This window comes from Labeo rohita, chromosome 18, assembly GCF_022985175.1.
Source record: "Labeo rohita strain BAU-BD-2019 chromosome 18, IGBB_LRoh.1.0, whole genome shotgun sequence".
NCBI classification, from domain to species: Eukaryota; Metazoa; Chordata; class Actinopteri; order Cypriniformes; family Cyprinidae; genus Labeo; species Labeo rohita.
Genome location: NC_066886.1, coordinates 214,171 through 358,349, shown reverse-complemented (window position 1 = coordinate 358,349; position 144,179 = coordinate 214,171). Strand labels below are relative to the sequence as shown.

Sequence of the window (144,179 nt, the reverse complement as noted above, 5' to 3'; positions counted from 1 at the left end):
CTTTGCAGAGGTGTTCTCTTCAAGGATGAATCCTGGTTTTCACTGTACAGGGCAGATGGCAGACAGCGTGTATGGCGTGGTGTGGGTGAGCGGTTTGCTGATGTCAACATTGTGGATCGAGTGGCCCAAGGTTGGCAGTGGGGTTATGGTATGGGCAGGGGTATGTTATGGACAACGAACACAGGTGCATTTTATTGATGGCATTTTGAATGCACAGAGATACCGTGACGAGATCCTGAGGCCCATTGTTGTGCCATTCATCCACGACCATCACCTCATGTTGCAGCATGATAATGCACGGCCCCATGTTGTAAGGATCTGTACACAATACCTGGAAGCTGAAAACACCCCAGTTCTTGCATGGCTAGCATACTTACTGGACATGTCACCCATTGAGCATGTTTGGGATGCTCTGGATCGGCGTATACGACAGCGTGTTTCAGTTCCTGTCAATATCCAGCAACTTCACCGAGCCATTGAAGAGGAGTGGACCAACATTCCACAGGCCACAATCAACAACCTGATCAACTCTTCGTGAGGCAAATGGTGGTCACACCAGATACTGACTGGTTTTCAGACCCCCCCAATACAGTAAAACTGCACATTTTAGAGTGGCCTTTTATTGTGTCCAGCCTAAGACACACCTGTGCAATAATCACGCTGTCTAATCAGCATCTTGATATGCCACACCTGTGAGGTGGATGGATTATCTCGGCAAAGAAGAAGTGCTCACTAAGACAGATTTAGACAGATTTGTGAACAATATTTGAGAGAAATAGGCCTTTTGTGTACATAGAGAAAGTCTAAGATCTTTAAGTTCAGCTCATGAAAAATGGGGGCAAAAACGAAAGTGTTGCATTTATAACATATATGATGGTTTCCACAAAAGTATTGTGCAGCACAACTGTTTTCAACTTTGCTAATAATCAGAACTGTTTGTTGAGCAGAGAAATGTATTTAGCCTGACCCCGTTAATGATTCTGTCACGCTAGTCTATAATCTTGTGATTATACATTTGAAACCGTGTGTATGTTAATGTACTGTACGGTAAGAGCTCTACTGCACACACGCATCGCCTAAACAAACTTCCTTCTGTCTGAAAAGCTCAATTTTTCTGTGGCAATATTCCTTGAAATTCTTCTGTTTTGGGGCCTGTGTCAGCTCATAAACGGCCTCTCCTGCCCTCTCTTCACATGCATCTCTCCATTTCAGAAGCTGGAAGTTTACTTAAGGTGTTTTTTGCCCTTGCCCTAATATTCCAGTTGCTTCCTTCCTGTTCTTGATTGGTCGCTGTCAGGTGGGTGTTGTTCTTGGCTGACACTTTTTTTCCGACTGTCTGTCAATCTGTGGAGTGTGAGAACCTGAGAGTGTTTCAACAAATGTCACGACGCCTCCTCTAGCAGCTCCTCCGGTATCGATGAGGAACTCTTGTGTGATTTACTGTAAACTGATTTTAGGCTTGTAAATATGTCAGTTGTTGTGTCATGAGTTTGCGTGTTTACATAGAGACATGATGTCATGTGTTCCTGTAGCTCGTGGGTTCCATTAACGGCAATAACATGTCCTGTGAATTTCAATAAAAGCATCTGCCAAATTTGCTGTGTGCTCATGTATTACAAGCTTTCCGCTGGTATTAAAAAGGTATTTAAAGTCTTAATTTGTGTTTTCACAAATTAACGCCTTAGAAGGACTTAACTCAGAGCAGAAAGTCTTAAATTGATAAAGCTGTGGCATTAAATGTTGCATGCACTGCAAAAAAGTCCACTGGCAGATATTTGGTATTATTTTAACCTTAACCTGATTAGTTTCTCGTAACATAAGACATTTTGCATCTCATGTAATTGCAAGTGTTGCTAACACAGGACATTTACCTGTAGAGACCATACTGACGTATTGAGATCCATTCAGTTTATCATATTATATTTATTATTAAAGTCTCAGATTTACCTTGTAACCCTGTATTAACAGTTGCATGTGAAGGGTTTAAGGACAGAGGTTGTGCATCCTCATGTGGGACGTTTTCTGGAAGGATGAGATGCAGGTGATGTCAGCATGAAAGTATAAGGACTTTCAGATTGATTTATTGATATTTTTCCTCTCCGAGGAGATTCCGGGGAACTTCCAGCTTTCGATCTGAGCTGTACGGCATGAAATCCGAGCTTTTCTCGAGTAACAGTATCAGTGAATCACTGGACTTCTGGTAAAGGGTGACTTTCACCGAAACCTGCCAAGAACATGTCCAGGTCCCATTTCACCCCGGAATCAAAAGAAAAAGCAACCTGATGGAGAAAACCCCATTTTCGTTACTGTGCTGTGACAAAAACAATGAAATACGGGAAATATGATTTATGCATGGTATCATGTTATGTGCTTCCTTCAAACTGAAGTGATTTCATCATAAAAATCTCTGTATTACAGTCATGTTTTACTGTAATACAGTAAAAAAGACTATTAAAACAGTAATCCTCTAATAAGAAACTCGGAAGGTGATTTAAATATAAAAATCATAGTATTCGAGTAATGTTTTGCTAAAACGACTGTATTAAAGTAATGTGCATCTAATGAGAAACTTAAAAGGCGTGCAAATGCATTACATAAATGTGAGAAATGTGTTTAATTGTCATGAAAATAGCATCACAGTGCAAAAAAATCATAATAGTCCTAAAAATATATTTATACGTAAAGTTATACAATATATGTTTTCATAATGCAAATAATTTTCAATTGTCCTCTTTTGATTTTAAGGTAAAATGAGACTTTTTTGTTGTTTTTGTGAAATTGTGCGTTTTTTTTTTTTTTTTTTTTTTTAAGAATGTTATAGTTTTCATTAATACTGTTAATAATCATATTTTATATTAATAATAATAATATTTTAACGTTTTAGTCATTTTGTTGTTATTTTATTTATTATATATCTTTATTGATTTTATTTTAGTTTTTTTTTAGTTGTTTTAGTACAAGTAACTAAATGCAAATAAAAAATCTTTGAAAAATGTAGTATATTTAAAAATGATTCTTGTATTAAAATGTATTTGTTTAAAAAATGTATATACATATGTATATTTTATATTATTTCACTTAATATTATATATATTTATATTTAGCGTTGTGCATTTTTATTTTAGTTTTTTTTAGGTGTTTTAGTACATCAAGTTAGTCTAAATGAAAATTAAAAATCTTGGGAAAATTTAGTATATATATATATATATATATATAGCCTTATGTTTATTTTAGTTTTTTAGTTGTTTTAGTACATCAAGTTTATTAATTTATTTATTTAAAAATGTTTTTATTAAAATGTATTTGTTTAAAAATGTATATACATATGTATATTTTATATTATTTCACTTAAATATATATATATATATATATATATATATATAGCTTTATTTTTTAGTAGTTTTAGTACATCAAGTTAGAGTAAATGAAAATGAAAAATATAATATATTTATTTATTTAAAAATATTTTTTTATTATAATGTATTTGTTTAAAAAATGTATATGCATATTTTGTATTATTTTATATTTATTATTGTTGCACATTTATTTGATATGTTTATTATATAAATGCACATTATTTCAGTTCATATTTATTTTATTTATTTTTTGTTTTGTTTTAGTTAACTAATAACCCTGGCTGAAGGAATGTGAAACGGCTTGGCGATGTGATGTGCCGTTATCAGACAGGGGTGAAGATCTAATCTGGACGGCTGCAGATGCACTTTCATAACGCGAACATCAGGGATCGCACGTGTTAAGTGGTTAATTGATTAATTAGCATGAGCATTGCGGACGCCTCTCCGTTGCGTGACAGCATGCATGACGCGTCCGCAGCGAGCGCGAGTACGAGTACGTGAGGCTGCGTGAGGTAGGCGAGTGTCGCGTGAGAGCGCGGCGCGGCTGGCATTGACCCAGACACTGGCGTGCGAGAGTGTGTTAGCGTGAGAGCTCAGCTGGGTTGGGGCTGAACACCAGGTTTTTCCAGTTTTTTTGTTCCCGAGCCTCTTTTTTTGTTTTTGCTTTGTTTGAGCACGCATTAGCACACAAGTGTATCAGCGCAGCGCTGTCCTGATCTCAGCGGTGAGACCCCGATCGAACGCGACACTCTGGAGACGCCCCGTTACTGATGCGAGGGTCCGCGTAACGGGACACAGGGCTGCCGCCGCTGTCGGGATGTAGGCCACAGGACACGCCATGAACTCTTTCAGAATGGTTTCCTGGGAGAGATCGGACTGATGTAATCAGACACTCGCTGTTGAAACCCTGACACAGATTTGAAAGTGACACAGATGAATACATTTATTAGTGATGATGAATGACGCTCAATCAGTTTCTGCTGCTCTCACCGCACTGGAGCGTTCACTGTAAAAGTGGCAGAACTTAAAAAATAAATAAATAAAATCTACTGTAAAAACGACTTTAACTGATATGTTCATATTCAGTGTAAAGTAATGAAATCTATTTTGTATCCTTATAATATACTAACAAATATCATAAAACATGTAGTAGGGCAGACTGGGAATGCTTGTAACATTTTTGACATTTCTGTCTGTCTTGGAGTTCTTTGAAGCCAGTGCGTTCAAAATGTGATACAAACTAGATACAAGTGTCTGAGGAGAAACACCAGGAGTAAAATGTTACATTTCACCCCATTGTCTGGGTTAGTTTAGTTGTAACACACCCTGGGTTGAGATGTAACATTATGTAACAAGAATTATGACCAAAAATGGATTTTGAAAGCTTTTTATTCAACAATGACTTTTTAACATAATTGTTGTGTTTGTGTTACATTAGCATCATGTGCATCATGTGTGCATGTGTGTGTGGTAAAGCATGTTTGTTAATATCAGACATTAGCCATAATAAAATTGAACTTGAACATTTAGAGACACCCATCGGTTTGTCTTTCTCTTCCAAGACCTAGGCATACTGAAATTCAATGGAAACATATAAATAAAACAAAATAAAATTGCTTGGAGGAAGTAATAACATGTCTCACTGATGTTACAATGTGTGAAGTGAATTAGGTGATTTGTAACTTGTTCCTTATTTGAGAAATTGGAAGTGTTACAACTCACCTGCGTTACAACCATCCGCTGTCTTCCCTAATAGAGACGTGATGAGCAGAGTATAGGTAAATACTTACATTATATATATATATATGCAAGTATTATATGCATTATTATATAATATATTATACAAATTATTTATATATGACCTACATGACCTAAAATAATGCAATAAACTTTAAGTAAACAACATAAGATGTAACCTAAAACCAAATGCACATTATTAATTAATAACAAAAAAGAAACCTCACACATGATTTTTTTTCTTCTTGTCACTAAATTATAGGTTTGTTATTATTTCTAAAATGAGTACTTTTAACAGTATTTGACTGTAAAATTACATATATTTTTTTTAATTAAATAATTTAAAATAATTAAATAATAGTTATTTTAAATAATAAATAATAGGGAATATTTTTAGTATATTTAATAGTGAGTCGTTTTACCAATTACATAGACAGCTATTGTGTAATAACTGGGTAGTAACTGATTATCTGGATTACATAATCAGATTCCCAATATTAAGTACTTGCCATTAGATTATATTACATTTTTAAATGCGTATAATCAGATTACAGTTACTTTTTTATGGATTACATGGTTACACACATGTATGAAACAAATAATTTCAAAATGTAGTATTGATTATGAAACAATTTAGGTTAAAAGTAATCTAAAAAGTAGTCAGAATACATTACCTAAAAATGAGTAACTTAGATTGCATAACTACAATTTTTATCATCTAATATGTAATCAGTAACAGACTATAATTTGTAAGTAATCTACCCAGCATTGTACAGCATGCCAATGCAAGCTGAGTTGATTATTATTCATATGTACATGCACAACCAATATTATTTATGAGTTACACATCACACTATAGCGATAACGACACAGAGGAGTGATGTCAATGCATCTGATAAAAACACTGACGGCTGTTTAAAGCGGTAGACGATGTAACTGCAGTTATCATTATAATAATCACTAGTTATGGCAATGGTTACCATTGTAGCTATTGTTATAATAATTGTATAATTAATTAATTAGAATAAAAATTAGAATTATCTTAATAGTTACTATTGTAGTTATCATTATAATAATCCTTAGATATCGCAATAGTTACCATTATAGTTATCGTTATAATAATAATTTTTAGTGATCGTAAAATGTATAGTTATTGTTATAATAGTTCGAGTTATCGTAATAGTTACTATTATAGTTATCTTTATAATAATCATTATAGTCATCGCAAAATGTGTAATTGTAGTTATTGTTATAATAGTTAAAGTTATCGTAATAATTACCATTATAGTTATTGTTATAATAATCGTTAGTCATCGTAAAATGTATAATTATAGTCATTGTGATAATACTTACTTATCGCAAAAGTTACCATTATAGTTGTCGTTATAATACTTGTTATAGTCATCATAACATTTATAATTAGTTCTTGTTATAATAGTTCCCTAGTTATCACAATATTTACCATTATAGATATCGTTATAATAATTGTTAGAGTTGTCGTAATTACTGTTATAGTTTTCATTATAATAATCGTTAGTTATCGTAATAGCTACCATTTTAGTTATTGTTTCATTTAGTCATAGTTATATTTACTACTATAGTTATCATTTTAGTTTTAGTTTTACCATTTTAGTTATTATTGTAGTTATCATAGTTATCGTTATCAATACAGTTATCATTGTCATTATATTTATTGTTATAGTTATTTATAGTTATAGTTGTCATTATAACGTTATATCTGTCATTATGGTTATAGATATATTTAGTGTTACAGGTAAATACAACTGTTATATTTATTGTTATATTTATCGTTACAGTATGATTATAGTTATTGTTGTATTTAATGTTATAGTTGCTGTAGTTATTATAGTTATCATTATCAATATAGTTAACATTATCATTATAGTTATTATCATTATAATTAATGTTCTAATAGTTGTTTATTGTTATAGTTAATGTTATTATTATTTATTGTTATATTTATCGTTGTAGAGAGCATATTGCTCTTGTTATCGTTGTATTTTCCATAGATATTATTACTGTAAGACGTTGTCTTTGATGATTGTGTTTTTGACTGTCATGTCTTTCTTTCTTCAGTCGTAAAGAAATTATGGCTTTTGAGGAAAACATTTCAGCATTTTTCTCCATATAATGGACTTCATTGGTGCCCCAAGTTTGAACTTCCAAAATGTAGTTTAAATGCAGCTTCAAAGGCTCTAAACGATCCCAGCTGAGGAAGAAGGGTCTTATCTAGCAAAACGATCAGTCATTTTTTTCGGAAAATAAAAATTTATATACTTTTTAAGCACAAAAGCTGGTGTAGCACAGGCTCTGAGATGCGCTTCCACGATGCTACGAATTAGTGATGGGTCGTTCTTGAACGATTCGTTCATTTTGAACAATTCATTTATTTTGAACAAATCTTTAATGTGACTCAGGAAGAACGAGGGAAGTAACACATAACATTTTAATTATATTTTGCTAAAATGAATAAAATGACTTGAAAAAAGATTCGTTCATTTTGCTGAACAAGACTCAAAGGTCAGAGTCGGTAAAATGATCCGAACTTCCCATCACTACTACGAATCACGTCTAAGCTCATCTACTGAGTATGTCGAAAAACTCCATCTTATTTTCTCCTACAACTTCAGAATCGTCCGACATCGTTGTACCTTTTTGTTTGTAAACAGCGTTTCACTTACTTGCACTTTCTTAGTCTTTGCGCGTTCGCTTTGTAAACACTGGGTCTGTAGTTCCGCCTACGTTCTGCATGACCTTTCGACGTGATTCAATAGTACGTGAACGTGCATCCCAGAGCCTGTGCTACACCAGCTTTTGTGCTTAAAAAGTACACAAATTTTTATTTTCCAAAAAAATGACCGGTTGTTTCGCTAGATAAGACCCTTCTTCCTCGGCTGGATCGTTTGGAGCCTTTGAAGCTGCATTTAAACTACATTTTGGAAGTTCAAAATTGGGGCACCAATGAAGTCCATTATATGGAGAAAAATCCTGAAATGTTTTCCTCAAAAACCATAATTTCTTCACGACTGAAGACAGAAAGACATGAACATCTTGGATGACAAGGGGGTGAGTAGATTATTTGTGAATTGTTGTTCTGGAAGTGGACTTCTCCTTTAAGCTGCTGTTCAATTAAATACATTTTTTTTTGTATAGTGCTTTTCATGTGTTTTCATATATTTAGTAGTAGCTTACCGGTGGTGACTATGTGAGGTTAACGTACATATGGCAGAGATTAATGGTAAAAATCAGTTAATAACGTAATCAAACAGATGATGAGCACTATTAACAGTAATGATTTATAGGTTACAATCAAACTTATAGCAAAATCTGGTAGTGCTGTATGTTGTTTCAGGGTTGGCATCATCTCTTCTTAAGTGTTCTGGATCCAGACTGAAGCTTGCGTAATTCCTAGTTACTACAGGATGTCAATCGTGTGGCAGAAACAGAGGAACAAATGGGGACATAATTAGCATAGCTGCTGTTCAACCAAGCAAAATTTATTTGTTTAACCCAAGCTAAAGAATAATAATATGCATTTGATCAGATATAACAGCAGTACAAGATTATGAGATGCATTATTTGAGAGATGAGTCTTTAATCTAGATTTAAACAGAGTGTGTGTCCAATCTCCAAACGAGGAAGGTTGTTCCAGAGTTTGGGAGCCAATGCGAAAAAGCTCTACCTCCTTTAGTGGACTTTGCTATCCTAGGAACTACCAAAAGTCCAGAGTTTCGCAACCTTAGGGAGCATGATGAATTGTAGCGTGGTAGAAGACTAGTTAGGTACGCAGGAGCTAAACCGTTAAGTGCCTTATAAGTAAGAAGTGCTATTTTGTAGCTGATGCGGAACCTAATAGGTAGCCAGTGCAGAGACTTTAAAATTGGGGTAATATGATCATATTTTCTTGACCTGGTAAGGACTCTAGCAGCTGCATTTTGGACTATCTGTAGCTTGTTTATTGAAGATGCAGGACAAACACCTAGTAGTGCATTACAATAGTCCAGTCTAGAGCTCATGAATGCATGAACTAGCTTTTCTGCGTCTGAAACAAGTAACATGTTTTGTAGCTTGGCAATGTTTCTAAGATGCAAGAATGCTGTTTTTGTAACATGAGAAATATGGTTTTCAAAAGACAAGTCGTGTCTAATATAACACCCAGATTTTTGACTGTGGAGGAAGTAACTGTACATCCGTCTAATTGCAAATAGTCATCAAATCTTTTATATTTTTAGCGCACTCTGCTAACTTAGACGTTTCATCTGGTCGTGTTGAGATGTATAGTTGAGTATCATCAGCATAACAATGGAAACTGATCCCGTGTTATTACCAAGGGGCAGCATGTATATTGAAAATAGTAGAGGACCTAGGACAGATCCTTGTGGCACTCCATACTTTACTGGTGATAACTGAGATGACTCCCCGTTTAGATAAACAAAGTGGTAGCGATTGGACAGGTAGGATCTAAACCGTCTTATAGCCTGCCCTTGAATACCTGCATAGTTTTGTAGTCGATCTATGTCTGCTGTCTGTGTAGGCACCTCACTAGGGTTCATCTCTGTCTCTGATCTCTCTGTTGTGCTGGCAGTCGTGTCGGCGCTGGGAAACGTACTGTAGTCTATGGTGATGCTATCAGAGCGGGTGTTGATGAATCCATCATCCACTACACATCCGCTTCCAGCACCAAATAGGAACGCCGTGTTCAGATCTAAAAATATCCCAGAGATAAACAAGAAGAGAAAATTACCTCCCAAAAACTGTGCAGTCGTGCCGTTTCCCCTTTCAACCGAGCATGGCGTGTCAAGATGGCCAGATAAAGACGTGCCCGGAAAACCTAGAGAAGCACGAGCGCCACACCCAAGATGGCCGCCAGCTTAACCCTCGAACCCGACACACACAACCAGCGGCCTTCAGCATCAGCGCATTCAATGGAACGGAAAGTGGCAGTGAAGTTGTTAATAATATTACAGGCGATTTCGGTTTCAAATAAATGCTGTTCTTTTGATTCATTTGTGAATTCTGACAAATAAAATGGTGATGATAATATTGATAACATTGCTAATAATCAGAAATGTTTGTTGAGCAGCAAATCAGCATATCAGAATGATTTCTGAAGAATCATGTGACACTGAAGACTGGAGTAATGATGCCGAAAATTCAGCTTTGATCGCAGAAATAAATGACATCTTAACACATAGTAACACAGAAAACAGGTGTTTGAAATTGTAATAATATTTCATATTTTTACAGCGTTTTTGATCAAATAAATGCAGCCTTGGTGAGCAGAAGAGACTTTTTTCATAAATGTTAAAAAATCTTAGCACCCCTAAACTTTTGAATGGTTGTGCATAATAAATAAAATTCATATTCATTAATTATGTTTATACATTTTTATTTTATAGTTTAATATTATGAATGAATAATTATTCATTATTATTTCTGGATGAAGCAGCTGTCCAGTGCAGCTAAAATATATATATTCTTTAAATATCTGTGTCACATGCATTCTTTGTCAGCTGCAGCTTTGCTATTTTAAAAAAGTTGCTTATTTCTAGTTTTGACAATTTTGTTGATTTACATTTACATTCATGCATTTAGCAGATACTTTTATCCAGTGCAACTCACACTGCATTCATGCATTCCCTGGGAATCAAACCCATAGAGTTCAGTGCAGTGCTGTTGAGTTGCTTCATATGTACTGTAAAATTGGGGTAATATGATCATATTTTCTTGACCTGGTAAGGACTCTAGCAGCTGCATTTTGGACTATCTGTAGCTTGTTTATTGAAGATGCAGGACAAACACCTAGTAGTGCATTACAATAGTCCAGTCTAGAGCTCATGGATGCATGAACTAGCTTTTCTGCATCACAAGCAGGTCCCATGTTTCATAGCTTGGTAATGTTTCTAAGATGGAAGAATGCTGTTTTTGTAACATGAGAAATATGATTTTCAAAAGACAAGTCGTGTCTAATATAACACCCAGATTTTTGACTGTAGAGGAAGTAACAGTACATCCGTCTAACTGCAAATTGTAATCCAAGAGATTCTGTGTATTGTCTTTTGGTCCAATAAGTAAAATCTCTCTCGTCTGAATTTAATAGCAGATAATTATTAATCATCAAATCTTTTACATTTTTAACACTTCGATAATTTAGAAGTTTCATCTGGTCGTGTTGAGATATATAGTTGAGTATCATCAGCATAACAATGGAAACTAATCCCGTATTTTCTAATAATATTACCAAGGGGCCGCATGTATATTGAAAATAGTAGAGGACCTAAGACAGATCCCTGTGGCATTTGTACATTTTGCAATATTACATTTTTTTCCATATTTTTGATCAAATAAATGCAGCCTTGATGAGCATGAGAGACTTCTTTAAAAAAAACATTATAAAAGGGACAAAATTAATAAAACGTAAAAAAAAAATATATATATATATATATATATATATATATATATAGACATTGAAAACAAAAAAATTTCTAAAACAAATAAAAATAAAATAAATATTAAAGCTTTAAATAAAATCAAAATGAAATATATAGACATTAAAAAACAACAACAACAAAAAAAATGTGTTGATTCTACAACGCTGCTCTGCATGAAACGAAGCACCAGAATATAATGCGGTACAACACGTGTATGACATTAAAACATATTTTCTTAATGCATGTTCCTGGTCTTATTGTGAACAAATCATCCATGAATGTAGTTTTTTTTAAACCTTCAGGATCTTTCATCAAAATGTCAGAACTTACTCTTCCTGTGATATGCTCACTTGATGTTTTTGACGCGTGCATCTGCAGTTAAGCTCGACAGATTCACATCCGCCTCTGTTTCAGTGTACGGCGCTCACTGTTCACAACACAGTCAACAACTGACAGATAAAATCAAGCCACAGCTCATTTATATTTATTCTTTAATAGTCATTTCATTCAGAAATACATCACAATATGGTAGGAAAATGGATTGTGACATCCGATTTTGAAGCTGTCTACAGTAGTAGCTGTCTGTAGGGATCTTTATGTTTCTCATGATTCTGCTTGAAGTTGTTCTTATGTATGAGAACCAAAACCATAAAAACTGGTCAAATAAAATATTATATATATATCTTATTTTCATTTAGCTTAATGGACTACAGACATTTAAAAAAATAATATTAATAATAATAATAATTAAAAAATTATTAAAACTTCAAGTAAAGTTAAAATAGGACAAAAATACTACAAATAAAAACTAATTCATTATAAGGGTGCAGTAGAAACGAATGCATTACATCGTAAATTGCATCTTGCCATATTTCATATTTGTTTTGGCCTTCAGTTTTCCCATGTGCGTGAACTTTGAAAGACAAACATGTATTGCAGTGTTAACAAAATCTACTAATTGCTATTCTTTTAGAAAAACAATACAAGTGATCACTTCCGTGCAATGCATTGCAACCTAAAAGTCAAGAATCACTGCCAAAATTACGTCTTTTGCAGTGTGATTTATATTATTTTGCATCAAATGCACACCATTTTTCAAGCAGCAAGTTATTTTTCCAGTCTTTTGGTTTCTGTTGCTGTCACGTCGTGCAGATGCTGGGAATCATGGGCCGCAGTGACGTAACAGTCAGATATCCTTTACCTGCATGAAAGATGGCTGAATAAGTGATATTGTGCATCCTTTTTTGGCTGGTATCTGGTCTGCACCACCCAGCAGAGAGACAGACATTCACATACAGGCTGAACAAGTCTGATTCTGCTCGGCTGGCATCTGTAATCCTGTCCTGTCTCACTCTGTAATTATCCTTTCCTCACTGTGCCACACATTACATAAACAGTTCCACAGCGCCGTGCATGAACAAACAATGCACATCACATACACACACACACAGATTTACATAAACAGAGCTGCTCCATCTAGAAACACACTCTGTGAATTGCGTTTTGAATAAACCTCACATTGCACACAATGCATATTGTTTGCTCTGTGATAAATTGCATATGCTTCTCCTGTAAGTAAATGTAAAAAATGTAAATGTATATAATGCATTTTAATTATACAGTTTGTAATGCAACTATACGTGAAATTCAGCTTGTGTTGCCAGAAGCGTTTGTACTCATATGAGTGTGTTTCAGGTCTCAGGACTCAAATATGCAGTTGCAGGCATGCACTGTACTGTAGAAATAAACTAACATTATTATTTGAAGAGTTTATTTGCAAACACAGATAAGTCTGTTTTTAACAATTTTCAAAAATCATGTTTTTCATTGTGCATTCCAATTAATCTCAGTCAAACTGCAGTTGAGTTATTTTGATAGAAAGTAAAAAATAACTTAAAATACAGCTAACACAAGAAAAACATAACATGATTATTAAAAAATTTAAAAAATGAGTTATCTGTTTTAATAATAATAATAATAATAATAATAATAATAATAATATTTATTTTATATTGTGCCTTTAAAAGTAGCTTACATAACAGTTTTTATTTTTATTACTTTGTTTATTTATTTAATTATTTATTTATATGGGCATATATATGATGTATATATACACATTAAAAAACATAAACTAATACAAAAAATTAAAACAGCAAAATTGCAAGAATTTTAAAACTGGTATGTAATAAAATTTAAATTTTAAATTTAAATAAAAACAAAAATTTAAAAAGCAACAAAATTAGCTAAAGTCTAAATAAAATATATAGACATACTTAATAAAAAAAACAACAAAATTAATAAAACTCACTAAAATAATTATTAAAAGTACTGATGTTTAAAAAAACATGACGAGCTATAATAAAACTGATGCAAATGGGGAAAAATATGTGTGTAATTATTATGTATATATAAATACAAATGCATTCATGTATATATTTAAGAAGTATATGTATTTATTATATTTTTTTATAATTTATATTAGATATAAATAAAAATATTTTGTACATAACATATTTCTCTTAAATATAGATGCTAATTTCTGTGTATTTATATATACATAATAATTACACACAGTACACACACATATATTAGGCAAACTCAAACTTTTTTTAGTGTGCGTTTTAAAAATGTAAAACAAATTTACCGCAAGTGCACAACAGAAATCCACTCATGCATTGCAGCATTATAAACTGCATTTATGCAAATGCAGTTTCAGACTGCAGCAATGATTTGTGAAGTTTGCTTTCTTTTGCACAGTGTTTCAGCCTTGAGTTTTCCTTCGTGCATGAACTAGTACATCTGTGAATGTTAGTAATGCAATGAGCATCCTCACTGCTACTGTGCTTCAATTAATGTGATTTATTGCATTTGTGGTCAGTGCATTATTGAGATGGCTGTTTATTGCTGCTGTGTGTGTGTGTAATGTGTAGTGGCGCGGCTCCAGTGCGGTCATATTAGTTTCAGCGTGTAGTTGTTGTTGTCACACTTGAAGGATTTGCTTCCAGCACAGTTTATTTTACAGCGCTGACCTGCTGCGTGTCACCCTGTCGAGCAGGTTCGGCCTTGCGTGTGTATCCGCACGGCTCTGTGGGTGGGTGTGTGTGTGTGTAAGTGAGTGTGTGTGGGTGTGTGTGAGTGTCAGAGCAGGCATGCATTGGTCTGTGCCTGTGTGTGTGTGTGAGTGTTTGTGTGTGTGTTCTCTTAAGGTCATCAGTAAACTTGTGTTGGTCATCAAGTGTGCATCAGAACACTGTGTTGCATGAAGCTCTTATCATGAATAAGTGTGTGTGCATGAGTGTGTGCGTGCATGAGTGTGTGTGTGTGTGTGGTGATATATTACCTTCTTTTGTGCAGGTGTGATAAAAGCTTTGGGGTGTGGAGATACGGACAGACCTGAGATAACATATCCTGCCTTAGCACGACATCTCTCTCTCTCTCACTCACTTTCTCTGTCTGTGTGTGTGTCTCTCTCTCTCTCTCTCTCTCTCTTATGTCATCTTGCTGTTTGTCCTGCTTTCAGGTGTTTAAAACTGTGTCAGTGAGAATAAAGCTCTGATTCTGTTCTTCATTCATTCCAACATCAAACATGTTCGTGTCACTGAACTCCATCTGAAACTATTTGAAACACGCTGCTCATTCTTGTATAATTATAATGATTTGACTTCACAATAAGCTCCCATTAGTAATGCATTACCTAACCATGAGCAATACATCTGTTACAGTATTTATTCACCTTTGTTAATGTTTGCTCATGAAAATACAGCTGTAAGTTCATGTCAGCTCAGGTGCATTAAAAATATGAATACATGCAACTTTTGGTTTTAATATTGCATTGGGAAATTATGATATTTACATTGACTTATAATAATAAAAGCTTTAGTTCATCCGCTTAGTTTGTGTTTTAACTAATGTGAACAGTTCATGAGCCAGTTTTGACTGAGACACTATTTGTTTTTCGCTATATATATTTTATTATATAATAAATATATAATATATATTTATATTTAATATATAATATATTATTTATATATATATATTATTATATATTTTTTTATTTATTTTAAACAATCTAAAAATTGTGTAAAAGTTTATAGAAATGCTGAACAAGTTACAGGGCCTAAAACAGGCATTCATGTCAATTTTAACCTAAAATTTTGATTGAATAAAAGCCTTTGTCAGTTATGAAATGCTGTGTGAATTTATGTTTCTCACTAAATTAATTGAAATTAATTGTGAAATTAATTGTTTATATATGAAGAATTAATTTGCAAAAACAGATAACTCCGTTATTATATTTTTTCATTGTGGATTCCAGTTCATCTCAATCAAACTGCGGTTGTTGTTTTTTTTGTTTTTTTTGATTAGTTAAAAATAATAATAAATAATAAAAGATACAGCTGACTTACACAATAAAACACAATAAAAACATTATTGCTGTCAAATGATTAATCGCAATTAACTGTAGTGTGTATATTTATAATGTATATATAAATACACACATACACACAGTATTTATTTTGAAATATTTACATGTATGTACATTTATATATTTATATTCTTATATTTTATGTTAAATATAAATATTTTTAATATATAAACATTACTTATTTTTCTTAAATGTATCCATGCATGTGTGTGTATTTATATATACATAATAAATATACATATATATATATATAGCACACATACATATATTATGTACACAAAAACTTTTATTTTGGATGCAATTAATTGTGATGAATTGTTTGACAGCACTAATTATAACATAATAAAAAAACATGATTTTTGATAATGTTATTATTTTTTTTAACATTTCTTAAAAGCAAAAAAACTAATAAAAATGACAAAAAATACTAAAACTATAGCTTAATTTAACTAAATTAAAATGTAAAAGTAATTGTAAGTGTAAGTAAATGTTTTCCAGCACACACAGGCTCTAAAAATATCAAAATGTAATAACAGACTATTGAATTTTTGTATTTTTGGAGCCTAGATGTTCTGACTTTTTTCTGTTTTGATCATCCATACTTTTTTGTCGAGCAGCATGTTTGAGAGGTTGTTTTCTTTTCCAGTGTTGTGCGTGCTTTTGTTTTTATTTTGTTTGTTTTTATGTTTGCAGTTCATTTGACTTCTGTAGTGTGATGCATTTCCAAATAAAACAAGATGTTAAGTGAGAAAAAAGTGTAGGGAGTGACTTTTTCTGTCACTGATGAATCAGTAAAACCAGGAACTCAAGTCGTAATCCAGTCTTTAGTGTTTTTGGAGGTTGTAGTCTTAAAGCTGCAGCAAGATTCTGCGGTTTCGAATGAATCAAGTGAGTCAGTGATTCAGTGACAGGTTCATAGATGCATCAGCGCTGCACAGATCGATTTCCATATAACATCAAAGTACTGCAAGAGTGATTCAAAAGTGTAAAGAATCATCTGCCCTCCGTTCACTTTTACGGCACTTTGATGTCATACGCTGATCCAATGCATCTTAAATGTTTTTGAATGAATCAAGTGAGTCAGTGACTCATTCATTAAGACAGTCACTTGCTAGGGTTCTGAATGAATCAGCTGTTTGAATGAATCGGCTGAATGAATGATTCAGTGACTCACTCATTAAGACACCGGGTGCTTTTAGTTTTATTTGAAGAGTATCATTTCATTTATTTTTTTATTTTTTTAATTATTTTACATTTGATTATTACTAAAAAAAAAACATACCTATATATATATTCATTACTCATATTTCTTTCTAAAGCTGCTTTTTGAAATGTCTATTCAATGCTGATTTAACAACACAATAATGACTTTAGATGATCTTTTGTGGGAAATTTCTTTTTAAAAATTTTAACTGCTCCACAGCCCTAATATTTATAGATTTTCTGTAATTATATGATTAATGTCAATTAAACTATACAAATGTAATTAATTTATTTATATAGTTAAAAGCTCTAGAACTGAACAGCATTTAATTACGTAAGTATGTAAAATGACATTTTCTGCTCTTGAACAAGCTGGGGAAGTTTTACAGTTGTATCGTGTGTGTGTGTGTGTGTGTGTGTGTGTGTGTGTGTGTGTGGTTAGACAGGTTATCATGGTGTCATCATGAAAGTGTGTGATGAGTAAATGAATGAGCGTTAAGTTCATTTCTGGAGTGTCTTGACTGAATGTCTGATCTGTCTCAGTGATTCTTCATTATTACAGTGATGCTGTGTCGCCCTCTGCTGGACACACAAACACACCAACAACACTTTTTGACTATTTAATGTAGGCAGTACAATTTATAAATACTTTGCCCTTTAAACTGTATGTACATTACTAGTCAAACGTTTTTGAGTAGTAAAATTTTTAAGTTTTTTTTTTTTAAGAAGTCTCTTTTGCTCACCAAGCCTGCTTTTATTTTATCCAAAATCAGTATTTAAAAAAAAAAAAAAAAGTGTTTTCTATATAAATATATTTTAAAATGTAATTTATTCCTGTGATTTTAAAGCTAAATTTTTAGCATCATTACTCCAGTCACAGAAATCATACTAATATTCTAATTTTATTATTATTGTTGTTAAAAACAGCTGAGTAGAATTTTTTCAGGTTTTTTTACCGACTACAAAGTTAAAAAAAAAACAGCATTTATCTGAAATAGAAATCGTTTGTAGCATCATAGATGTCTTTATCATCACTTTTGATTCATTTAAAGCCTCCTTGCTAAAGTTTTAATTTCTATAATCCCAATAAATAAATAAACTTACAGTGTATAATATTATAAAAGCTTTTTATTTCCGATAAATGCTGATCTTTGGATCTTTCTGTTCGTTAAAGAATCCTGACAAAATATTCAACTGTTTTAGATATTGATAATAATAATCATAAATTTGGTTGAGCAGCAAATCAGCATATTAGAATGATTTCTGAAGGATCATGTGACACTGAAGACTGGAGTAATGATGCTGAAAATTCAGCTGGACATCACAGAAATCAATTGCAGTTATCAGATATTCACATAGAAAACAGTTATTTTAAATAGTAAAAATATTTCACAATATTACTGTTTTTGCTGTATTTTGGATCAAATAAATGCAGGATTGGTGAGCAGAAGAGACTTCTTTAAAAACACATTTTGACTGGTAGTTTAATTCTTTTGTATTTTGCATTACAGTAATGACGTTCAGGGGAAAGTGTGTTTAAAATTATGAAAATTATGTGACAATGCCAAAAATAAGAGTAGTTATAATTTTAGACATTATTTTCTTTATGCAAAAATGTCTTACACTGCAAACAAACGCTTTTCCTACTTAGATTTTTTGTGGTGTTTCCAGCCAAAATATCTAAAAATTCTTAAATCAAAAAGGACTTTCTAGACAAGTAAAAATTATTGTCTCGTTTTCAGAAAAACAAGTCGAAATGAAGTGTTTTTTTGCTTACCCCATTGGCAGATACTTTTGCTTGTTTCAAGCAAAAACTCACTTAAATCTGACTTATTTTTTCTGAAAACAAGACCATTTTTGCTTGCATAGAAAATCCTTCTTGATTTAAGAACTTTTTAGATATTCTGGCTGGAAACAAGACCTTTTTTTTTTTTTAAGTGGATTCATTCATCAGTTGAGAATCACTTTGATTTCAGAAGCTCTTTTGAGCTCTTTCTTCCAGACTCTTGTGTTCATTCAGGTTTTAAAACTTTAAGTGTTTGAATGAGGATTTCGGTGTCTAACAGGGAACATTCTTCTGGTAAAGTTAATAGAACCTTTGATCAAAGTGATCTGGATCCTGTTTGCAGGTGTAGTTTGATGTGTTTGTACAGTAGGTGTGTTTGTAATAAATCACAGTCGCTGCAGTTCCTCTCTGTCACCAGCAGGTGTCGCAAAGCTCTCGAATGTCCATCTGTGATCTAACTGAACAAAACCTTTCATTTTATTGACCAGCCACCATCGAACTTTGACACGGTGCATTTCTGAACTCCATCATGTGGTTTAAGTTATCGATTTCTATTCAGATTTGAAGCGTTTCGGTGACACGGAGCCTCCCGACGCCGCGGTGTGGCGTGGAGCATTCGCGCATGCGCAGAGGCGGCGCTGGACGCTGAAGAGTTTTCGAGAGTCGAGCGATTCCACCCCAGCGCCGCTTCCGCGTTCGGCCAACGTCACGTGACAAAAGAGCTTCTGATTGGTTTCGCTTATTTTAATGGATATGTAGTTACCTCACGTTAAATATTTAATACAAAACCTTTAGAGCTCAGAATGAGAATTATTTAAAAAGTATCTGCGTTATGAAAGAATCTTTTTTTAATTCAATTTTTAGATTACGCGAGTAAAGCCACAGTAACATTATTTGTAGTAACAAAATGTAGTTTAAAACCAAAATACTATTAATTCAGTATGAATATCGAATCAGATGTTTAACATATTGCAGTAAGCATAAAATACAAGTCAAAGTAAACAAATAAATGCAATTAATTTAAGTTCTTTAGCAATGAATGTAAAGCAAATCTCACTCTAATAATGCAGCGGTAGTATTATTTCTTTTTAATACTTTCTCAAATAAATTATTTATTTGTCATTTGTAATACTAACATGGGATTATTATTGTTGTTGTTGTTGTTGTTGTTGTTGTTGTTATTATTATTATATGAAATATAAATAATGCACTTTACAGAACAAACACCCAGGACTGCCAGGGGATACAAAATAAATTCTAAATGGAAATAATTATCTTAAATATGTTATATGTGTGGACATATTTTACAGATTTTTAATTTTTAGTTATTTATTTATTTATTTATGGGGAAAAAAAGTTTGTGCTGACAATATTTTGATGTGCATTTGTGACATTCAATGCAAGTTAGATTTAACACTAAAAACTGGAGACAGCTTCAAAATAACGAAATATGTTTTTTTACTGAATAATAATATTTATGGGACAATTCACAGATTTTCTGCCATAAAAGTCCTGCAAGTTTACTATAGTAAAAGTAAACACTAAAAGTGTTTTCTTTAGAAGTTACTATGCGGATTACCACTTTTAGTAATTGATATACGATTGCACCTACATTTTTGAACAAAAAGTCTCCAGAAATACAAAAATCATCTCGAGAATGCGTTTTTTTTGTTTTGTTTTTTTATTAAAGAAAAAAATTGAACATTACAAAAATATTAACAAGTAAATCGAGATACACAAAATATTAAAGCAATCTTATACAGTAAAACAGAGTTCTAAAGGGAGAGAAACAAATAGATTAAAAAATAAATAAATAAAAGATAAAATAAAATAAAATAATATAAACAAATAAAAAATACATACACACACACATATATACATACACTACCGTTCAAAAGTTTGGGGTCAGTAAGACTTGTAATAGTCTTTAAAGAAGTCTCTTATGCTCATCAAGGCTGCATTTATTTGATTAAAAATATAGAAAAAAAACAGTAATATTGCAAAATGTTTTTACAATATAAAATAATGTTTTTTATTTTAACATACTTTAAAATAGAATTTATTCCTGTGATTTTTATCAGCTGTTACTCCAGTCTTAAGTGTCACATGATCCTTCAGAAATCATTCTAATATGTGGATTTATTATTAGAATGATCAATGTTGGATAATATCAACAGTTGTGCTGCCAAATATTTTTTGGAACCTGTGATTTTTTTTTTTTTTTTCAGGATTCTTTCATGAATAACAAGTTTAAAAAGTACAGTGTTTATTCAAAATATAAATATTTTATAACAATGTAAATTATTTATTATTAACTTTTAATAAACATTTAATTATTAACTTCATACATCCTTGGTGAATAAAAGTATTAATTTCTTAAAAAAAAAAAAAAAAAAAAAAAAAAAAAAAAGAAACAATAAAAATGTACTGACCCCAAACTTTTGAACGGTAGTGTATATATATATATTGAAACAACTAAACAATAGTTAACATTTTCTTTCTTTTTCCTTATGACATATTCAAATCTATCTTTTTATTATTAATTTGCATTAGAGACTTTTTCAAGATCTCCATTTCTGATAAAAATTAAATTACACTTTGGTATGCATTTTGCAAATTTCTGTTTATGAATATAATATTTACCTTGTAAAATGTAAAAGTTAACAATATACTCAGTCACTTTACTTTTGTGTGAATAAGTACAAATCACATCTTTTAAAGAAAGCACATAGTTGACATTTCTTCGCAGAAATAGAAAGGCACTAACATCAGACCAGAATCTAAGAGACAAATCACAATCATAAAACAAATGTGACCCTGGAGCACAAAACCAGTCTTAAGTCGCTGGGGTTTATTTGTAGCAATAGCCAAAAATACATTGCATGGGTCAAAATTATAGATTTTTCTTTTATGCCAAAAATCATTAGGAAATTAAGTGCAGATCATGTTTCATGAAGATATTTTGTAAGTTTCCTACTGTAAATATATCAAAACGTAATTTTTGATTTATAATGTGCATTGCAAAAAAACTTAATTTGGACAACTTTAAAGGTGATTTTCTCAATATTTTGAATTTTTTGCACCCTCAGATTCCTTATACTGAAATAGTTGTGTCTCAGCCAAATATTGTCCTATCCTAACAAACCATACATCGATGGAAAGCTTATTTATTCAGCCCTCAGATGATGTATAAAGCTCAATTTTGAAAAATTGACACTTATGACTGGTTGTGTGGTCCAGGGTCACAAATGACACAAATCTTCCTCATGTGCATTACAGAAACTACAAGTATTGTCAATGTCCACGAATTTAGAAAGAGCTCATTTCTAAATTTTGTGAAGTATTTTGAAATGCACCTCTTTAACTTTATTCCAAATACAAAATTTATAAGGATTTGAGCAGGTCGTTTTCCAATTAATATCAGAAATTTTTGCATTCCAAAAGAATTTTCCTCTAGGTGAGATTTTATGTTTCGATAGCCAAAAAATGTGTCAATCTTGAGAATGCGGTCCGGTGCGGCGCGTCTCATGCGTGACGTCACGGAGCTGCAGTGAACCGGAGTGGAAGCGCTAGAAGCTCCAGCGCCGCGTCGAAGCGCAGCGACATTTTCATCTCATTTCATTTCCTCTTCATCCACAGGCCCGATTCGGACTGTCTGATCTCAAACCCACAACAACTGGATGCTCGGAATAACCCGGAGCCTGAAGCAGCAGAAGAGAAGCAGAGGCTCGTGTGCGATATTCGCTGGGTGAGTGTCCGCTCATCGACACGTTTAATGCATCTATCATCCGATCTCATTTCACACTGATTATTGACCGATTGCTATCAGCTGATCGCCCGTGTTCTTCCCTCTGCTCGTTGTGTGTTGGTGCTCGTGCATTAGTGATTTCACACTGCGTTTCTGCTGATTGCATGTGAAGACCCAGATGCGTCTGAAGACTGCAGCGCGTTTAATAAAGCTGCTGATCACAGGTGATGTGCATGTGGAGTTTTGCAGGCGTGGTTCTCTCAACATCTCAGATGCATATAATTCATCTGTATTTATCATGCACGACTTATTTGCATAAACATACAGTTGAAGCTCTGATTTCTATTCTTGTTGAGATCTGTTGCGTCTGCTTGTTTTACTTTGGAAGATGAAATTCATCATTTACTATAGTGCACTGTGGTGCTTTCACATATGTGTATGATTATTATGGTCATGCATCATGACATTTACATGCAAAATTATATTACGGTGGTATCTGTTTAAAAAACGTAGTGTTATGATATGTCTTTTATAATATTGCCATATTATAGTAAAATTAATTCAGGATAAAAAGTCCCAATCTACCAGAATTCATCCTAAATGAACCATAGTACCATATTCAGACAATGTTTATATGCCATAATATTTGCACGGCACTCCAAAATACTGTAAAGAATAACTTGGAAATACCCTAGTCCAGAAAACATAGGGTGCAGACGATGCTAACGAGCGTGTTGTGAAGCGAGGTGAGGAGATCCGGCCTCAGGAGTTTAAAGAGCCAGACAGCAGCACGCGAGGAGACCGTCTGTCGCGTCTGCCGCCGGACGCCCGTGTGCCAAGATACCCGACCCGGACGTGCAGGAGCATTCTGGGATGAGCTTTTGGAAGCACACACGTCTGATTGCAGACGGCTTGAGGAGACACTTGCTCATTCAGCAGGGTTTCCACAGCCATGCCAAACCAAAGTGCTTTTTTTTTTTTTTTTTGGCTTGGAAAACATAAATACTTAAGGCAAGACACTACAAGTGTGTAGCGTAGAGTTATTAACTAATAGGTATCGCCATGCTTTCCTCAGTGGATTAATCATGGTATACTGAAGTTGTTTTGTGAGTAAATATTTGCATGTCAACATATGGACAAAGCCAGGTTCGTAATTCTTGTTTGATTTTTGTTGCCATATCAGAGTTAATGTGAATGATGTATGAACAAACCCCTCAGTAGAAACCTTCAGAATATAGAGAGGAATAAAACTTTTTGGTGTATGCAAATGCTGCTGAAGTGGAGAAACAAACTCATTTTGAGAAAAAAGGCTTAAAACATGATAAGTTTAATCTACAGATGCAGATAGATGAAGTGCAATAATAAAACCAGGCGGATGATATATGAACAAACCCTTCAGTAAAATACTTCAGAATATAGTGAAGAATACATCTCTAAGTTTTTGTGTATGTAACTGCTGCTGAAGTGGAGAAACAAACTCATTTTGAGAAAAAAGGCTTAAAAACTGTAAAAATTTAATCTACAGCTGCAGATAGATGAAGTGCAATAATAAAACCAGCCAAATGTTATATGAAGAAACCCTTCAGTAAAAATGTTTAGAATATAGAGAGGAACATAACTCTAAGTTTTTGTGTTTGTAAGTGCTACTGAAGTGGAGAAAAAACTCACAGCCTTTAAATATATGCTTTTTTACCACGTTTTTATAAACAAAAAATTAAAATGAGATATATAAATTAGTTTGATTTATGAACAAACCCCTTAGTAAAAACCTTCAGAATAAGGAGAGGAATAAAACTGTAAGTTTTGGTGTATCTAACTGCTGGTGAAGTGGAGAAACAAACTCATTTTCAGAAAAAGGCCTTAAAAATATGTATTTTAAGTTAAATCTACCGATGCAAATAGATGAAGTGCATAAATAAAACCAGCCGAATGTTATATGAAGAAACCCTTCAGTAAAAATGTTTAGAATATAGAGAGGAACATAACTCTAAGTTTTTGAGTTTGTAAGTGCTATTGAAGTGGAGAAAAAACTCACAGCCTTTAAATATATGCTTTTTTTACCACGTTTTTATGAATAAAATATGTAAATTAGTTATATAAGTCAGTGTGAATGATTTATGAACAGACCCCTCAGTAAAAACCTTCAGAATATAGAGAGTAATAAATTACTAAATTTTGGTGTATGCAAGTCCTGCTGAATTGAAGAAACAAACTCATTTTGAGAAAACACCTCTTAAAGATGTGTATTCTAAGTTTAATCTACAGATTTAAATAGATGAAGGGAAATAATAAAAACAGGCCAATGATATATAAACAAACCCTTCAGAAAAACATTTTCAGAATATAGAGAGGAATAAAACTCTAGGTTTTGTGTTTGTAAGTGCTTCTGAAGTGGAGAAAAAACTCTAAGTCTTTAAAAATATGCTTTACCAGGTTTTTATGACTAAAAAATATAAATCGGTTATGTAAATCAGTGTGAATGATTTATGAACAAACCCCTCAGTAAAAACCTTTAGAATATGGAGAGGAATAAAACTGTAAGTTTTGGTTTTTGTAAGTGCTGCTGAATTGGAGGAAAAACCTTTAAAGATATGAATTACAATTAAAAATCTACAGGTGCAAAAAGATAAATGTGCAATAAAACATACACTTAAAGTGTATTTTGCATGTTTTCTTTCCACTGGGCTGGAAAGACATATTATAGAAGCAAAATAGACCTTAAAACTCAATATCAGCCAGTTCATGAACAAGCAGGGTGTTTGCCTGTACTTTCTTGCATTAAAAGTCATGGACATTTCTGTAGCCTACAGTTAGTCATATGGAAATTGCTGTTTTGTGAGTGGATTGATTTGAGTTGTTATTGCAGGAATCATGACTGTGGAAACCCTGTGGTCTGTGGGTCTGATCTGCTGTAGCTTCATGTTTTAATCTGCTCATTTGAGGAACATCTCAGTTGCGTTTGAAAGTGAGACTCTCGGTTTCATCAGTGACAGTGTCTTTAGTCTCTTTAGCGACATCAAAACATTTCTTTTGATGGCTCTGATCTGTTTGTGGGGCTCCAGTGTGTTCACAAGGACTCTGATGGTCGGCTGATGTGGAGTGCATTGATTAAACTCCATTAGTTTTCAGGATTCACGTGCCTTCGAACCCCTGCGGCCTTCAGCGCTCTGTGTGATTGACGGGTGGATCACAGCAGGCCGGTTCAGTCAGATCTGGTATGTTCAGTTCATTGGCGTGCTGTCACATTTTCGTTTTAAACGGCTGTTTTGCTGTTAGAAGCAGCCATGCAAAGTGTTTGGATGTTTAAAACACTTTAAATATCTGAATGAAGTGTTGCTAAGTCTGTGGTTTTCCCACAAAGTTAGGCTACTTTTACACTGGAACTGTTGGTTGTTGTTGTTTTTTTTTCCAGTTTCCCCTTTGACTGGACAGAAAATGCAGTTGGAATAATTTTTGTATTAGCAATTGGGCTGGTTTTGTTATGCAGACCTGGCAACCCTGTAAATGGTGTTTACTTTTAGATGCAAAATAATAAAATGTTTGTGCATCTTTCTTGGCATGTTCACTTCAAAATGTAATAGATATGGTGTTGAAAATGAAGTCAGTCAGTACTGTTTATGTTTGTGGTTAGTTAGTGGCTGATGTTAGTGGCTAAAAATTGGTAGCACTCTATGAAAATCACCACAAAACCAGATGATAAAGGCTGTGTTCACACTCAGATGCTGTTTTTACCCAGCAAAAACTGAGCTTTTTGAAAATTCTAAAAAGTGTTTTAGTTTGTAGTTTATTTTCCATGATAAATGATAAATTATATACAGTAAAAAGCAAGAAAGTACAATTGTGCAGGAAGTGGTAGAAAACCCATGTGAGCTTAATTAAAGCCTCCACCTAAACCACATTTATTTTTCACAAAATGACAAGAATTGGATAAGTTTGAGAATGCTGTTTTTGTGTTGAGTCTTCAATAACAATAGATAGATGAATGTCACTTTGTATAATCTTCATTTTACACAAAAGTTACTCTAATTGCAATAAAACACTTTCATTCCACTAGTCTGAAAGAAGACATAATATGGAAGCAAAATAGACCTCAAAACTCTAAATTGCCCAGTGCATAAAAAAATGAGTTTGCTTGTAGTTCCCTTAAAAGTCGTGGAAGGTTTGTAGTTTATATATATATTTGTGTGTATATATATATATGGATCAAAGACGAAAAAGGGTTTAAGCATAAAAACAGTAAGTGTTTTAAATTGTTGTTGTTGTTCCAGAAAAAATATTAAAAAGTTTTCTGTTTAATTTAACTGCATTTTTGTTTTTGTTTTTCTCAGCAAAAAATAAATATCATACATATATACTCAAATATCATACATATATACTCATTTAATTTACAGAAGACACCCACTAAAATGTCATTCAGTGTAACAATCTTGTCAAGCAACAACAATCAATTCATGGCATATTAAAAGACAAATTACTTTCACCCCAAATACTATTTAATTGTAATTTTACATTTTTTTAAATTTCTCACTATCCTAGGTTTTGCCTATTTGTCAGTAATACATTTTTACTCATGTAAAGCCCAATAAAATGTAATATGCCTCCTTATTTTTATATATATATATATATATATATATGTACAAGTCAGAATAAGCATGTTGTTGTTGTTTTTTTGGTTTTTTTACATTAGTATTGTGTTACACTGAATGACAATGTAGTTACTTTCATTTATTGTGCTTTCTATGGACATAAAATCACTTTTGTAAATTTCTTTTGATGTGGACATCTTAATGTCTTTGACCTGTGCATTTATACTCAATACATGCTTCAAATTTCTTAGATATGCTTTTGTCCAATGTAAAGATTTAATAGATGTTGAAGCTTCTTCATGCAACCATTGATGCTAATAAAGAAGCTTTATTTTTAAGAGTGTGGATGCAACTTTAAAGATGTTTTAGCGTAATGAAGAAAAATGACATTAGTGAAGAGGAAAGATCCTGCGGTGTTTGAGACGCACACATACAGACGTTTGATCTCATAAACCGTATTTACGCCTTTATGAGAGTGACTTCATCAAACCTTTGAGCAGATTGAGAGCTTCCAGTGGATTTGTGGGACGTTTTATCGTTGTGGACTTTGGAGCTCTTATGCTGTGTTGTTCTGGTGATCATATTAAACCTGTGCTGATGCTGAGGAGAATTAACACTGATTGAATCAGTCTAATGTGAGCGGAATGCCTGAAGAGTTCAGGTTTAGTCTCAGGATGGGTTTGTTCATTGTGGTCCATGTTGTGAGCTGATGTTCTTCCTGTGGTCTGTAACCATATAAACGTCTGCAGTGATGCATCTGATACTTCTGTTGTAATAAAAATTACTGAACACAAAAGTAAACACAATTTTTTTTTAGTGTTTTCAAACCCGTTGAACCCATGACTCTGCTGTTGCTTTTCACGCTGTACAACATTGAGTTGCATGTTGACATATTTCTGACATGTGAAATACAGATTGAAGCTGAACGTGAGTTCACATGTTTGTATATTTTGTTATTTTCCACTAACAAAGTGGTACCATGTTGTTTGCCAGTTACGTTGTTGAGATACGTGGCCTTGGCATATTTAGTTCCATTTATAACAGTGAGTTACTGTAAGTATCTGTCAGAGATTTGACGAGTGTTTTGACATTGATTTTCCCAAGGCTGTGTGAGATTTTTTTTTTTACCCTGTCTTTCGTTTTTGGGTCACACCTAGATGAGACTGAACCTGCGTTGCTTGCGCTCGTGGCCCAGTTTTGGGTATCGCCACCGTCCTGCTGCTGAGATATGATATGAGTTACTCTGATCAGAGGTCATGTTTTATGTATATATAGCACTTTACACAATGCATATTGCTTCAGAGCAGATTTACTGTAAATACTGCGTCTGGAAATCAACAGTATTGTATAATACAGTATTTAGATGTATTTCATGGTACAGAATGATTACCATAATCATGCAACCTAATATTTACATCATCATGTGTGTCAGTGCATTGCCCTTCACACATGCACAGACATGTTATTAGTGTGCATATGGCTGTGGTGATACCATGATAGTGTTTTGTTGCCAGTTGAGTGGTACATCAGTGTTGTGTCAGACGGCTATGTGTGTGTTTCTGCAGCTGCCCTGTGTGTGTCCAGTAGAATAGCAGCATTGTGGCCTGATGACCGGGCATGAACGCAGTGGGCGCCTCCATCTGCTGAGCGCACGGACAACCGTATTGCTCTGGAGAGAGTCTTTAGTCTGATACGCACATGCACACACACTCATGCGCTCTCCTCAGGTGGTCTCATGTGATGCTTCCCCTGTGGTGGTTTTTGGTCACTGGTTTGTCATTAAAGATGCAGTATGAAATATTTAAAGCTAGTGGTTGAGTACTGCAGTCCCAAATATACAAAATGAGAGTGTTGTTTTTTAGACTTGATGCTCACATGGGTTGCCAGATTGAGAACACCCAACAGGATGAGCCTTACACTATAAGTAGATGATTTGGTCTAGGCTTTTTAGGTCTGGTAGAATCTGAGATCTCTGGTCCAGGGGTGCGTTTCCCAAAAGCATCGTTGGTAAGTTAGTAAGTTCTGAAACCCGCGATGAATGAAACATCAAATAGAGCAAAATGACAGGGAGCAAAAAATAGTAAAATAGTCATCAAGTGCCATGTTCAATATAGCTGCGTTTTACTCGGTGACGTCATTAACAGCGGCCATACATTGTTGAAATAATGTGGTTCAAACGATGGAGATGCGACCGTGTTTGGGAAACAGTTGTGAAAAGCTAGTTCATTTCGACAACAATGCTTCGTGCTATGGAGGTTAATCAGCGAGTTACGTCATTGTACGGGAAACGCACCCCAGTTCGTTTGCTCGCTTGCATGACTGCTGTGTTTTCCACCAACTGGCAACCCAGGGTGTTGAAATACTATTGGGTGAACTGGCAGTGGGCGGAGTCACAAGAACCAAAACAAAAACAGACATTCCGATACGGAATGCACATTTCAAAGCAGAATGACTTGTTTTATGTGTAAGTATGTGAACTTTATGTTTTCTAAATGTCTGCAAACATATTGTGGCATTTTTATGTTTAACAGTCATAAAATGACGTACAGCACCAGAAACTCTGTTGCATCATGATTTTTCTCACAGAACAAGAGCTGCTTTCATTCAGGCACATTGTTCTGATAAAGTGAGTTAAAGTGATCAGCATTCTGTCATCATTTACTCGCCCTCGCGTTGTTTAAACCTGTATGATTTTCTTTCTTTTGCCGAACACTAAAGAAGATGTTTTGTCTCAGTGTCTTTTGTTCACGCAGTGAAATAGTTTTAACATTCTTTAAAAGATCTGTTGTGTTTGAAAGAGGAAAGAACAAAAGACAAACAGCTTTGGAGCATGAACACTTATTCTGAGTGTTCCTTGGAATTCCTTTTGAATCATTTTGCATGTTGTGTTTATTTATTGATTTATTTATTTATTTTTGTTTATCAAGATTTATGTTTTATATCATAATACTGTTTTGTGTTCAAAATGCTGAAATAATGTTTAGGTTTAAATGAAAAAGAAGTAAATAAGTATCAGCTGTTTACAAACTGACCCACACTGGGTTATTCTACCGAACAAAAATGTGTAAAATGTATTAGTTGGAGCCACATTGAGAGCTCATTATCTCTGGACACAAACCATATTGAGTCTTTAAAAGGAAGATTCCAGAAGAAAAGTTTGTTAAGAACCAACATGTAAAGGACTGTTAAGATATCTTTAATATTTTTTGAGTTACAGGCGTCCAAACTTTGGGAAAGAGTCATTCTGTGTCAACGCAACCAGAGGTGGCCAGCTCAAATTTTTGATTTTGCTAATATTATTTTTGAAGAAACAGAAGTGTATAGTGATGAAAGCCAAAATATTAAATGCCAAGGATGAATATTTGCTGAATAATCCACTGTTTTGTTCAATCTTTGTTGCATTGTGTGCCAATGGTGATCATTTAATTACAAAGTGACCAACATTTGGTTTTCAGCCACCGAAAATGGGTAATATTCAACAATCTGGACATGGAGCCTCATTGAGTTCCTCATATCTCTGGGTCTGAATGATATAGAGCCTTGAAGATTCCGAAAGAAAAGTTTATGAAGAACTAGAATCTAAAACCATATTGTGAAATCTTTAATATTTCCTGAGTTATAGAAATGCAAACTTTGGAAAAAGAATATTTATGGCACTCAGACGGGTATATTCAATGCAGTTGTTTTGACAGAAGGAAACGAGATACATTTCTAGTTTCAACATTATTTGCTGTTCAGACATTCCTCTTTAAAAGAAAATAAGTATCATATATTGCAAAATGATCTACCACTGAAAATGTGTACAACCTTATTAAAAATATTAAACTTCCAATATCTCTGAAACCAAAACTTATAGGGCCTTGAAAATAAAGTTACCAAAAGAAATGTTTGTTGAGACCCACTATGTAAAAGGGCATTAAGATATCTTTAATACTTCTTGAGTTACAGGCACACAAACCTTGGGGAAAAGAACATGAAAAGTGCTTTTATCCCATTTTTGAACTGTCACCATTGGCATATAATGCAATAAAGATTGCTGAAGTCAACTGATTTTACTCATTTATATAAGAATCTCTGTGTAAAATTAATATAATGATGCTGTCATCTTTCTAAAGTCATTTTTACCCTCAGTAATTTGGCTTTGAATCTCAGGGGAAAGCGGTCATTTTGAGCCTCCTCTACAAAATAGTGCATTACTCAATAAATACATATCCATGAAATTTCATATTTTGGCTTTGATCGCTGTTTATGTTTAAAAAAATATAATAAAATCAAACATTTTAGCTAGAGAAGTTTCTGAAATGTTTGATTTGACCCAGTTTTGATACTGGTTTTGTGTTGATTTTGTAGTTTGCGTGTGTCTGTATGTCGTTCTTGTGTTTCTGATCTCCGTAACCCAATGAGACTCTTCAGTGCGAACGGACAGAAAACAGAAGCCGTCATACGGTCCTCTAGGGATCGTCGCAGGTGTGTGAACAGGAAGTAGAATCGCGAGCACCTGCACTAGAAACGCCAACGCTGCGGTCAGTGTTTTATTTCCAGCGATGATGTCATGTTGTCAGCTCGTTTGCATCGGCGGGTCCCGTATTTTCGCTCACACTGAAGCTGTTCATGCGAAGCTGCTCTATTCAAATGTCCTGAGATGATCCAGCCGCTCATTTGAATTAATCAGCTGAAGATAACGGTCCATGACTGACACTGAAGGTCACTTCCGTCTCACGGACGAATGCTCTGAATGTCTCTCCGTCTCTCACCTGATCGACTTGTCCATGCAGTGTTGTGTTGTGTAGTTTTTCTCCTGCGTGATTCTCCGCTGACTCTTCGTGTGTACGGTGGAGTTTGTCATCGTCTCATGTTTAAACATGTTCAAGCTGTTGCATTTGAGAGAATTGGATTCGCTTTTGAGTCTCGCAGTTTGAAAGACAGACAGATTAGGATTGATTTTGTCCTGTTTGTAATGAAATGAACGAGTCGTGGATCTCTGAAGGAGATTGATTTGTGTATCTGAGGTGCATCATAAAGCGTTCAGATGTTTGCTGCATTTCTCTGCGCTCTGCGGCTCAAGTTGTTTTTGTGTTGTGGTTAAAGGACTAGTTCAGCCAAAAATGGAATGAAATGTGCTAAAAATGTGCTCCCCCTCAGTTTGTTTGTTCATCAGTTTTGTAGAAATGTGTCATTGCATTGCTGTCTCACCAGTGGATCCTCTGCAGTGAATGGGTGCCGTCAGAACGATAGTCTAAACGGCTGATAAAAACACCACAATAATCCACAAGTAATCCACACAAAAACTATCATCTGTTTGGACTCTCATTCTGACGGCACCCGTTCAAATCCATTTGTGAGTAAGTGATGGAATGACACATTTCTTTTGCTATTAAATGTCATCTTTTCAGATCATTAGTGCTACAAGATTAGGATGAGTTTGTTTGTTCATCAGATTTGTAGAAATGTGTCATTCAATCACTTGCTCACCAATGGATGCGAATGGGTGCCGCCAGAATGAGAGTCCAAACAGCTGATAAAAACATCAAAATAATATACAAGTAATCCACACCACTCCAGTCCATCAGTGAACATCTTGAGAAGACAAAAGATGAAACAAATCCATCATTAAGGTCCATAATCCATAATAACGCTTCCTCCTGAATTAGGAGAGAAATCTGCACAGATCAAGCACAGTTTACAAGCCGAAACAAACAAAGCTCTAAACTTTAACACTTTTGTCTTGTGAAATTGTGATGTTTTTATCAGCTGTTTCATAGGGTTGGGTACCGAAACCCGGTGCCAATACGGCACCAGTACCCATGTGACCGGTATGTACCGGACCGAATCAGAACGCGAATTTCGGTGCCTCATTTCGGTGCCACTTAAATGCCTGAACTGTCGATTGAAATATTTGTCTTCTGGTGCTATGACACGGATGTAGAAGCATTGATTCATCAACAGTGTTGGGAAGGTTACTTTGGAAATGTAACAGGTTACAGATTACAAGTTACTTGATTTAAAATGTAATAAGTAGTGTAGCTTTTCAATTACTTTATTAAAGTAATGTAACATTACTTTTAATTACTTTGTGATTACTTTTCTAAATTTCTAATATTTTCAACTGTTAATCATTTTGAAACATTTAAACCAGGCAGAGTGAACCTTACAGCAGCGCTCAACACTGATTACTGTCAGACCTTCACAATCCTTTATCACTTGAATTAAGATTATAATAAGTAAGGGATAATGTACATCTTTATTTTGCGATAACAACTGGCTGAATGTACATTATCTCACTTATTACACAGCTGCTTGATAGATTATTTAGATGTTTCGTGGTAAAATTATTAGACATGAAACACTGATCTGAGTTGAAATATTTGAACGCAAAGCTTCCATGAAGAAATCAGTTGCTAGCAAACGACAAGTTCAAACTAGACATTTTAGGGATACAGTGCAGTCATACCAGTCTTCTTACACAACATTTCACCACATAATTAAGTAGTAGTACTAGTTTGTTAGTTATCTTATAATCCATTACAGCGTAAAAAAAAAAATGGCAGCAGCTGTGTTTGTATGAAACAATAGAGCAAGTCCACGATACCAGGATGACAGAATTAAGAAATTGTACGCATAATATTGAATTAAGGTTCAATACTTTATTAACTAACCAAACGCAAAGCTTCCGCCAAAAATATGATCAAGCATATAGCACTGACTTAAATTGCCCCGAAATAGTCTGAGCTGTGTAATAATTTAATTTAAAGCACACCGCAAATTCAGATTTTTTTTTTTTTTTTACTTATATTTTTGGGCTTTTTATGTCTTTTATTGTGATAGGACAGTAGAGAGACGACAGGACAGAGCTGGGAGGAGAGAGGGCAACGGGATCGGCAAAGGACCTCGAGACGGGAATCGAACTGGGGTCACTGTGAGCGCAGTTGCGCTATATGTCATAACAAGATCATAACATAAGTAACATCATAACAATGAAATAGTTTAATAGCTGTGATACTGGGTTTGAAATCAAATGCTTGCATAGTTATGACAGAAAACACTAGCATCCAACAATGCCTTGGAAAAACAATCTTAAAAAATGAAGTTTATGCAGAAACCCAAATAGGAAATAAAACAGTTATGGAACAAGCATGTGTCCGATTCTGTGTCCTAAACTCCTGAAACACTGGTGTCTCATTTTAGAGCAGTCAGTGCAATTTAAAAGAAGTCAATTAAATCTGTAAGTGGGGGTGGGTGTGTGAAAAAATTCAGATGTGACCCCCTTTGTAATCACTGGCATTTTTCAAAAGTAACTGTAATTTAATTACATATTTTTTCTAGTTACTCCCCAACACTGTTCATCAACATGCATGATCGCTAGTTAAATTTAAATACTGCATTCATGGGGTGTCAGAATGATCAGAAAATGTATTTACTGAATGAGAAAACTCACGTGAACGTCGGAAAGCTTTGATGATAGAAATCCAAGACATCTTTGTAGTTACTATCCATTTTCACATTTCGAATTAAAAGCACAAATCGTCTGGAAATGAGACCATCCGAGAAGCGCGTGAATGCTGCAACTATCGTCACACTTGCTCTGACTGCAGCAGGTGGTTTGTCGTTAGCTTAGCGAGCTACATTAAACACGTCTAACTTAAAATGCCAAAAACTAAACATTCTAAAGTGTGGCTATATTTCACGAGAAATGATTCAGACACTGCGACGTGCAGCAAATGTTTTACAGCAGTTGCGTGTGAAAGGGAAAACGCGTCAAACCTAATGAAACATTTGATGGTATGTGGAATAAAGTTGAAAGCAGAGGGATGCGCCGTGTTTGACAGTTTGCAGACATCAGGAGAGGTGTCGTATTTTGCCAGAGACGCCAAATATGTGATGCGATCTAGGAAAACCAAACACATGGTGAAATTTTACCTTTTTTAGGTTTTGACACCATATGGAAGCTGAGTTCAGGCCCCTTTCCAAAACTTTTATTTTTTACATAACCTACATTATGGCGATCTTAGGTTGGCCGATAGCGATGATTTTCAGGAATGGGATTTTGAGAAAAACGGCTTTAAAGTGAGACGGCTTTCACTTTCACTTTACGGGTTTAACGAGAGCTGTCTGTCAAGTTAGGAGCGCTACTACATCATTACACAAACAGACTAACGTTTGTTTTCCGTTGATCACCCATTTTCTGTTTAGTAAATAATGCAGCACCTTGTAGTAAAAGCGAGCGCAGCGCAACTGTTCGCGCACTGTGATAAAACAGACTGTCATCGGACGACTCCTCTTTAGTAACTTCATCATCCGATCCTTCATCTCTGGATGTGAAATAGCCCGTAACATCATTTAGGGCACTGACATCACCAAAACTGGGCAGACTGAGACGAGTAAGATCGGTTAAGTGAGCAGCTGCAGTACTTTAGACGGCGTTGTTGTGCTCCGCCATCTCACCATATTAAAATAAATAAATACATAAATAAATAAATAACTTTGCTTGCCGTACTTTACACAGGACTGGTGGAGAATGTGAACTGATACGCCTTTACTAAATATGTTAGGTGGTTTATTTTGATAAGTTAGGTTTTCGCAGCGCGTTCTTAACAAAGGAGAAAGACAGTCATTTCTGCTTGCTGCAATAAATGTCTGTTTTTCTGCACTAAACAAGTGAATTTCGAAGAGATATTTTCAGAGATGATAGACAAGATGTTATAGAATAATAATTTAATGAAAAACGAATTTCCTGAAAACGTCCCACCGTGACATCCGACGGGTTTTCCCAGATCTCATCACATATAGTCATATTTCTGCAAAAGAATTGCTGAAATTTTAAGCTGTTCAATTATTGTAGTTGGGTTAGGTGGCTTAGGTTTTATTGTTGTTGCGTTTTGCATTGACTTAATAATGTATAGTACTACTTCTTTTTTTTACTTTAAATACATTGTTCAATTTAAAGAACTTTTTTGTCCAATAAAAATATATTCATGTGTCATCCACCACTTTGTGGCTTTTTTAAAAGTATCAGTTCAGGCACCGTTTTGGCACCGTTTTTTTAAAAGTATCGATTTGGACCCTTTTTTTGAAAAAAACCCAAACGATACCCAACCCTACTGTTTCAACTCTCATTCTGACGGCACCCATTCACATCCATTGGTAAGCAAGTGATGGAATGACACATTTCTACAAATCGGGTGACCTGAGGATGAGCACATTTTTTTATTAATTTTTTTTAGCTCAGTTTAATTTTTAGGTGAACTGTTCCTTTAACTGGAGTTTTCTGATCCGCTTTCATTTGATGATTTTTCATGCAGATTGTAAATTGTATCCTCCATCTCCAGTGTCATGGCTTTATTCGAAACCTCTCGGGACGGTGAAACAGATACTTTCTGTCTTTCTCTGACCTTCTTTGGTTTCGTCTTTAACCTTGAAGCACCAGTTTGGATGTTGATAATCCAGTCTGTGTGTGTCTGATCGTTATCGTGTTTTATTGTGTCTCAGAACTTGATTGCATGATGCATGACTTCTTGCAGCTGAAATGTCTTCCTGTGAGTCAGTGGAGCTTTAGAGAAAGAGAAACTGACAAGAACACAAGCACCATAATGAGCAGAATTAGTTTGACTGTGTTGAGGATCATTTCTGTCATCCCAGTGTTCAGGCTGATCAGTGTTGGATCAGTCCCATTGTGTAAATCATTGTGCTGCAGTTTCTCAGGGTTGATTCTGGTGTAGTTTAATAACGCTTTGATATTAAACAAGTGCTTATAATAAAGATGTGGCTGTGAAGCTGCTCATTAGAAACAGATGTTGGAATCTGAGAGTGTATTTTAGATCTGTGTGTGTGTGTTTGTGTGTGATTATTGTAGCTCTTTTAATTATTTAGTGTTTGGTGTGTGTGGAGTTCAGCTTCATTATTCATATCTGCTGAAAACAGGAAAACTGCTGCTGACATCACGCCATATACTGCTGAGATCACAGCAAACCATACAGATCAGTGAGGGAATAGATTGACTGTTAAAAACATTTAACTTATTGTTGTTTTTTAATTATTTATTTTTTTAAATGTCAGTCCGAACATGTACATCAATTGAGCATTTGGCTGCTTTTGAACCTGTTTTTTTGTTTTGTTTTGTTTTCTTCTTCCAAAATGTTTTTCTTATTTTTTCTTTCATATATATTTTATATTGTGACATTTTATTTTATTTTATTTTATTTTATTTTATTTTATTTATTTTATTTCAAATTTTGTTTGTATTGTTTTTCCCCAAAATCCTTTTTTTTTTTTTTTTCTGGATCCAATTTTATGGGTTAAATAAAATGTAGTGATTAAAATGCATGCCTAGAGAACTTGTATAATAATTTTTTTTAAAAAAATTGTTTAATCTTTTAGAATGTAGGTAAATTCTAGTTTAACCTTTTTAAATAATATTATTTATATATATATATATATGTGTGTGTGTGTGTGTGTGTGTGTGTGTGTGTGTGTGTATATATATATATATATATATATATATACACACACACACAATTTTATTTTATTTTTTACATTTTATACTGTCTAAAACACTAATCCACACCAAGGTTATTATACTGAAACTAAAACTTAGGCCTTTTTTAAGTTACTTAAACATTAACTGGAATAGAATAATATATGAAAAAAAGTACTTTATTTTTTTATAAATATATATAATATATAATTCAATGCACTAAAATATTTAAAACCGAAATGAAATTAAAGATGTACAAAAATTAAAAGTTTGTTTTTTTTAAAAAAAAATGTTTACAATGAAAACAAAACCCAAAAATTATTTTGTTGTATTCAGTTGAATAATCAAATTTGAATATGTCAGTTCCTTTGAATAAAAAAGAAAAATGAAACATTGTATTATTTATTTATTTATTTTTGAATTTTCAAATAAAGTGACTCATCACTTTTTAAAAAAAAAAAAATTATAATCTGTATTATATTTCTGTAATAATATCTTTAACTTAACCCAGACTTTTCTTTTGAGGAGTTATATTGAAGATCATTGCATTTCTGTGTGTTTAAATAAATGTTATTATTATCATTATTATGATTAAATGTTCAGCCCTAGTTTTGACTTATTCATCCAGACTGTGCAAATTCTGTGCTATTCCTTTTAATACAGAAAATGTCATTTTTAAGACAGGATTCAGTGATTCTGTCCCGTTGTGTAAATCATTACTCTCAAAATGTCTTTGAAAATTTCTTAAAATTGAAACAAAACAAAAATATTCAAAATATTTATGTCTAATAGTATCTGTAACTGTAACAGAAACTAAAATAGATACTAAAATAACAGTGATCCACACAAACACTCGTTCTCGTCTGTTTAACGATTGGTTTCTCTAATCTCTCTCTCATTCTGCATCTGCTCTTTATTTCGCAGCTCAATAGATGATTTTCTCCTCGTGTCTATTTAGGGAAATCCTCTGCGCCCTTTCTCTACATCTCTCGCTCGCTCTATCACAGGGATGAAGTAATGTATGCCAGCGCACACACATTCACACTCTCTCTGATATAAATAGGTGTGTGTGTGTGTGTGAGTGAAGTGTGTGCTGCGCTGAGGATGAAACGCTCATCAGGTGAAGCGGTGTGATCTTATGCGTTATGAATGACGAATGAAGCTTGAATGCTCTTTCCTCACGCTGTTAGCGTGTTATACTCCAGACGTGCTGTTTCTTGGAGAGATTGAGGCTGATCTTTAGCAGCTCATGTGTTTTTCTCGTTCCCATTCTGCAGGGTTTTACAGCTGCAGCTCTGAGATCAGTCAGAATATTCACGCTTGAGACTCTGTGATCCTCAGACCGATGTGAAAGTGTTTCTGCTCTGTTGACCGTTAACTCGTCATTTGCATGTTCAGTAAGGTCACATTTCCATATTTCACAGTGTCAGTCATTCAGAGACGCTCCTCATCTGTCGTTTTCAACACAGTTTAGTTTCACTGCTTAATCTGCTTCATTTCAACCGTAACTAATACTCACATTTCATCAACTAAATTAACAAATAATTGCTTTGATTTCATTTTCATTAGTCACTGGTCATTTTTTTGTGTGTCCAGTCCTCATATTATGTTATATTGTATAATATTACGTTTTATACATATGCATTATGTATTCAAAAGAAATTTCCAGAAGTGATTTTATGTCCATAGAAAGCAGATTAAATGTAAGAGTCTACTTTTAAGGTTTCAAATAAGTTTTTGGAGAATAAAATTTAGGGTTGTTGTATTTATTTTCATTCATTCATTTAAATTTATATTAGTTTTTATGCATTTCTTAAAAAAAAAAAAAAAAAAAAAAAAATATATATATATATATATGTATGTATGTATGTATGTGTGTGTGTGTGTGTGTGTATATATATATATATATATATATATATATATATATATATATATATATATTTTGCACGAGGTAAATGAACCCTTTAGTTATTTTTCTTTATTTTAATGAATGTATTTCAATTCATTTTATTTTTTATTTATAATTATTTGGTATTATTTTAAATAAACTATTTTTTAGATTGTGATATTTGGTTTGTATTTATATTTCTTGTATAAATATTTTATTTATTTTTACTAAATTTGTTTATTAAAATGACTTGCATCGATTTTTCAAGGTCAAGGTTGTTTATTGCTATTGTTTTTGGAGAATAAAATTTAGGGTGGTTTATTTATTTTGATTAATTTAAATTTATATTAGTTTTTATGTAATTCATAAAAAAGAAATTATATTTTGCACGAGGTAAATGAACCCTATTTTAGGCTGAGCGGTCAACACCAACTAGTTGTTTATTTTTCTTTATTTTATTGAATGTATTTATTTCAATTCATTTTATTTATAATTATTTGTTATTATTTTAAATGAACCCTATTTTTTTTAGAATGTGATATTTGGTTTGTATTTATGTATAAATAGTTAATTTATTTGTACTTAATTTATTATTTATTTATTTATTAAAATTACTTGCATAGATTTTTCAAGGTCAAGGTTGTTTATTGCTTTTTCTTTATTTTTACTTATTTTTATTTTTTTCCATTTTATCATTTTCATGAAAATATTTTTGCATCAGCATTCTAATGAGATTTTACAAAAGTGAAAGCAGATCAAATGTTAAGAGTCCACTTTTAAGGTTTTAAATAGGTTTTTGGAGAATAAAATTTAGGGTGGTTTATTTTCATTCATTCATTTAAATTTATATTAGTTTTTATGTATTTCATAAAAAAAAAAAAAAAGAAATAATATTTTGCACAAGGTAAATAAACCCTATTTTAGTTGTTTATTTTTCTTTATTTTAATGAATGTATTTATTTCAATTCATTTTATTTATAATTTGTTATTATTTTAACTAAACCCTAATTTTAGAAAGTGGGGTGGAAGTAATTTGTTTTTTGATGTCACAAATTAATTTTTGTTGTAAATATGCCTGACGAGATTGTTACACTGAATGACATTTTAGTTTGTGTTCTGTAAATTAGAGAAAAATGTATAATATTTATTTTTCTTAGTGATATTGAGTGTCAGTGTTTGATCTGGTGAGCGTTTCTCTTTCTGTGGTTGGACGTTTTGTGGTTTGAGTGAATTTTCCTCATCCCTCTACAGCGGCTCTTTCACTTCTGTTTCAGTGATGTTTTATTCGGATACTGATCTTCTCGTCATCCGTACTGTTAAAGGAGTTTACAGTTGTTTTGTGTATCTGTCGGTTTGGATGAGTTTCGTTGTTTAGTCCCGTCGTGTTGATCTGAGCTGATTCTGTTTCTGTCACAGGTTATAAACATCATGTAAATCGTCAGTAATGTCATTCGTTAATATTTCACAGCGGTTCAGTCGATCTGATTCATGTCTGATCACTTCACTTCATGTCTCAGCTCATTCTCATGTTACTTTTGTATTATTTATGTATTATTGGATTTATTGTTTTGAACTGTTAGCTTTTTCATTTTAATTTTAATTCATGTTTCAATAACTTTTTGTTGTCATATTGTTTTTGTCATTTTTATTTACAATTATTTCTATGTGTCTGTTTAGCTTTAATTTTTTTCATTCAGTTTTTGTAATTGTAATATCATTTAGATTTTAATTTGTTTTAGTAATTTTGTTGTGCTTTTATCATTTTTATTAGTTTTTCTTTTTTCAAAATATTTCTGTTAATCTTTATTTTTAAAGAAGTTTTAATAAAAATGAAAAAAAAATTAATTTGCTGTTTTGTTTTTTTCTATATTTTATTCCGGTTTCAATTTTGGTTTACACTTTAGCTTTTGTCATTTTTATTAGTTTTTTATTTTTGCTAAATTTCTATTTAGCTTTATTTTTAATGACATATAAGAAAAAAGGAACATTTTTCATTTACGGTTATGTTTTCTTTATTTTTTTTATTCATTTTTTATTTTCTCTAAATATTTCTGTTTAGCTTATTAGTAAAAATTGAACTTTTTTTTCATTTACTGTAATGTTTATTCTATATTTAATATTTATATTTCATTCCAGTTTACATTTTGCTTTACATTTTAGGAATTTTATGTGATTTTTGTCATTATTATTATTAATTTTTATTTTTATTTTATTTTAATTTTTCTATTTAGCTTTATTTTTATTGACATTTTAGTAAAAATGGAACATTTTTCATTTACTGTTATGTTTTTTTATATATATATATATTTAATATTTATATTTCATTCCAGTTTACATTTTGGTTTACATTTTAAGAATTTTATGTGCTTTTGTCATTTTTATTAGTTTATTAGAAAAGAAATTTTGCTTAAATTATTTCAGTTTTAGTCATTTTATTACATGCTAATTTTCAGTTAGTTGCCTTTTTTTTTTTAAGCTTTTAATTTTTTTCAGTCACCAAAAACAACCTGTAATAGTCAGTTCTTGTTCTTAATTTGTGATCTAATCAGTATTTGATCTCCATTGATGGATTGATTGATTTTTATTATTCATAATGTTCAGTCAGTGAGTCATAATCTGAATAAAGCTCTTTGATCTTCTGCATGTTATAATATAATGTGGTTTGTTGCTGTGGATGAATGTGTGTCGACAGTTTTCAGAGCAGAGACCAAATTTAGACGCTTTACCCACAACCTCACTCCTGACCTAAACACACACACACACACTTACACACTCCTCCTACTCAGCAGTTTGATGGAAAATTTGTGTCAGTTCGGTTCTCAGAGGTTTTTTTCTCGCTTTCACTTCCTGTTCCTAACGGTTTGAGGGCCGTCATGATGGACTTCACATCGCACTCGCATTCGGCCGTTTCTCAGACTGTTATTCACTGTCAATAACATTTACTGCAGTAAATGTCTGATTTGACCCTGTGGCTCTGTCTCACACACACACACACACACACACACACACACACACACACTCTCTCTCTCTCTGAGTGACTGAATGTGTGTTTTGTCTCTTCAGCTCTGATGATTGTCGTCAGCCTGTGACACTCAGAGACTCCAGCATCAGCGCTCAGCATGTCTGCTCTACAGGTACACAACACACCTGACAAAGACAAACTGTGTTTGCATAACTGAAATAAAAACCATTATGTTTATTTATTTATTTAAATGTATGCGTATTTTGCATGAGGTAAATGAATTATTATTTTTAGGGTGGGTGACTTGTTTATTTTTTTTGATGTTCATGTATTTAATTAAAAAGTATATTTTGAGATAAATGAACCTTGTTTTTTGGGAGGGAGGGTGGTATTTATTTTCGTTCGTTCATTTATTAATTTATTTTAGTTATGCATTTAATAAAAAACTAAAAAATTATATTTTGCATGAAGTAAATGAACCCTATTTCAGTCTGGGAGTGCTGATTATTTATTTATTTAGTTAATTTTTAATTACATGAAATGACAGTTCAACTTTCCTCACCCACCTTATTTTTTATTTTATTTAATTAATGCATTTATTTGAATAATTTTTTTAAATAATTATTTTTATTTTGTATACTCTATTTTTAGAATGTGGTATCTGGTTTAATATCTATCTATCTATAATTATTTATTTATTTATTTTTTTTATGTAGTTTATTAGGAGCATTTATTTACCAAGGCAACATTTTTCATTTACATTAATTTTACATAAATGCATTTATATATTTATCATTTATATTTTATTTCAGCTTTATTTTGATTTTAGTTTGTGTCTTAGTAATTTTATGTTTTTGTCATTCATTTTTATTAGTTTTTTTTTTTTAATTCTATTTTCTTTAATTGTACTTATTTTAACTCTTAATTTTATTATTGTTTTATTTTTTAAGCTTTTAATCTGTATTTCAGTCACCCCCAAAATAATCTTTATTAGTATGTTTTTTTTTTCTTAATAGTTTGTGGTCTAATCAATATTTGTTCTTCATTGATGGATTATTTTTTAATTATAGTAATAATAGTTTATGTGGTATTTGGCAATTTGTCAAGGTCAACAATGTTTAATGCTTTTTCTTTATTTTTACTTATTTTTTCATTGCGACCATTTTCATGGAAATATTTTTGCATTAACTTTCTAATGACTGTAATTGATATTTGTTTGAATTTTTTGCTAATTGTGCCAAATCACTTTCTTAATTTATAATACTTTGTTAAAAGTTTGATAAAAAGTAATATTAAAATAAAAAGTCGTTACAGTAACAAGAATGTTTTGAATAGTTCTGAAATAGATTTTTTCTTTTTTTGGCAAAATAAATAATATCTCAAATGTTTAATAGGTTCTTTATTCTTAAGCATAAGAATGAAGTGTTTCTTCTCTCTCAGACATCATGGCCGCCCGGCACCGAGTGTGTGGCCAAGTATAATTTCCAGGGCAGCACAGAGCAGGACCTGCCCTTCTGCAAAGGAGACCTGCTGACCATCATCGGCGTAACCAAGGTAACAGCCAATCGGCAAACACCTCGCGTCACGTGGACCTTTAATGTCTCCGAAATGTCCTGTAGGACTGAGTGACACGTCTGTTAGTCACTAAATATTGATTAGCAGAAATGTCATTAATGGACATTTTTTCAGACTTGTCTAAAAATTGTAGATTTACTCACAAATATTAAACTTTTGACTATATTGTTGTCAGAAAAATTGGTAAATTATTGTATATAAAATTATTTTTTTAGAATCTTTACTGTGAGTTTGCATTAAAAAAAATATTTTTTCTACAATGACATTTAATAAATTAATTATATAATTTATGTAACAAAATCATGATCGTTGCAGTGATCGTAACATGCTTTTTAAGTGTTTATATGAATTACGTTTTGAAACTTCTTGGCTGTTTGAATGAAATTGTGCTTGTGTACATGTTGAATCATCATCAAACTACAACAAACATCTTCCGTTATAGTTTTAGCTCTGTCAGTCGTGTTGTCGTGCTCATATTCTTCAGTGATTTATTGGTTGATCGATCGATTTATTGATTCAGGACCCAAACTGGTACAAAGCGAAGAACACTGTTGGTCGGGAGGGAATGATTCCAGCAAACTACGTCCAGAAGAGAGAAGGCGTCAAATCCGGAGGAAAACTCAGTCTGATGCCGTGAGTTCGTGATCTTTATTCAGTGTGTCAGCTTTCAGATCAACAACTCTAGATCCAGTTATGGTCACAGAGGACTCAAGCTCTGCTGAATTGTGGGTAATGGTTGTCTGTTGGTTCGGTTGATGATGGTTTTGAGAATGGAAGCTTACATGAGCTGGAGTCTGTTTCAGTGCTTCTGCTGCTGGAAACTCGTCACACACACACACACACACACAGAACACATGTAGTCATTATTCAAATCCACCTCAAACACACAAACTCATTCTCACGCTTACTCGCTCTCAAACACGCACATATTAACTTACACTCACAGACACACACACACACACACACTGGCACTCACTAATTCTCAAACTCACTAACACGCTCAATAACTCACTAACTCACCAACACACAAATACTCACAAACCCAGTAACTCACACACAGATGTTATACACTCACACCTGCTCACTCACTCACACTGACACTCACAAATGCACTCACTAATTCACAAACATTCACTACCCACTAACTCTAACTTGCTAAGTCACAAACACACACTAACTCGCACTTACTCACTAACTCAAAAACACTTGCTCACAAATATTCACTAACTCACAAACACACTAACTCACAAATACACAAATACTCACAAAACCAGTAACTCACACACACGTTATACACTCACACTGGCACTCACAAACACACTCACTAATTCACAAACATTCACTACCCACTAACTCACTCAGTAACTCTCAAACACACACTTACAAATATTCACTAGCTCACTAACTCACACTTACTCACAAACCCACTAACTCACAAGCACTTGCTCACAAATATTCACTTACTCACAAACTCAGTAACTCTCACTCACTAACTCACAAACACACTCTCTCTCACAAACACACACACACTGACACTCACAAATGCATTCACTAACACTAACTCACACTCACAAACTCACAAATACTCACAAACCCAGTAACTCACACACAGATGTTATACACTCACACCTGCTCACTCACACTGACACTCACAAACGCACTCACTAATTCACAAACATTCACTACCCACTAACTCTAACTTGCTAAGTCACAAACACACACTAACTCGCACTTACTAACTCAAAAACACACTTACTCACTAACTCACAAACACTTGCTCACAAATATTCACTAACTCACAAACATACACTTACTCACAAACTCAGTAACTCGCACTCACTAACTCACAAACACACACTGACACTCACAAACACACACTGACACTCACAAACACATTCACTAACACACTAACTCACACTCACAAACTCACAAATACTCACAAACCCAGTAACTCACACACAGATGTTGTACACTCACACCTGCTCACTCACTCACACTGACACTCACAAACGCACTCACTAATTCACAAACATTCACTACCCATTAGGGATGCAACAATACAGTTAGTCCACGGTTCAATACGTACCTCGGTTTTTAAACACGGTTTTCGGTTCGGTTCGGTTCTGATATCTTGCCACTTCAGTGTGGGTTTTTTTTTGGAACAAATTAACAAAATATTCCCGTAAACCTCTGTACACTAGAAAAATCGTGGTTTAGTATATGTCTGCTAAATTTTTCTTTTGAGAGAGGTATTATTTTTTCGATTTTTATGCAAAATAGAATGGGTTTCATTCATACTGGACGCCAGAGGGCGCCCTCGTGCAGAAAATCCAGCTTCTCTAATATGGATAAAAGCATCGCTATTGCTGTAACTGATTAAAAACAAGATATAACGTTAAACGTTTTCAATGACGAAATGTAAGGACAATAAACACTGCAATAATATATGGTCTGTCTGTGTTCTTCAAGCCATCTCGTGTATTTTCATAAGCCATTGCTAATCGACATACGTAGATATGAGTATAGAATTTATTGTCTGCCTCATTCAGTGAGAAGAATCACATCAGATCACACAAGGAAGTTATTTCAAACACTCAACTGATGTTGTGAATTAAAAACAAGTTATAATGTTTATTTTATAACTGTTGTTTTTATAACTCTTTTGTTGGACAGCAGGTTCAGAAAGGCTTATCACTGCATGTCATTAGAATGGAAGACGCTCTGCGCGTGTTGCTTTTTCAAATATAAGCGGGGAAGCGTTTCCTCATTTCAGCACGCGCACATACAGCAAATTCCGAGAGAAATAAAACAAGGAAGTTATTTAAATGCAAAACCAAAAAACCGCAATTCACAAGCACGTATTGAACCGTGAATGTCGTACTGAACGGTTCAATATTATATTGAGTATTGTGACATCCCTACTACCCACTAACTCACACACACTTACTCACAAACCCACTCTCACTCACTCAGAAACACACTCACACAGATGTATACACTCACACTAACACACTAACTCACAAACACACTCTCACTCAGAAACACACTCACAAACACACACACACTGACACTCACAAACGCATTCACTAACTCACAAAAACTCTTACTGACTCCCAAACACAGGATAATGTAGTTTCTCTTGATACATTCCTGTTGTCATATTTTCTGTATTTTTGGATAAAGGTTGTGTGTTCAGCACAGAGCTCGTGACCCACAATCCTCAGCGTTTGCTGATTCTTCTCAAACACAACATTGTTGTTCTCTAGCCTGATTTGATTTGAACAATCATCATTTTGTGTGATTCTGTTTGCATGATTTGATTTCAGTAACATACTGAATCTTTGTCTCACACTCTCTCGTGTGACACTACGGTCCCTTATAATGACCTCTGACCTCTGCAGAAAACATCACTTTAGCTACACTCGTTGTTCTCACTGATCTGTGCGTTTTGCTTCGTGCAGTTGACTTTCTGGAGCCAAAAACCAAGAATCAATTCAGTGGCAGTTGAGTGTTTCTGCATGTGGTTTATTGCTAAAATCTGTGTGAGTGTTAACGTGTCAGTCTGGTTTGATGTGATGAAGCTCATTGGTTCCTCTCAAGTGTCATGAGATGGTGTCAGATTGTAGTTCGTCAGTATGAAACTGTGTTCTGATGATTGTTACTCATGGAGTTTCTCAGTAAATGAGTGAAATGCTGAAGTGAAATACAGTGACGCATCAGTGTGTCTCGGCAGAGCTGTGACATCATCCGCTTTCATCAGAAAATATAACTTCTACCGCTTCCTCAAAACTGCTTCACTAGTCCAGAGTCAAATATAGAAAAACTTACAGCGCAGTTACTTACAGCTGTCTTAGTGTCACTAATGACACATTAAGTTTTGCGTTTTTAGTTCTTTTTTTTACGTAATATTTTATTTTGGCATAATTTCAGTAAAAGACTATTTTTGATGATATGAGAGCTGAAGAGAATGATGTTAAATTCATCACCATGTAACATCAAAAGAATGTCAAATAATGCAAACTGAATGTCTGCTGGATTAGACTAATATGTGACTCAATGACAATTCGAGTTTGAGTCTCACCTGAAGTCTCTCTAATCTGTACATACTGTATGATCTCAGGATAAAGAAGGCAAACAGATAAATGGATCTAACAGTTTTCTCATTGTTTGCGTGTTTGTCAGATGGTTTCACGGTAAGATCACACGTGACCAGGCGGAGCGGCTGCTGTATCCGCCAGAGACGGGGCTGTTCCTGGTGCGCGAGAGCACGAATTACCCCGGCGACTACACGCTGTGTGTGAGCTGTGACGGCAAGGTGGAGCATTACCGCATCATCTATCACGGCGGGAAACTGTCCATCGACGAGGAGGAGTACTTCGACAACCTCATGCAGCTGGTGGAGGTGAGTGTGTGAGCGTGCGTGCATGTTTTGCATGTGTGGAAGAACATTTGATTGTGTGTGTAAGACAGTACATTTATGAGTACTTGTGTGAGTGTGTGTGCAAGTGAAAGTGAGTTTGTGTGTGCATGGGTGTGCGTTATCGTGTGTTATGTATGTGTGCAATAAAATTTGAGTGTGTGTGTGTAAGAGAGTACATTTGTTAGTACTTGAGTGCATGCGTGTGCATTATCATGCATGTGTGCAAGAATGTGTGAGTGTGCACGTGGGTGAGTACATTTGTGAGTACTTGTGTGAGTGTGCGTGTGCAAGCGTGATTGCGTGTTATGCATGTGTGCAAGAACATTTGAGTGTGTGTGAGAGTACATTTGTGAGCACTTGTGTGAGTGGTGTGTGTGTGTGTGTGTGCAAGTGAGTGTTTGTGTGTGCATGTGTGTGCGTTATCATGCATGTGTGCATGAACGTGTGAGTGTGCAGGTATGAGTACATTTGTGAGTGAGTGTTTGTGTGTGCATGTGAGTGCAAACGTGTGTCTGTGTGTGTGTGTGACCGTGCATGCGTGTGATGCATGTGTGCAAGAACATCTGAGTGTGTATGTGTGTGAGCACATTTGTGAGTACTTGTGTGAGTGTGTGCATGTGAGTGTGCGAGCGTACGTGTTATCAAGCATGTGTGCACAAACATTTGAGTGTGTGTGAGTACATTTGTGAGTCCTTGTGTGAGTGTGTGCAGGTGAGTTTGTGTGTGTTATCATGCATGTGTGCAAGAATGCACATTTGTGAGTACTTGTGTGAGTGTGTCTGCAAGTGAGTGAGTTTGTGTGTTATCATGCATGTGTGCAAGAACGTGAGTGTAAGTACATTTGTGAGTATTTGTGAGCATGTGAGTGTGCAAGCATGAATGTGTGAGCGTGTGTGCGTTATGCATGTGTGCAAGAACATTTGAGTGTGTGTGAGTGTGTTTGTGAGTACTTGTGAGTGTGTGCAAGTGAGAGTGCGTTTGTGTGTGCGTTATGCATGTGTGCAAGAACGTGTGAGTGTGCACGTGTGTTTGTGTGAATGTTTGTATGTGTGCATGCATGTCATAATGCCTGTGTGCAAGAACATTTGAGTGTGCGTGTGAGTACATTTGTGAGTACGTGAGTGAGTTTGTGTGCATGTAAGTGAAAGTGAGTTTGTGCATGTGTGTGAGTGTGTGCACAAATGTGTGTGTGTGTGTGTTTCTGTGTGCGAATGTGTGAACGTGTGTGTTTTTCAGCATGCATGTGTGTGTCGGAGTGTGCGTGAGTTTCAGCTTGTGTGTGAGCCTACGCGTGTGTGTGGTATGTGTGTGAGTGCGTGAGCATGCATATGTGCAAGTGTGTGTGCGTGTTTTGAAGCATTCCTCACATTCTCTTGTCTTGTGTCTCATTCTTGTCTCGTTTTCTCTCGATGGCATGTCATAACAAGCTGCTCATGATTCAACGTCACACATATCTTGTGAAACTGCTGTAAACAAGAGCAGACCTGTGAGTGTGTGTGTGTGTGTGTGTGTGCTTCATAAATGTGATTCATTAAGAGTTTTTTTCTGCCCTCTAGTGGCTCCTGTGTGTCTGTGAAACTCAAATGATCATCTAAATGAGTTTATGATAAGAGAATTATTCTACTGTGCAGGATATTAAAAAGGCAGCAGTGATTAGTGATGCAGTCTAGATGTGTCTAGTTAAGAACGTTTATTAATTTTGCATTTCACTGTTGACTGAGACTGTAGTGATTTGAGTAAGTTTGATTCGTTAATCATTAGTGCTGTTCACGATTTGATGTTTTCTGTTCGTGGCGTGAAAACTCATTCTGCATCAACTCAGAAAGGCACGTTTTGTTTCTACCGGAAACATCTCATCAGAGCGCCGTGAGACGAGTGTGACCTCTATCCCAGCATGCTCTGCTCCCTCGGGCTGCTGTCCTTCACTCTTCCCCTCCGTCCTCCTTATTTTGGGCCCACAGTCTCTGTGCGTTTCCTCTTTCACATGTTCACAGGAAGTGCTCTGACTGCTGCGCTGACCCCTGAGCACAGTTCATAACCGTTTCTGTGTGAAACATGGCTATTGATAACACATATTAATGCGTGTGTGTGTGTGTGTGGGTGTTTGCAGCATTACACCAAAGATGCTGACGGTCTTTGCACGAGGCTCATCAAACCCAAGCTGATGGAGGGGACGGTGGCGGCGCAGGACGAGTTCTCCAGGAGTGAGTGTCTCATTGAGCTTCAGTGCAAAACGGTCTTACGATTCTTACTGATTTGGTTACACAGTGTTCACTGATTTTCAGTTTTGTTTACCTATTTAAACTTTGTGTAAGTTACTATTTTATAGTAGGCATATAACTTGGTGTATTATTATTTGTTTTGTTTATAAAAGTTCATTATGCCGCTCATTCAAAAGTAAAGTGAAAGTAAAATGCACAGGACGCTTTTATAAACTACTTAAAACTGAAGGAAAGTGAAGAAAACTCAAGGGAAAACTCAAACGAACTAAAAACAAACAACTGCTTGATGCCGAATTGCAGCTAATTTGAAAGTGAAAGTTAAATGTGCACAGCGCTTTTACCGAAGGAAAGCGAAGAAAGAGGGAAAACTCAAATGAATTAAAACAAACAATTGCTAGATGCTGAATTGCTGCTAATTTGAAAGTGAAAGTAAAACTCGAACTATACTAAAACATATTGCCGTATTGTTTTCCCTTCGACTTTTTTTTTTTATTATTATTATTATTAATTTTCTTTAGTTGGTCTTAAAAAGGTCTTTAGAAAAGTCTTAAATTTGCCCTCATAACACCTGCAGAAACCCTGTACAGGCATCGAACCAGTGCTGTTTCAGTAGTATTAATTTGCTATTGTAGATTTGCTTATATTCTGAAGTAGTTTTTAATTTACACTATCAGGTTTAAATTTAATGCTAGTTGAAGTTTGAGTAATTTTGCATGTGCATTTGTCAATTTTTTGTTTGTTTGTTTTTTGTTTTGTTTTTGTTTATTCAAGATATCATCCTTTAGGTTTAGTTTATTATTAATTTATTATTTCAGTTTTTATTATTTTATTTCCAGATAGTAATTTGTATTTAATGTGATTATTTAGGTTTAATTTAATGATTCACTATTCATTTATAATTTATTATTTAAGTTTTCATTATTTATTTATTTTACTTCCAGTTAGCAATTTCATTTTAATATTATTTATATGCCATTATAGTTTTTATTTATATTTTAAAGTATTTTTTTGTTGTTGTTTTTACAAAATTAGTTATGATATTTGTAATTTTGTTATTGTGCTTTTGTCATTTTTATTTATTTATTTGCTTTTTTAAGTTTGGGTATTTATTTATTTTTTTATTTATTATTTAAAATGTTTAATTTAATAATTCATTATTCGTTTAGAATTGTATTGTTTAAGTTTTCATTTTTTATTTTATTTCCAGTTAGCAATTTCATTTTAATATTATTAAATAATAGTGTTATTTTAGTTTTTATTTAGTTTATTTTCAAACTACAGAACGAAGGAAAATACAAGTGCAAGATGAATCTTAGCAGATTGCAGTCCGGAGCTTTAGAAATGTTCAGGACTGAGGGAGATAAAGCAGAAGTGAAAACTGCTTCATCTTGATGTTTGTCTTGACAGGTGGATGGTCTCTGAACATGAAAGATCTCAAACTCCTACAGATCATCGGCAAAGGAGAGTTTGGAGGTGCGTGAAGATCCGTGTGATGCTGTGTTTGAGTTTGGTGAATCTGTATGTAATCTGTGTGTGTGTGTGTGTTCAGATGTGATGGTGGGAGATTACAGAGGGACGAAGGTCGCAGTGAAGTGCATCAAGCACGACGCCACGGCTCAGGCCTTCCTCGCTGAAGCGTCAGTCATGACGTGAGTGCAAATGATCACACTGACCTTCACCTGTACTTCATGAAAATCAAATCTGTAATTAATTACTAAGACATATTATCAGAGATATAGTACAACCACTGATATTTACATCATTTTATGTCAGTATCTGGTATAAAGATCTCATTGATTTACAAGCATGTCCGTGTGTGTGTGTGTGTGTTGCAGTCAGATGAGACACACTAACCTGGTGCAGTTATTAGGGGTGATCGTGGAGGAACAAGGCAGTTTGTTCATCGTGACTGAATACATGGCCAAGGTCAGTGGTGTTTCTCTCTGTGTTGCTGTTAAAAGTTGAAATGTGAACTCATTTAGGCCAGTAAATTGCTTATAATCTGTTGATGAATTATGACAATTCTTACTGTATTGCTTTTATATTATAATATGTGACCCTGGACCACAAAACTAGTCATAAGGATCAGTTTGGTGAAACTGAGCTTTATATGTCATCTGAAAGCTGAGTAAATAAGATTTTCATTGAAGTATGGTTTGTTAGGATAAGACAATATTTGAAAATCTGCAATCTGAGGGTGCAAAAAATCTAAATATTGAGAAAATCACCTTTAAAGTTGTCCAAATTAAGTTTTTAGCAATGCATATTACTAATCAAAAATTACGTTTTGATTTAAAATTTACAAAATATCTGGAATGGAACATGATCTTTACTTAATATCCTAATGATTTTTGGCATAAAAGAAAAATCTTGACATGTTAAATTAATAGAGTGCATGTTTAATCTCTTTATTTTGTTTTGTGCAGCTGTAAATAATAATAAATAAAGAATTCTTCAAATTTATTACTCATGATTGCTCAAAATTAGTCCAATTTTGATAAACCTGTTTTTTTTTTTCTAACAAAACGACATGGAAACAACCTAAATAGTACTCTAAAATGTTTGCAAACAAAATAAATTCATTTTACTTATTTAAACTTTCACTTGCTTGAAAAAGTGACCGTTTTTCATGCTGCAGTGGTTTGTCATACTGACGTATGTTAATCAATACAATTCAGTCCAAAAGTGTGAGAGATATGAGGAATATGCAAAATATGACCCTGGACCACAAAACTAGTCATAAAGGTCAATTTTTTTTTTAATTCAGATTTATACATCATCTGAAAGTTGAATAAATAAGCTTTGCATTGATGTGTGGTTTGTTAGGACAGGACAATATTTGAAAATCTGGAATCTGAAAAAATCGAAATTATTGAGAAAATCACCTTTAAAGTTGTCCAAATTAAGTTTTTAGCAATGCAAATTAATAATCAAAAATTAAATTTTAATATATTTACAGTAGGAAATTTACAAAATATCTTTATGGAACATGATCTTTACTTAATATCATAATGATTTATTATCATCTAATTATTGGACTAATTATTTATTTAAAAATCCAATTTTATTAAACTTATATATTATTTCAAACAAAACAACATCAAAACAATTTTTGAATAAAGTAAATTCTATGTACTTATTTAAAATGTCACTTTCAGATGAAAAAATGCTGCAGTGGTTTGTCAACACATGTACATGTTAATGTTCATCAACAAAATTCAGTCCAAAAGGATGAATAAATATATTTTACAGGCATCTGACACTAATCTAACTCCATAGATAATTGTACAGAAAGTTTTTTTGACACTAATGGTGCTCCATACGCTCCGCGTCAAAATATCCCGAGTATAAAATGTGAAACTTTTTTATTTATTTATTTTTTTAAATAGTTGTAAATCTTAAAAAATAAAAAAATAATTAATGTTTAAAAAAATAATAATAATAATATTAAAAAATTAAAGCATTTGCAAAGTTTCATTCCCTTACTAAAAATTATGGATTTTTTTAGATGCATTATAAGGGTTAATTTCAGCAACAATGTTGTGAAATCCTCAGATCTTGGTTAAATGTGTGCAGCAGCCTGTTTGATGAAAGCAGTTTAATCACCTGATTTATTTAGTGATCGTGTGTGTGTGTGTGTGTGTGTGTGTGTTGAACAGGGCAGTCTGGTGGATTACCTGCGCTCTCGGGGTCGGACCGTGTTGGGCGGCGAGTGTCTGCTGAAGTTTTCTCTGTGAGTAAACGTCTCATTCCACACGTCAGTCAGCTGCGTGTCTGTCTGTGGGGATCTTTAGCGTGTTTGTGTCCGTGTCGCAGTAACGTCTGTGAGGCCATGGAGTACCTGGAGGCCAATAACTTCGTGCACAGAGATCTGGCGGCTCGCAACGTGCTGGTGTCCGACGACAACATCGCCAAAGTCAGCGACTTCGGACTGACCAAAGAGGCCTCGTCCACACAGGACACGGCAAAACTGCCCGTCAAATGGACCTCGCCTGAGGCGCTGCGAGAGAAGGTATAGCTTTATGTATTTCAAGAAAAGATCAAAGACAAACTGACAGTAAAATTGAGGCTTGTGTTTGGAGATCCATGTGCAATAGATCAGATTTTGCATTTAAAGCATATGAATGATTGACTTTCATTCCGTCAGTGATTCAAGACGCTTTGTCACGTCATTCCTGATGTAAAAAAAACTCTCATCATTACTAGTTTCATGTCAGTAATAGATTTTTCTCTTGTGTTTTCACAGAGGTTTTCTACTAAATCTGACGTGTGGAGTTACGGCATTCTGCTGTGGGAGATTTACTCTTTCGGACGCGTGCCGTACCCCAGAATTGTAAGGCTTTCATTGCTTTAAACAAAATATAAATAAATATATCAAAACTTTTTAATTAGTAATATGCATTAAGAACTTCATTCTTTTCTTTTTTTTGTGCACCCTCAGATTTTCAAATAGTTGTATCTCTTGTCCTAATTGGGGTGCAGATTGACCCCATCACTGGTTTTGTGGTCCAGGGTCACATGTGCATAGACTTAAACTATACTTAGTATAAAATATGTGCATTTTAAATCTATTATCTTTGTACTAGGGAATATATTTCAGAATAAATTTAAGAAACAATTTCAAGAAAATAATATTATACTATAATAATAATAATAATATAATACAACTAGATATAAAGGTTTGTTAAGGCAAACTTTGAAGTTGGCTTGACAAAGCCTGACCAGAAAGTTTAAGAAAGTTTGTCTGTCAGATAGATAGATAGAGTAGCATGTTGCTAGCATGTTTCTAACATGATTAGCATGTTACTAGCATGTTGTTACAATGTTATTAGCATGATTAAACATGATTAGCATGTTGTTAACATGTCTCTAGTATGATTAGCTTGTCACTTGAATGTTGTTAACATGTTTCTAGCATGATAAGCAAGCTACTAGCATATTTCTAATATGATTAGCAAGTTACTAGAATGTTGCCAGCATATTTGTAACATGATTAACATGTAGTTAGCATGTTGTTAATATTTCTTGCATAATTAACAAGTTACTACCATGTTTCTAACATAATTAGCATGTCACTAGAATGTTGTTAGCATTTTTTTAACATGATTAAAATGTGGTTAACATGTTGTTACCATGTTTCTAACATGATTATCAAGTTACTAGCATGTTTCTAATATGATTAGTAAGTTACTAGAATGTTGCCAGCATATTTCTAACATGATTAACATGTAGTTAGCATGTTGTTACAATGTTTCTAGCATGATTAGCTAATTACTAGCTTGTTGTTAGCATGATTAGCAAGTTACTAGCATGTTTCTAATATGATTAGCAAGTTACTAGTGTTACTTGTTGTTAATGTTTTTTTGCATGATTAGCACGTTACTAGCATGTTGCTAGCATGTTTTTAACATGATTAAAATGTAGTTAGCATGTTGTTACCATGTTTCTAGCATGATTAGCTAATTACTAGCTTGTTGTTAGCATGATTAGCAAGTTACTAGCATGTTTCTAATATGATTAGCAAGTTACTAGTGTTACTTGTTGTTAACATGTCTCTAGCATGATTAGCTTGTCACTTGAATGTTGTTAACATGTTTCTAGCATGATTAGCTAATTACTAGCTTGTTGTTAGCATGATTAGCAAGTTACTAGCATGTTTCTAAAATGATTAGCATGTCACTAGAATGTTGTTAGCCTGTTTCTAGCATGATTAGCAAGATACTAGCAAGTTGCTAGCATGATTAACATGTTAACATGTTTCTAGCATGATTAGCAATTTGCTAGCTTGTTGCTAGCATGTTTCCAACATGTAGTTTACATGTTACTAACATATTTCTGGCATGATTAGCATGTTACTAGCATGTTTTAGCATGATGAGTTTGAATAGTGTTGCTCATTTGAACATTCTGTCAGTGTCTGTGGGATTTTTCACAGTTTTAATTAAGTCCAAGAAGAGATAGTTAGAAAAGATAAAGTCATTGATTGTCTGAGTGTGTGTGTGTGGGACCAAATGTCCCCACAAGGATAGTAAAACCTGAAATTTTTGACATTGTGGGGACCGGCTTGTGGTCCCCATGGGTACAAAAGCTTATAAATCATACAGAATGAGTGTTTTTGAGAAAGTAAAAATGCAGAAGGTTTTCTGTAAGGGTTAGGTTTAGGGGTAGGGTTAGGGTAAGGGGATAGAAAATACAGTGTGGACAGTATAAAAACCATTGCACCTATGGAGAGTCCCCACAAAGATAATAAACCAGACATGTGTGTGTGTGTGTGTGTGTGTGTGTGTGTGTGACTGTAGTTCTCCCTGTGATCAGCTGTAGTGTCAGTATTATGTGAGTGTGAGTGCAGCGGTGTTGTTGCGCGTGCGTCCATGAGGGGGCAGTCTGAGCTCGTGCGTCTCGTGTCTCCGCAGCCGCTGAAGGAGGTGGTGCCGCGCGTGGAGAAGGGCTATAAGATGGACGCTCCCGACGGCTGCCCGGCCGCCGTCTACGACCTGATGAAGCAGTGCTGGACGCTGGACCCGGCCGGACGGCCCTCGTTCCGTCTTCTGCGCGAGAAGCTGCAGCACATCAGAGCCAAGGAGCTGTACCTGTGAGGGCCGCGGGGCCCGGGGACGACCCAGACCCTCTGCATCACAAACCAAACCTTTTACTGTGGCTCCACACACTCTTTTGTGTACTCGGACGTGGACTGTTGATCTGGACGCTCTCTCGTGATCCGTGACGTGAGAGGAGGAACACACTGACGCGTGTGTGTGTGTGTGTGTGTGTGTGTGTGCAGCAGTATTTGCTCCTCTTCTGGTTTGGTTCTCCGTTCTGCTCATGGCATCAGTGAGGAGGGCTGGTCTTTTCCTCTGCTGCTGTTTTTCTCTCTCGCTCCTGTTAAAAATGTCTCGTGAAAACACGCAAGTCATATTTCACACCAAAATTAAAATTTATAACCGAGCCTAATTGATGGAACATTAAGTTTTTCATTATTTTTAATACTCACTGATGTAGCACATCCAGATTTTATTTTGTAACGGTAATTATTCTCAGTTAAGATCATTATACTGGTACTGTGTTCTTAGTAAAAATCATTTTATTACCAAAATGCAATGCAAAAATTAATGCAAAAATTATTATACATAATGGTAGTATTTTTTTCCTCCTAATTTTTTTTTAGATCGTATGAGACACAATGATGGTATTATTTTTTGTTTCCAACATGGAAAAAAATAGCTTTTTTTCTTGCAATTCTAAATTTATTTCTCACAATTCTATTTTTTTTCACAATGGGTTAAAAAATGTTTAAAAGGTCATTGCAACTTTTTAATCTCACAATTCAGACTTTATATTTGTGAGAAAGTCAGAATTTAATTTGGCAGAATTGCAAGTAAAAATTTCAGAATTGCGAGATAAATTGCGCAAATCCAAGTTATTTTTCTCTCACAATTTTTTTTCTTGCAACGGTTTAAAAAAAATGAAAGGTAATTGCAACTTCTTAATTCCACAACTGAGACTTTATATCTGACTATATTTGCAAGGAAGTCAGAATTTAATCCTCAGAATTGCAAGAAAAATGTCTGAATTATGCGATAGAAATCCTAGTTTACGTCTTGCAATTCAGTTTTTTGCTTTCACCATATAATTAAAAAGTAAAAAAGCTAATTGTTACTTTTATCTCACATTTTTTTCTTGCAATTCTGAGTTTCTCATAATTATTTTTTTTTTCCCAAAAATTGGTAAAAAAAAAAATAATAATAATAAATAAATAAATAAATAAATAAATAATAAAATTAAAACAGTCATTGCAACTTTTTAATCTCGCAATTCAGACTTTATATCTGAATTTATTCTTACAGGAAAGTCAGAATTTAATTTGGCAGAATTGCAAGATTTTTTTGCAAATCCAGGTTTACATCTTGCATTTCAGTTTTTTTGTTTTCACAATAGAATTAAAAAGTAAAAAAGCAAATTGTTACTATTCTCTCTCTCTCAATTTTTTTTTTTTTTTTTTTTTTGCAATTCTGAGTTTATTTCTCACAATTCTATTTTTTCACAATGGGTTAAAAAATAAAAAAGGTAATTGCTTTTTAATCTCACAATTCAGACTTTATATTTGTGAGAAAGTCAGGATTTAATCCTTAGAATTACAAGAAAAAATTCTGAATTGTTTACATTTTGCAATTCTGTTTTTTGTTTTCACCATAGAATTAAAAAGTAAAAAGCTAATTGTTACTTTTCTCACAATTTTTTTTGAAAGAATTTAATCCACAGAATTGCAAGAAAAATTCAGAATTGCGAGATAAATTGTTTCTCGCAAATCCAAGTTATTTTTATCGCACAACTTTTTTTTCTGACTTTATATTTGTGAGAAAGTCAGAATTTAATTCCCAGAATTTCAAATTCTTTCAGTTCTGTTTTGTTTCCACCATAGAATTAAAAAATAAAAAGCTAATAAATTAAAGACTTTTTATCTCACAATTCAGACTTATGTCTGTGTGTTTGTTTCCGCTACAGAATAAAAAAGGTAATTGCAACTTTTTATCATGCAATTCTGAATTTTTTTTTTTTTGTCATGACAATTGTAATTTTTTTTGCATTACCTAAGTAAGAAATAATGAACCGTTATAATGATTGCTCCTAATATCAGGCTTAATTTAATTTAATGCAAGAATTATTTTCCTTTTGATTTGTGGTGTGGTGTGATGTGACCTGCACGTGATCTTCACGAGATTCATCCGCTGTCATTCTGAGTGTGTGTGTGTGTGTGTGTGTGTGTGTGTGTCAAAGTGCCTGCTGGAGTTGACAGAGCAGTGCCTGTGTTCCTCTGACATCAGACTCGACGCCTGTCTTTTTATTCTTTTCTTTTTTAAACCGGCCTTTTTTTAATGTTTGTATCTGTTATTTGTCATCTGCATCAAGACGGGGGTTTGTGTTCACTAGCGCCAGACTGAACTGAGGCAATGAGCTGGGAAACACAAACACACTGACACACACACACACACACACACACACTTCCCAGCTGAGCTCATGTGCCTGCCATCACACACACTCTCTCACACACACACACACACACACACATGTTCACTGACAGTCACACACACTCCCTCTAGTGGACTGGGAGGGTCAGTCCATCGGAACTCTTACTGCGTCGGCCTGTTTTATATTAAAATATATTTAAGAAGTGAGCGTTCAGACGGACTCATGCATGCTCAGAGAGGCCTTGAGTAACGTGTCAGTGCTTTCAATGTTCATTGTTTTAATATTCTGCCATGATTACGAATAAATCATTCCATCTGACCAGCGCAGAGCGCGTGCGTGGTCGCTGGGGGGCGGAGCCGGCGGCAGGAAGTGACCTCGTCGCTCTCGATGAGCGTCGCATCTTTCAAACTGTTCACATGAACACGGCCACATTCACACAGTCTCAGCGGCTCAGTAAAAGATGTTTCTTGAAGGAATCTGTTTATTACCAATGATTTCTGGTCATTCCTCACACTGTAAAATATATGCACATTCATGCATTTGGGTAAACAAATATATTTTAAACAGCACTTTCATTCGTTTATTATTGTTTTGTGTTTCAATTTCTGTACTAGAGTAGTATTTCGTCATGTTTTTGTTTTTTATATTTTCAGGTTTCCCTTTCATTTTAATTTAGGTTTTAGTCATTGTTTTGTTTTTGTCATTTTAATAGGTTTTGTTTATTTTTATTTAACTTTTATTATTATTAAGTTGTAAACTTTTCTAGTTTCTAATTTAAATCATGTGTAGGTCAAAGTTTAGGGTTTTTATCTAATATTTATATTTTAATTTCTGCATGTGATTTTGTCATAAACACAGGATTATTTATAATATAAAATAGTCAGGCCTTTAACAAATTAAATTGGATTGCAAATAAATTGCAAATCTAATCACATTCATGAATTTGCATAAACGTATTTTAAATCACTTTCATTTCTTTATTATTTCAGATTTTACTTTCTGTACTTTAATAGTATTTAATCTTTTTTCAGTTTTCATTTTAATGTTATTTTAGGTTTTAGTAATCGTTTTGTTTTTGTCATTTTTAATAGGTTTTGTTTATTTTTATTTAGCTCTTTATGTTTTAGTCATTTTAGTGCTTAAAGTTTTTACTTTGGCAGCATTTCTCATTTTAATTCTAATTTTTAATTTTAAATCATTTGTAGGACTTAATTTTAAGATTTTCATCTAACATTTATATTTTATTTTCTGCATGTGAATTTGTTAAAGACACAGGATTATTTACAATTTAAAAAATAGTGAGGCCTTTAATTTAACTTGCAAATATTTTAAACAGCACTTTCATTTGTTTATTATTATTTTGTATTTTGATTTCTGTACTTTAATAGTATTTATTCTTTTTTTTTCAGTTTTCATTTTAATGTTATTTTAGGTTTTAGTAATTGTTTTGTTTTTGTCATTTTTAATAGGTTTTGTTTATTTTTATTTAGCTCTTTATGTTTTAGTCATTTTAGTGCTTAAAGTTTTTATTTTGGCAGCATTTCTCATTTTAATTCTAATTTTTAATTCTAAAGCATTTGTAGGTCTTTTAAGATTTTCATCTAATATTATATTTTATTTTCTGCATTTGAATTTGTTAAAAACAATATAAAAAATAATAAAAATAGTGAGGCCTTTAATTTAACATACAAATATTTTAAACAGCACTTTCATTTGTTTATTATTATTATTTTGTATTTTGATTTCTGTACTTTAATAGTATTTATTCTTTTTTTTCAGTTTTCATTTTAATGTTAGTTTAGGTTTTAGTAATCGTTTTGTTTTTGTCATTTTTAATAGGTTTTGTTTATTTTTATTTAGCTTTTTATGTTTTGGTCATCTTAGTGCTTAGTTTTATTTTGGCAACATTTATCATTTTATTTCTAATTTTAAATCATGTGTAGGTCTTAATTTAAGGTTATCATCTAAAATGTATATTTTATTTTCTGCATGTGAATTTGCCATAAACAGGATCATTTACAGTTTGCAAATAGTGAGGCCTTGAATTTAATTTGCAAATTTGTTTGCATGGATGAAACTCAGGTAAATGTATTTTCTTTTTATAATTGGTTTTAGTATTGTTAGTATTTTAGTAGTATTATTATTTTTTTATTATTATATTTATTTTATATTTATTATATTTTTATTTTATTATGTATTAATTGTTAATATTTTGTAGTAATATTTACTTTAATGTTCAGTTTTTCTTAGTTTAGGTTTCTGTACTTTTTTGTGTTTTTGCCTTTTTTTTAAATTTCTATTTAGCTTGAATTTATTTTTTTCTGTTTTACTAATTCTAGGACTTCAACTTAAACCTGTTTTATTTCGGTTTGTTACTAAGGAAACATCTATAGTTCATATTTTAATTATAATTTCCAATTTGAAATGATTCTAAGTTTAATTTTTACAATCAAGTGTGAGATTTTTGTCTGTATTTTCATTTTATTTTTTGCATATAAATTAATTAGTGACAAAAGCAGGACCATTTACAAATGGAAAATAGTGAAGGAGTTTACGTGAATCAAAGAGGAATTAATCCTTAGCGAACGTGAACTTTTGATGTACTGAAGGACTGTCAGCGCTGATGTTTTTGTCGTGAGTTCAGTGAGTTTGTAATGAATCAGCGTTGCAGGAGTGAAGCGGAGCGGTTCAGATCAGTGGAACGTTTTGGCGTCTGCTGTCTTTTGTCAGTGCTGAAGATCTCCATTAAAGATTTGTCCTGCCCGTCAGGGAGCCGCTGAGATCTATTTCGGTGCGTTTCACAGAAACCAAGCATCTCACACTCGCCGTGTTTTATCTGAGAGGTGAGACTGAACGAGACTGAACGTTGGATCGCATCCAGACGCCTCCAATCAGCTGAACTCCAGCAGCAGATGATGATGATGATGATCACACAAAGCCAAACCTTCACACTGTTTCTGCATCACGTGTGTGTTCAGTATCCACACGTTCTGTGTGCTGAACATTCTGGATGAGTTACTACATTTGTCCATGTGTACAACAAACATGCTGCTGATTAACTTGACAAACACCACAGTTTTGTTCTTGACTTAAATTTATTTAATACAGAATTTTAATTAATATATTTTATTCCCTGTGGTGCAGGTGTTACTATTGTGGTATTTATTAATATTTTTTTCAAATATATTTTGTTTTAATTTTAGTTTAGATTTTTGTGCTTTTGACAATTGCATTATTTAGATTTTACTTTTTTTTTTTATTTTAGCTCTACCATATTACTTCAAATAACCTTAACACTAAATTTTGTTTCAGTTTTTTGGGGGGGGGGTTTCTGTAGATATATGTATTACATTTTTATTTAGCTTTAATTTATTTTTTAGGGTTTTTTGTAATTTTGTTTTATGCTTCTGATATATATATATATATATATATTTTTTTTTAATTACATTTCTGTCTGTATTTTTATTTTCGTCTCAATTTACTTTAACTAACCTTAACCTTAAATTAATTTTATTATTTTTGTCATGGTACTTTTGTTTTAATTTTAGTTTAGCTTTTGACAGGTTTTATTTATTTATATTTATTTTTTTATTTTTTTGTAGCTCTAGCATTTTGCTTCAAATAACTTTAACACTAATTATTTTTATTATTATTATGATTATCATTATTATTTTTTTTGTAATTTTGTTTTATGCATTTTACTTTTTTTTAAATTAAATTTCAGTTACCTCAACTAACCTTAACCCTAAATTTATTTTTATTATATCTGTTGTGATATTTTTCGTTTTAATTTTAGTTCAGAATTTTGTGCTTTTGACAGTTTTATTATTTTTATTTCATTAAATTTCTTTTCAGCTTTACTTTTTTTATTTTAGCTCTAGCATTTTGCATCAAATAACCTGAACATTAAATATAGTTTCAATTTTAATTTTTTTTCCATTATATTTTTATTTAGCTTTTTTTAATTAATTAATTAATTTAGTTTTATTTTGTTTTATGCTTTTCACATTTTTAAGTAAAGTTTATATTTAGCTGTATGTTTATTTTAGTCTTAGTCAATTTTATTATTTTACTTTATTATTATTTATCTGTTGTGGAGCCTTTTTTATACATTTTTTAAAATCTACTTAGCCTTAATTAGTTTTTTAGTTTGTCATTTTAGTACTTCAACTAATCTTAACTCTAAGTTATATTTCTTGAAGAAAAAATAAAATAAAATTTATAATTTTCTAATTTTATTTTATCTAAACTTAATTTCAATTAATAAGAAATATTTGTAATAGTTTCAGCTTTAGTTTAACAATGAGAACACAAATCAATGACTTGAGGAATTGATGTAGTAATTGAGTAGGTGAGTTGATGACAGTGTTGGATGTTTTTTGAATGTTATGCATTAATAGTTTATTTTGCAGGATGATGCAAGGCTCTTCCGGTCTCACGATCGGGCTGGTTTTAATTAGCGTTGGTGTGGTGAATAGCAGTTGGACCGGGCCGTTGTAATCCCGTTAAGTCCTGCAAACAGATGCCGAGCGTCTGTGTGTTTCCGAGGCGTGTTTGGAGCTGAATGTGGGTTTGTGTAAAGTGAAGAATGATTCCATCACAGTGTCTCCGTGTCTCGCAGCAGGATCTGACGCATGACTGAAAGCATCGCTCTGGAAATCTGCCGAGCGTCGTGGCTCCTCACAAAATAAAGTACGGCTCATGCAGATCGAGATCATCCAGAGAAATGTCTTGTAATTGATGGTTTAAGTTTCAGGTTTGTGTGTTTGTGTTGTTCATGTGTTTGACCCTGATGTGACTCTGACACTGGGCCGCTTATGTAAGTCTGACCTGCAGCGACTGAGTTCAGCGCTGAACACACACACACACACACACACGCCTGCGCTCGTGCATCGCCGTAGCCTTTTCATATTCATTAACTTTTAAATTAACACCCTTATTTAGTAATTAACTGGCGACAGCTCGAGTTTCCTCTTGGCATTTGAGACACAAACGCTCCGGCCGCTGACCGTGATTCTGGATCGTGTTTCTGAGAATGAGAATGTGTTGTGTTGAGATTAAAGGTCAGTATTCAACCATATAATACTATCCATCAATGAGCAAACCAGTCAAATGCACATTATTAATTATTGTTTCATTATCGTTTGCATTCAGGCGAGGGTTGTGAGCTGGGAACACAACAGTGAAAGACGTTTTAGTGTTAAACCTCAGAAAATCCACAACAAAGCATCAGGTAATGCTTCTCTTGAAAAGATCAATTTTATAGAGAATCCAGTCATTTGTTTTATTTTATTTATCCCATTTTACAGAACCAAAATCAGCAGCAAACCACAAAAAAAAAAAAAAAAAAAAAAAAAAAAATTACATGAAAAATAAATAAATAAATAAAAAAAAAAGGAAATTATTTTAAAATTAAAAATTAAAATTTAAAAAATGCTGCCTTAGTAACTAACTTAGGAAATAAGTTAGGGTTTGTTCATGTACTACAATGACTACAATTTAAAGAAATATAAATTAAAGCACAAAAAATAGCTTGAGCCAAAACTAAAATTACAATGAAAACTGAAAATACAAAAATAAAATAATAAATACTGTAATACTATATAAATAATATTAAAATACATTTAAAAAGCTAATATTAGTCACTAAAGAAATTACTAACAAATTTAATAAAATGATGTACGAATGTAATGTTTTCATTAGTTTTACATTGTAAATGTTGACAAAAAATCCATGTGCTCAAACTAAAATGTAAATATTAGATTGTATTTTTTTTATTTATTAAAGCTAAGAAAGTTAAATGTAATAATAAAATAATATTTAAATACATTTTTATTTTATTTTATGTGTCCCATTTCACGGAACCAAATTCAGCATCAAACCACAAAATAAAATGTTGCATGAAAAATAAATTAAAACAAAAATTAGAAATGCTGCCATAAATGTTAACAAAAATCCACTTGCAGAAACTAAAATGTAAATATGACATAATGTTCTTTTTATTTAATAAAACTAAGAAAGTTAAACATAATATTAAAAATAATATTTAAATAAATATTTATGTATTTACTTTTATTTTATTTTATGTGTCCCATTTTACTGAACCATATTCAGCATCAAGCCACAAAATAAATATTACATGAAAAATAAATAAAATAATATAACAAATTAGATATGATTTAAAATTAGAATTAAAATGAGAAATGCTGCCTTAGTTGTTAATGACTAAATAAATATAAATTAAAGCTAAGTAAATCTAAATGTTTTCATATATATAAACTTAAAATTTAAAAATATTAATAAATAATATATAAATAATATTAAAATAATAAAGCTTATTAGTTTAGAAAGCTTAGAAATTGCTAACAAATTTACCAAAATATTTTGCAAATGCTAGTTTTACATTGTATCTTTTTAACTGTATTTTTTAAAGTTAAAGCTAAATGTAATATTAAAATAGTATTTAAATAAATATTAAATGTTTCAAAATAAAAAAAGCTAGTTTTAAAGATGAAGATTGTTCATTTTACTGTCTTTTTATAGATAAACTTCCTCTTTTTTTGGTTGTGTATTTTCTGCGAGGCTCATTAATAAGTCGTTTTAATCCCGACGGACGCCTACATCTTCATTAACTTGATCTTGTGGAAGAAGCTTCTCCTAATCAGCTTTTCAAAACAGAAATCGGAGCTTAAACTCCTGCTGAAGCGGTTTGTGTTGGTGTTTACAAATGACCATTTCTGCCTTATTAACACGACACGCTTTGCATCTGCCATTGGCCTGCGTTCACCATCAGTAGTAAATATAATACGTCCATACGGTGTAGAGTAGGTTACGTGGAATTGTGTCGCTCAGGATTTTAAGGTTGGTTTCTAGAAGCTGCTAATTGAGGAGGCTTTTGCACGCTGTGTAATTATCAGTGAAAGGAGCGATTGTTCTACCTGCAGTCGGTCTAATACTGGATTTAAAGCTGAATTTCATGAGATTTTTTTGAGTCTGGTGTAGTTTTGGGATCATGTCATCGTGATCTGTGAGCGAAGGCTCTTTCCTTGCTTGCAAATCTCTTTATAAACTCAAACACACACACACACACACGCGTGCTACTCGAGCGAGCGCTTCTGTGAGCCGCCCTAAAAATACGCCGCCATCTCAGCTGACGCTTCCACCACAATTAGCGTCTATTCAGGGCCGCGTGCGCAGACAGCCAAATTTGCATTTCCGTCACGGATGTCTGCCCTGCCCAGCGTCAGATAAAGCCTTCCTTCTGTTTATATCCTGAAAACACGCTTGCTTTTGGTGCGAGCGCGCGGACGCGGCCGGAGGTTCGATTCGGGATTTGACCTTTGACCTCTGGCCGTCCGTGAGCCGCCGGTCTGGAGGAGCGCCGACGCGGTCGGCGGATCCGTCTCCCCGCGGTCACGTCTGCGCTGAATCTCATTTGACGGTGGATGTTAATGGTAGCTTTGCTTTCTTCAGCTGTGTGTCATTGGCTTATGTAATGTGCTTGTTTGCTCTGAAGCATGAGACTAATTGCCGTTTGGATCTGCGCAAAATGGGAATCTCCTCGGCTGGGTTTGTGCGTTACTAGAGCTCTATAAAAACTGTGTTATTGTTTTAGATTCTGTTTTAATGGTTAAATTAAATTTTAGTAATCAAAAAGTGTGTAATTAAAATAAATCATGAAACATTTACAATTTAACAACAATTTATTAAAAGTAAAACAAAAAATACATTTTTTTAGGGCAATAATTTTTTTTTTTAATTTTTATTTTAAAATTTTAGTGATCAAAAACATGTCTAATTAAATTCAATCATGAAACTTTTACAATTGAACAAAATAAAAATGTATTTTTTTACGGCCATATAAAATTTTAAAAGTAACATTTGAAAAAAATATATTAAATCAAATTTAAAAATATATACCTTTTTTTTCTTAAATCGATTTTAATTCTTCTGGATTCCTTTTTTCATTTTATTTTTTCTGGATGGTATTTTAAATATTATAATAAAGTTTAGTAATCAGAAAGCATGTCTAATAAAATGAAATCATGAAAGGAAATTTAATATCTGAAATTAATGATAATGAAATTATCATTAATTTCATTATTATAAATTCATTATTAACTGATATTAAGTGAAATTTAATATCAGTTTACTAAGAGTTTTTTTTTGTTTGTTTTTTTTTTTTTTTTTGTCCCAAATTTATTTATTTATTTATTTATTTCATTTCATTTGAATTTTTCTGGATTTAGTTTTATTTGTTTATTTAAATGTTCTGAATTCCATTTTAATGGTTACATAAAATTTACTACAAAGCATGTCTAATTAATTTAAATCATAACACTTACAATTTAACAACAATTTATTACAAGCAAAAATAATTTTTAGGGCCATAAGAAATTCATTTTATTTTATTCCTAAATTTTCCATTTTTATTTCTGTGGATTCTGTTTTAATGGTTAAATGACATTTTAGTCATCAAAAACCAATTCAATTAAATCATAAAACATTAAAAAATGTAATTTTAGGACCATATTTATTTTTTTCTAAATTCATTTTAATCATTCTGGATTTATTTAGTTATTTATTTTGGAAGCTGTTTAATGGTTCAGTTAAATTTTAGTAATCAAAAAGCTTTGTCTAATTGAAATCATGAAACGTGTGCAACTTAACATCAAAAAAAAAAAAATATATATATATATATATATATATATATATATGTATATATATATATGACCATGTATTTTTATTTTTATTTATTTATCTATTTATTATCTTGTCATTTAAATATTTCTGTGTTTTTTAGTTTTTAATTTATTTTGTCCTGAATTCCATTTTAATGGTCTAATTAAAGTTAAATAATCAAAAAGAATGTCTAATTATGTGAATTCATGAACCTTGAACACTTTCATAATTTATTGCAATTTTTACACTTCAATTTTTTTGAAAATTCTGTTTTAATTATCAAAAAATGCCATAAAATGTTAATAATTTATTAAATCTTTTAGAGTGAAATAAAATGAAAATGTAACATTTTTCTTTTATTAAAAATTCCTTCAGTATGTATAGGAAACAAACTGAGAAACGAACATATAGATTTTAGATTTGCACAGCAGTTTTTTCACATCAGTTAATATTCACAGACATTTCATGCAAGTCTACAGTTCTACTTTTGATTTCTTTTTTTTAAAATTTGCCAAATTCTCCATTATACAGTAGCTTTCATTTTTATGACTGGATTCTGCAATTTTGTCCACATTTTTTGCTCTACATTACGTGTCCTCATGGATATTCTCAGTGGTTTAATGCAGTGTTGTATGTGCAGCGCTCTCACATTAGCTGTAGTTGAGTTTAGCGCGGCGCTCGACCTTGGAGACAAAAACTCCATCAGCCTGTGAGCGGCTCACTTACACACACACACACGCAGCGTTCAGCCCTGACATGCCGTATCACACCACTGACGTCAGCGTTTGCGCGTGTTATTAGCCTCCCCTCCCCGAGAGTCATGAAATGAGAAATACAGCACACAAACCCCAATCTCACACACACTCCAGGCGGCGGATTTATCGCAAATCCTCTCGGGGCAACTCAAGACGTGATCTGGAGGCATGAGACCGATGAAAACACACATTCAGCCTGACCTTCACTTCTGACCTGTTTCTGACCTCTGACCCTTATGACCTCTCAGTACTACTGGCTCGCTAGCATCAGGAAGTTAATATATATATACATATATATATATGGGTCATCATGTGACACCCAGATTTTCTGTCCAGTTGCATTTTTTCAGTTTAAAATTGGTTTAAATGCATCAAAAATATATATGAAGTACCTCTTCTATGTATGGACCCACTTTAACTTTTCAAAAACGATGAGTTATTTGTAATTTTCTATTATTCAAAGTGTCAAAATATCATGTGGTGCGACCGTCCAGCCATAACTGTTGTTTTGAAAACGTCTCTGAAATGACCCTAAATTTATTCAGATTAATTTCCTGCACTATTTGGCATGATTTCCAAAGTGACTGTAATCCTGCATAAAACGACAAAACATTTGTTTATTTTTCCATCATAATATACAATCAAACTTTGTCCTATTATTTCCATTTTATGGAATATCATGTAGTGCGACCATCAAGGGACTTTTATGTTGAAATCCATTCAAAGATAGGGAATGGATACCCATTATACCCATTTTCCAGTGACCCATGGAAGCATCAAATAGGTTTGTAACTCTCTTTCAAGTTTGTAAAAAAATAACCTTTTAGCGGCTGGAATGTAGTTACCACATTTGGATGTCATGTGGTATGACCTCAGAAAAAGCAATGCATTTTAAGTTATTTATTTATATATTTATTTTTATTATAATTTTCCTAGTGACCTTTTGTGGGAAGCTAGCTTTTTTGTTTAGGTAGCCAATTCTGTGCTTGTAAATTTTGACTGAATTTGAAATATCATGTGGTGCGACCACTGCAGAGTGTTTTCCATTATAGATATATGTCACAGATTGGTGGTTTTTGTGCTTTTATATTCAATTGATAGTACATAAAATACTTTATTTTAGTGTCATTTGGAACAGATTTTTATGCAATTTGGGACATTGTAGACAGTTTATGTTTAATCTTTGTACAAAAGTAAAAAAAAAAAATGCAAATAATTAATTTAAAGCATATCACTTTAGTTTGGTAATTATGCATTTATTAGTAATTTATTAATAAATATTCTAATCTATTTTACCAGATTCCACTGCCAAGTAAAATAAAATAGTGCTTTTGCGTCATTCGGAGCGACCGCTCATCATGTGGTGCGACCAAAAATAGAAATAACTGTATTAAAATAAAAATAAATTATCTAATTTTTGTGGTTGAAATATGAATCACTGCTACAGCATGCTTAAGTAAATGGTATTTATTTAACAGTTTTATCAGTTTTATGCAATTTACAGAAAAAATAAGTCTACTAACTACATTTAAGAAGCCACCGTTGAAATTATAAAACAAAAATATGAGATTATTTACAAAAACTCAAAATAAATGCAAATACATTGTTTCTAAGCACTTTAATTACCGAGAAATGTTAAGCATGTTAAGGAAATGAATGAATTTCAATATAATTCATGGTCGCACCACATGACATTATTTAAGGCTATGGCTGATTCATAGAGAATTTTAAATTTTAATATGAGTTTATGTGTACACAACATTCTCTATCTTAATTGATTATTTTTTGTTTTGAAAGTCCTTATACATCAGTGACCCATATATATGTATATTCCCATTTACACTGAGGTGCAAACAGCATCTGCCATTTTTGCCCCTGTGAAAAGCATCACAGCTTGACCCGTCAGTCGCTTTACACTCTCCGCTTGTTCCTCTGTTCCTGCAGATGGCCAATTCTCCGCTCGCGGCTGGAGACGGTCAAGGTGTGTGAGCGCGTGCGAAGGAGGCGTGAACCTCGGGGAGCCGTGGCGTGACCCGTGCGGCCCCTCGGTGTGTGTGTTTGTACGTGCAAATAATCTGATCTGAATCCCCTGGGGCGGCGACTGCCTCGTCCCGTTTGACTTTGTGAAATATCAAGGGTCTCGGAGTCAGGGAGAACATGTTTCCTGCACCAGTTGTCATGGAGGATTTGCATATCCTCGTTGACATTCAGCTTCGGCGTTTGCGCGACCCTCACCCGGCGCCTGCAGAGATTAGGGCCCCGGGCTCCTGGGAGCCCCACCAGCACAGAGATGCTGTTCTTTTGACCTGTTTCTGCTTTTTGCTAGAGCTGTAACTGAAATAGAGCTGCGACGAAGGCATCTTTAGTTAAGGCTGCTCTGACCTGCGTCGGCAGCATTTGTATTTGTATCTGCAATATAAAATGCATATACATGCAGTTATGCCACATCTGAGCAGCATTAAACATACCACCTCAGAAGCGCTTCTGTGCCTCCTCTGCGTAAATTTGGCTATAGATAAGACCTGACGTCAACCGATCCTCAGTGAAGATTGTAAGTCAACAGGAGATCAAAACTCTGTTTACTTTATTAATACACTGGTCTTACTGTGCACAATTCATCATGCAAAATAATGGTTCATCCAAGAACCGTTGTGTCATTTACTCACCCTCATGTCATTCCAAAACCTGTACGACAGAAAACATGTTTAGCAGGATATTAATGACGCTCTTTTCTACAACAACAGATGGTGATTTATTCTGTGAAGCTCCAAAATAGACAAGAAAATATGAATGCTTTTTTCCACCACAGAATAAAAAATAAACTTTTTATTGCACATTTATCTTTCTTCTCAGAATTGCAAGTTTATATTTCACAGTTGTAAGTTTTAAAGACTCCGTATTCAAAGTTTACACCTCAAATTTGACTTTTTTCTTCTGAATTCTCAGTTTAGTTTTTTCTCAAAAATGCAATTTGAATTTTTTAACTTCGAATTCTGACTATGCATCTTGAAATTTTGACATTTTTCTCAGAATCCTGATTTTAAAATCTTGCATTTCTTATTCTAAATTTACATCTTGCAATTCTAAGTTTACATCTGGATTTTTTTCACTGAAAAAAAAATGTTAATTGTCTTTATTTTATCACAATTCAGATTTTTTTTTAAATCTCAGAATTGCAAGATATAAACTGACAGTTCTTATAAGAAAAGTCTGAATTGTGAATTTAAAAAAGTTTATCTGACGAAAAATGCAGAATTTATTTATTTTCTAGTTTTTATTCAGTGGTGGAAACAAGCTTTTATAAGAAGGTAATAATACAAAATAATAGCAGTTCAGACCACTGTGCTGTATTTTAAACCTGCTGACAGCATATATATTTTTTGTGTTGTGCAAAAACTTTCACAACTCAAGTCTGAATGTGATTTTATTACTGAAATAACTGGAACACTGGAAAATATCTCCTGCTGAACATCTTTTATGTTCCACAGATGGAAGTTTGAAATGACATGAGAGTGAGTAAATGATGACAGAATTTACATTTTGGGGTGAACTATTCCTTTAAAAAACACGCCTGAATAAGAGGTCTGAATCATTCCCTGATCCCAGGAGCATTGCTGTGCTGCTTAAAAAAGACCTTGTGATCTCTTGCTGAAACACCCAAATTCATATGCATTGGTGACTCATATTGAGAGTTTTACTAAGCAATTGCACGATGACTCCTGTTTTTCAGAAAAGCCAAGTTAAAGAGAAATCATTTCGGAAATATATCTATAGATATCTTTACATATGCTGCTCTTTTGAACAGACGTTCAGCTGCAGGCCTTTATTTGTCAACCCATATGTTAAAGATCATCTCAAGATGCAGACGCTTCCTTTCTTGATTAGGTTAATTCACGCCATGATATCACAAAATGACGTGACATATTTTGCAATAACCTGCATCAATCTGCACTGGGAATCTGCACATCTCAGAAGAATGAAAATCTCAATCTGCTCATTTTTGCATATGAGCAATTTTTGTTTAAAGAATTGTAGAAGGACTGCATCTAAAGAGACGTTTGGTTTCAGATGGTTGTTGAAAAGCATATCATATAGTGTTTGGGTTTTTTGCATGTAGGTTTCTTATGATAACAAAGTGAAAGTTTCATTAGTTAAGGATGGTGGACGCATCAGTTTTTGTGCAATAGTTGCATTCCACCTAAAGCATTTAATAACTTGATGATTCCAGTGGGTCTTGGCACTAAAGCCCTTGAGCATCGCCTCATTTTGCTGATTCAAAAATCCAGCATTTTCCTTACATTGCACATACATATGGCCCGCTTTTCCTGTGCATACTTTGACATGTGTCTGCTGCAGCATGCACTGGTCTGTCTTTGTGATTTTCTTCTGCAGATGATGGCCTTACTGTCACAGACATGTTACTCACTGAGACACTGAGGCTTCGAGACACAACAGACCTCCTCTTCCTCTCTCTCCCTCACACGTGTACTCTGGAATCATCTCACATGCTTTGTATTTCGTTTTTTACAATTCGTATTTTGTTTTTTGTTTTTGCAATGCAGTGCATTTAGGTTTAACCATTATAGACCAACATGCATTTAGGGTTGGCCATTATAGATTCAAATGCATTTAGAGCTGGCCATTAAAGACCCAAATGGATTTAGTGTTGCATGCGGGATTGGCCATTATAGACCAGCATGCTTAGCTGGTCATTTAGACTAAAATGCATTTAGGTTTGCCCATTATAGAACAACACACATTTAGATTTAGCCATTATAGACAAGCATGCATTTAGAGTTGGCCTTTTTGACTTAAATGCATTTAGGTTTGGCCATTATAGACAAACATGCATTTAGAATTGGCCATTATAGACCAGCATGCATTAAGGGTTCGCCATTATAGACTAAAATGCATGTAGGATTGGCCATTTTAGACCAAAATGCATGTAGGGTTGGCCATTACAGACTAAAATGCATGTAGCATTGGCCATTATAGACCAGCATGCATTTAGGGTTGGCCATTACAGACTAAAATGCATGTAGCATTGACCATTATAGACTTAAATGCATGTAGGATTGGCCATTACACACTAAAATGCATGTAGCGTTGACTGTTATAGACCAGCGTGCATTTAGGGTTGGCCATTATAGACTAAAATGCATGTAGGATTGGCCATTTTAGACAAAAATGCATTTAGGATTGGCCATTTTAGACCAACATGCATGTAGGGTTGGCCATTACAGACTAAAATGCATGTAGCGTTGACTATTATAGACCAGCGTGCATGTAGCGTTGGTCATTATAGACTAAAATGCATGTAGGATTGGCCATTTTAGACAAAAATGCATTTAGGTTTGGCCATTACAGACTAAAATGCATGTAGCATTGGCTATTGCAGACTAAAATGCATGTAGCGTTGACTGTTATAGACCAGCGTGCATTTAGGGTTGACCATTATAGACTAAAATGCATTTAGGGTTGACCATTATAGACCAGCATACATTTAGGGTTGGCCATTATGGATGTAGGGTTGTTCATTATAATGGTATATCAATCACAATATAGTGTTTATTTGTTTTGTTGTTTTTTTTTACAGATTCAATCTGAATGAGTCATATTTGATTAGCTATGTGCCTTATTTTTCATAATCTAGTGAATTTGAACTTGATACACCCAAACCATAAGATAATTGTCATCAATTTATAATGCAGTTTCACATTATGCAAAAGCTTTTATGTTTTACCGCATAAATGGTTGACAGATTTCTACCATCAATATATACTGGCCAGCTGTAATTATCATAATTATGCTGTTTTTCTTCCTTTAATTCAATCACTATGCATCTTTTTGGTGGCGAGACATCTGCATAGAACATAATTTGATTGTCATTTAGATTTATTATGTTTAAACCAACAGATATTCACGTGGTGTATTAATGTGTAGCTGTGAGCACATGATGCTGTTTTGTTGGAGAACGTGTCAGTGTGAGTGGGCGGGTGTGAATATGAGTAAGATGTGACAAGATTGGTTCTGAAAGCTGTCAGTTATCTTTGCTCCTGTCGTTGCTGTTCTCTGTGCGCTGCTGAAATAGAACCGAGGGCTCAGCGGTGACAGGCAATCCCAAAAAGGCGTCTCGCCTCTCTAGCAGACCTGGAGGTGAACAGCACTTCAAGGGTTTCAAGATATTTTCACCTACAGTAGGGACGCAAATGAAAGTAAACGAAAATAAACACCTCGAAGGAGACAGAGTTCCAGGCGAATTTGAGGACAGCTTTGCAAACACTCAAGCGTTGGTGTGTTAAATTACAAATTTCCCCAGTAAGTCTAAAAGGGACGTTTAGAGTGACAGCAACTTCCTGCGTCAAAGCATCTGGAAACCATTCATTTTCAACAAGAGCTGGCGTTCAGATGGTTCAGCATTGACGCAATGTGGCACCTGCCATTGGGAGAGCAAAGCAGCTCATGTGATACAGATGCATAATGCTATAGTAAAGCAACATAAAGTAAAATGACTTGACAACTGGCTAAAAATAGATTTTAGAGTTGCGTTGTTTGCAATGCTGTGGGAAACTAAAATAATTGATATATTTAAAGGAACAGTTCACCGGATTCTGGCCTTTAGGGTTGGCCATTATAGACCAGCATGCATTTAGAGTTGAAATTTATAGACCAAAATGCATGTAGGGTTGGCCATTATAGATTCAAATACATTTAGGGTTGGCCATTATAGACCGAAATGCATGTATGGTTTGTCATTATAGATTTAAAAGCATGTAGGATTGGCCATTATAGATCAAAATGCATGTAGGGTTGACCATTATAGATTCAAATGCATGTATGGTTGGCCATTATAGACCAAAATGCATGTATGGTTGGCCATTATAGATTCAAATGCATGTAGGGTCGGCGATTACAGACCAAAATGCATGTAGGGTTGGCCAGTATAGATTCAAATGCATGTATGGTTGGCCATTATAGACTAAAATGCATGTATGGTTGGCCGTTATAGATTCAAATACATTTAGGGTTGGCCCTTACAGATCAAAATGCATGTAGGGTTGACCACTGTAAATTTAAATGCATGTAGGGTTGGCCATTATAGACCAATTTGGCTATTTTTTAATTGAACTACTCCTTTAATTATATTTTAATACATATAATTATGTTTAAGCATCCTTGTCTTGTTGCACTTATTTGTTGTGGGGTCTAAAATGATATTGCACGATTAAAATCTAGCGTGACTGGCAACCACCCTTTTACAGTGTATTCCTGAAACTCAAGCTCAACCCTCGGCTGTAGGGAACACTCATCTTCATCTGCTGTGAACGCCACACTGGTCTCACTATTGCAGGCCGCTGAGTTAGAGCTAAATTGTCTGTGTGTACATAACCAGTCCCTTAGACTGATGCAGCCATGGCAACGGATGCATTGCATGTTGGATGGCAGCTCTTGTAATCTGCGAAGTCAAGAATGACCCAGACGTGAGATTGTGGTCACGTGTGTGCGAGAGGCACTTTGATGTGACTTTCTTCCCACACAACACTAACACCTTTAGGCATCCTGTCAGATAGATGGGCCGGCCTGTCGTACTGCTTTGCTACAGACAGGTCTCTGGCCTGTTTGAGGCTTGCTGACTTTCTCAGAGGAAAGAAGTTGCGTGGATGGTGTGGAATCAACTGCGATTTATTATCAGGTGAATCTATGGGAATGAAAGCTGTCTGTCACTGCAGAACGAGTAAGACATCATGTTTATGCAGTATGTGGATGTAATAGTCTGACTCGTCCCTTCCAGACATGAATCATCTGAAGTTTCAGCATCAGCAGAAATAAACAAACACTGACTCCTCTATTTCAGAAGACAGATGAGTGATCTGATTATTCGGCTGGATTTGGGTTGGATTTGTGCGTGATGCCTCGTTCCAAAACATCTTTAGTTGTGAAAGTAAGTCATGAAAGCAACACTATTTCAGGTTTGAGAGAGGATTCAGGGAGTTCTTTCCACTCTAACTGTGTTTTTAAACCTGGGTTATGAAAAAAGCACTAAAGAGTTGTAGAAATGTGTCATTCCATCACTGTCTCACCAATGGAGTGAATGGGTGCCGTCAGAATGAGAGTCCAAACAGCTGATAAAAACATCACAATAATCCACAAGTAATCCACACCAATCCAGTCCATCAGTTAACATCTTGAGAAGACAAAAGCTGAAACAAATCCATCATTAAGACGTTTTTAAGTAAAATATGCATCCATAATCCATAATAACACTTCCTCCAGTGAAAAAGTGGTCTGGTCTGAATCAGGAGAGAAATCTGCACAGATCAAGCACAGCTCTAAACAAATATGTGGCTGGAGTTTGATATGAGAGACAACAGGAGATGGACTTTTATTATGGATTATGGACTTTTTTATTTTATTATGCATTATTTTTATTATGTATTTTAGCCAGAAGCTACAACTTGAAGTTTTTAAAGTGGATTTGTTTTGTCTTCTGAAGATGTGAACTGATGGACTGGAGTGGTGTGGATTACTTGTGGATTATTGTGATGTTTTTATCAGCTGTTTGGACTCTCATTCTGACGGCACCCATTCACTGCAGAGGATCCATTGGTGAGCAAGTGATGAAATGACATATTTCTACAAATCTGATGAACAAACAAACTCATAATCTTGGATGTCCTGATTCCATTTAGTTTCTTCAATGTCATTCCATCGCTTGCTCATCAATGGATCCTCTGCAGTGAATGGGTGCCGTCAGAATGAGAGTCCAAACAGCTGATATAATAATGCTTCCTAATAATGCGAAAAAGTCCATCTCTCACATCAAAATCCAGCCACATATTTGTTTAACGCTGTTTTGGCTTGTAAATGGTGCTTGATCTGTGGAGATTTCTCTTCTGATTCAGACCAGACCACTTTTTCACTGGAGGAAAAAAATGTTAGTTAAAAATGTCTCAGCTCAAGATGTGAACTGATGGACTGGAGTGGTGTGGATTACTTGTGGATTATTGTGATGTTTTTATCAGCTGTTTGGACTTTCATTCTGACGGCACCCATTCGCATCCATTGGTGAGCAAGTGATGGAATGACACATTTCTCCAAATCTGATGAAAAAACAAGCTCATCCTAATTTTGGATGTTCTGAGGGTAAGCACATTTTGAGCAAATGTGACATTTGCACAGCTCTTTACTTGTGAAATCAAGGTTAATTATTTTAAAATGTAAATATGTAAATTAGAATGTGTGAACTCTTTAATGGCTAACCCGGGGTAACGTATGATCAGTGTGGAACAGGATGACCCCAGAAATGACCCCAGAAAAGTGTGAAAAGCCCAAGAGAAGTCAACGCCCACAGTGACACATCTGATCTTCTCCTTCATTAGAGTCCTTCACTTTACCTCTTCTCTGTTTGCTTCTGTTCGTCCCTCACTGTGTCCCTGTGTCACCCGGCTTTGCCCTGTCAACGCTCCTACAGGCCCTCGCGCTCGCTCAGTGCCGATTGTCCACAGGAAGTCGGCTGAAAGAGAATTTTCCGCTATTCGCATCCTATTTAGCCACAGCCAGCAGTCCTGCGGTCCCTCGAAGCCGCTGATAATAGAAAGAGGTAAGAGAGAGAGAGGAAGGATAGCGCATACATGACAGAAAAAGAAAAGATGAAGGATGCAGGATGGGGAGGGAGAGAGAGAGAGAATGAGATCATCGCAGGCTAGTCTAGACCAGTCCTTCGCTGGATTGCGTAACTCTCCTTATGCTGCTCGCAGGATGCTGCATTTATTCACAGGTAATTAATGGGCATCTCCATGGAGACTGAATTGTCCTTTGGGCATCATGTGTGGACCATTTTTTCCTCTCGCTGTTACATCGTCCCATTTATAGGACATGAATTTATCATTACTCATCCACTAGATGAGCCTGCAATGGTAAACAAGTTGTAGAGATGCCGGATGTGTTCCAACCCAGCCTCTATGATTACAAAATTACATTAAAAAACATTACAGGTTTGTTATCAGCGTTTGTGCTCCTACATTCCAACATCCCCATGAGCAAAAAGAAGAGATATGAGTGGAAAAATGCTGAGAAATGTGTTAAGAAAAACAAAAATGATCACCCAAAAATGATTTTTTTCCATGCAAATTGGACCAAACAATGATGAAGGTGCTTGCCAGTGGCGAGTGAAATTTACTGTCCATAGATGTTTTTCACCAGGCATTAAACTGTATTTTGCATTTGATTTTTGTCCACATGACAATGGCATTATTTGGCTGATTTTATTTCCATTTCTATTTGTAGCAAACAGCAGAGTCACTTGACCATGAATAAGACCATTCAGATTTTTACATATATATATATATATATATATATATATATATTTTCGTTTTGGATTAAGAATTTCCATGTTACCACATAAAGGCCTTTTGAATATGTTGTATTTCTTGATGATAAATGAAAATCGCTGTCTGATGTTTTCTTTATTTTCTTTAGTTTTGTTTGTTCATCTGGCATTATACAGCACAAGGTCAGATCACTCATATTTCTAACATTTTTAACATTTATTGCCTTTGCAAAGCCAAATTTTTATTTGCATTTTGGGAGTGTTACTTTTGGACCCTGGATGTATTTTATATAAGCCAAAATAGACATGATTTGTGACCCTGGACCATTAAACCAGTCGTAAGTAGCGCGGGTATATTTGTAGCAATAGTCAAAAATACATTGTATGGGTCAAAATGATTAATTTTCTTTTATGCCAAAAATCATTAGAATGTTCCATGAAGATATTTTGTAAATTTCCTACCGTAAATATATCACAACTTAATTTTTGATTAGTAATATGCATTGCTAAGAACTTCATTTGGACAACTTTAAAGGTGATTTTCTCAATATTTTGATTTTTTTGCACCCTCAGATTACAGATTTTCAAACAGTTGTATCTCAGCCAAATATCATAACAAACCATACATCAATGAAAAGCTTATTTATTCAACTTTTAGTTGATGTAAAAATCTCAGTTTAAAAAAAAATTAACCCTTACGACTGGTTTTGTGGTCCAGGGTCACATTTGCCTCAGGTTTGGACCAAACAGTGGTGAGTAAATGAAAGAAGTGTTACTCAGGATAAAAGAACAATTGCTTTAATCGTCATTTACATCCTCATAAATGTTGTTTACATCTGTCAGCATCCATTAGGTGAATGAACGGCGTGATGGATTTGTTCTGTCATATTTTCAGCACCTGAACAGCTGCTGTTCTTTCGCCGGAGAGCATGTGCACAGCAGAGGTCACGGCTGCGCTCCTCTGCTCTGTCCACTGAACCGTGTGGAGATGATTCGGCTTTGTTGTGATGGATTTTTAGATGTGACTCTGTACTGGACTGGTGGAAGCCTGCTTGCTTATGCAATCTCAGCTTTAAATGAGGTTTGAATTAGAATTATGAAGATAGAATGTGGGCGGGTTAATGCATTTATTGGGATGGGATTGAAATCTCTAGTTTGTTGAATGGATGCGGCTGTCATGGAAGGTCGTGTGTGCATGCATGCATCACAAAACCCACTGGCCATATGACTAGAATGATGTTTTGGCTTTGTTTTTCTATTTATGCACTCTCTACAGTCCTCATATATTATATGTTGACGTGTTTGCATTGCTTTGTGTGTAGATCCCACCTTTTTGCATGCAACGATTGGTCGATTATGTACAATGCCTGCATGCTATTGGTCAAACTACTTTTCAGTCATGAAAGCTATAGCAAAACAAAGCCAAAACCCAGACATTTTAGGTACCATGCCTGGGAAATAGAGAACATACAGTCACCCCAGTATATAATTAGTCAAAGCAAGCTAGTCCCATCTGAGTAGGGCTTTCGTTTATTTCAATTCAGTGACGTTGACTTTTCAAATCAGCATTTGACTGACTTCCCTCATCCTACTAACCTCGTTCATCCTCACAAACAGCAAACCCTCAGTGCAGTCTTTAAAACAGCTGTAGCCTACTGAGGGTGCAACCGTGTTGTTTTATTATATAACACGTGCATGCATGCTTGCTCGCATGTACACATCACGTAGCCCATGAGATCTGCAAAATGTTATATCGTCTGGCCAGCGCTGCTGGCTGTTAACTGGATGATGATGAGGTTTATCGACTTTCTGTGAAGTCATGCATACAGGGTCCAAAATGAACTTTTTACCACGCTTGCCAGTGGCAGATGAAATTTACCATCCATAAATGTTTTTCACGGGCCACAGAACTGTATTTTGCATGTTAGGGACAAACATTTTTTTTAAATGATGGCAATGGCATTATTTAACAGATTTATAGTTGTGGAATAAAGCATCACAACACACAGGCAAAATTGACTTGCATTTGGCAAGTGTTTTGATGCATATTATATATGCCAAAATAGACATTTGCTTTGGCTCTGATTTAAAAAAGCATGCATAATTAGACCATGTGTCATCGTATTACTGTAAACATAACATTTTTGTCTGTAGACATGCATGCAAATCCTTAAGAACATTTGGCAAAAATGTTGCACGTTATCTTCCTGGATAACATCAGAGCGCTTGCCACCAAGAGCTCCAAACGCAGACTTCTCAGGTTCTTACTATGTTACGGAGCACAGATGAATGTGTATGTGGTAGTCTTTGCCCTCAGCGAGAGCGACAGAACAGTTTGTTAGTGGAGCAGATCGGGAATGATTCAGTCCTGGGGGAGGGGGGGTGTCAGGGAGAGAGAAAGTGAGAAAGCTGCAAAAATAGAGACATTATCACGATGCACAGAGATGTATGATTTGTTTTAAGGTCTGGTGTTGATTAAGGGGTTGTGCATGCATGTAATGAGTTTTCACATTAACATGCCTTTGGAAGATGCTTCATCCAAAGTGTCTTAGATTGCGTTCATGCATATGCAAGTGCATACGCAAACAAAGAGACTAGGCAAGCTAAAAAAGATTTAGCAGGAATGCATGTTTGACTGTAAAACGTCTCATCTCTGTGCTGTTTCTTCATTATTGCATATGATAATCCATGTGGAGGTGATGCTGACAGCTTTATACGCATGGATGGTAATCTCTGGGATTAGAGTTTTGCCCTTTTCCACATAAACTAAAACGTTGGCGACAACGTTCAACCTAAACGCAACTTTTCCTTTGATATAAATGATGAGTTTCATTTCACACATTTACTTTCTCACTTTCTCTTCACAGGATTTGCTCGCCCTCCAGATGGATGCTGTATAGACGCTCCGAATCCTTTCTGCTTACTGTCATCCCGTTAACCGACTTGGAGGCGCACAAACGCGCACACGCGCGCACGAGCGCAGCGAGACCCTACGCGCGATGCGTTTTGACAAGTCACGCGCGCCCGCGAAAAAAAAAAACCGCCAGTGACTCAAACGCACGAGCTGTTATAACGGCGCGCGCGCTTAATCCAGCGGTACGTGGGATTGGGCGGGAAGAATCGGCTGAGGAAACACGGGATTGGGCGGATGGAAGAGTCAAACTGCTGCTGTGACTCAGATGAGGAGATGAATCCACATCACTTCACTTCACTTTACCTCAGCTGAACGCCGGACCGAGTCAAGAGACCTTATTATTGACCTCACCGGAATTAATAACAGTTTGGGGCAAAAAGAAGAACATTAACGAACACTGTACTATTTAACGATGGCTTTTATGGTAAAACACGTCGTCGGCGGTCAGCTGAAGAATCTGACAGGAGGTCTGACAGAAGATAAATCTGACGGAGAAAAATCGGAAGCCGCGGCCAAAGGAATGACACAAGAAGAGTTTGAGCAGTACCAACAACAGCTAGAGGAGGAAAAGTAAGACAAACCTTCCTACCTACCTGATTTTTCTCACAAATGTGTAGATTTGATGATGTCTTGTGAATGTTTTTGTGAGGCGAACGTTTGGAGAGGCGCGCATTTTTCGCGCTTCGTTGGATATTTGCGCGCGCAGCTGCTCATTTCGCTCAGGGAGATTCCTGCTCAGTCAGATATTAATAATTCTCCACATTATTCTCATCCACGTTAGAGCTGAAATGCGTTAATTAGGATTTAAACTTTGCATCACGAATATTGATTCAGACGAGTTGCTATAAAGTAAATTCTGCTTTCGTGTTTGTTAAATGCTTATTCTAGAACATCAATCAACACTGATAATTAGATTCGAATGTGTTATAACTGTTCTCAAGAATGTATGCCAGAATACAAAAGATGACACTTACTGTACCATACATCGATGTTATGTGATTTCCACGAATGTACCATGGTATCTGCAAGGTATTTCAATCAATGTCAATATTTACATTATTATCATGGTACTATTTGTGATAAAGTATACCTTGCTTTAAAAAAAACAATAGACACATCAGAATTTGTTATAATATAACTGGTTATAATAGGAATTGTATTGTTATAATGGAAACTGTAATGGTGCCTCTTGGTCTCTATTGGTAATTGATCACCTTCTTTTGGTTGCTTGTTAAAACCACTAAATCTTAATGGAACATGTCCCAAAACACATTACAGGAAACCATTTATTGGTTTTAATGGTTAGAAGTTGATGTTTTTAATGGTGTTTGTAGCGGAAACCATTAGAATTTCTGGTTTCTGTTGTTTTTTCAGCAGAGTAGGTTCAGTTGTCTGTTGCACACTTCTTTAAAAACTGCTCATTCTGTAAGTAACGATTTTATGATTTTAATTAGTATTTTACTCCAATTTCATTCACATCTCCCCATTCAAAAGACATACATCTGACTTCTTTGCTCATGATGTTTGGGAAAACCAAAATATAAGGCCATTAGATCCATTATATTCACATCCAAAGCATTTCTTGCGTACTTCACACGCTTTGTCTTTAGATATCAGCTCACAAAGGATAGACAGCCAATGCATGAACAGGTGGCCGTGTTGACGGGGTTTGCATAACTGCCTTATTTGGAAAATTCTGATTTCACAGACTTCAAATGACTGTGCCGAGCTCATCCGCGTGGTGTAATCCAACTCGTGTCCTCGGAGAGCAGATTTTGCGTGCTGAGACACCCGCGTGAACAGCTAGTTTAAGACTGTTGACGCTGACGGGGAGTCGTGCGTTTAATCTCTCGAATCGGCCCGACCACCATGATCTTTTCAAAGGTTTTTGCTGCTTATTGATATGGGGATTATTTTAACTAGTCATTTGTTATAGTGAACCGAGTGGATGAGCATCACCCGACTGTCAGAACGAGTCTAAATCCCTGAGATATTCCCCCTCCTGCTCTCGCTCGTGCTCTTCTTCTCTAGTGAGGACTCATTTAGCAGATGCTTTTCTCCAAAGCAGCTTCAAGTACACTTATCGTAGGGACGGTGCCTTGTGAGTAAGCATTAAAGGAAGGGTCCTGGTTCAATTCAAACTAAGACTTGCCTACATGCAAGTAGGGATTGAACCAGTGACGTTCCACATACCAGGCCTTGAACATTTATTGTAATTTGCTGGTTGTTGTTCACCCAGCGTTCGTCTGCCGCCCTAAATGTGTCCATTCTGTCATGACGTTTACTGTAGCCCTGGAGGTTTGTATTGACCTTTAACCTCTCGTGACCTTCAACGATACTTAACCAATCGGTCGCAATCCATCTTGAGGTTAACTTAAACTTATATAGCATCACATATGTCCATGACAAATTCTTAAAAAAAAAATCAATTTGCAATATTTCTACTTTGATTATTAGCAGTGTTTGATAAAATGCTGTCTTGTTTCCTGTAGCATGGAGGGATTTTATTGTTAATCTAAACTAAAAGCATTAAAAAAATATTTATTTGTCAAAAATAATAAATGTTATTTTATAGTTATTAATATGCTATTATTTTTAGTTTTTGATAGGATTTTGAATTACATTTTATTTTTATATTTTCAGGTTTTATTTAAATTTTAGTTACATTTTTATGAATTTTGTTGTGTTTTCACTTCACATCACACTTTATAAAGTGCTGTACATAAAAATGTGAAGCAATAGAAGAAGTAATCAAAATATAGATGATATACAAAAACAATGCAAATAAAAATTTAACGCGTTGTAAATTTTTCAAATAAATAAGATTTAAGCAAAAATAAGTTAAAAATAAGTTTTTAATTCAATAATTTGTCATTTTATTAAATTTTTGTTTATTTTAAGTTAAAAATTGTATTTCTGAAAAATAAATCAAACTAAGTAAAAAATAACTAAAATTAAAAAAAGAAATTAAGCCTCATTTCTCATTTTTGAGTTGAATTCTTTGTTGAAGTACTAAAAACCAAAAACTAAATAAGAAAATTAAAATTTAATAAAAAATATACATATTTAATGTTTTTTTATTAAACATAAATTTAAACAAAAATAAATAAAAATAAAAATGACAAAACACAACAAAATTAAGTGTTTGACTAAAATTAAATAAATAATAATAAATAATACTGATTAAAATAAATAAATAAATAAATAATTTAAATAAAAGTTCCCAACCTGTCATGCAGATCACCTTATAAAAGGAATTACAATAAATACAATTTAAAAATTAAATTTTCATCTTATTTAAATTAGTTCTTTTCTTTTTTTTTTAATTTAATTTAATTTAATAATTTCAGTGTTCTGTAATGGATAAAATGTTGTTATAAGCAACTGTTCAATCCACCAGACGTGTGGCAAATAACACTAGAAATCCTGTCAGTCTGAAGTGTTTTCTACATTTTGTCATTTAATGCTCTCTTTGAAGGTATTTATTCCGTGAGATTCTACAGCATACAGGGAAAAGCAGTTTAATCCTTGAGGACGACGTTACATGGATCTCTCACTGTGGGCATAGATTTGTTTTAGCTAGTTTTTAACCAGAAAAATAGTGCCACACATGAACTTTTTTTCTGATTCGTTAAAAAAAAAAAATTTTGATCATTATTAAGAAAAGTCCTAAAATTAGTCCTGAAACATGTCAGCCAACAATCAGCTGAGAAACAATTGCTGTTTAGACTAGAGATCCGACAGATGACAATATAAAGACGTTTATTATCTTGAGATTGACATGTCAGACTTACGTAGGTGGATAAATGATCAAAAGACCCTTGAATAACCCAGTTCATCCTCACATTACTGTGTGTGTGTGTGTGTTTGACGTGCCTCTGTTCCCGTTTCTCCTCAGGCAAGAGCGAGACGCCAATTTTGCCCAGAAGAAGGCGGAGAGGGCGACAGTCAGGTCTCACTTCAGGGACAAATACAGGTTGCCAAAGGTAACAATTAATCACAGTCTCCTGTCATCTGCCCACACCATTAAAACTTATAAAGCGCAGAGAACGAACGCCTCACGCGTCTGTGCAAAACAAACACACTGGGCTCAATCGCATAGGAACGGACACATTTCACCCTCAAACAAGAAAGAATAATGTGCATAAAGATACTGAAGCCTATTTATTTTTATTGCATCGTAATAGTATTTTTTATCACAACCCATAACCCATTTTCTAATATTCAGGAGAGTTCTATAATGAGATATTTGTTTAATTGTAAAATGATTATACATATTGGTAATATTTGATGTACTGAATTTATGTTGATCTTAATTTAAATAATTTTGATTTTTATCATGGTTAATAACCAGTTTTCCAATATTCAGTAGTGTACTGTAATGAGAACAAAAATGACACTTGCATCTATTTTTTATTACTGTAATGCAAAAAAAAAAAGAATATATTATTTTAATTGTAAAATGATTGCATCATGGTAATATTTGTTAATTTTACTTTAAATATTCATTTTTTTTATCATAATTTTAAAAACTCTAAATTCAGTATTGCACTTTAATGAGAGAAAAAAATAATTATTTCTGTAATTCAAAACAGAAATATTAATTAAATTAAATGTTTATAGATTATTGTAGTATTTGATGTACTGTATTTAATTTGTTAGTTTTGAGCTAAAATATTATTTTTTAACTAATAATTAATAACCCATTTTCCAGTACTCAGTAGAGTACTGCTATCATAATAATCCAAGTAATGCCAAACATTAATTATATGATTTTATTTGTAAAATGTTCATATATAGTAATTGATTGAATTTAATTTATGCTGATTTTAATTTAAATAATCATTTTATCCATGATAAAAGTTGATTGCAAAAGTGAAAATGACATGAAAATAACCTTGCATGTCCTTGAAAATAATGTCACAATGCATGAATCCTAAAGATGTTGAGTGATTTGAGTGATTTTTGCTCATTCTTTTGCCTTTTTGCCAACAGCATGACATATATGGCATATGTTTTCTGTGATTATCACAACACCAATTTCATTGAAATCTGTCAGATGGTATTGGCATTTTGTTTATTCCAAAAATGCATAAAAAATAATCTCTTACAGCAACAGTCTTTATTTTCATAATGCACATCTGTTGTTGTTTTGATTTCAGGGTGAAGTCTGACATGCATGTCATTGTTTATTCACCTTTTCCATTGTTTATTCACCTTTCTGTATTCCAGAACGAGGTGGACGAGACTCAGATCCAGGCGGCGCGAGACGACGTCGAGCTCCCCACCGAACTGGCCAAGATGATCGCCGAAGACAACCAGGAGGAGGAACAAAAGCAGTCCGTCCTGGGTCACCTGACCAACATCCAGAACGTGGACATGGGCCACCTAAAGGGCAAAGCTCAGGCCACGCTGGAGGACCTGAAGAACTCGGCTGAGAAGTGCTGCGTCATGTGATCTCACCACATCTTCACACCTGGAAGCGTTTCTTCTCTCCTTATCCCTGTATATCTCCTCCATCACACACACACGCACACACGCTGCCGTGTCCAATGACAAACATCCATATTCATATATCCGGTGTGATGTGTAGGGCAGTGTTTGTTTCATAATGCCGATATCGTTCTAGGAGTTTTAAATGTCACGTGTGTTTCATCAGATATACCAGAATCTCACAAAAACATGCTCAGGTCACATTTCACCTCTCAAAAAAAAATAGTTTAGCATACATTTTTTTAAGTGATATTTCACCCAAAAATTAAAATTTTGCCATTTATTCACCCTCATGTTGTTCCAGACAAATTTTGAAGGACGTTGATAAGCAAACAGTTGACGGTATCCATTGACTTCCATAGTATTTTTGTTCCTACTATGGAAGTCAATGGCTACCAGCAACTGTTTGCTTACCTACATACTTCTGTTAAACACAAAAGATATTTTGTAGAATGTTGGTAATGTTGACGGTAGCCATTGACTTCCATAGTATGAAAAAAAGGGAAAAATGCAAAAATTCTTGAGAATATCTTCTTTTGTGTTCTATAGAAAAATAAAACTCATAGAGGTATCTTGAGGGTGATTATATGATGACATAATATTCATAATTGGGTGAACTATGCTTTAAAAGGTCCTTAATATCCTTTAGTTGTTATGCAAGTGTAATTTCTTAGTTATTTTGTTTTTTGGGGGTGAAATATGACATTTTAAGAGAATCACACAAAAACATGCTCAGGTCACATGTCACCTCATAAAAAATTATAATTTGCACAAATTATTAATCTTAAAGGCATAGTTCACCCAGAAATTACAATTTTGCCATTTATTCACCCTAGTGTTGTTTCAAACAAATTTTGAAGGACGTTGATAAGCAAACAGTTGACGGTACCCATTGACTTCCATAGTATTTTTGTTCCTGTTATGGAAGTCGGTGGCTACCGGCAACTGTTTGTTTACCAAAATTCTTTTATTAAACACAAAATAAGATATTTTGAAGAATGGTGGTAAGCAAACAGTTGACGGTAGCCATTGACTTCTATAGTATGTACAAATATGGAAAAATTCTTTAAAATATCTTCTTTTGTGTTCTATAGCAAAATTAAAGTCATACAGGTATCATGAGGATTATTTAAATGATGACAATTTCATTTTTGGGTGAACTATCCTTATAACGGTCCTAAATATCCTTTAGTTGTTATGCAAGTGTCATTTCTTAGTTATTTTGATTTTGGGGTGAAATATGACGTTTTAAGAGAATCACACAAAAACATGCTCAGGTCACATCTCATCAAAAAAATTATAATTTGCACAAATGATTAATCTTAAAGGCGTAGTTCTGTCAAAAATGCCATTTATTCACCCTCATGACGTTGATAAACAAACAGTTGATGGTAGCCATTGACTTCCATAGGATTTTGTCCCTACTGTGGAAGTCAACGGCTACCGGCAACTGTTTGGTCCCCAAACATTCTTAAAATGTTTTCTTTTGTGTTTTTTGGATGAACTATCCCTTTAATGATCCTAAAATATCCTTAATTTCCATTATGCACGTGTAATTTCTGAGTTATTTTGACTTTGAGGTGAAATATGACATGTTTCTGGAGATTCGCCCATCTGAACCAGACCTGCTCCGGTCTCAAGGTGTTTATCACAGCAATAGCGTAACGGGTTCATGACTTCGGGGAGTCTTGAAGGGCTTACGGGAGCAGGAATGGAGGCAGAACCCAGATTCCCCTGAACATCCACGCTAACACCTTCACATTTGACCCTTGACCTTTGACCTTTCATTGAGTGGTGCCGTTTTGTGCAGGTGGTTTGGTGTCGTCGTGATGCAGATGTCCACCTTTTTTCTTTCTGGTTGTTCCCTCTTGTGGAGACTCAAAGTAATGATTTGCAATGCTGAGCTGCTGAGGTGAGCGTCTGAATGAAGGTTTTATTCTGATTCTGTGTGATTCTGTGTCTGTTTGAATGAAGCCATGCAGGGATTGGGTTCTAAAAGCTGTAAACATAAAGCAATATTTCCTTCTCTGATCTACAGAGCTGATAGCCAATTCATGTGAAGGGTTGAATTGACTTTCCTGTTCATTCTATTTATTAGACTATTATATATTTATTAATGGCAAGAAAGTTTTTGTCGTTTATTTTACTTATGCCCTTAATAGTTGTTTCCGCTCTGGACTGCATAAGTAACGTAATTACCAATGTAATGCATTTATGTAATTATTCTTCTGTAATTTCCAGACCTTGCTGATTTTTGACTGTTGAAACTGTAATAAATATATTTGTACAAAGACGCCTGTGATATAATTTCAGCCTTTGTGTGATGTTTCCACAGCGCAGACACCGCAGTACCGTTTCTGACCGCTAGATGGAGACATTGGACACGAGTCAAACGCTTCACTAACACACTTTCAGCTTTCTTGAAGAAGAGTTTTATAGGTGGGTAGTTGACATAACAAATAAGCGTTTTGCAAAGATTAGGAAAATGCATTTCTTTAAAGCAAAACACTTTTTTTATGCATTGATCATTTCTTTGGTTTATTTGGCTTTTTATAACATGTTGTTTCAGAAAACATCCAAAATGCACGCTATCTATTTGCAACTGTAGTTTCAATTACAAAACATTTATAATTAATGGCTGTTTTCTCATTTATTTTTTACCCTTTTTAATCACTTTTTAGCTGTTCTAGGGTGTAGCATGTATTATAACAATTTACATTATTATTACAATTTGAAGAGTTCATTTGCAAAAACAGATAGCTTTGCTTTTAACAATTTAAAAAATCATGTTTTTTTCATTTTGCATTCATTACAGTTAATCTCAAACAAACTGCAGTTGGGTTATTTTGTAAAAAAAACAAAAACAAAAAAACAATAAAAACATGATAACATAATAAAAACACGATTTTTGAACATTTAAAAAAAAAGTTTTTGTTTTTGCAAATAAACTTCATATATTCTCCCATTAAAATGCATGCAAAGCAATTATACAACAATTAGAAAAAAATGTTCTTTAAAAGCATTTTAGATGCACTATATCTCATCAAAGCTTGTCATGTCAACTACCCATGTGTAATTTAATTTAAATTGTACAAAAATATTTTAATATTTTTAATCTCCAGACCCAGTTTTGATGCTGTGTATTAAAATCAGCACATATGTGACCCTGGACCACAAAACCAGTCATAAAGTTTCAATATTTTTAAATTGAGATTTATACATCATATGAAAGCTGATTAAATATTTGGCTGAAATACAACTGTTTGAAAATCTGTAATCTGAGAGTGCAAAAAAATCCAAATATTGAGAAAATCACCTTTAAAGTTGCCAAAATGAAGTTCTTAGCAATGCATATTACTAATCAAAAATTAAGCTTTAATATATTTACGGTAGGAATATCTTTATGGAACATGATCTTTACTTAATGTCCTAATGATTTTTGGCATAAATGAAAAATTGATCATTTAATACCTAATGCATAAGAGTGGTTTTGTGGTCCAGGGTCACATATAACATCATTTGCTGTTGGACTTTTGGCTCACACTTTGTGTGACAACTAGCCCCGGTCTCTGCTACACACTTGTTCCTCCGCGCTCTGCTGCGGTTTTGCATAGTTTTTCCACTCCAATCAGAGCTGTTTCCATCTGAATAGCGTAGAATCGCCGATCTCAAGTGCGCTATGAAAGGACAGAGCAGTAAAATATATTGTTGTGGAAAGTCTCTCTATTGATGGGCCTCCGGGCTACTGCATGGCCAGTCGGACACAAAGAGGGTGAAACGGTCCAGAAAACACTTTTGTGGGCCTTTTCTTTTCCATCAGGGCGCGATTAAAACACCCCAAAGGAGGCAGAGAGAGACGGGGGCTCGAAACCCGTTCGGGTTTGCGTCGGTTTATACAGGGGCTTGTTCTTGGGTTGGCGCTAAAGAGAAACAGATTTGTTTTCCTGCGCTTTAAATTGAAGAAGTGGCTTGCAGATGTTGAGCTTCCAGCAGAGGAATGCGTCGTTCTCCCTCTTTCTCTTTTTGTAATCTAACGCAGAGAGAGACCACACAGCTCGCCGGCTTGGTGAAATTTATAAACATTTTATTTATCCTGTACAGGAGGCGAGCTTTGCCAAAAACGGCGTTACTATTGCGACCAATAGAACAACAGAATGCGTAATGAAGAGAGGAGCGGAGGGGAGGTTTTAGAGGGAGTTTTGGAGGAGGGGTCTCCGCGCGTAAATGCGCAGCCGAGCGTGAAAGAGCCGGAGGGACAAAGACATGCAGCATGCAGCAGAACTCTAAGAGGAGAAAACACACTCCAAACAACATGCAAACTCTAAATGTTCATCAAAAGAGGATGAAAACTGGATAAACACTTGAAATGCACTCAACTGCATGGATAACCGTCTCACTGTGGACTATGTTACTCGTTGCATTTCCATCAAAGTGCACTGGATTGATGCAAACATGCACCTAATCTAACTTCGCAGCTGAAATGGAGAGCTGCATCGTTCCGGTCGTGTTCCTCTCGTTTGTGATGATGCTGGACGCGCAGATGCTCTGCTGGAAGGCGTTGATCCGATGTCACGCCGAATACGACTGCGAGCTCGCCTACAACCAGTACCTGACCGCGTGCGACGGGAACATCCGCGGCAGCAGACGCCAGTGTCCGAGTCATTGCATTAGCGCTCTCATCCGCCTTAATCAGACCTCCAGCGGACCGCACCTGGAGTCCTGCGATTGCGGGACCGACCCGGAGTGCCTACGGGCCAAACGGGCTATCGAGCCCTGCTTGCCGCGGACGTATCCTGGTGGAACCGACGGGATCGGATGCACCGAAGCGCGCCAGCGCTGTGAAGACGAGCCCAGCTGTCATTCGTCCCTCACCGCTTACCTGTCCCACTGCGGACAGCTGTTCAACGGGAGGAAATGCTCGTCCCGGTGCAAATCGACCATCGAGGAGCTGCTGTTCATGCCGAGCGGCGTTCTGCTGAATCAGTGCGTCTGCGACGGTCTGGAGAGGCCGTTTTGCGAGGTGGTCAAACAGAATATGGTCAAACTGTGTTCAATAGGAGACCACAGCGTCTCCGTGGACCACGACGGGATGGACGATGCGTACGAGGACGAGGATTATGAGAAACCAGAGAGCGAGGTGACCGACGCTGATGCGGTGATGTCGTTTACAAGCACTTTGACTGTTTCTCAACAGGTAGTTTTGCTGTGCATTGCATTCGCTTTTGTTTTCCGACGACTGTTGGACGTTTAGTCCTTCATCAGCTGTCATTAGCTCACAACTCTTCACCTCAGTGCCACTTGAAGACAAACAGTGGACGCACGGCGAGGGTTTGCACAGCCGACGCTCATTGTACTCGCATCTTACTTCAAATATTTGCAGTGCGCGGGACATAAAGGAGCCGGTTTGGGGATCAAGTGCTTCATTTGCGTGAAGAGGCCCTTCAGAAGCTGTTAAACGCTCGCTTTCTCTCTCACAGTTTGCTTTTATTGGTTTGACCTCTTTTTGTGAACTATCAGGTCTTATGGCCGTTTAACAGCACTGCATTTGACTCGAGTATCTTTAAATCTATTGTTCATGTATGCTGGAAATCAACACAAGTGCCTGAAACTCAACTCAATGGTTTTCAGTGGTTTTTGACCTGTCGGTAACACTTTATTTAAAGCCTTTATATATAATGCATTTTAAATGTAGTTTTAATGCATTAGTTATGCACCTTACAATGCATTGTATGATCTCATGAATAATTGCAACCACAGTTTAAATGCATTGAAATACATTGTTACACTATTAGAAAGTATAATGCATTCAAACATGCATTTTAACTTTGGTTACAATTAGTTAAAAATATAATGCATTCACATGTAGATTGTGAACACCTTTATAATGCATTATACCTAAAGGCTTTTGCATTTAATGAATTATTAATAATGCTGCAAAGAATAAAGTTTACCAGAAACACGCTCTATGTAAGTATGTGAACACAAACGCTGATTGAAACGTAATCCATCCATTATCAGTGTTGCCACAAGGGATGCTGTAGCAGAAATGCATGTGAACCGTCTTCTATGATCATTTTTGTCTTTCAGGTCATTTACTGTCATTGCATTTGAAGAGAATCTTGCAGAGCAAGTTAATTAAAGTTAAACTTGATGTTTATAGTAGCTACTTGAATGTTAATGCATCTAAATGTAAGGAAACCCACAGCTGTGTTTGTATACTTGTGTAGAGTGTGTTTCTGGTGTAATATTTCTTGATCTTCTCAAAGTGTCTTGAATTTTTGTACAGAAAAGAATTTATTTATACATTTTGGAATAATTAAGAAAATAAAAGTCATGCTGAAATGTAAGATAAACACTTGTCTTAGGTTGATTTTTCATCTGAAAAATGTGGAATATTCATTTCCAAATCCAGTGAACAGTTTTTCAACCGGGTTTGACTAGATTTAGAACTATGTAATTGTTTTATGTTATGTCTGGTTATAAATAAATAAATTACTGACAAATGGGCAAAAGTTAGGATAGTGGCACATTTCAAAAATGTAGAATTACAACTAATTAGTATTTGGGGTGAAAGTAATTTGTCTTTTAATATGCCATAAATTGATTTTTGTTGTAAATATACCTGACAAGATTGTTACACTGAATGACATTTTTCTGTAAATTAGGGAAAAATGTATGATATTTATTTTTTGCTCAGAAAAACAAAAACAAAAATGCAATTAAATTAAACAGAAAACTTTAAATGTTGTTGTAAAATGTAAATGTTTGTTTTTACAAACATTTACATTTTACAACAACATTTAATTCTGTTCAATTTTATATATATATATATATATATATATAAAATAAAAAAAGGAAATTAAAAAAATAAATAAAGTGTCTACTTTTAAGGTTTCAAATAAGTTTTTGGAGAATAAAATGTCAAAATTTGTTTTAAATAATGTTACATTGTAATTCAGTGTAACACAATATTTATTTAAAAATTCAAACAACATGCTTTTTCTTACTTATACATATTAAAATGTATAAAAGAATAAATTGTATTGTTTTAAATGAGTGAAAAATATCCCTGACAAGATTGTTACACTAAATAATATTTTAGTGGGTGTCTTCTGTAAATTAGTGAAAAACGTATGATATTTATTTTTTGCTCAGAAAATCAAAAACAAAAATGCAATTAAATTAAACAGATTTTTTTTTTTTTTTAAGCTGTTACATTTATTGTTTTTATGCTTTTTGGAAAAACAACAATTTATAGTATTACACATTGTTTTTATGCTTAAAGCCTTCTTCGTTTTTGACCCATATATATATATATATATATATACATTTTTTTTTTATTATTTTATTTTATTTTTTCAGTATAACTGGACATAAGGAAATTATACTGCAAAAAATAAAAATAAAAAAATTAGGGAAAAATGTATGATATTTATTTTTTGCTCAGAAAAACAAAAACAAAACTGCAATTTAATTAAACAGAAAACTTTTTTTTTTTAAAGTTGTGTTACGTTTATTGTTTTTTCATCTTTGACCCATATATATATATATATATATATATATATATATATATAGTGTGTGTGTGTTGTGGTCTTGTTTTCTATTACAAATGATTTAAGAATACTTGATTTAAGAATGTATAGACATTTGTACTGGAAAAAACAAACAAAAATACTCATTTTCTTGTTCTGTGTTCAGTTGCTTCAGATTCATGACACAATCTGACTTACTCATTGCTAAACGGTAATGTCTGAATGCTGCATGCTCGATTCCGTGTGTTTTAATTCGAACCGTCTGCGCGCTGTAAAGTCTGTGGAAAGCCGTGCCGCAGATGCCCGAGGCTCTTTTTGGCTTTTTCTGCGAAAACAACGAGCAGGAACCCGACTAACTCGACACTAAAGCCCCTCTTTCCTCCCTGGTGAAACCCCCACCCGACCGGCCGGGAACAAAATCAAAATAAACAAAAGCAGGGGAGACTGTCGGAGGGGGAGGAGGAGCCGCACGGGGCCCGTTTTCTCATTTATCTGTGACCCAGATTTCAACCCCCACACCGCTGCGCTCCGGGTTACGTGCCGATTGTAGAGCCGGCATTGTGTCCGGTGGGCACAATGTCCTATTCACGACGTGCACGTCAGTGTAAGGAGAGCTTGCGTGTGTGTGTGTGCGTGAGTCTCAGAAGGATTAACGTCCCTCCTTGCGCTCACAATCCTTCCTCAGTTCATCTGATGTTGAGTTGGCATGTCTTCTCTGAGCTGGAATCGCAGAGACGGAGCTGGCAGAACACGGAGGCCGGTAACAACAGGGTCGTTGTGTGTCGGAGAGCTGCGATACGTACCTGTCCTCTCTAATGAAACTCTAGAGCTCATGAGGTCTGATTAAACGACAGGCTGACCTTTCAGGTTAAGAACCCTTTAATTAGTGACATTTGTTACGTCAGTCGCCACGACGCTGCAAAAAAACGTCACTCGTCTTCGGTCTGTTTTGTGTTTCGCAGGACAAATATCTAAATCGTTTTAAATCAAGATGCATTTACTTTAGAAACAAACATTAAAAACTTGTAGAAAAATATCTGAAGATAGAGTCAGAAAAGTAAAGCCAAGGGAAACAAACTTTAAGGACCAATTCTCTCTGTGAACTAGTTGCTTACTATTCCTCAATCCTTAAACTCCATGACTTAACTGCAAATTAGGAGTATATTAAGGCAAAAGTCATAGTTAACGGTTAGTTAAGAGTCAGAACTGGTTCCCAAACTAATTTGTGACCTAAGATTATTTTTCTGACTAAAATCACTATATTTTGATGTTTTTCTGAAAGTAAGACATGTTATTTTACTTCCTAAGTGATTCTATCTTGATTTAAGGATGTTTAGACATTGGAAAACAAGACAAAAATAGTGAGGAAGAAACTTGTTTTTGCAGTGCATGCAATAGTGTTGGTGACCATATGTTCAGGATTTCTAAAAGCCCGTAAATGTCCAGGTTTTGGCTTTGTTTTTGATTTCATACTTGCTGAAAGTAAGTAGGCCTGCAGACCTTAAAAAGTTTGCTTTTTCACAAATTAAGGCCTTAAAAGGTTTAAATAAAGTCATGCATTAAAGGGGTCATTGGATGCTAAGTTCACTTTTACATGTTGTTTGAACATTAATGTGTGTTGTCAGTATATGTACAAATCTACCCTATAATGATAAAAATCCATGCAGTGGTTTTTAATTAATCTGTAAAAATAATATCCCCTTTTTCAAATCGAGCCATTCTCAGATGCCTGTCGATGACAGAGACCACTCCCACAATAGTTGATTGACATGAGCGTCTTACCTCAGATCAGCTGTAACAGTCGCCCTCTTTGTTTTGATGCCGGAGCAGGGATGTGAGTTAGACAAGAATATCTCCGATTGAGCGATTGAGGTGTTGTGTTGCTGGATGTAATAATGAACATAGTGGTCGTCATTTACTCCCGACATCTGAGCCGCTGAAGATGCAGTGGATTACGTTTGTTTGTGAAGGGAATGCGCCTCCCGATCTACATATATCCATCTATGTTCACGCGAATCATTCGTGATCCAGCTTCACTTACAGCAGAAGTGAGTATAAGGGTTTTTTTATGAATCTTTGCGATCGCCTTTCCTAATAATGTGCTAGTTAGCAAGTTTAAACGTGGCTAAATGCGGCTAAAGTAAACAGGCTTGTCACTCCACAGAGAGAAGAGAGGGGCGGGGCGAGCAGAGCTCATTAACATTTAAAGCAGCCTCGACCAGAATTAAATGATTTTTGCAGAGCTGATTATGACAAGGTAAAAAGGGTGTTGTTTTACAAAACCATTAAGAATTTTTAATCAAAGTATATTATAGACTTTTCATTAAGACCCTGAAGAATCATATCAACTTGTGGAAAACGGGCATCCGATGACTCCTTTAAATGTTGCATGCACTGCAAAAGATGAGCGTCTTCCTCAGTATGTTTGTCTTGTTTTCCAGTATAAATATCTAAACATCCTTAAATCAAGATAAAGATGCAAAAAGAACATATAAAGTCTCATTTTCAGTAAATAAAATTAAATAAGCTTATGCTTAAAACAAGAGCAAATATCTGTCAGTCTAGAATGAAAAGGTGTTTTTTCTTTAAATGAAGTTGATTTTTCTGAGCCCATCGGCAGATATTTTTCTTGGTTTAAGCATAAAATCACTATATTTTGATGTTTTTCTGAAAATAAGACTTATCTTCATTTTACTTCCCAAGTGATTCTATCTTGATTTAAGGAAGTTTAGACATTTGAACGGGAAAATAAGACAAAAATAGTAAGGAGGAAACTCATTTTTGCAGTGCCAGCAATAGTGTTGGTGACTGTATGTCCAGGATTTATAAAATGACTAAAATGTCCAGGTTTTGGCTTGTTTTTGATTTCATACCTGCTGAAAGTAGTTGGATTAATAGCATGCAGTTCTGCAGGCCTTAAAGAGTTCATAATTGTTCATAAATTACAGCCTTAAAAGGTCTTAAATCAGAGCAGAAGGTTTTAAATTCATAAAGTCATGGCATTAAATGTGACACGCACTGCAAAAAAGATGCAAGAAGAACATATGAAGTCTTGTTTTCTGGTAAAATTAACAAAATTAAATAAGCTTATGCTTAAAACAAGAGCAAATATCTGTCAAAGTGTTATGAAAACTATTTTCTTTAAATTTAGTTGAGCTCATTTTCATATATTTTTGTTGTTTTAATCACAACCTCGCTTCATTTTAATCAATTTCTCAGAAAACAAGACTTCTTTTGCTTCTTCAGTAACTGTTTTTTGATTTAAGACATTTGCACTGGAAAACTAGACACAAAAATTCCCTCAAAATGTCCAGGTTTTGTTTTTGATTTCATACTTGCTGAAGGTAAGTAGTTTGACTAATATCATGCAGTTCAGCAGGCCTTACAAAAGTGAAATCAGAGCAATAGATCTTACATTCATGAAGTCATGGCATTAAATGTTGCATGCACTGCAAAAAATTAGTGTCTTCCTCAGTATATTTGTCTTGTTTCCAGAACAAATATCTAAACATCCTTAAATCAAGATGCAAGAAGAACATATTAAGTCTTGTTTTATGGTAAATTTAACAAAGTTAAATGAGCTTGTGCTTAAAACAAGAACAAATATCTGTCAATGTGGAATTAAAACTTTTCTCTTTGAATTTAGCTGATTTGTTCTTGTTCTCAAAAAAAAAAAAAAAAAAAAAAGTTCTTTTGCTTCTTCAGTAAATGCATCTTGATTTAAGACATTTGCACTGGAAAACAAGACAAAAATAGTGAGGAAGATGGTTATTTTTTGCAGTGCATGCAATAGTGTTAATGATCATACATCCAGAATTTCTAAATTGCCTAAAAATGTCATAATAATACTAATATCATGCAGTTCTGCAGACCTTTAAAAGTGAAATCAGAGCAGAAAATCTTAAATTCATAAAGTCATGGCATTAAATGTTACATGCACTGCACTGCACAAAAAAAACAAAAAAAAAAAAAAAAAGATTCTCGGTATTTTTGTCTTGTTTTTCAGTACAAATATCTATTCTAAACATCCATAAATCAAGATCAAGATGCAAAAAGAACATATGAAGTCTTGTTTTATGGTAAATTTAACTACATTAAATGAGCTTGTGCTTAAAGAAGAAAAAAAGGAGAAAGATCTGTCAATGTGGAATGAAAACTGTTTTCTTTCAATTTATTTGATTTTTTTTACGCATTTTCTAATATTTGTTCTTGTTTTAATCATAAAATCACTTCATTTTGACCACTTGACTTCTTCAGCAAATGCATCTTGATTTAAGACATTTGCACTGGAAAACAAGACAAAAATAGTGAGGAAGAAACTCATTTTTGCAGTGCATACAATAGTGTTGATGACTGTACATCCAGGATTTATATAATGACTAAAATGTCCAGGTTTTGGCTTGTTTTTGATTTCATACTTGCCGAAATTAAGTAGTTCGACTAATAGCATGCAGTCGTGCAGACCTTACAAAGATCGCTTTTTTAAAAAAAATAAGGCCTTAAAAGGTCTTAAATCAGAGCAGAAAGTCTTTTCATAAAGTCATGCATTAAATGTTGCATGCAACATGTACAAATATCTAAACATCCTTAAATCAAGATGCAAAAAAAACATGTGAAGTCTTGTTTTCTGGTTAATTTAATAAAAATAAATGAGCTTATGCTTAAAACAAGAGCAAATATCTGTCAATGTAGAATAACAACCTGTTTTTTCTTTGAATTAAGTTGATTTTTCATTTAAGCATAAAATAACTCTTTTGATCAATTTCTTAGAAAACAAGACTTCTTTTGCTTCTTCAGTAAATAAATCTTGATTTAAGACATTTGCACTGGAAAACTAGACAAAAATACTAAGGAAGAACAGCAGCTTTTGCAGTGTAATCAGAGGATGCAGTAGAAGTTGTTTAGATTTTTTTTTTTTTTTTAGTTTTTGCTGTTATTTCAGTACATTTTCTGGTATAAAATGAATTATAAAATAATGTCACTGATCCAGTTTTAGTTAACATTAGTGAACAGTTAATGCATTAATGCAAAACATTTGTTTCAGTATTAATGTTTAATAATGTTACTTAACAAAAATGTAACTGTCAGCTATTAAATGATGTTGTTTGATTTGAATAATGCATTAGTAAATGCTGAAGTGAACTTTCTGTCACTATTAGATGATGTTAACTCTTGTAAAGTGTTCCGGACGTGTGTTGTCGTGTTGTGAGTGAATATGATGGTTTCTGCAGGCTGATTTATTCCAGAGAGGAAAGAGGAATGCAGGGGAGGAATTATATTACCGAAGGAATGCGGAGAGGAAATGACAATTTATGGCCAAGAGAAATTCATAACGCAAGAAAGTATTCACCCAGAGAGAGAGAGAAATTCAGATGATGCTTTCATTCAGTTTAGAAAGTGAATAAATAAGCTCACAATCATCAAGAATCAGGAGTTGTCAAACACACACAGTATTCCGCCGTCAGATCGCTGATGCTAAACTCTCCCTTTGTAAGCGCGTGTGAAGTGTGTGTGATGGTGTAAGTGTGTGTAAGCGTGCGAGTCCAAAGAAAACACACAGAAAGCCACACCTCTCTCATGCTGCTGGATCTGCGGTAGAGCTGCGGTCGGCCTCAAACTCTGTGTGTGCGTGTGTGAAAGAAAGCGAAGAATGCCCTTAAATCAAAAGGAGTGATTTTACAGTCAGGACTCTTTTCCTTGAGGTGTGAACGTCTGTTTCTCAGTACAGCGATTTCAGGTCTGACAGTTCAGTGAGAGTGACTGCGGTTTGACCGTCTGCCAGGAGCCAATCAGATGCTGTGAATCCTCCGGCCGTGTGACACCCTGCATCCGTTGCCATGGCGAGAACCCGCAGCTCACTGTAAACAACAGGCTGAGAGAGAGAGAGAGAGAGAGAGACTGCATCTGTACGGATGAACATGTTTATATTCATGTAAGCAGAGTGAGTGTATTTCACACAGTAACTCTATATTTTCCTCAGTTTTTTCATGCACCTGTCAAGTCTGAGATTTTGGGCTTTTTGCTGTTTCATAAAGTGCTTTTTCAGACTAGCGGAAAGAAAACATCCAAAAGACACTGTTAAGGGTTTCTTTTATAGCACTTTATTGATTATTTTTAAAGGCCGTTTTCTCAAAATGAGTTTTTTTCTCCTTCATTGAGCCATAAATGTCCACTTCAGTAAAACTTACACACACCAAACTTTACATTTTTTATTCCTGTCTATATCCTGAAGGTTTTTACAGAGGGATTTGTTCATATAGAATTTGCTTGATTATATTTTATTCCCCCCAAAATTGTGAAAAATATATTTTCTGTCTGTTCTGAGTATTTTCTGACAAAAATAAGAAAAACTTTTGACTCTGTCAAAAAAAATGAAGTAAAATGTTTAGATTTTTGTACTAGTAATTTATGCAAATTATCACATATCATCTGCATATTTAAACCTAACTTTTTAGAAATCTTGTAATATAAAAAATGTTTGCAATTATCAATGTAATCAATCACCTGGGTAAGTAATGTGATAATTATTAGTTAATTTTTTTCCTTATTCACCTGCAGTGTCTTGAAATCAAAGACAAATGTGTTCAAATGAAAATAACATTTAAAAAAATATTATTTTTTATTATTAAATGTATTTATTTTATTTAAATATATTTAATTTGTAAACAATTTATTATTTTAAATTTTTTATTTATTTATTTTATTTTAGATGAGCAGTTTTTCTTTACTAGAGGTGATTTTTTCCCCCGTATTGAAACAGGATGTTAGAGAAGGACATATTATTGTCCATATGAATGTCATCTGTACTTACAGGATCTCACAGATTCAGCAGCAGCATCTTTCTTCAGCGATTCGTCCGTCTGAGTTTCCCGCATCTGCAAACACATGAGCTTTAGCCGATTCTTCACTAAACAAGCGGAGCGAGAGATACGACAGCGTTTACCTTGATCAGCTCTTTGAGGTATTCTGCTCGACTCATCAGACTTTTAATCTGCAAGAGAAAATCAGGACATCAATGAACTGACATATTCCCTTTATACCATATTCAACTCATAACTCAGTTGATGAAACAGATGCATCTATTAACCTGAGTTTACATGGCACCACTACATCAATCTGTTTCAGAAGGTGGTTCTGTATGAGCGTGGAGCAGGTTTTGTTAAAGTCTGAGCGTCTGTGTTTTCTCTGGGAGCATGGAGGTGTTTTTTTAGCTGAGGGCCGCGACGTTTAACCGAATATCACAGCGGTGAGATCATTAAAAACAACAGGTCATGTGGTCTGGATGAGATCTTCATTGAGCTCAGTTTGTCTCCTCCTCCTTTACTGAAGAGAGCAAACGTCCAGTGCATCATCATAAGGTCACTATTACCAAAAGTCAATTTTAGTATCATTGATATACTATTAGAGATTTTACTAATATTTCAAATTAGATTTTAGTTTTATTTCACATTTTTGTTTTTGATTTTAGTTAAAGTTTTATATTTTTGTGTATTCTTTGAAACATTTATATAGATTTTAGTCATTTTTATTTCAGTTTTAGTTTATTTCAGTCCTTAAAAAATTGTTCAATTCTCCGTTACTCGTCTGTCATAAAAAAAAAAAAAAAAAAAAAAAAAAAAAACAGATTGGGTTCAAAAAGTTTGGACTCGGTGTGCAAGGACCTTTAGTCTGGTATTTTTTCCCCTTTTTTGTTTCATTATAAGTAGAGTTTTTTTCTTTTGATTTTAAAGTTTTAGTATTTGTGTGTATTTTTTTTTTAATGTTTATATAGATTTTATTATTATTTCAGTTTTAGTTCATTTCAGTACTTAAAAAATGATAGATCATTTTTTGCATGTTAAAAAATAAATACGTTATGTTGTGTCAATCACATTTACACATTGTCTCAGAAACTTTTGTCCGTCATAAAAAATCAGATTGTGTTCAGTTTTCTGTGTTTTTCACGTGTACCAAGAATTTTGAGGTGTTTTGACAATTCCAAATTCAACGTGACAAATTTTTTGTTTTTGTTTTATTATTAGTATTTTTGTTTTTGATTTTGTTTAAAGTTTTAGTATTTTTGTGTATTTTTTTAAACGTTTATATGGATTTTCTTAATTTTTATTTCAGTTTTAGTTTATTTTAGTACTTAAAAAGTGATAGTCATGATTTAATCTTCAAGTTGTTCCAAACCTGTGAGATTTATTTTCTTCTGCTGAACACGAAAGATGATTTTTTTGAAGAATGTGGTTAAGGCAGTAGCCACTGACTTCTATAGTAATTTTTCCACACTACGGAAGTCACTGGGAACCAGAAACTGTTTGACTGTCATTCTTTTGTACTCAACAGAAGACAGAAACTCATGCAAGTTTAGAACATTTTTGGGTGAACTATCTCTTTAAATAAAATGAAAATGAGAAATGTTGCATTTGCAACTACTGTAGCTGAAATAGTATAATTTAAGTTATATATATTTATTTCAGTTAGCATTTATTGAAGCCAAATCTCTTGCGTGGCTCAAGTGTTCAGCTCAGACGCATCTGAATTCACAGACCTGTAAAATGTTAATGATTGTGGTTAAGTGCTCATTAGGGTCGAGTTGGCAGATAACAGATGCGTGATTAGTCCTGCATTTACGCTCGACCGCTTCTCTGAGCTGACGGCAGCGGCCCGTGTCTCTGTACAGGTGCAGTGTTTAATATTGACAGCTACTGGTTGAAATGAGAACTGCGGTCCAAATTCAAAACACTGGAGAGAGCTGCTTCTCCTTAGACTTGATGCTTAAACGGGTTGCCAGATTGTCAATGAATGGTGATGAGTGTGAGCTGGTGTGTTTATTTATTTGTGTTTTAATGTTCCTCTGCTCATAGAGCTCTTTAAATTGATGCTGGGGCTTTTAAGGTCGGGTACAATCTGTGATCTCAGAGTCTGTTCTTTTTCTGGCTTCAATGACTGCAGTACACTGTGTTTTCCACAAACTGGCAACCTGGGGTGTTGGAATGCTACTGGGTGAACACATTTCAAAGCAGAATAACCGCATGTATCTTTGCTTTTCAGAGAAACAATGATGTGATTTTAACATGTTTCCTAAATGCTGTTCTCACCTCGCTGTGGAGAAGCTCCCTGCGCCGGCCCTGAGATTCAGCTGCAGGAGACACAGACAAACACATCAGCTCATCACACACACACACACACACACACACACACACACATTGACTGCAATTTTTAAAACCCGCAGAGTAACCAGCACCAAACCTGACACTGTGGTTGCTATGCATTGTGTTGCTATGCAGTTGCTCAGAGTGTTGTGGGTGGTTGCCAGGGCGTTGCTATGCAGTTACTTAGTGTTGTGGGTGGTTGCCAGGGCGTTGCTATGCATTTGCTTAGAGTGTTGTGGGTGGTTGCCAGGGCGTTGCTATGCGGTTGCTCAGAGTGTTGTGGGTGGTTGCCAGGGCGTTGCTATGCGGTTGCTCAGTGTTGTGGTGGTTGCCAGGGCGTTGCTATGCATTTGAGTTGTTGCCAGGGCGTGTTGTTTGGGTGTTGTGGGTGGTTGCCAAGGCGTTGCTATGCATTTGCTTAGAGTGTTGTGAGTGGTTGCCAGGGCGTTGCTATGCATTTGCTTAGAGTGTTGTGGGTGGTTGCCAGGGCGTTGCTATGCAGTTGGTCAGAGTGTTGTGGGTGGTTGCCAGGGCGTTGCTATGCATTTGCTTAGAGTGTTGTGGGTGGTTGCCAGGGCGTTGCTATGCAGTTGGTCAGAGTGTTGTGGGTGGTTGCCAGGGCGTTGCTATGCGGTTGTTTAGAGTGTTGTGGGTGGTTGCCAGGGCGTTGCTATGCATTTGCTTAGAGTGTTGTGAGTGGTTGCCAGGGCATTGCTATGCGGTTACTTAGTGTTGTGAGTGGTTACCAGGGCGTTGCTATGCATTTGCTTAGAGTGTTGTGAGTGGTTGCCAGGGCGTTGCTATGCATTTGCTTAGAGTGTTGTGGGTGGTTGCCAGGGCGTTGCTATGCGGTTGTTTAGAGTGTTGTGGGTGGTTGCCAGGGCATTGCTATGCGGTTACTTAGTGTTGTGAGTGGTTACCAGGGCGTTGCTATGCATTTGCTTAGAGTGTTGTGAGTGGTTGCCAGGGCGTTGCTATGCATTTGCTTAGAGTGTTGTGGGTGGTTGCCAGGGCGTTGCTATGCAGTTGCTCAGTGTGTTGTGGGTGGTTGCCAGGGCGTTGCTATGCGGCTGCTTAGAGTGTTGTGGGTGGTTGCCAGGGCGTTGCTATGCGGTTGCTCAGAGTGTTGTGGGTGGTTGCCAGGGCGTTGCTATGCGGTTACTTAGTGTTGTGAGTGGTTGCCAGGGCGTTGCTATGCATTTGTTTAGAGTGTTGTGGGTGGTTGCCAGGGCGTTGCTATGCAGTTGCTCAGAGTGTTGTGGGTGGTTGCCAGGGCGTTGCTATGTGGTTGCTTAGAGTGTTGTGGGTGGTTGCCAAGGCGTTGCTATGCGGTTGCTTAGAGTGTTGTGGGTGGTTGCCAGGGCGTTGCTATGCGGTTACTTAGTGTTGTGAGTGGTTGCCAGGGCGTTGCTATGCATTTGCTTAGAGTGTTGTGGGTTGTTGCCAGGGCGTTGCTATGCGGTTGCTTAGAGTGTTGTGGGTGGTTGCCAGGGCATTGCTATGCGGTTGCTCAGAGTGTTGTGGGTGGTTGCCAGGGCGTTGCTATGCGGTTGCTTAGTGTTATGAGTGGTTGCCAGGGCGTTGCTATGCATTTGCTTAGAGTGTTGTGGGTGGTTGCCAGGGCGTTGCTATGCATTTGCTTAGAGTGTTGTGAGTGGTTGCCAGGGTGTTGTTATGCAGTCGCTCAGTTTTGTGGGTGGTTGCCAGGGTATTGTTATGCAGTTGCTCAGAGTGTTGTGGCTGGTTGCTAGGGTGTTGCTATGCAGTTACTCAGGTTTTCTGAGTGATCTATGGCTTGTTGCTATGTGATTGTAACAGTGTTGTGGATGGTTGCCAGGGTGTTGCTGTGTAGTTGCTCATAGTGTTGTGGTCTAAAGGCCCATTCACACCTAGAACAATAACTATAACTATTAAGATAACATTCTAAAATGTTCTAATGTTCTAGCCACAGCACGACTATAATGATAACGACACAGGAACGATATCATTGGGATCATTTTCAGACCGATTTTTTACAGCTCATGAATGCTGACAGCTAATAAGACTTTATTCAAATTTAAAGGGTTTGTGCATTATAGCAGGCGACACTGCAGAGAAGCAAACAGACATCGCACAGCAAACAGAGTAACGTAACACATATTAATTTAGCGCTAGTTTGGATAACATTGTCTTGCCTCCTTTGTAAGTATTGTTTTTATTCCACTACATTGACTACCTAGAGATCAGATAGTTTACACTAGATTCACTGTTTAGATGCGCTCTAAATGTGCATGCTGAGGACATCTACTGGTTGAAGTTGTGTAAATGCAACAAAAACAGACAGTTATCATTCACTGGTGTGGACGCAAATATAGTTATCGTTGTATTTATAGTTATCGTTATCGTTCTTGGTGTGAACGGGAATGTGGGATTTTCTTTTTCTTTTTCTTTTGGTTTCATTATTAGTAGAGTAATAACACAGAAGTTAAATACCCATATGCTAAACTTACTAATAAGCAACAGTAAAAAGCGAGTAACATTTCACAAGCTCAGTCTTATTATCTCTCGCAGACATGCTAGCCGTTAAACAGTCCTGACACGGCTGTGTTTTGGTTGGCCGGCGCTGGCATCGATGGCGTAACGGATCAACGGTGGGCGCGTAATGGCCAAAAAAAAAAAACCTGCAGTTTTGGGCAGGAATCCAGCGGAGTTCTGGAGCTCTGTGAGAGATAACAGTTTTCATTTGCTGCAGTATTTAATAACACTGAGAATGAAGAGAGCTGCTCGCAATCAGATCCAGATGACGAGCGTACCACACACGCTGACCTGGCAACCGCTCACCGACACATCTGGACGCCTGACAGCCTCCACCTCACCGTCCTCCATAGCACTCATCAGACTATGAAGAAGCATGTTTTACATGTAATGTTTGCCCAAACTCACTCACCAGGGTGTAGTGGTGGTTGCTATGGTGTTCTGGGTGGTTGCTAGGTGGTTTCTATGGTGTTCCGAGTGTTTACACCTGATGTTAAGCAGTTGCTAGGGTATTCTAATGGTTGCTAGGCTGATGCTTGGTGGTTGCTATGGTATTCTGTTGTTACTAGGTATTTTAGGGCGTTCTGAGAGTTTACACCCATTGCTAAGCAGTTGCTAGGGTATTCTGATGGTTGCTAGGCTGTTGCTAGGTGGTTTGTAATGTGTTCAGAGTGTTTACACCCATTGCTAAGCAGTCACTAGGGTATTCTGGATGGTTGCTGGGCTGTTGCTGAGTGATTGCTATGGTATTCTGGGTTGTTACTAGGCTGTTGCTAGGCTAGGGGGATTTAGGATGTTGTAAGTGTTTACACCCAGTTGCTGTGGTATTCTGATGGTTGCTAGGCTGATGTTTGGCTGTTACTATGGTATTCTGTTGTTACTAGATATTTTTTAGAGCGTTCTGAGAATTTACACCCATTGCTAAGCAGTTGCTAGGGTATTCTGATGGTTGCTAGGTTGTTGCAAGGTGGTTTCTAGGGTGAGCTGAGTGTTTACACCTGTTGCTAAGCTGTTGCTAGGGTATTCTGGGTGGTTGCTAGGTTGTTGCTCAGTGGTTGCTGTGGTATTATGGGTAGTTACTAGGTCGTTGCAAGGGTGTTCTAGATGGTTGCTAGGCTTTTGTTAGGCTCGGGGGTTTTAGGGTGTTGTGAGCGTTTACATCTGTTGCTAAGCGGTTGCTGGGGTATCTGATGGTTTCTGGGCTGTTCCTTGATGGTTTCTATGTTATTCTAGATTGTTAGTAGGTGGTTGCTAGGCTGTAGCTAGGTGTTTCCTATGGTATTATGTGTTGTTACTAGGTGGTTGCTATGCTGTTCTAAGTGTTTACACTCATTGCTAAGTAGTTGCTAGACTGCTGATCAGTAGTTGTATGGTATTCTGGGCTGTAACTAAGTGGTTGCTAGGGTGATCTGAATTGGTTGCTAGGCTGTCGCTAGGTGGTTGCTTGAGTGTTTGCACCTGTTGTTAAGTAGTTGCTAGTTTATTCTGATGGTTCCTGGGCTGTTGCTTGGTGATTGATATGGTATTCTGGGTTGTTACTAGGTGGTGACAAGGGTGTTCAAAATGGTTGCTAAGCAGTTGCTAGGTGGTTTTTAGGGTGTTCTGAATGTTTACACCTGTTGTTAAACAGTTGCTAGGGTGTTCTGGATGGTTGCTAGGCTGTTGATCAGTAGTTGCTATGGTATTCTAGGTGGTTGCTAGGCTTCATACATACAGAGGTAAAACTGACATCTGTTTTATCAAATTAAAAATGAAAGTTTGAGAGTTTTGATTGGTCAAGACAAATGAGTGTTACCTGCTAGCGCCAGCAGCAGCTCACCCAGACTCTGCTGGTACAGATCAAGCGTGTCGTAGTCCTCCGCGCCGCTCTCCTCCTGCACACATCACAACTCCATCACCCATCATGCAACACTGCAGCTCACATGACACATATGCAAATGAGCATCATAACAGTTACCCGGGCAACAGCAGCGGATGCCAGTTCCAGGGCAACCAGTAAGCGCGGCTGATCTCTGGACATTTCTGTGAACAATGAAAGATTTGAACATTAGATCAGGAGTTAGATATTAGCTATTAATAATAATGCAGCACTATTACCTATTAATATGTTCCTGGTTGATTTTGCCTCCTCAAAAGTGATCTTGTTGTCCGATCTGACCAGCGCTTTGAGCTCCTCAGCACGAGAAACATACTGATTCACCTGAGAGAAAAATTATGAACTAACTGTATTATTGCTTCTTTATGATTTCAGAGCTCCAGTTCTCAAGGGTTTGGAACGACATGATTGTGAGTAAATGATTTTATTCACCTTCTGTCTCAGTGCTTCCTTCCTCTGTCTGTCTGTCTCATCTGAAAGAGCAGAAACAGAGATGACGAAAGTGAATGGAGACTTGTGTAACAGAGAGACAGAGGCGTTTGTGTCTTACAGTGAATGGCAGGAACGAAGTGTTCGAGTGCACTACAGTAGAGAGATAACGCAGCTGATCGCTCTCCATCCTGGTCCTTCTGGACCGCCTGCAGCACCAGCGCTTTCTACAACACAAATACAGTTTTATTTAGAATGTTTGTCTTATTTTCAGTACAAACATCTAAACTGTCTTAAATCAAGTTACATTTACTTATCAAAAGGAAGTGAGTTTAAGCTTAAAACCAGGAAAAATACCTCCAATGGGGTAAAAAAAAAAACTTTTCTGACCTCACTGACAGATTATTTTTCTAGTTTTATGCTTCATTTGATTTTGATTATTTTTTCAGAAAAGATGACTTTGTATAAATGAGAATAAAACTATAATTAATTCAATTTTGTAATTATTTATAAAAAATGTTATAAAAAATATTTTGTTTGTTTACTTGTTGTTCAGCAAGTTTCTAGCACATTGCTAACATGATTAGCCAGTTACTAGCATGTTGCTAGCATGATTAGCATGTTACTAGCATGTTGTTGTCGTGATTAGCAAGTTCATAGCATGTTGTTAGCATGATTAACAAGTTACTAGCACGTTGCTAGCATGATTAGCCAGTTACTAGCATGTTGCTAGCATGATTAGCATGTTACTAGCATGTCGTTGTCATGATTAGCAAATTCCTAGCATGTTGTTAACATGATTAACAAGTTACTAGCATGTCGCTAGGATGATTAGCATGTTACTAGCATGTTGTTGTCATGATTAACAAGTTCCTAGCATGTTGTTAACACGATTAACAAGTTACTAGCACGTTGCTAGCATGATTAGCCAGTTACTAGCATGTTGCTAGCATGATTAGCATGTTACTAGCATGTTGTTGTCATGATTAACAAATTCCTAGCATGTTGTTAACATGATTAACAAGTTACTAGCATGTTGCTAGCATGATTAGCATGTTACTAGCATGTTGTTGTCATGATTAACAAGTTCCTAGCATGTTGTTAACACGATTAACAAGTTACTAGCACTTTGCTGGCATGATTAGCATGTTACTAGCATGTTGTTGTCATGATTAGCAAGTTTCTAGCATGTTGTTAACATGATTAACAAGTTACTAGCATGTTGCTAGCACGTTGCTAGCATGATTAGCATGTTACTAGTTTGTTGTTAGCATGATTAACAAGTTACTAGCACATTGCTAGCATGTTAATAGCATGATGTTAACATGATTAGCATGTTACTAGCATGTTGCTAGCATCATTAGCATGTTACTAGTTTGTTGATAGCATGTTTCTAGCATAATTAACATATTACTAACATGTTAGCATGATTACCATGTTGCTATCATGTTTTTAGCATCATTAGCATGTTACTAGCATGTAGCTAGCATAATTAGTAAGTTACTGGAATGTTGCTAGCATGATTAGCATGTTCCTAGCATTTTGCTGGCATGATTAGCATGTTACTAGTTTGGTGTTATCATGATTAACAAGTTAGTAGCATGTTGTTAGCATTATTAACAAGTTACTAGCACATTAGCATGTTAATAGCATGATTAGCATGTTATTAGTTTGTTGACAGCATGTTTCTAGCATGATTAACATATTACTAACATGTTAGCATGATTAACAAGTTACTAGCATGTTGTTAGCATGATTAGCAATTTACTAGCATGTTGCTAGTATGATTAGCAAGTAACTAACATGTTGCTAGCATGTTCAGCATGTTGCTAGCATGTTTTTAACATGGTTAACGAATTAGTATCATGTTGCTAGCATGATTAACAAGTAACTAGCGTGTGCTAGTGTGTTTCTAGCATTAAATAGCATGTTATTATCATGTTGTTACCATGATTAGCATGTTAATAGCATGTTTCTAACATGATTAGCAAGTCACTAGCATGTTGCTACTATGTTGTTAGCATGATTAAAATGTTTAAACCAGCTAAAAACAAGTTGATTCAGTAAAAAACAACTAAAACCAACCTAGGCTGGTTGTCTAGTCTTAGCTGGTTTAACCTTGGCTGGTCTTTCAGCAGGTCTCCCAGCTTGACCAGCTAAAAAGTGGCCAAAACCACTTCAAAACCAGCCTAGGAGACCAGCCAAAGCAGCCATTCAGCTTAGGCTGGTTTTATCTGTTTTTTTCAGTAGGGAGTTGTTAAGCTTTGCTATAGCAATAAACAGCTCAGATGCACCATAGGTCTCTTTCTATAAAAGAGATACTGACTAAGTTTTGGCTCAGAGAAGCAGCAGCATATATAGCAGATCAGTAAACTGACTTTCTCAGGCCAACTTAATAAATATAACTGAATCAGATCAAGAGCTTATGAATCAGAATCTAATTGAATGGCAGCAAACATCTGCAAAATAAACAAACAGGCCCATGTGATGTAACTCGAGTGTTTGTGGAGCAGCATCTGTGTGACACATTTGCTGAAGTTTGGTCTGACACAAGAGTCGAGCGGCAGCGGTTTTGCCACTTCAGGACTAAAATAAACATGTGAGAGTGTTAGTGTGAGTTCATCTGCGCTGACTCTATCGCACTCACTGCCTTCCCGAGGCTCTCGGCGCTGGGCATGTGCTCCAGATCTACGAAGGGATGCAGGAAAAACTCGTCAAACGTGATGCGGCTGGCAGGATCTCTCTCCAGCAGACGCAGCAGCAGATCACGACAGTCACGAGAAACTCGCGCTCCGGGCGGCAGCTAAACACAGAGAGCAGATCACAGGAATGACTGATACAAGTGCGCCATCTAGTGGTGTACAAGAGTTACGCTAACTCAATGGTGTGGGAGAAATTTGTCATTCCATCACTTGCTCACCAATGGATCCTCTGCAGTGAATGGGTGCCGTCAGAATGAGAGTCCAAACAGCTGATAAAAAACATCACAGTAATCCACAAGTAATCCACACCACTCCAGTCCATCAGTTCACATCTTGAGAAGACAAAAGCTGAAACAAATCCATCATTAAGATGTTTTTAACTAAAATACGAGTCCATAAAGCATAATAACACTTCCTCTATTGAAAAAGTGGTCTGGTCTAAATCAGGAGAGAAATCTGCACAGACCACGCACTGTTTACAAGCCAAAACAGCTCTAACATTTAACACTTTTGTCTTCTCAAGATGTTAACTGATGGACTGGAGTGGTGTGGATTACTTGTGAATTATTGTGATGTTTTTATCAGCTGTTTGGACTCTTATTCTGACGGCACCCATTCAAATCTATTGGTGAGACAGTGATGGAATGACACATTTCTACAAATCTGATGAACAAACAAACTCATTGTAATCTTGTATCACTAATGATCTGAAAAGATGAAATTTAATAGCAAAAGAAATGTGTCATTCTATCACTTGCTCACCAATGGATGTGAATGGGTGCCGTCAGAATGAGAGTCCAAACATCTGATAAAAACATCACAATAATCCACACCACTCCAGTCCATCAGTTAACATCTTCAGAAGACAAAATTGTTAAAGTATAAAGTTGTTTTGGCATGTAAAAGGTGCTTGATCTGTGCAGATTTCTCTCCTGACTCAGGATGAAGCGTTATTATGGATTATGGATTCTTAATGACGGATTTGTCTCAGCTTTTGTCTTCTAAAGATGTCAACTGATGGACTGGAGTGGTGTGGATTACTTGTGGATTATTGTGATGTTTTTATCAGCTGTTTGGACTCTCATTCTGACGGCACCCATTCACTGCAGAGGATCCATTGGTGAGACAGAGTTGGAATGACACATTTCTACAAATCTGATGAAGAAACAAACTCAAATACATCTCAGGTGGCCTGATGGGTGAGCACATTTTTATTTTTGAGTGAACTATTCCTTTAAAAAAGTCACTAGTCAGTGAGTCAGAGGTTAATTCTCACCTCGATGGGTTTCTCACTGCGGATCTTCTCTTCTAGTTCAGTGAATGAGCGAGAGGCAAAGGGAGCTCGTCCAAATAAAGCTTCTGCCCTCAGAAAACACACATACAGCCAGGCAAAAATTTGCAATAATATATATTTAATGTTTTTGAAACAAGTCTCTTCTGCTCAACAAGGCTGCATTTATTTGATCAAAAATACAGTAAAAAAGTAAAATATTATTTTAATGTAAAACAGCTGTTTTCTATGTGAATATGTGTTAAAATGTAATTTATTTCTGTGATCAAAGCTGAATTTTCCTTCAGAAATCATTCTAATATGCTGATTTGCTGCTCAACAAACATTTCTGATTATAAGCAATATTGAAATAGGAGGAATACATTCATGGAGGGTTTGGAAATAAATGATGACTGAATTGAGTTATTCCTTTAAATCTAGAGTTATTTGCGTGTCTTACCGTATAAAATGACCCCGACGGACCAGAGATCCACTCGGGCGTCATAATGCCGTCTGCACACCATCTCAGGAGCCATGTAGAGCGGAGATCCTCTGAGAGCCTGCTGCTCGTCCCACGGGCTCATGTACTGCGCAAAACCAAAATCTACAGACACAACAGGTTATTCATTTTATTATGAGATGATGAGAAGTAAAAAAAAAAAAATCACAGTACACGTGTTCAAATGACGTCAGACATGTCAACAAAACACCCCTGTGAGTCTCTAGAAAACAAATGTGACCCTGGAGCACAAAACCAGTCTTAAGCAGCACAAATATATTTGTAACAATGGTTCGAAATTATTGATTTTTCTTTTATGCCAAAAATCATTAGGATATTAAGTAAAGATCATGATAAATGTTCTACCGTTAATATATCAAAACTCAATTTTGATTAGTAATATGCATTGCTAAGAACTTCATTTGGACAAATTTAAAGGGATTTTCTCAATATTTAGATTTTTTGCACCCTCAGATTCCAGATTTTCAAATAGTTGTATCTCAGACAAATATTGTCCTGACAAACCATACATCAATGGAAAGTTCATTTATTCAGATGATGTATAAACCTCAATTTTAAAAAATTGACCTTTAAGACTGGTTTTGTGGTCCAGGGTCACAAATCGTGTGTTTTGGAGTGAAGTTTCACCTGCGAGCTTTAGCACGTTTCCACTCAGCAGAATGTTCTGTGGTTTGAGGTCCAGATGAGAGATGTTCCTCTCATGGAGAAACTGAAGAGCACATGCTAAAACACACACAAGGTACATGTTTTCTCATCTGAATCAGTCATTTAATCAATGTAGTTCATGCGCTGTGTGTTTAAGGTGTGTGTGTGTGTGTGTTTTGTACCGATCTGCTGTAGGCATCGACGAGCGACTCTCTCCGGAAGAATCCGGCGACTGCGGATAAAACGGGACAAATCTCCTCCTGAACACCATTCCAGAATCAGATAGATGTTCTCGCTGTCCCACTGACAGACAGACAGATGAGGATTTGGCATTAAGTTGTAATAATGTAGAATGGGGTAAAATGAGCCACCCTCCTTCATTTCTTTCTCTTGTCCAAAAATGAAACAAAATCATTCATTTTTAATTTTGTCATTTTTATCTGAATAACATTTAAAAGATTTATTCAGTCAAAACAGTCTTGAGGTTAACTGATCTGATAGTCTAGGAAAATAGTGATCTATGACATTAAGTATTATGTTGAATATATGTTGAAGTTTTGTTAATGAGGGGTTTGTGGACACATTAGTGTTTTTAGACTTAAAAACTAACGTAACAGTTCGTTGTTTTATTATGTATATATATATATATATATACACACTACCGTTCAAAAGTTTGGGGTCAGTAAGACTTGTAATAGTCTTTAAAGAAGTCTCTTATGCTCATCAAGGCTGCACTTATTTGATTAAAAATATAGAAAAAAAACAGTAATATTGCAAAATGTTTTTACAATATAAAATAATGTTTTTTATTTTAACATACTTTAAAATAGAATTTATTCCTGTGATGAAAAGCTGAATTTTTATCAGCTGTTACTCCAGTCTTAAGTGTCACATGATCCTTCAGAAATCATTCTAATATGCAGATTTATTATTAGAATGATCAGTGTTGGATAATATCAACAGTTGTGCTGCCAAATATTTTTTGGAACCTGTGATTTTTTTTTTTTTTTTCAGGATTCTTTCATGAATAACAAGTTTAAAAAGTACAGTGTTTATTCAAAATATAAATATTTTATAACAATGTAAATTATTTATTATTAACTTTTAATAAACTTTTAATTATTAACTTAATACATCCTTGGTGAATAAAAGTATTAATTTCTTAAAAAAAAAAAAAAAAAAAAGAAACAATAAAAATGTACTGACCCCAAACTTTTGAACGGTAGTGTATATATATATATTTTTTTTAATAATAAGAAATTAGTCCCTTGGGGTAAAATGGGCCAGCAGAATTGTCATGTTATTACTGTTATTATATTTAAATGTAATACTTATAGTAATTAATGGTGTTATTCAGACATATCTGCTTTAATTAAAACCTATAGGTTGACAAAATAATTGTATCTTTTAGATTCTGCTTTGTCTGTCATTGGTTGTTCAATTATTCAACTAAATTGACAAAAATAAAATTTTAAACAGAATAGCTGATTTAGTATTTGACATCAATAACACTTTAATAAAATCTGTAAATATTAATAAAAATTACATTAATTTATATAGTCTGTAAAAGTTTATCAAGGTGACTTCTTACCCCACTTTTGACATTTTATGCTATTTATTTATTTATTTTATATTTTTGTTTGAAGTAAAACAAAAAAATATATATAAATATTCATATGCATGTATATAAGCCATATAATAATTTTACCTTTCAGATTCTGCTTTGTACATCATTGGTTCAATTATTTCACGAAATTGTCACAATTTTAGATAGAACAGATGCTTTAGTATTTTACATCAATAACACTTTAAAAATATATTAATGTTTATAAGAATTATATCAAAAGTCATTCATGCGTTCCGTAAAAGTTTATCCAGCAGGCTTCTTACACCTCTTTTAATATTTCACATTTTGTACTATACATTTGCCTCTTATAATATCATATTGGCTGATGCATCATCATCCTGCACATAATAAACTAAATATGTCATAATTTAAAGTAAATGCACAGGAAGGCATCTTCCCCTTTTCTTCCCCTTTAATGTAAGATAATGCACACATTATTGAATAATGGGAATCTTGTATTTGTTCCTGCACCTGGAAGTCTTTGAGCTGCACTATGTGAGGATGCCGGACCGTTTTCAGGATCTCAATCTCTGTCAGCAGATTCTCCATTGAGGCTTTGTTGAGGCTTTTCTTACTGACCACCTTCACGGCCACCGCCTCCCTACTGTCAGTCTGAAACCAATCAAATGATCAATCAAAACATCTATACAGTCAAACAATCAATCAAAGAAGAGCAAATATCTCATAAACCGTCAGTTAAAACAAGAAAGTACTACACTGACAAGAAAGTAGTAATAATCTCACTGAAGCATGTCAGATTTGTCTAATAACAGGCTATTGGTGAATAATCAGAGATCAATAATCACCTTTCTGAAAGCTTTATAAACTGTCGCATAAGTGCCGCTTCCGAGTTTCTCGGTGAGAATAAAGTCTTTGAGCTTCGGCGGAGCGAAACCCGCTGCCATCCCGAACCGAATCGAACTGACATCAATCAATCAATCAATCAATAATCAATGACATTTACAGCATAATGACAAGCAGCGCGCTTTCTTCTGCCCTGATCAGTCACTCAAGCGTACGATTCCACCGCGGACTGCTGACTTTATGAATGATAATCGTATATTATTTAATACATGATCAGAAGATCTTATACATTTCATAGACGAAGCGCTGCGCTCTGTTTACTTCCGCGCGTGACGTCATCGCCGCTGTCACGCACCGGAATTTAGAACGTGCGCGCGTGCGTACAGCAACCGATTTCAAATGCGTCCATTGAAGCTTTTTATTTACACAGAAAATGATTTAATAAGCAAGTCATCAGTGTTGGGAAGGTTGCTTTGGAAATGTAACAGGTTACAGATTACAAGTTACTTGATTTAAAATGTAATAAGTAGTGTAACTTTTCAATTACTTTATTAAAGTAACGTAACATTACTTTTAATCACTTTTTGATTACTTTTTTCAACTGTTAATGATTTTGAAACATTTAAACCAGGCAGAGTGAACCTTACAGCAGCGCTCAACACTGATTACTGTCAGACCTTCACAATCCTTTATCACTTGAATTAAGATTATAATAAGTAAGGGATATCTAACAAATTTTTACTTCCAAATACGGTAAAGGAAACACGTTTTAAGATATTGCACAGGTACTATCCTTGTAACTCTTTTATTAACAAGTTTAGAAAAGATGTCTCACCTAAATGTTCATTTTGTAATTTAGAAAATGAAACACTTACACACTTATTTTGTAATTGTAAATACTCTGAAGATTTTTGGAAGCAGGTATCTAGGTTGGTTTTTGATATATTTTATAAAATAATTAAAATAGATGAATCTATGATCTTTTTTTTTGAATTGCAATACTGGATCAGAGGTAGTAGATAACACTTTAAAGGTGTTAATACTTCTTGGGAAGTTCCTCATATACATAAAACAAAAATAATGTCTATTACTCCCTCTTTTAATTTTTTTTGTAAAGACCTTAATATATTTTATGACTCATTGATTTCAGGTACTAGAAACAAGAAATGTATAAAACGTCTCTAATATTAAAAAATGTTGTTTGTAAAATTGAATTTTTTACCCTCCATGATGCAGACTTGTTTTATGTGTCCCCCACTTTTACTTCTGTTTATTTTATGTTTGATATTAAGTATCTTTGTATTTTTGTTCTTGAAAGAGAAATAAAAAAATAAAAATAAAAAAAAGTAAGGGATAATATACATCTTTATTTTGCGATAACAACTGGCTGCATGTACATTATCCCACTTATTACACAGCTGCTTGATAGATTATTTAGATGTTTTGTGGCAAAATTATTAGACATGAAACACTGATCTGAGCTGAAATATTTGAACACAAAGCTTCCATGAAGAAATCAGTTGCTAACAGTTCAAACTAGACATTTTAGGGATACAGTGCAGTCAGTTTTCTTACACAACACTTCACTACATAAATAATTAAGTAGTAGTACTAGTTTGTTAGTTATCTTATAATCCATTACAGTGTACAAAAAAAAATAATAATAATAAAAAATGGCAGCAGCTGCTTTGTATGAAACAACAGAGCAAGTCCACAATACCAGGATGACAAAATTAAGAAATTGTCCACATAATATTGAATTAAGGTTCAATACTTTATTAACTAACCAAACGCAAAGCTTCCGCCAAAAAAATTATTAAGCATATAGCACTGACTTAAGTTGCCCTGAATGAGTCTGAGCTGTGTAATCATTTAATTTAAAGCACACTGCAAATTCAGATTTTTTTTTACTTATATTTTTGGGCTTTTTATGCCTTTTATTGTGATAGGACAGTAGAGAGACGACAGGAAAGAACTTGGAGGAGAGAGGGGAGCGGGATCAGCAAAGGACCTCGAGACGGGAATCGAACTCGGGTCACTGTGAACGCAATTGCGCTATATAACAGTCATAACAAAATCATAACATAAATAACATCATAACAACGAAATAGTTTAATAGCTGTGATACTGGGTTTGAAATCAAATGTTTGCATAGTTATGACAGAAAACACTAGCATCCAACAATGCCTTGGAAAAACAATCTTAAAAAATAAAGTTTATGCATAAAACCCAAATAGGAAATAAAAAAGTTATCGAATAAGCATGTGTCCGATTCTGTGTCCTAAACTCCTGAAACACTGGTGTCTCATTTTAGAGCAGTCAGTGCAATTTATGAAAGAAGTCTATTAAATCTGTAAGTGGGTGTGTGAAAAAATTCAGATGTGACCCCCTTTGTAATCGCTGGCATTTTTCAAAAGTAACTGTAATTTAATTACATATTTTTTCTCAGTAACTGTAACTAATTACAATTACATTTATTTTGTAATTAAATTACGTAATTCCGTTACATGTAACTAGTTACTCCTCAACACTGCAAGTCATACACATATACAGAAAATAAAAATAATTACTGCAGCTTATGAGCTGTAAACGAATGTTTGTATATGACTAACTAGTGGTGAGTGTGAATAAATGCTCTGTATTATTTTGTTCACAGGAGAGAAATGGCTGTAAATGACTCTGGAGTGTATTTTTGTTCTCGTGTCAGGCTGTTATAAATAGCGTCATGTGACAGCTGGTCTCTAGGTGGCGCTGCGAAACGCAGCAGTTTATATTAATAGAACAGAACGAGTAGAATGGAAAGCAGCATCGATGCTAGAGCATCGAAATGGGCGGGGCGTGGCCTCTGATTGGTCAGATACATATTCTTTGATTTTTATTCTTCTCTAAATTGTGGGTTCAAGCTTTTATAAAGCACAAGTGCTGCACAATCAAACATGCAACTAAATTAAACAAACACAAATGTTCAAATAATGGCATGCGCCTCAATGGATATTAGTCTGTCTGGGCCACCGAGCGCCCCCTGCTGGACTGATCGGTTCATGTCTCCCACTGAACTCTTATTTCCGGTCACTTTCTGCGGTTCTCGGTTCGGATCCCGTCAGCTGTGAGACTAAAGATGGCGGAGCGCATGGCTTCACGTTTGTCCGCTCAGGAGGAGCAGATCGAGGCGTTGAGTCGTGAGATCCGCCTCCTGCAGGACGGACTGACCGGCGGATTCGATTTCAGCACCCTGGCCAGCGGCCCGAACCTGGACGCGCTGCGCGCCGAGAACGAGAAGCTCCAGTACCGGCTGCTGCACCTCCGCCGGAGCCTCCGAGCCGAGCAGGAGCTGGAGGAGAACAAGCAGACACAGAAGCAGAGGACAAACAAACCTGAAGAGAAGCAGAGGACGAACACACAGAAGAACCAGAACAAACACGAAGAACAAAAGGAGAAGAGCCGTGCAAAGGTGCATCTATCTATCTATCTATCTATCTATCCTTCTGAGTAAAAGGGAATATGAACATACTATTTCTGTTACATTAAGTCAACAAAAGCCATCGAAAATAACACAAACACAAAAACAACAACACATTTGTTTGCTTTGTTGTCTTAAAAGGCTTTGCTAAATGCTTAAATGTGACCCTGAATCACAAAACCAGTCATAAGTATACATTTTTTTGAAATTGAGGTTTATACCTCATCTGAAAGCTGAATAAATAAGCTATGGTTTGTTAGGATAGGACAATATTTGGCTAAAAAATGGGGAAAAAAAATCTAAATATTGATAACATCGCATTTAAGTTTTTCAAATGAAGTTCTTAGCCATGCATATTACTAATCAAAAAGGTAGTTTTGATATATTTATGGTAGGAAATTTACAAAACATCTTCATTGAAGATGATCTGCAGTTAATATCCTAATGATTTTTGTCATGAAAAGAAAAATTGACAATTTTGACCCATACAATGTATTTTTGGATATTGCAACAAATATACCCGTGATACTTAAGACTGGTTTTGTGGTCCAGGGTCACAAATGTATATGTTGAAGTTTTGTTGTATGAGCTTAAATTAATGTCATTCTGCCGAACTCGAACAAAGAGATAAGCATGAATGTGCAGGTTTGTTTTTTGCATGATATTTGAATGTGTTTGTTTTTGCATGTTTCAGCAGAATGCTGCTCCGCCTCGATCCAGTGCATCAGATGTTCAGGAGAAAAACAAGAAGAAGGAGAAAGTAAAGGCAGAGGTGCACACACACACACACACACACACACACACACACACACGTTGTGTTTCCATGTTTTATGGGGACATTCCATAGGCGTAATGGTTTTTATACTGTACAAACCCTATTTTCTATCGCCCTACACCTAAACCTAGCCCTCACAGGAGACTGTGCACACTTTTACTTTCTCAAAAAAACTCATTCTGCATGATTTATATATAAATATTATTTATATATATTTATATAAGCCTGTTTCCTCATGGGGACCTCACAAATGTCCCCACAAGGTCAAAATTTACTGGTATTACTATCCTTGTGGGGACATTTGGTCCCCATAACATGATAAATACCAGGTGCACACACACACACACACACACACACACACACACACACACATGTGGTCAGTGTGATTGCTGTGTTGTTGCATCAGCATCAATCATGTGGCGTTTAACAGCTCAGCTGCTCTCAGAGCTCATAATTAGACTGAATACTGACCACATCACCTCTCTCTCTGGATCTCTCCTTCTCATGCACCGGAGCAGCTGAATGCGTGGCCGGAGTTCGTCTCTGACCGTCTGCACCTGTATGAGCGTTTGAAGAAGGAGAGTGATGCTCTTCTGGCGGAGCGGGCGGCCAGCGGTCACTCCATTAACGTCCAGCTGCCTGACGGACAGACGGTGACGGCCACAGCCTGGGTCAGCAGCCCGTATCAGCTGGCCTGTGCTATCAGGTGAGCCACGGCTGGACGCTAAAACTCATGTTACATATGAAAGAAACTCAAATCTGACACAAGATGATGCATTTGAGAAGTTCTGTTGACTTCCATTTGGTTTTTTGTTAGTTACAGACACTTTCCACAAATGTGACGCTGGACCACAAAACCAGTCGTAAGGGTCAATTTATGGAAATTGAGATTTAAATGTCATCTGAAAGCTAAATAAATGAACTTTCCATTAATGTATGGTTTGTTAGGACAATGTTTGGCCGAGATGCAACTATTTGAAAATCTGCAAAAAAATCTATGTCTGTATTTTGATATTAGTTTGTCATATTTTGAGTTAGTTGTTTTTGTATTTTCTGTTTTCATTATAATTTTAGTTAAAGTTAATTTTGTTGTGTTTCTGACATTTTTAGGTTTAGGTTGTTTTGATTTATTTTTATTTCAGTTTCAGTTTTAGTCATTTTAGTACATCATGATAAATAAATGTTGCGTTGGAAACTAGCTGAAATAAAATAAGTTTAATTAAAATAAGTTTAGTTTATTTTTTAAAATGTATTAGATTTTATTTTTATGGTTTATATGTATATATTTATATGAATATATAATTTTTAGTAAGTAAAAATATATATTTTTTTATTTATAATTATTTATTATTATATATATATATACACTACCGTTCAAAAGTTTGGGGTCAGTACATTTTTATTGTTTCTTTTTTTTTTTTTTTTAAGAAATTAATACTTTTATTCACCAAGGATGTATTAAGTTAATAATTAAAAGTTTATTAAAAGTTAATAAATAATTTAAATAAAATATTTATTTTTGAATAAACATCTTTTTAAACTTGTTATTTACATTTACAACTGTTGATATTATCCAACATTGATCATTCTAATAATAAATCTGCATATTAGAATGATTTCTGAAGGATCATGTGACACTTAAGACTGGAGTAACAGCTGATAAAAATTCAGCTTTTCATCACAGGAATAAATTCTATTTTAAAGTATGTTAAAATAAAAAACATTATTTTATACTGTAAAAACATTTAGCAATATTACTGTTTTTTTTCTATATTTTTAATCAAATAAATGCAGCCTTGATGAGCATAAGAGACTTTTTTAAAGACTATTACAAGTCTTACTGACCCCAAACTTTTGAACGGTAGTGTATATATATATATATATATATATTTTATAACAAATAAAAAATATTCATATTTAGTTTGACCTCCTGAGGTGAACAAATGACAAACATTTTTTAAAGGTTAAACACTTTTTTTTTTTGCTTTTTCATTTACATTTGTTTCAGTTTTAGTTTTATTTAACTATAATTTTATTATTTTTAATATCAGCTCTATCTAATTTTTCTGGTATTTTCATATCAGTACTTTGCAAATTACATTTGGAAAGTTTTTTTAAGTTTTTTTTTGTTTTTTTTTTGTTTATTTTATTCAAAGAAAAAAATATATTATTTTTAAAAATAGATCTATCACCTTTTTTAACATATATAGCTATACATTTATATCTATATATAGATCTTTCTTTGCAAGTTTAGTAGTTTCATGTTACATTTGGCATGTTTTACATTTACTTTTATTGAAAGTGACACACATTGGATTCATCATGAGTTCATTCCACTGGAATCGAGCCCATGACCTTGATGCTTTTTCACGCTGTAATGTTTTGCAGCTCAAGTCCTGCTGTATTTTGTGGAAAGTTCTTACATCTGTTTTGTTTTTGTTTTTTTATTTTGTTGGATTTAAAGCCTTACAAATATGACTTCTGGCTGTGTTAATGATGTTGTTGTTGTTGTGTTTGTGTGTGTGCAGTCAATCTCTTGCAGACAGCTGTGTGATTGCGCGTGTGAATGGAGAGCTGTGGGATCTGGACCGTCCGCTGGAGACCGACTGCAGTCTGGAGCTGCTGCGCTTCGACCACGAAGACGCACAGGCCGTCAGTTACTCACCACACTTCCATACTTGACTCCTGAACATTTACCTGAGTATATATGAACAGATGTTGTTATGTGTCTCAGGTTTACTGGCACTCCAGCGCTCATGTCCTCGGCGAGGCCATGGAGCGCTTCTACGGCGGATGTCTGTGCTACGGGCCGCCCATCGAAAACGGCTTCTACTACGACATGTTCCTGGACGGACAGAAGTGAGTGGAGGTGTTTGACGTCCGTCTGGTGTGATCAGAGCTGCTGTAGCTCAGCGTGTCTGCTGTTTGTTCACAGAGGAGTGTCCAGCACTGAGTTTGGAGATCTGGAGAACATCTGCAAGAGCATCATGAAGGACAAACAGCCCTTTGAGAGACTGGAGATCAGTAAGGACACGCTGCTAGAGATGTTTAAGGTGAGGAAATCTCAGTTTGCTTTAATAGATACTTTATCACAGCAACAAAAAGGGGCATTTATAGCAACCTAAAGTCTTCACTACTAATAAAAATTGGGTTTAAATTGAAGAAATTATTACAGGAATATATCGCTATCTAGTATACCACTTTAGTTCTTTTGTAAGTAATAATAATAAGGGTAATACAGTTTTATTAAAACATTATTTTTTATTTTATTAAACATTATTTTTAAGAAATTTCGCACAATACCACAAATGTTCATCCATGTTTTAATTTAAAGAGTAAAATGATTTTTCAAAATTGTTAATAAAACAAAGATTACTGGACTATGGTTTACAAGAAAATGCTGTTTCAGTCTTTATACGTAAAAAAACAAAAAACAAATTTCAATTCAATGCTTTACTTGCTGCTTTTTGTTTCTGTTTTTTTTTTTTTTTTTTTTTTTTTTTTGTAATTAATTGTGCAATTCACTAGCAGTTTCTGAGTAAAAATTGTTTCAACACCAGTTGTTTTTCATTGTAAATCTATGTTGTGTTTGCTTAAAAGTAAAAGGAATTGTTACTTTTTCAGTTTATTGCTGTTTTGATAATAATTTTGTATTAAGTCATAAAACACAGGATCTAATTTTAATAAATTATTAAAAATATTATTTTAAAAATGATAAAGTTTAAAAAATTAATTAAAGATGCTTGTAGTTATTAAGATTTAATTGGCTCATTCATTTTATTTTATTTTTTTAAGTTTTTATTTGTGTCATGTTATTGTTTAAAATAACATGTATAAATACAATTGTGGTATTTATGCAGTACCATGGTGTATATCAGAATACCATGGTATTTTCATCTGATACAAATCAGATTAAGACGTTTTTTATTTGCTGTTCTTTTTCTAGTACAACCAATTCAAATGTCGTATCCTAAACGAGAAGGTTTCCACTCCCACCACCACCGTTTACAGGTAACAGGACGTTTTGTTTCTCTGTACGGCTGCTGTAAAACACCTTTCCATCTTGAGTACATCTCTTTCTGTCATAGGTGCGGCCCATTGATCGATCTGTGCCGTGGGCCGCATGTACGACACACCGGCAAAATCAAAGCGCTCAAGATCTATAAGGTACTCAGAGACCTGTAGATCTGTAGTTTTAGTTTCTTATAGCTTTTTATGTGATATCACTAGAAAGTTGGTAGTGATTAATGTAAAATAAATGCAAGTATAGATGCTTTAGAGCTGCAGTTCTGCAGGGATGTGGCTTTATAGAGCGATATTGTGTTGTTTAGAATTCATCCACATACTGGGAAGGCCGTTCAGATATGGAGACGCTCCAGCGGATCTACGGGATCTCTTTTCCTGATAGCAAAATGCTGAAGGAATGGGAACGTTTCCAGGAAGAAGCTAAGAACAGAGACCACCGCAAGATCGGCAAGGTGCGTGAGAGTCAGAGCTGCAATAAATGATTTAGTTGAAGTCATTCTGAGGTTACTTTAAGTCAGTGCATTTCATAATTTGACTTTTTTAAGATTTATTAGTGTTTCATTTTATTGTTTTGTTTTTGAATTATTTACTGTAATTTTGACATTGTTATGATTTCAATTTATTATGTGTTTTATTTTTATTAATTAATTAATTTTTATTTTGATAGTTTTATTGCTAAAAAATATTTAATTTGATAATTTTATGATTTAAGTATTAGTGTTTTGTTTTGATTGCTTTATTTTTCAGTTAATTATTTTAATTTGACATTTGTATGACTTAACTGTTAGTGATTTATAAAAAACTTTTTAATTGACAATTTTTTTTAACTCTTAACAGACCTAAAAAACAGACTTTTTGAACTTTGAATTGGAAATTATATAGTTTAGTCATTGTGACATGTATCATGCAAAGGAAAGCACTGCTTATACTGCGTTCAGAAAATGCAAAAATGTAGTTAATTTTTCTATATTGTTAATTTCAAAATGGGCTGTTCGCATTTTTTTTCACCTTAAAAGGCTTTTCTTAATTTTTTATGTGATGTGTGTCACTTAATGATGGTGAATGAATGTGTTTCTTGACTCCTGTGACGATGGGTTGGTGTCCGTCTTGTTCTGTTCAGCTGAAAGCTCTTAATTACACAAAACTACTGGGTTTTGCTTTTTATCCCTCATTACTCAAGTTCTCTTACCTCATTAAAATTCTCTATACTGCATATAACAGCTGTGCCATATGGTATATAGTGGATTATCTTGTGCTTTTTTTTTTTTTTTTTTTTTTTTTACTGTGGTTGTTTTAAATTGGAGGCAGTTTGTCCAATCAGACGTGTTTCATCACCTCCCGTTAAGTGACGCATATCACTTCCTCCTCATGTGTGACTGAAGGAGCTTGTTAAGATCTCGCTCTCTCATGGTGTGATTTGCAGGATCAAGAACTTTTCTTCTTCCATGATCTGAGTCCAGGAAGCTGCTTCTTTCTGCCGCGAGGCGCTTATATCTACAACACGCTGACCGAGTTCATCAGGGTACGTCAGTCTACAAGCGCAGAATAAAGCATATTGTAATGCTGAACCGACAGCGCTGTTCATAGTGTGTGTGTGTGTGTGTGTGTGTGTGTGTGCGCAGGAGGAGTACAACAGACGTGGCTTCCAGGAGGTGGCATCTCCTAATATTTATAACAGCAAACTCTGGGAGACGTCGGGTCACTGGCAGCACTACAGTGAAAACATGTTCTCCTTCCCTGTGGAGCAGGACGTCTTTGCTCTGAAGCCCATGAACTGCCCTGGACACTGGTAAACCAGATCTCTGGATAATTTCTAATCTCTAAAGGCAACATAATACAGGTGAACAGGGTAAAATGTTAACTAATAGATCTAATTACAGGGAGGATTTTGGATAAGAAAATACTAATTTAATACATTTTCACCATGTTTTTAAGAGTAAAACATTGTATAAATCAGTGTGAATGATATATGAACAAACCCCTTAGTAAAACCCTTCAGAATATAGAGAGGAATAAAACTCTAAGTTTTGGTGTGTGTACATGCTGCTGAAGTGGAGAAACAAACTTTTAAAGTTAGAAATTGCAATTAAAAATCTACAAATGCAAGTACATAAACTGTGATCATAAACCAAGTGAATGACATATGAACAAACCCCTCAGTAAAAACCTTCAGAATATAGAGAGGAATAAAACTGTAAGTTTTGGTGTGTGTAGTTGCTGCTGAAGTGGAGAAACAAACTTTTAAAGGTAAGAATTGAAATTAAAGACTTACAGACGCAAATAGATAACGTACAATAATAAAACCAGGCGGATGATATATGAACAAACCCATCAGTAAAATCCTTTAGAATATAGAGAGCAATACAACTGTAAGTTTTGGTGTGTGTAAGTGCTCCTGAAGTGGAGAAACAAACTTATAAAAATAGAAATTGTAATTAAAAATCTACAGATGCAAGTACATAAACTGCGATCATAAACCAAGTGAATGACATATGAACAAACCCCTCAGAAAAACCTTCAGAATATAGAGAGGAATAAAACTGTAAGTTTTGGTGTGTGTAAGTGCTGCTGAATTGGAGAAACAAACTTTTAAAAGTAAGAATTATAATTAATAACGTAGAGGCGCAAATAGATAATGTGCAATAATAAAACCAGACAAATGATATATGAGCAAACCCATCAGTAAAATCCTTCAGAAAATAGGGAGGAATAAACCTGTAAATTTTGTTGTGTGTAAGTGCTGCAGAAGGGAAAGAAACTGATTTTGAGAAATTCCATTTAAATATATGTGTTGTAAATTAAATATACAGATGCAGATAAAGTGCAATAATAAAACCATACAAATTATATATGAACAAATCCTTCTGTGAAAACCTTCAGAATATAGAGAGGAATAAAGTTCTAAGTTTTGGTGTGCGTTAGGCCTGCTGAAGTAAAGAAACAAACTTTTAAAGGTAAGAATTACAATTAAAAACGTACAGATGCAAATGCATAAAGTGCAATAATAAAACCAGGCAAATGACATATAAACAAACCCCTTAGTAAAAACCTTTAGAATATAGGGAGGAATAAATCTCTAAGTTTTGGTGTTTTTAAGTGCTGCTGAAGTGGAGAAACAAACTCACTGCCTTTAAAGTTTTGGATTTTCAACATGTTTTTAGGAATAAAATCTTGTATAAATTGTCGTGAATGACATATGAACAAACCCTTCAGTAAAAACCTTTAGAATATAGAGAGGAATAAAACTGTAAGTTTTGGTGTATGTAAGTGCTTCTGTAGTGGAGAAAAAACTTTTAAAGACATGCATTGCAATTAAAAATCTACAGGCGCAAATAGATGCAATTGAATTGTGCATTGCATTGTTTTCTTTTCACTAGCCTGAATGAAGACGTAATATGGAAACAAAATAGAACAAAATCTCCAAATTGACCATTGCTTAAATAAACAGTGGTTATTTATTGAAAAATATTAAAATATGTTGAAAATAAATGTATTGGATATTATTTAGCACATTATTCAGCAGTGTTTTTTAGTATCATTACTAACATTCTCTCTCTGCTGATATAATATTCTTGTTTTAAATCTAGCATTATCTGCTTGTTTCCATCATTCATCTCACCTCGTCTTTCTCCTTTGTCTCTCAGTCTGATGTTTGGTCATCGGCCACGCTCTTGGCGTGAACTTCCTCTCAGACTGGCCGATTTCGGTGTTTTGCATCGCAACGAGCTCTCAGGAACGCTAACAGGCCTCACGAGAGTCCGGCGCTTCCAGCAGGACGACGCTCATATATTCTGCACTATGGATCAGGTGCGGCGAGACTTCAGTGTCTTTGACATACTAGAATATTTTGAATTAGTTTTATTTATATATTCACTTTTTCATTTAAGTTTTAGTAAAAGTTTAAAGTAATATTGTGTGCTTTTGTCATTTGTATTAGATTGTCATTTTGTTTTAAATGTCTATGTAGTTTTTATTCATTTTCTTTTCAGTTTTAATTTTAGTTGTTTTAGCACATGAATTTTCATCTAAATGAAATGAATAAAAAAACCTTAATCTACTCTGCCGTCAATTCCAAAATGACCTGTAATGTCTTAAATCGAGTGCTCAACAGCTGATTAAGATATTTACAGAGGCAGAACGTAATTTTTCACTTATTGTGTTTCAGATCGGGTCTGAGATGAAAGGCTGTCTGGATTTCTTGCGCTGCGTCTACGATGTCTTCGGCTTCTCCTTCCAGCTGCATCTCTCCACACGTCCAGAGAAGTTTCTGGGTGATATTGAAGTGTGGAATCAGGCCGAAAAGGTTCCAGAATACCATTTTCTCACTGAATTTGATATTTGAGATGTTTTTGTGCAGTATTAACTGACTTTTTATGTCTTAGCAACTAGAGAACAGCTTGAATGAGTTCGGAGAGCCGTGGAAACTCAATCCAGGAGACGGGGCTTTTTATGGACCAAAGGTCAGAAATCCTTGAGACCAATGTTCTTTCCATAAATCAAAAGTCATTTTTGTTAACTGAAATAAAGCTGAAATTATATATCACCACAGTTTCACACATTTGGCTGTTTTGTTTTTTAAGTAATATAATCATCTCTGGACTCATGTGTTGTAGATCGACATTAAAATTAAAGATGCCATCGGCCGTTATCACCAATGTGCCACGATTCAGCTGGATTTCCAGCTGCCCATCCGCTTCAATCTGACATATGTGGGGTGAGTAGAGCTCAGACTCTCTGAACATTTACACAACTGTGGAAACAGATCTTTAACCATCTGATCCGCTGCAGGAAAGACGGCGATGACAAGGGCCGACCGGTGATCATTCACCGCGCCATTCTGGGCTCCGTAGAGAGAATGATCGCCATCCTCACCGAGAACTATGCTGGGAAATGGTGAGAAGCAGAAATCATTTCCATTATTCTTAACTAAAACTAAGAAATCAGCTTGGGTAATTGAAATGAAATAAAGTTGAGAAAATAACTAAATACTATAGTAGTTTTTACAGTTCTCCTTCAAATTGTTAAGAGGCGTTCAGAATTTTTGTAATTAATTAAATAATGTTGATCACAATGGTGATTAATACTATTTTTATATAGTGATCTTTGAGTGGTTCAGATCGGGTGCTGTCATATGGGACTTTTATTTATTTGTGTTAAGGAAATAATCAAGAGTTACAGTACATCTGATTAAAACAGTCAGTTAAGAGTAAAGATTAATTCAAAAATACATTATTAAACACCATAACATATTCTTTAAAAGACAAAAAATGATTGTCTTTTCCCTAAATCTAATTCGAGATCCATGTTATTTGGGGATGGAGTAAGTTGAAGTACTACAATTACTAAAACTAACACTGAGATAAAAAGACTCAATTGACTTATTTTAAAAAAAGCAAAAACTAATAAATATGACAAAAGGACACAAAACAAAAACTTCAAAATTAGTGCTGTGCAACGATTAATCACGATTATTTGCATCCAAAATAAAAGTTTGTTTACCTAATATATGTGTGTGTGCTGTGTATATTTATTATGTATATATAAATCACACATGCATAGATGTTTTAAAGAAAAATATGTTATGTATATATATTAATTATATTTATATATAATATGAATTATATCAATAAAATTATATACATGTAAATATTTTCAAAATATATACTGTATGTGTGTGTATTTATATATACGTAATAAATAAAAACAGTACACACACATATATTATGTAAACAAAAACTTTTATTTTGGATGCGATTAATCAGGATTAATCATTGCGCAGCACTATTTAAAATTAAAATGAAGATACATAAATCAAAACTCATTCAAAATATTAATAAATAAAACAATAATATATAAATAACACTAAAATAGTCTGGGGTTTTTTTTTAGCTAAAATGATTTTTTTATATAATAGTCTCTCTTAACCTTTAATCACTGCTACATTAAACACTACTTTTGTTGTTGTATCATTAAGACTCCTATATGTTAATGTCTTAAGTCTTATGTCTTAATCTCTTTGCTTATGTAATAAGATGTAGTTGACACTTCCTTCAGTGACAAAACTGCGTTTAGCAGCATTACAGCCGGATCTTTCCAATGCTGCGTCACATATCCAATGAACGTCAGAAAAGTGGAAAAATTGTACAGTGAATTCTTGTAATCTCAGAAAACCAGGTCAAATCTGCCGTCACATGTTGGTGTCTTTCTGCTGTGTTTGGTCAGGCCTCTGTGGTTGTCTCCACGTCAGGTGATGCTGGTTCCTGTGAACCCGTCTCTTGAAGAATACGCCAAACAGGTACAACGCCTGCTCTGAGATCAGTTACTGAATAACAGAGGATGTAGAGATGCTCATTTAAGCTCAATCCATAATCAAGATCTGTTTGGTTGTGAAACTTGTTAGGCTGTATAATAATACAGTGAGTAGACAAATTCTGGTTTCATGTTTCAAAACATGCTGCCTGTTGGGTTTTCAAAGTCTAATTGAAGCTTAAAACGATGTTCCTGCTGTTATTGTGAACAATCCATCAGTGCATGTTAATACAAACACAAAGCAACTGTGTTCATAATCGCTGAAAATAATGTGCAATTAATTTCTGGTGAGCAAATGAGCAGGGTTTTAGATGAGTCACCCCTTTATTTCTGTAGTGCTTTATACAGCACAGACTGTTTCAAAAGCAGTTTCCCAGAAACAATTAATGATGCAAACCAGTGTAATCACAGTATGAGTGATTTGAAAAACTGAATTTCAGTTTTAGTTTTAGTATCCTTCTTCAAATTGTTTAATAGTTTTTGTTTTTATGTAATATATATACTATTTATTTATTTTTATTTTTGTCATTTTAGCTTTGGTTTTAATGATTAATCCTGAAGCACATTCGCTGGAAACCAAAATGTTTTAATAGCTGTAGAGGATTTTAAAGCTGTTCTTGCAATGCAAACTTTATCAAATGTGACTCTGGTCCAAAAAACAGACATAAGGGTCAGTTTTTTTGAAATTGAGATTTAAACATCATCTGAAAGTTGAATAAATAATCTATTTAAATAACTATTTGAAAATGGTGCAAAAAAAATCAAGATATTAAGAAAATCACCTTTAAAACTGTCCAAATGAAGTTGCATATTCAAAAAATTAATCAAAAATTAAGATTTCATAGATTTACAGTAGGAAACATGATCTTTACTTAATATCCTAATGATTTTTGGCACAAAAGAAAGTGAGGGGAAGTAAAATAGCATGGTTTTTCAATATGTTTGGCTGACTGTATTTTATTATGACAATAAACAGGCTGCGCTGTCGTGTTAGTAATGCTTAACTGCAGCACGATCACTTGATTTTTTTCTCCTTATAAAAGTGGGAACAAATTACAATACTACTTTTGTGGCCATGTAAGACTAAGACATTATTCAGAACAATTTTAAATATTTCTTTTTATTGTGTACTTTCACAATAACAACAAAGCATTGTGCTTTTGTAAAATAAAGAAAAAAAAGGATGCCACTTTTTCTCAAGAGTGCATCTCAAAAATGAAACAAAATTCTGCATATAGGTTACTTAGTTTTTTTTATTTTTTTATTATTATTTAGAAAAAACATATTTTGCATGTGGACCATGAAACCAATCATAAGGGTAAATCTTTTGAAATTGAGATTTATGCATCATCTGAAAGCTGAATAAACACACTTTCCATTGATGTGGATTAGAACTATTTAAAAATCTGGAATCTGAGGGTGCAAAAAAATCTAAATATTGAGAAAATCACCTTTAAATTTGTCCAAATGAAGTTCTTAGCAATGCATATTACTAATCAAAAATTAAATTTTGATATATTTATGGTAGGAAATTTACAAAATGTCTTCATAGAAAAACATGATCTTTACTTAATATCCTAATGATTTTTGGCATAAAAAGAAAAATCAATCATTTTGACCCATGCCATGTATTGTTGCCTGTTCCTACAAGTATATTTGTGCAACTTGGTTTTGTAGTCCAGAGTCACATATGAGACAAATTCAGATTGTGCAGGTAAAGCAGCTCTAGGAGCACAAGAGTGTCATTACTGAGCTGAAGTTGATTGATGTTTTGTTCTCATCTGATAGTGTCAGTGTGCGATCAGTGATATTGATGTTCCAGGTCTGTAAGCGTTTTGTTGAAGCTGGATTTATGGCCGATGCTGATTTGGACTCCGGTTGCCTTCTGAACAAGAAGATTCGTAACGCGCAGCTGGCGCAGTACAACTTCATCCTGGGTAAGACGAGCGCGTCTGTGAGCGAGTCTGACGCTCTTCTCCGAATGCACGCACTCATATGTGTTTGTTTGGCAGTGGTGGGCGAGAAGGAGCGCGCCGCTAACAGCGTGAACGTGAGAACCAGAGACAATAAGGTGCACGGAGAGCTGAGCGTGGAGGAGGTGATGGAGAGACTGACGCTCCTCAGACAGTCCCGCTGCCGCAGCGCCGAGGAAGACTTCTGAGACGAGACGTCAATGATGTAAAGGAGAAATACTGAAGGATAAAGGGAAGCTGTGAGAGATGTCAGATGATGGGAATAGAGGATGTTTTGTGAATGTGAAGGGTTTTGTTAGTTGGATGTTAAATGACGGATTGGTGTCGAAGTGTCTTGTGTTCAAGTTACGAAGGTTTGCAATAAAGACTTGAAGAATCACCATTATGTTTATCGTTTTGCTCTTTGAAAGCTTGTCTTTATCAAATATTTATATTTTAAATAAAAATATAAATATCTAAACTAATTCAAAATATTAATAAATAATGTAAAGGTATATAAATAATACTAAAATTTCTTTATATCATTTTTTTATTAACATTTATAATTGTCTTTTAACCTTTCATCACAGTGCTTGTTTTGAAAGATGTCTCTTCCGCGCACTAAAGCTGCATTTATTTGATCAAAAATACAGGAAAAATGTGAAATATTATTGCAATTTAAAATAACTCTTTTCTATGTGAATATCTGTTAAAATGTAATTTATTTCTGTGATCAAAGCTGAATTTTTAGCATCATTACTCCAGTCTTCAGTGTCACGTGATCCTTCAGAAATCATTCTAATATACTGATTTGCTGCTTAGGAAACATTTCTGATTATTATTTTATTGTTAAAAATTTAATGAATATAAATGAATATATAATTAATATAATATTCACATAATTAATATATAATAATGACATATAACAATATAATATATTATATATATTAATATATAATATATATATAACATAATATAATGACATATAATATAATTACTATGATAATTATATAATTAATATTCATTATTAATATTTATATAATTTATATAATACAATATAAATAATTAATATTACTTTTTTTTATTAAAAGGGGAAAATAACTTAAATACTAAACAAAGGGAATGTATCTAATAAAATGAATGAAGCAAAGTTTAGTTCTCAGTTTTACAAAATTCACATAATTTTTGGAGCTAGGTGGATAAATATTATCCAGTAACTTAAAATATACTTTCTGTCAGAAATGCAATGTTTTCCATCCGCTTTTCCAGTTAATACTACCTAAAACATTGTTTACATCTAGGGCATGTGAAAAATCTATTATGTTGCAATTGCTTCATATGTTTATTATTACATTTTTATCTAGAGATCAAACTGATTTCAGTGAAAGTTCGGGCATACTATTTTTTTCTTTCATTGAACTAAAGTTGGGCTTTGCGGGACTTTTATTTTGAACTATCAGCCGTTGGGACGTTTGCGTAAGCGGAAGTCGGAAGTTGAGTCCATCGGCAGCGGCGGCGGTGTTCGGGATGCCAGCGAACGGACTGAAATGGGTTTTTGAGCGCGGACGGAACATCATGAGCTCGTATATGATGCTGGTTCTGCTGCTGCTCGACATTTACTCCAAATGTGTGATCGGTAAGAGCGCAAACTCTACATGCTAAAGCGCTACACGCTAATGCGCTCTCTGGGTTTGGACTGTGTTGGGTGTTAGCATGGACGTACTGTGTTTTTACTACAGTAAATGATCGATATCACGATCTTATTTGAGTTACACGCGTATCGTGTAAATACTAGGGTATATACGTGTGGTAACTTACCACCACATACCATGGTATCTGTGTGTAGTACTGTAGTGTCATGGTTCAGCTACAGTGTTTTATTGTCAGACTGACTGTTGTTTACATCTCTGTCAGTCTGTTTTTATTAATGTATGGATACCGTCACTGATAAACAGGCATGAGATCAGCTACAATAACAATAAATAATAAATATAAAAAAACAGTTTTAACTAATTCGACATGACTACACAATCATAATAATAATTTTGTTTTTATTATTCTAAATATTAAATATTATACATTTAATATTATTATAAATTAACCATTCAAATGAATATATTGCTGTTGTAATAATAGTATTGTAAAATAAAAATGAGTATTTAACGATAACAATTATGATTATGCAAAATAATATTCTTGTTTCATTATCATTTCAATTATAGAAATTAAGCAAATTAATAAATATATAACACTAGTTCTGTGCAACGATTAATCACATCCAAAATAAAAGTTTTTGTTTACATAATATATGTGTGAGTACTGTGTATATTTATTATGTATATATAAATACACACACATGCATGGATATATTTAAGAAAAATATGTTATGTTTATAATTAAAAAATATTTTTATATAATATTAATTATATCAATAAAAATATATGCATGTAAATACAAGTAAATATTTTCAAAATATATACTGTATGTGTGTGTATTTATATATACATAATAAAAACAGTGCACACATATATTATGTAAACAAAAACTTGTTTTGGATGTGATTAATACTATTAAAATACTATTGTACTGTAAAACTTAAAAAAAGATTATTTAATGATTATTATTATTTAGAGTAATACCTTGTTTCAGTTTTATTTAAATTCTAAAAATGAAGCTTATCAATAGAAATATATGAATATTGCAGTAATAATACTATTGTACTCTAAATTAAAAAAAATAGTATTTAATAACAATAATTAGCATTTTTATTATTCAAAATGGTATTTTTTGCATTATTATTTAAATTACAGAAATTAAGCAAATCAGGAAAAATATATAATACTATTTTAAAATACTATTGAATTATACTGAATTAGAGGAGGAGAAACTACTGTAAAATAAAAAAAGTAGTATTTAATAATAATTAGCATTTTTATTATTCAAAATAATATTTTTGTTTCATTATTATTTAAATTACAGAAATTAAGCAAATCGATAAAAATATGAATATTGCAATAATAATACTATTGCACTGTAAAATTAAAAATGAATATTTAATAATAATAATTAGCATTTTTATTATTCAAAATAATATTTTGCATTGCGTTATTATTAAAATTATAGAAATTAAGCAAATCGATAAAAATATGTATTACTATTGCAAATTGCATACCACTACTGTAAAACAAAAAAAACATTTATTAATAACAATAATAATAATAATTATTATTATTATTATTCAAAATAGTATTTTTGTTTCATTATTATTTAAATTGTAAAAATGAAGCAAATCAATAAAAAATATAAATATTGCAATAATACTACTAAAGTACTGTAAAATTAAAAATGAATATTTAATAATAATAATTACCATTATTATTTAAATGAATGTTTTTGTTGCATTATTATTTACATTATAGAAATTAAGCAAATTAATAAAAATATATATTACTATTTCAAAATACTATTGAATTATACTGAATTAGAGCAGGAGAAACAGGTTTTCCATCTTTTTTTTGTGTGTGTTTAACTGATCACATGTAACTCCTCCAGTCAGTCAGATGATGTGCAGTGTCTCTCTCTCTCTCTCTCTCTCTCTCTCTCTCTCAGCGTATCTGAGTTCTCCTCATGTGGGTCAGGAGCCGCCGTACGTGGCTCAGCAGAGCCCGGTGATGACCAGCCCGGTGGCCCTGACCGCATCCTCCGGTGAGTCAGTGAGACTCCGGCACTGTCCAGAGGGTTAGGAGATTCATGTGGAGCGTCCAGCATAAACCTCTGCTCTCTGTGTGTTTGTGTGTGTGTGTTCAGCCTCTCCAGTGGTGACGGATAACTACCTGTCCAAGTGTCCCAGCGGCGGCCTGTGCTCCAAACTCCCGGCCGAGTGCATCATCTGCGCCTATCACCACAACTGCAGCTACGGCCGGCCGGCCAACTTCACCTGCAGAGCCAGAGCGGGCGTTCACTGCGTGGTGAGATTTCAGTCCGAACGCTCACAATAGTGCTTTGACGTGGGCTGGAAAATGACAGCGTGTCGAGTTTGACATGTTAATTCCTCCGCGTGCGTTCGTAGAGTGCAGTGTGCTGCAGATGTGTTCCCATTCACTAGTTTTCTTCCATCATTAATCTCACGTTGTAATTTAACCCACTGAAATGATTGTGGAACTTCATTTTTGGAAAATTCGTTCAAAATGGTCCTCATACACAATTACATATTAATTAATAAATAATTTACATATTAACCAAAAAGGGTGCGGGCTGAAAGCTGAGCTTTTTTTTTTTTATCTACCCTTTTTTATAACAAGCATCACTTTCACAACTAAGATAAAGACCTTTATGCATAACTGAAAATGACACCTTTTCATAAATGTATTGTCATTTTAGAATCATTGTGATACTTTTATAGTTTTTGTTAATATTATGAATTATATTTATATGAATTAGTTTTATATTTTCTGCTTTCATGTTCATTTTATTTAAAGTTTTAGTAATTTTGTCATTTTTAGTTTATATTAATCTAGTTTATATTAATTTTTATTTACGTTTTAATTCGTTATATTAGTACATAAAGGTAAACTAAATGAAAATGAGAAATGGTTGCTTGTCAGTTAGCTTAAAATAAGTTTTAGATTTTTTTTAAATTTATTTCAGTTAACATTTATTTCAAGTAATGATTTTTTTTTATGGTTTTAGTTTTAGTTAAAAATAATAATATTGAATTGCACTAAATATTCAACATTAAAATTATTCATTTTGATTTATACATTTGTATGCATATTTTAGAATTTTTATTCATTTTGTTGTTTTTAAATACTTATGTAGTTTATTTCAGTTTTAGTTATTTTAGTACATTAAGTAAATATATATTTAATTTTATTTAATTTAAAATTTAAGTTCAATTTTTTTGTTTTATTGTATATAATAACCCTAACTATAATAACCCTAAACTATATTAAGCAGTCAATATTCAGATTATTTATTTTGAGTTACTTATGTATTTATTGGCTTATTTTTACATTTGCAAAGTACTTGGCCCTAATTTATTTCCCAAAGTTTCTACTGTCTCTCTCTCATTTCAAACAGCCTCTGAATGCATTTGAGAAATGGATTATGTGCTTTATACTTTATCTGTGCAATTTTGAATCAACCAGATCATTTTAAAGCATTTGATTTGAATAAGAGCTCAGATGCTTGATGCATTAGTCAAAAAAATCCTGCTTCCTTTCTCTTGTTGTGTATGTGTTTCAGAACGAGTTGAATCAGCCGCAGCAGAACTTCACTCTGACGCTGGACTGCCGCTTCTGTTGGCAGCTGGATCCGTCGCAGTATCGCTGCTCAAACTCCACCAGCTGCATGACGGTGTCGTGTCCGCGCAAACGCTACAACGCCACCTGTGAGGCTCTGGAGCACGTGCACTGCCTCGGTACGTGTGTGTAGCACCACCAGGGTGCCAAATGCATGAATGCAAATAAATGCTTTATAAGCAATTACATCACATTTACAGTATTTCACCCAACATCAGAAGCCTTCAACATCAACAAGTCTGTCAAACGTTTACATACACCTTGCAGAATCTGCAAAATGTTACGTATTTTACAAAATAAGAGGGATCCTACAAAATGTATGTTATATTTTATTTAGTACTGACCTGAATAAGAGATTTCACTTAAAAGATGTTTACTTATTGTCCACAACAGAAAATAATAGTTAAATTTTCACACTGAGGACAACTGAGGGACTCATATGCAACTATTACAGAAGGTTCAAACACTCACTGATGCTCCAGAAGAAAAAAAAAAACAACACACATTAATAGCCGGGGGGTGAAAACTTTTGAAAAGAATGAAGATGTGTGCATTTTTCTTATTTTCCTAAATATCTTTTTTTTCTCCATTTAGTACTGCCTTTCAGAAGCTACAGATGATACTTGCATGTTTCCCAGAAAACAAAATAAGTTAAATTTAGCCTGATTTTCAAATTCCAAAAGTTTTCACCCCCGGCTCTTAATACATGATTTTTCCTCCTGGAGCATCAGTGAGTGTTTGAACCTTAGCTGAACCTGAGTCCCTCAGTGTGAAAACACAGATCTCAAAATCATACAGTCATTGTTGAAAAGGGTTCAAATACACAAAAATGCTGTTTAACTGTTCAGGACAAACAAGGGACTCATGAACAACTATCACTAAACAAAAAAACAAATGTGAAATATCTTATTCAGGCCAGTACTAAATAAAAAATACCATGCGTTTTGCATTAACACTCTTATTTTGGTAAAGTAATTATGTAATTTTGCAGATTCTGCAAGGTGTGTGTAAACGTTTGACCTCAACTGTATGTTGTTCCAAACCTGTCTGGGTTTCTTTCTTCTGCTGAATACAAAAAACGATATTTAGAAGAATGTTGGTAACCAAACAGTTGCTAGAAGCCATTGACTTCCATTATATTTGTTTCCCTTCAATAGAAGTCAATGATTTCTGGCAGAAGACAGAAGCTCATACAGGTTTACAGTGATGTGATGATCACAGAATAGTGTTTTCCTTCATCTGTGTTTCTGTTCACAGGTAAGCGAGTGTTTCAGAAGCGTCTGTTCTGTAACTGGACGGGAGGATATAAGTGGTCCACAGCTCTGGCCCTCAGGTGATTCACTTCACACTCGTTTGAATCATAACTATGACAGTAGCTATTATGATAGCTATGGCCATAACTGTAACAATGACAATAATGATAACTAAAATGGCAAATATAGCTGTGACAATCACTGTATTTTCATCCACACTAGCAGACGATAACATTCTGTTTATTATAAACACACTGCAGTTTGCTGAAGCTCATTAAAGTTGACATACAGAAAAATATTGTAGAAGTCAATGGCTGTTGTATGAAGGTGAGGTTTGATTCTCAGAGGTGGAGACAGGTGTTGTCGTGTTTGAGTCTCAGGGTTGTTAACCGGACGCTGTCAGACGTCGTATTGTTCAGTGACGTGTTGTGGTGTGTCCGCAGCATCACTCTGGGCGGTTTCGGTGCGGATCGCTTCTATCTGGGCCAGTGGAGGGAAGGTCTGGGGAAGCTGTTCAGCTTCGGCGGTCTGGGCATCTGGACGCTGATCGACGTGCTGCTGATCGGGGTGGGGTACGTGGGGCCGGCCGACGGCTCTCTGTACATCTGAGGGTTCGGGATGGCGTGACCGCGACTCCTCCGTCCCAGATTTCCGAGCCGTTTCGCACGTGTCGCGTCCAAACTCCCACTGCGGCAGATTCCCATCTGCTCCCGATGCGTGTTCATGCCTTCAGCAGCACGTCCGACAGACGCCATCAGATAGAGGAAGACCGTGATGAAGACGCTTAACGGTTTGGAGTCTAAAACGTGTACAATATGTATTTAAAGTCATCTGTGTGTGTGTAATATTACTGCTGTATGTATATATGTGTGTGTATATATGAGAGTGATTCGCTGTTTCTCACTGCTGATTTCTGATTAAAACAATGTCAGGTTGATGATGATGATGATGATGAAGCTCACCTGTGTTTGCCTTTATGACTTTATCTACCAATATTCCTCAGATTCAGCAAGACAAGACACTACAGCTGAAAATCTGAAGATTGGATAAATCCAGAATTCTTGTTTTTTTTTTTGATGTAATAAAGGTTTTTACAGAAGGTTTTTTTTTTGTATCACTCCATAAATCAGAAAATAATGAAAGCTTGTTCCACCACGGGATAAAAAATATTAAGTGGGTAATTTTAACTTTTTATCTCAATTCTGAGGTTTTTTAGATATAAAATCAGAATTGTGAAATATAAACTATTGGAATTATGTTTTTTTTTTTCCCACAAGTGTGAGTTTATATCTCACAATTCTGAGGAAAAAAAAGTCAGAATTGCTGAAACTTTTTATTTCGCAATTCTGCCTTTTTTCTCAAAAGTCAAAATTGTGAGATATAAAGTTGTAATTTTGAGAACATACCAGTTTTTTTTCTCCAGTTTTTTTTCTTGCGAATGTGAATATGTTTTGCAATTGTGACTTCTTTTTCTCGCAGTGAGTTTATATCTCACAGATCTGAGGACAAAAGTCAGAATTGCAACTTTTATCTTACAATTCTGACGTTATATATTCTGATGCAATTCTAAGATATTTGTGAGATGCAAAATCAGAATTGTGAAATATAAACTGTTGCAATTATCTTTTTTATTATTCATTCAGAAACAAAACAAATTCTGAAACACAAATATTTATATAATTCTATGGAAGCCTGCTGAATAAAAAAATAAAGGTAATTGCAACTTTTTGATCTCGTAATTTTGACTTTATAATATGCAATTTTATATTATGCCAAAATTGTGAGATATAAACTCAAATCTGAGAACATACCAGTCTGTTTTTCCCCCACTTTTTTCCCACAATTGTGAGTTTATATCACGCAATTCTGAGAAAAAAAAGTCAGAACTGTGGGATAAAAAGTTGCACGAACATTTTTTATTTATTTATTTTTTTCGGTGGCAGAAAGTTTACATCTCACAATTCTGGCGTTTTTTCTCAGAATTCTGAGTTTGCATCTTGCAAGTCTGTGTTTATTTCTTTTTTGTGAGAATTGCAAGAAAAGTCTGAATTGTGAGATCAAAAGCTTCAATTACCCTTATTTTTTATTCTATGGAAGAGAAACAAGCTGGCGTAGAAAATACTGTAAACAGAGGAATGAACACATTTTCACCATGTTTTTAGGAGTAAAATGTATAAATCTGAAATATGAACAAAATATAGAAAATAGAGAGGAATACAATTGTAAAGTGCATTGTTTGTAAGAGAAAAAAACTCTTTAAAGATACGGACTGGAATTGAAATCTTCAGACACAAATAGATAAAGTGCAATAAAATCAACACTTAAATATGTCTGTTGGATGTTTTGTTTTCTGTATGAATGAAGACATGATATGGAAGGAAGATAGACCTCAAAACTGAGCAGTTCATGAAAAAAACACACTGGTTTCACCGTAAATAGTTAAATAATCTCTCAGAACTAGTTGTTTCTGATTGGTGGATGGTGTGTTGTTCCAGACAGGTGATTTCCTGCATTTAACACATTTGGCAGGTGATGCAGGTTCATGTGTTCTTTAGGAATCGACCCTTGACACAGATGTTTTAGTTTTTGTGTGGTGGTCCTGATCATCCTGCAGGCTGATTGCTTTAATCAATGAATGTAGTTGAGTATCTGAGCCAGAGTTTACCTGCGGCCCTCATCAAACACACCTGAAGCAGCTGACCAGCGGACAGAATCTCTGGGAATTACAGGTAAGTGTCTCTGATGAAATCTCTGTGATCTTCTGGTCTGAAGATGTGTTTTGGTTCCTCTGGGATTTTTTTCCGTCTGTTTTCTGGTCCAGCGGGTTAAAATGGTGCGTCTGGTCACTGAGTAAAGCGCTTAGATGTTTCAGCACTAGTACTGGTGATGGAAGAGTTAAACAGCTCTAAATATTTGTAGAATGTGATCTCTCCTGCAGAAACATCTTCCGTAATCAGTCAGAACAGGATGTTCTGAGATCCTTCAGGCTCTTTCATCGTGTTCCAGCCTGAACAAACACACAGTCTCTCTGTCACAGTGAATGAATGTAAGTGCTCGTTTCTTCTCTTCATATTTTCACACACAACTGTTTTTAGTACATCCTGACCTCCAAATGCAGCTTCTGTTCCCACTTTTAAAGCACAAAAACTGCCTCTGAAACTACATACTACATACTGCGTAGTGTATACTGTACACTCCTAACTGCTTTTAAATAACAGTGCAGTATTTTAGATGTCATGAGTCACAAGTGCTTAAAAGAGATCATTCACCCAAAATTGTTCAGTGTGTCATTAGTGTCTTTTTGTTGTTGTTCATGTAATGAAAGTCAGTGTGGTCAAGTGTCGTTTGCTTCCTAACATTCTTTAAAATATCCTTGTGTTCCACAAAATAATGAAAATCAGTTTTGAACATGAACAGGAATAAAAGACAGAATGATCATTTTACAGTCATAAAAATTATTTCAAATTTTTAATCCAGTTCTACATAAGAATCAGTGTGATTTATATAAACGGTTTTTAGAAATATTTAGATTGTTTTTTTTTTTTTATTAAAGTTTCAGTAATTTTGTTGTGTTTTGTTTTTATCTTAAGTGTCTATATATTCTTTTAATTTATTTTTATTAAAATGAGAAATGTTGCCTTGGCAGCTAGTTGAAATAAAATAAGAATTCAAGGTTTTTTATTATAATTATTTTATTCCAGTTAATGCATATTTTATTTCAAGTAATGACATTTTTAGTTTTAGTTAAAAAAAAAAAAAGTTAACATTTTTTTTTACAAATAAAATACATTTCAATAACTGAAATAAAAAAAAAAAACGTATACTTACTTTAAATGTAATGTTTTATAATTTAATAAAAACTAAGTATACAGATATTAAAAATAAGAATTCAAAATTATATTAATTGAGATTTTGTTTTAGTTTTTATTCATATTTGTATTTTTTAAATTAAAGTTTCAGTAATTTTGTTGTTTTGGTTTTATCTTTAGTGTCTACATAGTTTTAATTTTTTTAATACGTTTTTATTAAAATGAGAAATGTTGCCTTGGCAACTAGCTGAAATAAAATAAGTTTAA

The 144,179-nt window shown here is 34.5% G+C and overlaps 6 protein-coding genes across 11 annotated transcripts; 5 read left to right on the top strand and 1 right to left on the bottom strand.

The window, feature by feature from the left end:
• The first annotated feature begins 22,506 nt into the window (after positions 1-22,506).
• On the top strand, positions 22,507-60,120 carry LOC127180977 (tyrosine-protein kinase CSK). 2 transcript variants are annotated; one of them, XM_051135407.1, is made up of 13 exons: positions 22,507-22,708; positions 42,717-42,787; positions 44,056-44,169; positions 44,711-44,823; positions 48,373-48,592; positions 50,721-50,814; positions 52,240-52,305; positions 52,382-52,481; positions 52,668-52,758; positions 54,492-54,565; positions 54,649-54,844; positions 55,079-55,165; positions 57,245-60,120. In XM_051135407.1, the coding sequence occupies exons 2-13, from the start codon at positions 42,773-42,775 to the stop codon at positions 57,425-57,427; spliced, it is 1,353 nt and encodes a 450-aa protein (XP_050991364.1). In that variant the 5' UTR covers positions 22,507-22,708; positions 42,717-42,772; the 3' UTR covers positions 57,428-60,120. The 2 variants fall into 2 exon arrangements, with proteins under 2 accessions (XP_050991364.1, XP_050991365.1); XM_051135408.1 differs by lacking the exon at positions 22,507-22,708 and adding an exon at positions 22,822-22,932.
• A 22,314-nt stretch (positions 60,121-82,434) lies between these two features.
• On the top strand, positions 82,435-90,265 carry cplx3b (complexin 3b). Its single transcript, XM_051135561.1, has 3 exons — positions 82,435-83,049; positions 86,378-86,465; positions 87,712-90,265. The coding sequence occupies exons 1-3, from the start codon at positions 82,892-82,894 to the stop codon at positions 87,934-87,936; spliced, it is 471 nt and encodes a 156-aa protein (XP_050991518.1). The 5' UTR covers positions 82,435-82,891; the 3' UTR covers positions 87,937-90,265.
• A 55-nt stretch (positions 90,266-90,320) lies between these two features.
• si:ch1073-459b3.2 (growth arrest-specific protein 1) lies at positions 90,321-94,660 on the top strand. The gene is made up of 2 exons (XM_051135560.1): positions 90,321-90,411; positions 92,074-94,660. Exon 2 carries the CDS (start codon positions 92,453-92,455, stop codon positions 93,221-93,223), a length of 771 nt encoding a protein of 256 aa, XP_050991517.1. The 5' UTR covers positions 90,321-90,411; positions 92,074-92,452; the 3' UTR covers positions 93,224-94,660.
• Positions 94,661-100,401: 5,741 nt separating this feature from the next.
• Positions 100,402-117,363, bottom strand: ulk3 (unc-51 like kinase 3). The gene is made up of 16 exons (XM_051135705.1): positions 117,031-117,363; positions 116,696-116,836; positions 114,780-114,900; positions 114,580-114,675; positions 113,893-114,036; positions 113,439-113,521; positions 112,108-112,263; positions 109,582-109,687; positions 109,464-109,504; positions 109,253-109,355; positions 109,113-109,177; positions 108,951-109,029; positions 104,588-104,628; positions 102,448-102,495; positions 102,316-102,379; positions 100,402-101,376 (listed from the first exon to the last, which is right to left on the bottom strand). Exons 1-16 carry the CDS (start codon positions 117,127-117,129, stop codon positions 101,360-101,362), a joined length of 1,404 nt encoding a protein of 467 aa, XP_050991662.1. The 5' UTR covers positions 117,130-117,363; the 3' UTR covers positions 100,402-101,359.
• A 2,743-nt stretch (positions 117,364-120,106) lies between these two features.
• tars3 (threonyl-tRNA synthetase 3) lies at positions 120,107-133,947 on the top strand. 5 transcript variants are annotated; one of them, XM_051135684.1, is made up of 19 exons: positions 120,107-120,479; positions 121,186-121,248; positions 121,782-121,969; positions 123,792-123,915; positions 123,998-124,122; positions 124,199-124,316; positions 125,210-125,274; positions 125,352-125,430; positions 125,595-125,741; positions 126,713-126,811; positions 126,912-127,078; positions 128,934-129,096; positions 129,455-129,592; positions 129,672-129,749; positions 129,903-130,003; positions 130,078-130,182; positions 131,512-131,584; positions 133,421-133,535; positions 133,611-133,947. In XM_051135684.1, the coding sequence occupies exons 1-19, from the start codon at positions 120,147-120,149 to the stop codon at positions 133,757-133,759; spliced, it is 2,430 nt and encodes an 809-aa protein (XP_050991641.1). In that variant the 5' UTR covers positions 120,107-120,146; the 3' UTR covers positions 133,760-133,947. The 5 variants fall into 5 exon arrangements, with proteins under 5 accessions (XP_050991641.1, XP_050991639.1, XP_050991640.1 ...); XM_051135682.1 differs by having other exon boundaries at positions 121,186-121,260; XM_051135683.1 differs by having other exon boundaries at positions 121,183-121,248.
• Positions 133,948-135,037: 1,090 nt separating this feature from the next.
• Positions 135,038-142,433, top strand: tm2d3 (TM2 domain containing 3). Its single transcript, XM_051134906.1, has 6 exons — positions 135,038-135,186; positions 137,160-137,255; positions 137,358-137,518; positions 138,795-138,969; positions 140,108-140,183; positions 140,547-142,433. The coding sequence occupies exons 1-6, from the start codon at positions 135,078-135,080 to the stop codon at positions 140,710-140,712; spliced, it is 783 nt and encodes a 260-aa protein (XP_050990863.1). The 5' UTR covers positions 135,038-135,077; the 3' UTR covers positions 140,713-142,433.
• Positions 142,434-144,179: the final 1,746 nt, after the last annotated feature.

Excerpts from the sequence above, each read along its gene's own strand:
- tars3 (XM_051135681.1), top strand. The coding sequence starts at position 120,147 with ATGGCGGAGCGCATGGCTTCACGTTTGTCCGCTCAGGAGGAGCAGATC. Across the intron at positions 121,261-121,781 it reads AGGAGAAAGTAAAGGCAGAG|CTGAATGCGTGGCCGGAGTT; the intron begins GTGCACACACAC and ends GCACCGGAGCAG. Across the intron at positions 131,585-133,420 it reads TTGAAGAATACGCCAAACAG|GTCTGTAAGCGTTTTGTTGA; the intron begins GTACAACGCCTG and ends TTGATGTTCCAG.
- si:ch1073-459b3.2 (XM_051135560.1), top strand. The coding sequence starts at position 92,453 with ATGGAGAGCTGCATCGTTCCGGTCGTGTTCCTCTCGTTTGTGATGATG.
- LOC127180977 (XM_051135407.1), top strand. Across the intron at positions 44,170-44,710 it reads CCATCATCGGCGTAACCAAG|GACCCAAACTGGTACAAAGC; the intron begins GTAACAGCCAAT and ends TTATTGATTCAG. Across the intron at positions 54,845-55,078 it reads CTGAGGCGCTGCGAGAGAAG|AGGTTTTCTACTAAATCTGA; the intron begins GTATAGCTTTAT and ends GTGTTTTCACAG.
- cplx3b (XM_051135561.1), top strand. The coding sequence starts at position 82,892 with ATGGCTTTTATGGTAAAACACGTCGTCGGCGGTCAGCTGAAGAATCTG. Across the intron at positions 83,050-86,377 it reads CAACAGCTAGAGGAGGAAAA|GCAAGAGCGAGACGCCAATT; the intron begins GTAAGACAAACC and ends GTTTCTCCTCAG. Across the intron at positions 86,466-87,711 it reads ACAAATACAGGTTGCCAAAG|AACGAGGTGGACGAGACTCA; the intron begins GTAACAATTAAT and ends TCTGTATTCCAG.
- ulk3 (XM_051135705.1), bottom strand. The coding sequence starts at position 117,129 with ATGGCAGCGGGTTTCGCTCCGCCGAAGCTCAAAGACTTTATTCTCACC. Across the intron at positions 113,522-113,892 it reads CGTCGGGGTCATTTTATACG|AAGCTTTATTTGGACGAGCT; the intron begins GTAAGACACGCA and ends TTCTGAGGGCAG. Across the intron at positions 109,688-112,107 it reads CCGAGAGCCTCGGGAAGGCA|AAAGCGCTGGTGCTGCAGGC; the intron begins GTGAGTGCGATA and ends TTTGTGTTGTAG.
- tm2d3 (XM_051134906.1), top strand. The coding sequence starts at position 135,078 with ATGCCAGCGAACGGACTGAAATGGGTTTTTGAGCGCGGACGGAACATC. Across the intron at positions 137,519-138,794 it reads GAGCGGGCGTTCACTGCGTG|AACGAGTTGAATCAGCCGCA; the intron begins GTGAGATTTCAG and ends TATGTGTTTCAG. Across the intron at positions 140,184-140,546 it reads TCCACAGCTCTGGCCCTCAG|CATCACTCTGGGCGGTTTCG; the intron begins GTGATTCACTTC and ends GTGTGTCCGCAG.